This window comes from Magnolia sinica, chromosome 14 (genome assembly GCF_029962835.1).
Source record: "Magnolia sinica isolate HGM2019 chromosome 14, MsV1, whole genome shotgun sequence".
NCBI lineage: Eukaryota > Viridiplantae > Streptophyta > Magnoliopsida > Magnoliales > Magnoliaceae > Magnolia > Magnolia sinica.
The window spans coordinates 75,970,143-76,091,036 of NC_080586.1; the positions used below are offsets into that span (position 1 = coordinate 75,970,143).

The 120,894-nt window shown below is 39.3% G+C and overlaps 2 protein-coding genes across 4 annotated transcripts; both read left to right on the forward strand.

Annotated features, from left to right (window-relative positions):
• Positions 1–17,267: 17,267 nt before the first annotated feature.
• On the forward strand, positions 17,268–19,184 carry LOC131225030 (LRR receptor-like serine/threonine-protein kinase RGI5). The gene is made up of 4 exons (XM_058220456.1): positions 17,268–17,365; positions 17,455–17,912; positions 18,397–18,576; positions 18,685–19,184. The coding sequence occupies exons 1-4, from the start codon at positions 17,268–17,270 to the stop codon at positions 19,182–19,184; spliced, it is 1,236 nt and encodes a 411-aa protein (XP_058076439.1).
• Positions 19,185–25,931: 6,747 nt separating this feature from the next.
• LOC131226251 (protein transport protein SEC24 C-like) lies at positions 25,932–100,346 on the forward strand. Of its 3 annotated transcripts, none has more exons than XM_058222034.1 (25): positions 25,932–26,073; positions 33,939–34,752; positions 35,219–35,449; positions 35,553–35,627; positions 35,744–35,842; positions 39,651–39,762; positions 51,077–51,204; positions 52,924–53,043; positions 59,807–59,887; positions 60,118–60,195; positions 60,298–60,390; positions 60,707–60,761; positions 61,255–61,331; positions 63,363–63,434; positions 63,610–63,693; positions 67,181–67,300; positions 67,417–67,485; positions 81,666–81,743; positions 81,867–82,005; positions 82,287–82,451; positions 85,368–85,513; positions 85,628–85,807; positions 95,929–96,017; positions 96,116–96,147; positions 99,848–100,346. In XM_058222034.1, the coding sequence occupies exons 2-25, from the start codon at positions 34,000–34,002 to the stop codon at positions 99,952–99,954; spliced, it is 3,183 nt and encodes a 1,060-aa protein (XP_058078017.1). In that variant the 5' UTR covers positions 25,932–26,073; positions 33,939–33,999; the 3' UTR covers positions 99,955–100,346. The 3 variants fall into 3 exon arrangements, with proteins under 3 accessions (XP_058078017.1, XP_058078018.1, XP_058078016.1); XM_058222033.1 differs by having other exon boundaries at positions 25,969–26,177; XM_058222035.1 differs by lacking the exons at positions 60,118–60,195; positions 60,298–60,390 and having other exon boundaries at positions 25,968–26,177.
• The last annotated feature ends 20,548 nt before the right edge of the window (positions 100,347–120,894 follow it).

The following is a 120,894-nucleotide window of genomic DNA, read 5'->3' on the forward strand; positions in this document are numbered from 1 at the left end:
AAACCTTGAAACCATTAAAAGAAGGGGAGTGAAAAACAGAACCGCAACACAAGTTTGGAAAGTTCTGCCAAATTGCATGCGGAGATATGTGAAGTTTTGGGACCTACATAAAAAGAATGCTGTAACTGCCAAAAATTGCTGTGTCAAACACGTGGACAATGCATTTTAGAACCATGCACTATATGAACAATCTTCCAAGCATCAATAGAAGTTAACTAGAGCTAGGTGAATATTATAAATCTAATACTGAAAAAAGGAGGGAAAAAAGACAATGATTCTCTTGATAATTATCATTACAACATGTACTCAACACAAGAACTTCTAATAAAATTTTAAATAGAACTCCTATGTTGAACATGCTCGAGTATATAGCTATGGTTTTAACCTTAACTGTTTGGTCAAGAGGCTTTCTGCTTGGCTGGAGGAGAGTATTTTTTTAGTAAATACTTTAACTAGAAAGCAAATTCCTATGATGAGGATGTGAATTTAAATAGAGAGAATTTTCTCCTAGAAGCAGTTTTCTTCTGAAAGCAATTTTATCAAACAACTTTCATTTTTTCTTGCAAAATAGCATTCCATTTACTCTTGTATGCCGGGGCTCAACTTGTCACAAAGCAAAGACAGAATGTGGATAGGTCTCACACCCGATGCATTGAGCTCTTCTAAGGACAGATGCAGAAGAAAATGTATCAGAAGGATTAACTCAAGATTGGCAGACTCAGGACTCGGACCTGACTTAGTCAGCCCATAAAACTTGATTTGGGTGGGTCAACGCAGGTCATGTTTTTTTTCCAATTAAACAAATTTATAATATCAAAAGTAATTGTGAGAAATAAGAACCAATTTGCCAGAAGAAAACAAACCGGTACACAATGAGCATTTGACAAAATAAAGATGCAGAGAATGGGAAGGAGCACATATACAACGGAGATATGGAAAATGCCAGACAATGAGGTTCTCATTCCAGTGGTTGGGAAGAAAACCCCTAAACGCAGGTAACAATGTCGTGCTGAAAATCAGAGGCACATGAGAGATCACAGTTAACAATCCCAGAATTATTAACTGAAGATGAAACTAAATATTAGTGGCAGGAGCCACATTGAGAGAACTTACGAAAGTGCGATGATCCAGCATAAAGAAGTAGCATGTAAGTACATCATTAACCAAGTCTTTTGACAAAAACTTGAAGAGTTAAAACAATGAGAGAAGCATAGCACTCCTGACCAAAGTGAAGCGCATGGCATGTTCATTTGACATTGTCTCCTGCATGTATCAAACATGTTACATATGGGACAAACACAATGAATGCATAACAGTTAACCCAAAACCAAGAGAGAGACAAAAAGAATGCTAGAAATGCTTCAATGACATGACCATACTCACTGAAGGTGGTGTTGGCTTGACAGAACGGTAAAAACCCACATACACCGTCAGGCATGCAGTCAGAATTACATTCAAATTCGGATCAACTTGATAAGTGGTGCCAAAGTTAACCCTGAAACCCCCCCCCCCCAAAAAAAAGTTAAATAAATAAATAATAATAAATAAATAAATAACATTAGGACAGGTTTCCAAACATCGCGGATTGTCACCTCAAAGAAACCATATCATTTTGTGGACCAGATGGAGCCCAGGATGTTTGCAAACTTCTTTTTTAGGAGAACTTGGATTGAAACGTTTGTTTTATTTTCTCAAGAAGATTACAGACGAAGGATTGTAATGAACTAGCCTCCCATTGGAGAAACATAACAGTGAAAAAATAATGTAGAGGTTTAGAGCATAATACCAATGGCAATGATCTTCTTCCTATCCATGCCGCCATTTCTACCTGTAAAATCTTATAGGAAAAGCAGTTTTTTTTTTTTGAATTACCATGGGAATTAGTTGGGTATGTACAAATGAAGTTCCCAGTAGAATTGTGTCGACAAAGGCCTTTCTTCATGTGACATTCAGCGCGTTCTTTGGTTAGATTCCATTGAAGATGGAAACCGGAATCCAATAGAGTAAAGAGGTCGAGCTGATCATTTGGGCCGGGGATCCATGGAAGAAACAATGGAAAGTGAGTGACCAAAGAATCACGCTGTTGAATAGGTGGTGGATGGCGAAGTGGAAGATCCTCCATGCTAGAAAGAAAAGCATATATCGCAAAAGCAGAGCTTACCCTGTATGATTCTCCATGCTTTTGACAACGTTAGCTGCAGACAATGGCTCTCCTGATCTTTGCGATGAAGTAGTCATACTCAAGTCTTCAGATAGAGCACACAATATTTTCTCCTACAATACTTTCCCGGTTCAAACAGTTGAGGTTAACTATAAAATAACACTCTAAATATAGAGAAGCAAACCATGCATTTACAAAAAAAAAAAAAAAAAAAAAAGGAAGAGTGAAGCCTTCTTAGATGCTACAATTCACCTGCTGACATGGGTCCTGTACAGAGACATTCATCACTGGCACAAAACAAGTCTCTCTTTTTGATACATTTACACAAATGAAAATTGTTGTAAGCTTCAAAGATCAAATATACATTTCCTATCCAACCGAGCCTGCGAAGGCATAGCTTTATATCCATTTGATGTTTGCATAAAAATTTCACAGAATATAAAGATTCTAACCATTCCATATGTCTCCAGGAAATAAACAGAAAAGAAATACAACAATTGTCTACATTAAGCCAAAACAGGACCATAGACTCAACAGCTAGGATCTTGCAGTTCGCAAAACTTTTGATGCATAGACCATCCTCTGTGGTCTATGCATACCGATACTTGATCTGAGAATTGTACAATACCACCTTAAGCTATATAGTATACAGTTCACCATACAGGTATTATTATACTTTTAAATGATAAGAAATCCGCTAGGTGGAAGTCCTCTTCTGGCAGTCTTGTTGTACCACCAAAACTATAATTGACACTAGGCAGGGCTTCAGATGTGTGCTCAGTACATTTGGTTTTTGAAAGCTGAAATGGAGCCCCCATTAACTGGGAAGTTTTCTCATTTTCTGGTCCAAAATCACCATAAGAAATGGGGAAGCCCCATTGTTATCTCAAACATGATTCAATGGCAGTGCATCTGATCCACCTAAGGAACTTGGAATGCTCATAATATCTAACAACTGGTGCATGATTCTTTATTGCCACTTAAACTAATGTAGTGGGTTATATCTATAGCTAAATGAAATCTTTGGCTATGGTTTTTAGGGCCATGGATGAAACACTCAGTGACTGATTGCTTGCATCCTTTTTATCAACAACATAGTTCTATTGAAAACCAAAGCGAATAGATAAAACAAATATCCATCAAGACATTTTTTTTTCCCTACATTCTTTTTTGTTGGACTATGTATCAATTGGACAATCATCAGTCGGATTTGGCACCTGGCTGGCTGCTGAAGCATTTAGTAGTAACTTCTGTATGTAAAAGGTGCACACTTCATTAAAAAATTTCCTATGGGCAACAGGTGCAGAATCTATTATATGTAGAATGTGCACATTCCACTGTTGTTTTAATTAAGAGAAACATTTGAGGAATTGAGAAATGCAAAATATTAATTTTGTAAACATTAAAAGGCATTATTAGATTTAGAATGTAATATGCCCAAGATAACTGGATTACAAAAGTACCCACTTGATCATATATTTTCAAAACTAAAACTAAAACAAAACATATCTATATGAGTATTCGTTGCCATCCCTTGATGCATGAACAGAGAACTATTTATAACATTTTAAAGGAAGCTCATGATTTTGATGACGGATGGTGAAAACGAAGTATGAAGCTCATGCTAGGAAGGGACACGAGTTGCATGAACTCACTTAGTGGGCAGTCATTGCCTGGGAATTTGCAATCGGGACAGCAACCATCAAAGGCCATCCTACAAGCTTTGCCAAACCAAAGTAAGGGATTGAGATCCTTATCTAAAAGTACATTGGTAGCTTTGATGACTCTATGAACAATTTTCAATCTTGATTCTTCATGGAGATATGCCAAACCTCTAGCTATCCCGACACATATCTTGTGCCTTGTCGACCAACCCGATTTCAGCTGACATTCTTCTGGGCCTATAGATCCAAAAACAAAAATCAGACACATGCATTTTATTCACACATCATACACATCATGGCACCAATTATAAATGATGGTGAAGCGAATCATACCAAACAGCGCACAACGAAGTTTGTTGATACTCCAGCATCACATGATGCCTAATATGCCTAATCTACTTCACTCAAAATCATTAAAGGCAGAGAGAACTAATAGCCAATCTGCTGTTAGCATAGTGATTAAGAGTTATTGATTTTCAAGAAAGTTGTGGTTTTGAGCTGTGACAGATGTAGTTACTTATATTTATTTATTCTGGCCTTTATGAGTTTTTAATTGTGGGCATTCAATCACCATTGTTTCCTATAGTGTGGACCACCTAAGATTTGAATCTAACTCATTTTTTAGGTCATATGCCTTAATATGTTCTCCAAAATGGATCGACAGAGTGAATAAAATACATACATATATCATGGTGGGCCCATAGAGTTTTTCCAACACCAACCAGTACTGAGGTGGGTACTGGTGGTGTCACTACCATATTCTCTGAGTCCATATACATGTGGGCCAGTTATGTGCCGATTGGCTCAAACTTTATCAGGCCCAATATTGAACCAGCTGAATAGAAGAATTTTTTTAACATGGGTTTTTGACATTGGGACACATCTTATCAACCGTTTGTATTATTGAATTATGGGGCTCACTAGTACAAATTGGCAATTGGCACTAACTCTCACTATACACATTTCTACATATATTGGCCCCACCATGATGTTTTCTCTTTTGGGACCCAAAAATCAGGCCAATTGAAAAATCAGGTGAGCCACACTTCAGTGAATCAATTGGGATATCACGCCACTATATTTTGTATAATCCAAGATGCATCTGACCAGGATGAATGGACACAAAAATTCAGGCCATTTCAAACTCAAGTGGGCCAATAACACATGATTTTAAGGGTTTTAGGCATGAATTTACGTGTAGGAGATTACGTTAAAGCTTGGGTCAATCTTGGTTGGACTCTTAATGAGAGTCGTGATTTTAGTCCATTCATTTCTACAAATTATTTTAGGATATGAGCTCAAAAAAGAGGCTGATTGAAAGCTTAAGTGGACCACACCACAGGAGCAATGGAGATTGAATTCCTACCATTGAAAACTTTCAAAGTCCTTGCCATCCAATCTTTTCACAAGGTCATGTAGACACCTGTACGAAGGAAAAATATAAATATCAGCTTGATCTAAAACTTCTGTGCCACTTAAGAAGTTTTCAATGACGAGCCTTCAATCCTTACTGCTTCTTGTGGTGTGGTCCATTTGAGCCTTCAATCTACTTTCTAAATATAAATATCAGCTTGATCTAAAACTTCTGTGCCACCTAAGAAGTTTTCAACGGTAAGCCTTCAATCCTTACTGCTTCCTGTGGTGTGGTCCATTTGAGGCTTCAATCTACTTTCTTTTTGGGCTCATGCCCTAAAAGGATCTATCAAAGTGGATGGAGAGTGTGGATAAAACGTTTACATTACGGTGAGCCCCACAGCCACTGACAGGATACCGTCTGTCTCTAGACCATCCAATTCAACACCCTTACAAATATACAGCTGCAATTACGTGGGCCCACACTGCCTTCTATCAAAACCCGGATGATGCAGGAGTATATAGATCAAAACCCGGATGATGCAGTAGGGCTTGGATCATTGAAATGTGGGGCCCACATGTACAAACTGGCAAGCCCCGCAAATCCTCACCGCCAACACTGGTTAATGAGGCCCGGTCTTGTGGTTCGAAGAAGAATCTCGGCCGTTCGATATATGAGCAGATAAATTCATGGAATGTTAGATAATTTACATTCAAGTCTAATATTCGGATGGCTAGTGGCACCTACCACCAAAGTGGGTTTTACACTGGGGTGCGGATTAGGTGAGGCATGATTGGAGGCCCACCTAAATGTATGTGTTGTATATCCACCCCGTTCATCCGTTCTGCAAGACCCTTTTATTACATGTTCCCAGGATACAAATCTCCTATAGACTACAAAGTAGGAAATTTTTTATTTTTTATTTTTATTTATATATATATATTTTTTGGGTTAGCTTGTTAGTACACACCCATGTCAGTACACACGCTCCATGTTAGCCACTCCCGCTAGGGATGGATACCAAGACCTCAGGTGTTGAAACGAGGTATCTCCACTCAGTCTGCCAGTTGAGCTATGGATCTGGTTGTTACAAAGTAGGGATTGGTGTCTGCAAAAGTTTCGGATCAAGCTGGTATTTGTATTTTACATATTCATCCAAGTCTGTGTGACTTTATTAACAGGTTTGAAGGCAAATAAACATAACAGTGAGCCGTAGGAAATTTTAACAGTGGGTGTTCAATCACCATTGTGTTCCTACGGTGTGGCCCAGCTGAGATTTGTATCTGCCTCATTTTTTTGTACCATGACCTAAAATGACTCGAAAAAACAGATGAACAGTGTAGATATACAAAACATACATCTAGGTTGCTTCCTTGGTTAATCCTCGCCCAGACCGTGGGGCCCACCTCGATTGTATGTATTGTATATTGATGAACCACGCCCATTAGGGTTACTTTAGCAACGGAGAGCCACGTGGGTGAAACTTTCATTATATCCATTGCCTCACTTTAACCCTTGGACCTAAACATTCATGACCATCCAAAATTCAGGTGGCCCAAATTGCAGGAAACAGTCGAGATGAAATGCCCACCTTTAGTTTTGTGTAGGACCCACCATAGTTTTTAATTCATTCATCTAAAGTACCTTATCAGGATGAAAAAATAAAAACGAAAACTATAGTATTCTAAACCTCATGTGGGTGATACCACGTGAAATTAGAGATTTTAGGTATAAAGTTTTTGGGTGGCTCACATGAGTATTAAATCATCCTAATTTTTGGGATCAAGGTCTAACAATGGTTTGAATGTGTGATGGACGGGTTGGATTTCATCCACGTTAAGTTGTTCTCCCGCATTAGTGAAAGCAACCTACCTAGGTACAGTCACCCAACTGTTTTCCAGACGAAACCTTGCATGTACAGGACTTCTGATGTTATACTTTTATTAGGACTCAGTTTCTTATTTTAAGGAATCTTCTATCTTCAAATCTCCTTGGTTTGGTGAATGATTCTAATTTCTATATAATGATTTTTTTTTATTTTATTTTTTATTTCTTTTTTAAAGTCTAATAATGGTTTTAAGCAATAGTAGTTATTAAATCATTGAAATCAATCTATTGTAATCTCCTAAATTAATATATTTCTTTATTTGTTAAAATATGTATCTATTAACATCTCTATAGATATCTCATAATATTACTATTCTCACAAAAATAAACAATTTATAATTTCCACATTACAATTTCTTATATTTTAAGAGCAGTTTGATAAACAATTAAAATTGAGTTTATCTCATTTTAAGTAACAAGAAGTATGTATTAGATATCCAAAGCTCTAATACATAACGAGGTCATGTTATATTTAACTATGATTTAGAGTCTTGATCTTTAATATATAATCACAAATAATTGAAATCAGATGAATCTCATTTTTAGGTGTCCATCAATCACTCATAGCCTTAGCTTTTTTCTTTTTTTTTTTAAATGAGTGGCTTTTTCTAAAACCTCTCAAGCACATGTTGATCCACCGTGATGTTTTATTGACATCCAATCCATCCATCATATGCGTCCCCTTTTTCTCTCCTTGCAGCCCAAAAACAAGGCCAATCAAAAAATCAAGTGGGCCACACTACATTAAATCAGTTGGGAAGTTGGGCCATTGTATTTTGTCTAAGGTGAGTGGACATATATATATATATATATATATATATATATATATATATATATATATATATATATATATATATATATATATATATATGTAATGGTCTCTTGTGCACTATACCGCAAGGAGTTTACATGTGAGCCTCTGCGCCAGCCTTCATCTAAGCAGTAAGACGAGGAGAATGAGTGGAATTTAACTTTATTGAGAGAGAGAGTCTTTAAAAAAAAAAAAAAAAGACTCTCTCCTACACTTACAGAGAGAAATTTGGAATTGCAAGAGGATTTTCCACTAAAGCCTTTCGCATGATGATCATGCGAAAGAATTCGGGGTGGGGCCTACTATGATGTTTGTGATAAATTCAACCCGTCCATCTGTTTTTCGAAATCATTTTAGGATATTCCACCAAGAATGAGGTTCACCGTAATTTTCTTCCTTCTCATGGAGGTCAGGTTCTTTGCCCCCTTCTATATCCACCTTCACACACACACACACACACACATACACACACACATGATCAAATTATTGGATGTGGGAATCATTTACCCAATATTTGATAGTGTTTGGGTGAGTCCAACTCAAATAGTCCCAAAAAAATCTAGAATAACTATCATGCAAAATTTTAATAATGAACTCATACTAATACGAGTTACCATAGGTTAACGTGTGTGCATTGACTATAGAAGATTGAATACGGTCACAAAGAAAGACCATTTTCCTCTACCATTTATTGATCAAGTTTTATAGATGGCAGAAAGTTACTCCTTCTAAGATTTCTTGATAAATATTCCGAATATAACCAAATAGAGATAGCCCTAGAAGACTAAGAGAAAACTACGTTACTTGTCCATTTGGCACGCTTGCTTTCAAATAAATGTCATTTGGATTATGCAACACCCCAGCAACTTTTCAACGATACATGTTAAGTATTTTTTCAAATATGATTGAGAAGTTTCTTAAGGTTTTCATGGACAACTTTTCTCTATTTGGGAGTAGTTTTGAGGAATGCTTCAACAATTTATTTCTTGTCTTGTCTAAGTGTGAAGAGAAACACCTTGTCTTAATTTGGGAGAAATGTCTTTTCATGGTTCAAAAAGGAATTTTTTTAGGTCATGTTATCTCAAAAAATAGAATCGAAGTAGATCGCCCAAAACTGAACATTATAGCTAATCTACCTATCCTCCAAACTGTTAGAGATATTAAATCACTTCTAAGGTATGTTGGTTTCTACAGAAGATTCATCAAAGACTTTAGTGTCATTACTAGACCCTTGACTAATCTTCTTCAAAAGGATGTCCCATTTAAGTGGACAGATAAGTGTGCAAGCGCTTTTAATAAAATTAAATCATTCTTTATCACTGCACCTATCATGCGTCCACTAGATTAGACACTTCCTTTTGAACTAATGTGCGATATAAGTGATTATGCCATAGAGGTTATTTTGGGCCAAAGGAAAGATAAACGACCCTACATTATTCACTATGTGAGCAGAACTCTAAACTTGACCTAAGTGAACTACTCAACAACTGAAAATGAGTTACTTATAGTATTTTTTGCTTTAGATAAGTTTAGGTCCTATTTGCTGGGATCCAAAGTGGTCATTTTTATGGAACACTTGGCTTTGAAATATTTGCTATCTAAGAAGGATGTAAAGCCGAGACTTTTGAGATGAATCCTCGTATTCCAAGAATTTGACTTAAAGATAAAAGATAATAAAGGAGTAGAGAACGTAGTAGCCAATCACCTTTCCAGATTAGTGCTAGATGATTCCACTAAGGTGATGCATATCCAGGACACTTTCCCTGATAAACAACTATTTGCGATCTCCAAATTGCATTGGTATGCGGATATAGTGAACATCTTCTGATGGAAAAAATGTCATATTATTGGAAGTCACAAGATAGAAAGCGTTCTAAAACCGATGTTAGGAACTTCTTTTGGGATTACCCATATTTATATAAATATGGGATTGATCGAATTTTTAGATGTTGTGTCCCAGAAGATGAAATTCAGAGTGTTATTTCCTTTTGCCACATGGAAGCATGTGGCCATTTTTCTGCTAAGAAAACCACTGCAAAAATCCTACATTATGGTTTTTACTGACCCGCTATGTTTAAAGACACCCACGCTTTCTAAGTTGCTTGTGATAGATGTCAAAGATTAGGAAGAGTATCTCGGCACAACATGATGCCTTTATCCTCTATTTTATCATTGAAGATTTTTTATTGTTGGGGTGTTGTTTTTATGGGTTCATTTTCATCTTCTTTTGGATTTCTTTATATATTGGTTGATGTGGACTATGTTTCCAAGTGGATTGAAGCAGTTCCAAGTAGGACCAATGACAACAAAGTGGTCATACGATTCCTCAAGGAAAATATTTTTTCTAGCTTTGGAACTCCAAAAGTCATCATTAGTGATGGTAGATCTTATTTTTGTAATAGGACATTTGAGGCTTTGATGAAGAAATATGGCAAACATAAAGTGAGCACCCCTTACTACCCACAAACGAGTGAGCAAGCTGAGATTTCTAATCGAAAAATTAAACACATTTTGTAGAAAACTATAAGGCCAGATAGGAAGGATTGACCGATTCTTTATGGGCTTATAGGACTGCTTATGAGACCCCGATTAGAATGTCCCCATACATATTGGTGTATGGGAAGGCTAGCCATTTGACTGTGGAATTGGAACATAGAGCCTACTGGGCAATAAAGAAATTAACCTTCGACATTGACTAAGCAAGTGGACAAAGGAAATTAGAGTTGATTGAATTAAAGGAACTGATAAGAGACTCCTATGAAAATTCTAAAATCTACAAAGAAAAGACTAAAGCTTTCCATAACAAAAATATTTCAAGAAAAAATTTTAAACCTTAGTAAAAGGTCCATTATATAATTCCCATATCCAGTTCTTTCCTGAAAAATTGAAATCGAGATGGACAGGCCCCTTCATTGTGAAGAATATTTATACTCATGGGGCTGCTGAAATTGAGAATCCACGTAATGGCAATGCGTACAAGGTTAATGGTCAGAGATTGAAGCCTTATATGGAAAACTTTCATTTGGGAGAGAAGTTCGTCCCTCTTCATGAGTCAGAATATTCAGATTAATGCTTCTAGTCTGATGGAACATTTGTGTAGAATTTATATAATATTCATTTTTTTTTGTGACACTTAGCACGTGTGTTTCTTCATAGCAGGTATTATCCAGCCTTTTCTTTTATTTCTTTTGATCTCTGCATTACATTTTTATTATATTGGGGACAATGTAGATTTTAGGTTGGGAGGTGTGGATAGTCATCCATGTGAGAGTTATTTATTTATTTATTTTAGGTTTAAGTTTATTTTTTAGGTTTATGGAAAAAAAATTTCAACATTTTCACAATAATATGTTTATATACAAGAATGTGAACATGATATTATGTGAATTCCAAAGGCTAAGTTAATACTTATTCTAAGTTAATATTAGTTAGAATTCTGATAACTGAAAATTATAGACTTGAGTTTGATTTTCTAATCATTAGTTTATAGTGAGTTGTAATTTGATGTACTGAATTCACAATACACCCTAGCTAACTCTGTGAGGAATATGATATATATGTGAACTAGAATAACTAATTTTGATTCAAACAAGGATGAATAGTCTAGTACCATTGACATATGCTTAGAATGAAGAAAAAAAAAGAGTGTTGGAAAAAGAAAATTTATTAAAAAGCATGAATGTAATGACCATAACAATCGTGTTAGTAATCTGAAGTAAGGATACCTAATTATCTATTGTTGTTACCGTCACAATTACAATACCTTAGGTTATGAAGCGAACCCGGTAGGAATCTTCATCTAAGGGTAGTCTATAATAATGAGGATATGATGATAAAAGAAGAAAAATCTTGATGGAAATGAGATAACTAGAGATTTCATATTCTTTGGATGATTGAAATAAGTTAGAATAGAGAACATGCATATTTCTAAAAGTTAGACTAATGTCACTGGGCACCTAAGTATATTGGATCATAACTATTCTAAAATTTAATTAGATCTTTGCACTCAAGGATGTAATGAATTAGGAAATTGAGGTTCTAACTGATTTCAGACTTACGATAAGTGTTGCTTTGTTTTGGAATTCATATAATGCATGGAAGCATAATTGTAAAAATTTTTGAGTGTTAAACTATTTTCTATGTTTTTAATGTTTGTGAGTAACATTTCTGGAAACCCTTACGAGACTATAACTCGTCCACTAGGGAAAACCCTGGGGGTTTAAAGGTTTGTTGCATGTGCTAAATGCAATCGAGATTTCGCACGAAAGTGGTGTAGTTAGAATTTTTTATTTCGTTTTAATATTTCTAGAATTAGTTTTTGTTCGTATTTTTTATTTTATTTTTCTTCGCTTATTTTGTTCGAGACTAGTAAAATGTTGGTTGAGGGGTGTGTTAAATGGCAAATATTGCATATTTTTCTCCATTTATATTTTGATTTTATAAACATGATACTGCTTAATGGTGTATTTTATATATGTTTGTGTTGCAAGGTGAGTTTAAGAGCTTTGATTGAAAAGAATGTTAAAAGCATTGATTTGATGCTCAAGAATCACCAAGTAAAAGAATAGACATTTGGAAACCAAGATTGAAGATTTCAAGACTCCAAGAGTCAAGAAAATCAAGTGGAAAAGGAAGTGCAGAAATTCGCATGATCTGAGTTTAGATTCATCGAAACAGTTTCGATGAATCAAGTCAGTCTTCGATGAATCGAAGAAACTTAGATGACATCAATGAATTACGGGAAAATTAAAAGTTTGGTTGCTAGACAAATTGGAGTCAGTCTTTGATGACATCAAAGGTTATTCAATGACATCGAAGGGTCTATGCGGAGCCTACGCGGAGTGAGATAATTTGACGCGGTTTCTGAAATTTTCAAACCAGTTTGAAAGAGAAAGTTCCTTACTTATAAATAGAGCTTCCCAGGGCATTCATAAGCATCATTCAAGGCATTCTAAAGAAAGATTTACAGTTTTTAGAGAGTTTTATGTATGGTTTTTGAAAAGTTTCATAGTTTTAATTTGTTTTCTTTACAAGCTTTTTATTCTTTCTTGTTGCTTTTTATTTCTACAATTTAATTATGTTTTTCTAAGATTTCTCTAGCCCAAGCTAAAAGGGAAGCACATTGGTTTAATGTTTTCATAGTTTTGATAATTGATTGTTTTAATGATAAGAAGAATGATGTATGCATGTTATCAATTATTTAGGTTTAATTTTTTATTCTCATATGAGATCCATATGTTTCCATCATATGAGATCCATATTGATGGATAGGCTTACCCTGGATTAGTTAGATTTCCTATATACCAGATGTTCTCAACCTGCTACATTTCTTTAATTGATCATTATCTCATGGATATTGAGTGCTTAAAATCACTGGCGCTTGAGAATATATATCAATGATGCTAATTCATCATTCTTTAATCTTTTATATCATTTATTAAAAATATTTAAACTATTTTATTTTTCGATTAGGCTGACCATATTGCTTGGATCCTAGTTGTGTTATCTAAGTCATCATGATTTTGGAACATTAACCTATGTGTGAAATTTTGAAACTTGGGTGTTGTTTTAATTCAATTGAATTACATCCATTCAAAACTCCAAAAATCAAATCATCAGTTTAGTTTTTATTACTTAGTTTGTTTTACATTTGATTTTCTCCTTCTCACAATTCATCTCCCTGTGGGATCAACCCTATATTCATGAAATATTACTTACAAACCTCTGCACTTGGAGGCAAGTAATCAATATAAAGATGTGACATCGAGTGTTATATAAGTATAATAGCAGTTACATGTCATAGATCCACTTTGTTTATCAAAGAGGGCCCACCAAAAAAATTTTATGTACTAAAAATTAATAAATGATCGTCATCATTAAAACCACATATGTAAGTGGAATTTATATTGTTGGAATGAATTTTTAGCAACTCATTTTTCTTGTAAATGAATATTAAAAAAATCCTTAAGATGCTTACATGGGACCTAATCTAATGACGAACTAGAATTTTTAGACATGTGGCGCATCCCTCCAATATATCACACATGTACAGGTTATTTAATCGTCCCACTTTATTCATAAACAACCGTCCTTCTCCGTATATCTCACCTCATTTAATGCAGTACTTTCCTTCTTTAATTATCGTCCGTAAAGTTTCATTTGCACCAAATTCATGCACTAGAAAGCTAAGTGGGCCTACCGTTATGTTTATGAAATATCCAATCCATCTATCCTTTTTGCCAACTTATTCTAATGCGTGAGACCAAAAATGGGGTGGATCCAAAACTCACGTGTGCAATACAAGAGGAAAAACTCACGAAAGAAATTGCTAACGTTGAAACCGTCTGGGTTCAATTTAATGTTTATATGTCATCCATACCACTTATAAGGTCCTTCCCATTATGATAAACTGAAAAAAAACAAAAAATAAAAATAAAAATAAAAAAATCTTAGCCTCGTACAAAACCTACGTGGTATGGTGGTTGTATAATCCCCACTGTTTCCTTTAGTAAGGTCCACTTGAGTATTGAATCTGATTCATTTTTGATCCGATGTCATGACATGTGCTGGGAAAAACGATGAACGGATTGGATTTGTCACAAACAAAAAGATAAGCCCCACCATCTTTACGGACGCGGTTTTGTCTACAGTCGCTGCCATGCCACTAGCCCGGTGGCTAGTGGTCGGTGCTCTGTGGGCCCCACTATGAATTATATGTTTTATCCATGCCGTCCATCCATTTTTACAGATCATTTTAGGCCTTAATCCCAAAAATGAGGTGAATATAAATCTCAGGTGGACCATACCAGAAGAAAACAGTAGTGGTTGAATACACACCATTAAAATCCTTCTAAGGCCCACTGTCCTATTTATTTGAAATCCAATCTTTTGATTAGGTCATGAAGACCTAGATGAAGGGACAAAACAAAGATCAGCTTGATCCAAGACTTTTATGGCCCTAAGCAGTTTTTAATGGTGGACGTTCAATCAACATTGTTTCCTATGATGTGGTCCACTTGAAATTGGGATATACCTCTTTTTTGGTATCATATCATAAAATGATATAGAAAAATAAATGAATAGCATGGATGAAACAAATACATCATGGTGAGGCCCACATAGCACCGACCACTAGCCATTGGCTAGTGGCAGGGTCACTGGCCAATCCGCTCTCCGTCTATGCAGCGCTGGAACTTCCAACCCCGCATGGGGTGGATTAGGTACAACCCTGTCCAAGCAAAACAGGGTGCATCCATTACCGTGGGGCTCACTTTAATGTATGTATTATATATCCATGCAATCCAACCATACTTTAAGTTCATTTTAAAGCACAATTCAAAAGATCAAATAGATATAAATCTCGAGTGGACCACACCATAGGAAACAATGGTGATTAGCCGTTAGAAATATTATGTAAACCACAAAAAATTTAGATCAAGAAAAAATTATTTTAAATTTTTTCACTTTCCAATAATCTAGGTTTTCATAACTTTATCAATATGTCAAGTGCAAAATAGACACTAAAGTAGGCCCTAAGAAATTTTTAATGATAAATGTTCAATATCAAATATTTCTTATCGTGTGGCCTTCCTGAGAATTTTATCTTCTCACTTTTTGGAATCTTGATGTAACATGACCTGAAGATATGTACTACTGGCATGGATATACGGTACATATACTAAGGTGACCCCACGGTGAAGGATGCACCATATTGTATGAGGACCATCCCACACCTATTTGGTGGGTGTTTTTTTATTTTGGCAAATGCCCCTTTCTCTCGGAGTGATGAGCGGGGAGGCCCCTTTTCTCGGAGCCAATAGCGGGAGAGGGAAGCTCACATTGATTTTTTAGAAGGCCTACCGTGTGATGTATATATAATATCCCCTCCGACCATCAGATTTGTAATCACATTCTAGTTAAAGAGTCAAAATCTCAAGTCGATATTTGATTCAAGTAGGCCACATAAATAGAACAGTTGATTTAAAGACGTTCACCCTTAATTTTTTATAAGGCCCACATTTATCGTTATGTGAAATCCACTCCAGCCGTTAGAGGCCACACCAAAAGCCATTTGTGGTACCAAAATATCATGCTTACACGTGATTCAAATAGGCCCATCAAAGGAATCATTTTGAATGGTGAGATTTTTTTAACACTATTTTCAATTATGAGCTCCACTTGAATAATGGACGGGACTGATTTTTGGACCCGAGGTCTAACATAAAGTTACACACATGATGATGGGAGAAAATTTCAGGTTAGCACCATGGTAGGTCCCATGACTTCTGATCTTTTTTTAATAAGAGCCTATTAACAGCCACGGAGAAACAACCGTCTCTCTTTTAAAGCATTAATTAGCATTAATTAATCAAACTAGTTGGACGGTCCAATTAGTTGTGTGTGAACGTTACTCTCTCTCTCTCTATATATATATATATAGACACACACACACTATCGCAACCAGAATAGGTAACAAATCGCACACTTATGTAATTCTACATGCACCTTCAATGGGTCATTCATTGGTATCGACAGCCATCAAGGACTACTCAATGATATTGAAGAATGCCAGTAGTAATTTCTAAAACTGTCCAGCAATCAACAGGGATTTTTCTAGATTTTTTCAATGGGATCCAGTATTTGTCAATGGCATCAACAATTGCTCAATGGAATCGACTGCTCTATCGATGGCATCGACCTTTGCTACGATTTCAATGAAGAGGGTGCCTTGTATTCCAGTTTACTTGCATATACCAAGTATTTCCCTTGCCTCTAAAATACCAGTTGACTAGTCAGATTTTTGGTCCCTATCAATTACAGCGACTCATATAACTAAGGCCGACAATACACTCGAATAGCTTTTGGCCCCATCCAATACCATAGGCCGGTGCTATGACATTTTCTTTTAATACAATTCCATCTATTAATTGATGAAGCACTATGACATTTTAATACAAAGCCTTTATGAAGGTTGCCTTTATATAAATAAAGGATACCAGGGCTGTCTTTCTCTCACTACTGAGCATTTCTATTTCAATCTTATAACTGAGAGGAAGACATGGAGAGATGTTCTTGAACAAGTTCTATTGTTGTGCTTGTTTTATTAAATATTATTGCAACTCATATACTAATCTGCGAGGGGCATTCGAATGTGAGTTGCTTGGATTCAGAGAGAAAAGCTCTTATCACCTTCCGAAAGGCTCTTCATGATCCCTTGAATTGGCTATATTCGTGGGATGAAAGCTTAGATTGCTGCCAATGGGGAGGACTTTCCTATGACAACAACAGAAGGTATGTTGTTTATCTCAACTTCAATAACTGCTGCAATAATAACAAATGTGACGTATCCATACTTCCCTTCCAAGTCTGAGTGGGCAATTAGATCCAGTTATGGTCGAACTGAAGCATCTCCGTTACTTGGACTTGAACAATAATGCTTTTAATAGTGTTCCGATTCCAGCTTTCTTGGGTTCTTTAAAGGAATTGAGGTACTTGGACCTTTCAAATGCAAGATTCAGCGGGAGAATTCCTCAAAATCTTTTGGTTGAACTGAAACGTCTCCGTCACTTGGACTTAGCAATAATGCTTTTATTGGCGTTCCGATTCCAGCTTTCTTGAGTTCTTTAAAGGAGTTGGGGTACTTGGACCTGTCAAATGCAAGGTTCAGTGGGAGAATTCCTCAAAATCTTTTGGTTGAACTGAAACATCTCCATCACTTGGACTTGAGCAATAATGCTTTTAATGGCGTTCTAATTCCAGCTTTCTTGGGTTCTTTAAAGGAGTTGAGGTACTTGGACCTGTCAAATGCAGGGTTTAGTGGGAGAATTCCTCAAAATCTTGTAAATCTCTCTTACTTGAGTACTCTTGACATCTCTAATAACTCTCTGACAGGCCTAATTCCTGCATCTCTTGGAGGATTTTCATTGCCACGATATTTAAGTCTTTCTCATAATCGGTTGAATGGGTTAATACCAATAAATTTAAGACACCTTTCTAACTTACATTTTCTTGACATCTCATACAACTCTCTAACAGGTAACGTTTCCGAAAGTCATTTTGAATACCTAGACAACTTAGTATTTAGACATGTCTTCTACTTCATTAGTTTTTTATCTACACCCTCATTGGGTTCCCCCATTTCAACTTAAGAAAATTTCCCTAGGATCTTGTCAACTTGGGCCTCATTTTCCACACTGGCTACAAAATCAAAAACACATGGAGGATTTGGATCTCTTCAACACAACCATCAGTGACACCATACCCACCTGTTTTTGGGATTTTACACATCAACTTTCATCACTAGACCTTTCCTATAACAAGATCTGTGGCGAATTGACCGACCCTTTCAAGATGCAACCCTTTGCTTCTATCAAGTTGAATTCAAATAATTTCAGTGGTACCATACCTTCCATATCATCACAAGTCCTGTTACTTGATCTCTCCAACAATCAATTTCATGGACCAATCCCTCCAAACATTACTTCTTCTGTGAGTGATTTAAATTTCTTCTCCACCTCAGGTAACCAAATCAATGGCACAATTCCCTTGTCTATAGGAGAAATGACATCCTTGTTTGTCTTAGATCTTTCCCGAAACAAGATAAGTGGTACCATTCCATCAAGTTTGGGCAATTGTGTAGGCCTTGAAGCACTTGACTTGAGTAGGAACCATTTATCAGGGGTAATACCCAAGTCATTGGGTTTGCTAATTGGACTCCAATTAGTGCGCTTGAGTGAAAATAGCCTAACTGGACAAATCCCTTCGCCTTTTTGAAATTTTACTATTTTGAAAACTCTTGATCTTGAAGAAAACAACTTCTCCGGAAACATTCCGGCTTGGATTGGCAATAGTTTTCATTCCTTAAGAATTCTTCGATTACGTTCTAATAAGTTTATAGGCAAAATTCCACAACAAATATTAAACCTTACTTCTCTCCGAGTTCTTGATGCAGCACACAATTATTTATCTGGTTCAATGCCTCAAGGTTTGGAAAACCTCATTGGCATGAAAAATGAACAAATGACCAATTACATTCTTCACTATGGAGGAGCAATACAGGGTCATTATTATGAGGAAAACTTGATTATGTCAATGAAGGGGTTGGTGTTTAATTACAGTAAAACAATTTCCCTTCTGACGTGCATTGACCTTTCAAGTAATCACTTGTCCGGCAAGATTCCCGAAGTACTCACAAATCTCTTGGGATTGCTTGGCTTGAACTTGTCAGGAAACAACTTCACTGGAAAATTTCTAGACAAGGTTGGTAGATTGGCATTGTTGGAGTCTCTTGATTTCTCAAGAAACTAGCTTTCAGGAACAATTCCTCCGAGCATGTCTTCTCTAACTTTCTTAAGCCGCTTGAACTTGTCGTATAACAACTTGTTAGGGAAATTTCCACCGGGCAATCAGCTCCAAACACTTGAAGATCCGACCTCCACTTACAACACATTGTAACGGTGATGAGATATTTCCAGGTCAATGTCCTATCGAAGGTGATTTAGAAAAGGATGAAGTGTATGACATGCGTTGGTTTTATGTAAGTATTGGAGAAGGATTTGTGGTTGGCTTTTGTGGTTTTTTCTGCATTTTAGTGTTCAAGAAGCCCATAAATTTTAGTTTTTCATGTAGCAAATTCAAGTGGAATGTTTATGTATTTGTTTGTTCCATTCAATCCGTGGCTGAGTAACAAGTAGTTAGATAGGATTAGCTAGCAATCCAAGTGCAAAGTATGAATGGGCCCACCCAAATAGGGTACTAGAATAAATTTTTTATTTGGGTCAGGGTAGAGTGGTTTCCCCTTCCTTGTAAATTGTATTTTATTTGTTAATAATGTTATAATTAGGGCTGTCAATGGGCTGGATTTGGAATGGGCCAAGATCAATCCCAAAGCGGTGGCGCCTGCATAGTAGGACTTTGGCCTGGGACTGGCCTAGGCCCCAAATGGTCAAAATGGATAAGCCCAACCTTAGCCCTATTAGTAGAGCTGTACATGAGTCGAGTTAGCTCAATTAGCTCACTCAACTCGACTCGGAAAAGCTCAAAATTGGATTCGGACCGAGTTAAGCTGGTTTTAAGAGCTCGAAAAAATTTCGAGCCGAGTTCCAGCTTGACTTGATTCAGATTGAACCTCACCTCGAATCGACTCGGATCAAACCTCAACTCGAATTGACTCGGATTGAATTAGTTCGATGACTTAGTTATTTTGATATTGATGATGCTTGTTGAGTGTTTGATGAACGGACTCAACGAAGTCTGACTGCCCTCATATCTTGATTTTGATGTTACTCGCCGAGTGTGATGAAAAATCTGTAAAGTGTTGTTATTGTTTTGCATTTTGTGAGAAATTGAAGACACATTCTATGTGTTTGAGAAAATATCGCACAAGCTCAAACTGGCCAGAGCTGCTGACCGAACTAAACTGACTGGCTAGACAGGCTCAAGGACCAAGCCGAGCCGAGTTCGAGCTGGAGTTAGCTACTAGCCGAGTCAAGCCGAGCTGTGCCAGGCTCGACTCGGTTCGACTCGTGTACAACTCTACCGATAAGTTAATCACTGGCCCAACATGAGCTGGGCCTTAGTCCAGGCCCAAACCTATTTATCACCTCTAGAATTGAAATAGTTATCTAGATGAATGCTAATTGTTGCTAATAATCATTTAGGAAAATGTTAATTGCTATTGGAGTTGGAATAATCATATAGAAGATGTTAATTGAAATTAATAATATGTCTAATATAAATTAGACAATAAATATTTCTAAAAATACATTGAAAAAATAAAAAAAGGAGTAGAACTTTTGAATAATATCCTTGAAAACAATAAACGGGCTAGTTGAGCCGGAGTCACTCCAAGCTAACGGGCTCTTATGCACAGCCTAAGCCTAGCTCGATTGGGCAGCCTGGCTCATTGACATCCTTAATTATAGGTGGTGTGCTCCCATCTTTTTAGCAACTTGAATGGGCTGACTCTCAGTTGCATTATCTGAAAATGAAAATGTTTACTCGTCCAAAATAAACCATAATGTAGCAGTGTATTGTTGTATGGCCAATGGATTCTGACCATACGCCTATTTGGTCATTACAAGAATCACTACTTCGTTTAGAGGTTTAAGACATGATTTTTAATTGGTTAATGGCCCACCAGGGTTTTGAATCGACCTGAGTTTTTAAACCCAATGAGAACATCAGGAACAGCACATGATGAATGGATTGGATGTAACTAAAATGTAAAGGCCCACCTGAGTTTACATATGAAAAGAACTTGAATGAAATTGGTTTCTTTCATATTTACCTATGAAATACACCATAATAAGGATAACCCAAATACATGATTGTGGGAAATTGCTACATCTGTATAAATTTCCGGGCCTTGTTATCAATTGTAAAATCCCATTTCTAAAAGTGTTCAGTACCACTTCAAAACTGATGAAGATGTGTGCATGAATTCTCTCTCTCTCTCTCTCTCTCTCTCTCTCTCTCTCTCTCTCTCTCTCTAACATATCTAAGAATGAAGAAGAAACGAAAATGTAACTGATTGAAGTTCCTTCATGTCTTGCATATATATACCATTTCCCTGGGTCCATTTGCATTTCAAGAGAAGGCATGGGATGAGAAGAATTATCATTTGTAGTAAACAAGGCATGTTCTTCACTCATGCTTGAATTATGATAATCACCCATTGAATTTGAGCCCATGGATCCATTACCATAGAATGACATAGCTTGAACATGAGTGCTAGGGGAATTTGAATTGGACGGTGTCGACGCCCTCATACTCTGCAAATGACATAATCCATGGCCATCTTGCTGGTAAGAAGAGTTATTGTTTCTGGTGTGGTTCACTACAGCTTTAGATATACTTCAATTTTGATTGCATACCCAAAAATGATCTGGCAAGACGGATGGACAGTGTGGATAAAACATACACATCATAGTGGGCCCCATGGAGTCTTCACAACATGGTAATATATATGTGTGTTTGTTGCATGGCAATCTATACTGTCCTAAACGGCTGACCCATATGTAATGGAATTTAAATATTGACCGTATCATTTTTCCTTTTAAATTTCAGTCCTTAGCTATTTTAATTTTAACCATCCATTGGTAGCTATTAATTGGATGTTTGTCATTGATTGATAAGTGCAATTGTATATATGCTCTATCTAGTCTAGATAGTTGCAAGTTACTATCAAGGGTAAGGATGATAGTCCATATCATTATATTAAAAATAAATAAAATAAAATTGAAATAGATGATACACAAGCAATTAGAAATTACTCGAAAATTACTTACATGGAATATAATTAATTTAAAATAAACTCTAAATTATGGGCACATGTTTAGACAGGGCTGTCAACCAGCGGGCCTAAGATTGGCTTTGGCCCGGATTTTGAACTGCTTTAGGCCAGGCCTATTCGAAATTATGATTTTGTCGGGCCTAAGCCCGACCCATTGACAGCCCTACATTTAGATGTATAATGAATTAAAAATTACTCTTATTCTTTTATCTACATATTAGATTCATAGGTATTTCTTAGACCATTAGAGATTAAAATAGTTAATGGTCTTTTTAAAAAAATAAAAATAAAAAAAAATGTACATGAATAAGAGGATGGAATTATTTGAAAAAACCTGATTTTTATGTCATAACTTAAATGGCAGTGGGTTCTACAGTTTAATTGCCTTGATTTAATTTAACTAATTTAATTTTCATTTTCATTAATATACGATGCTCCTAGCATTTCCAAGGAGTTTTGCCTGTGTATGGGGCTTCGTGGGTCCCACAGAGATGTTCGTGACTAATCCACTCCGTCCATCTATTTTATAAGACCACAATAGAATAGGGTTCTAAAAACCGATTGGATCCAAAACTCACGTGGGTCATATATACCATTGGAAATCGTGGAGATTGAATGCCTATGGGTGATAGAAGTTTGTATAAGGATGAGATTTTTGCCTACAGTTTATCTGAGTGGTAATAATTGTTGGAAAATTTACAAAATAGTATTTTTTTTTTGGTAAAATATGAAAATCGAAAATCCAAGTTGATCTGAAAAAGGATAGGCTAAAGCACGTCCGGGATGCTGTCCTTAAAGCGTTATTTGCCCCCACTCAAGTAAATTGAGTATGCTGAAAGGTTATAGGCAAACCGCTTCTAAGATACGATGAACCTAATGTGGGTCTGCGTTTATCAAACACGAAGGTCCACTACTGGAACTCTGTTACACAGTCTGTTCTTCATGCAATGGTTCAACCCTGTTGTCTTACTGGAGTAGAGTAGTGGAGTAGCTATAGCTCAGTTCGTATGGGTCTGCTGGAGTGGGTTGAGTAATAGTTTGGAAACCTATCCAGGCTCTCTTATCTAGGCATTGGTGGCTGGGGGTTATGGTCCAGGGAAATAAATCTCATTAAGCCAATTATAGCTGTCGGAAAATTAGCCGTTTTCTGACTGTTGTGCATAACTCATAACAGTAGCTGCATGCTGACTGTTGTGAGAGCTGGCTAGCTATTTTCTAGCTGTTGGGCTAGTCATGCAGCAGTTACAGCATAGTTTTGCACTTAATTACATAGCTGTTACATATCTGTTGCAACAGTCATATTCAGCCCCTCTATATATACTGAAGGACTTCTTTCTCAGTCCTCTAGTTTCTCTTCCAACCAGCCACTCGCCTTAGCCACTTAGTCGTACAACGACTCGCACATATTTCACTCCAGCTCGTGTAAGGTCGCGACACAATGCGAACGTGCGAAGTGCAAAGTGCGCCACTAGCGCCTCTACAGGCACACTGCCTCACATGCCCACGCCCTCGCACCGAGCCCATGCCCGTGACCGAGATCGAGATCGAGACTGAGCCCGAGCCTATGCTCAAGTGCAGGCGCGCGCGTACTGCAATATGCAAGTTCCATGGTCCATGGACTAGGTAGGCAAATAATAAGGTATTCCACACTTTTCAATAACTAAGGATTTTTATTTGTCATCCAACTTATTCATAAGATCATACATCCATCATAAGATCATACATACATGGATGGATGGAAAAAACAAATATAAGCTTGATCCAAAAATTCTGCTACCCCCATGAATTTTTCAACAATAGAAGTTCAATTCACACTGTTTCCTATGGTGTGGTCCATTTGATTTTTGGATATGCTTATTTCTTGAATTCAAGCTCTAAAATTACCTGATAAAATGGATGGACGGAGTGGATAAAATACATAAATCATGGTGAACCTCACTGAGTTTACTCGGTATGAAATCGTACTGAGTTACTCATTATGCAATCCGCTTCCATCATCGATTGGGTAAGGCCCAGAAACGGGAAACAGATTGGCTACTCCCCCTGCCACCCGCCAATGGCTGATGGTCGGTGCTCTGTGGGCCCCACTATGATATATGTGTTTCATCCGTGCTGTCCATCTATTTTTCTAGATCATTTTAGAGTATGAGACTAAAAACAAGGTATATCCAAATCTAAACTGGACCACATTATAGGAAACACTGTTGAATGAACGTCGACCATTATAAACTTTTTGGGGCCCATGAAGTTTTGGATCAAGTTGATCTTTGTTTTTTTTCCCTTTCATCTAAGTTTGTATGACTCAATCAACAAATTGGATGTCAAATAAATAGTACAACGGGGGCCTTAGGAGGATTTTAATGGTGGATATCCAATCACTGTTGTTTTCATGTGGTGTGGTCCAACTGAGATTTATATCTATCTCATTTATAAGATCAGGCTCACCGAGCACCAACTACCAGCCACTGGGCTAGTGGCCGGGGAGTAGTCAATCCATTTCCCAAACATCTTGGTGGAAACAGATTGGCTACTCCCGTTGTGACTAGCCCCGATGACGTGGATTTCCTGTGAAAGCCTTTGCAGGAAGTTCCTGCAACAGAAACCTAGGTAGGGTTCATCTTGATGTTTGTGAAAAATCCCCTCCGCCCATCCATTTTGTGAGATATTTTTAACGTATGGGATCAAAATGAGCCAGATCCAATGCTAAAGTGGGTAAAAAACGTGAGGATTGGACATTCACAGTTGAAATATTCGTGGAGCCACACAAATTTTGAATCAGTGTAATATTTGTATTCTCAGTTCATCCCAGTATAAAATGACGTTTTGAACGGTATGGATGACATTTAAACATCAATGTCTAGCTTAGGGAGGTTTCAACGGTGGATATTTCCCAACCCACCTTTTCCTTTAACAAGGTCCACTTGAGTCCCGGATCCTATTTACCTTCGGTCTCAAGTCATAAAATTATCTCACAAAACAGATGTACAGGGTAGATTTCTCACAAACATAACTGTGGGCCCACGTAGGTTTTCGGTGCAGGAAATTCCTGCGGAAGGCTCTTGCAAGAAATCCGCGTCCGTAGTCGGTGCTATGCGGGACCCACTATGAAGTATGTCTTTGAACCATGCCGTTCATCCATTTTTATATATTATTTTATGGCTTGATCTCAAAAATGAGAGGGATATAAATCTCAGGTGGACCACACCACAGGGAAAAAATGAGTGAATCCGCCGTCAAAATCCCCCTAAGGCCCACTATACTGTTTATTTGACATCTAATATGATGATTAGGTCATACAGACCTAGATGAGAGGGAAAAACAAAGTTTAGCTTGATCCAAAACTTTTTTAGCCCCCAAAAATTTTTAATGCTTTACGTTCAATCAACACTGCTTCCTAGTAAGAATAAAATAATCTAAATGATCTAGAAAAATAGATGGATGGAATGGATGAAACACATACATCATTTTTCAGCCCAAGGATCACCGACCACTAGCCATTGGCTAGTAGCTGGGATCCGTTTCCGACTTGAGGGAGGTCGTGATTGTGGAGCCCACCTTAATATATGTGTTTTATATCCATGTCGTCCATCTCAATCTCCACTGTTTCCTGTGGTGTGGTCCACCCGACATTTGAATCAGCTTCATTTTCAGGTTTGTGTACTAAATGATCTGTAAAAAACCGATGGACGGAACGGATATACAAAAAATACATCAAGGTGGGCCCCACGATCACGACCTCACCGAAGTCTGTTTTTCCCGGCCTCGCCGTACCAGCCTCCGCTTTTACACTGGCAATTCGAAGTCCTGTGTTCAACCCGTCTCTCGTTCAGGGAAAATCATTCATCGCATTTTCGTACGCAGCCATCACTGTCCAGATCCAACCTTCTCTCTTCAAGAAGAACGGTGCGCACTTCACCCCCTCCCTCCCTCCCTCTCTCTCTCTTTCTTTCATATCTTCTTCGCTGCTCAGAGCTTTTCCGTAATTACTTCTCCAATCCTCTAATTCTGTAAGCCTCGCCAAGCCAATTCTCTCGTTTCTCTCCTAGCTTTATGCATGTATGCTTGTCTTGGTGATTAGGGTTTTCTTCTTCTGTTTGATAGAAGTTAGGGTTTTGGAAAAGGGCTTTTGACATTGATTATCGAATAAGGTGGAATTTTTATTTAATTTATAATTTGTTTTTAACTCCTTTTTCTGGTTGAGGCGATTGATCGATCAACATACAATTCGTAGAGAGAAATGTTAAGAAACTAACCAATACGCCAAAAGCCCCAGGACTGATGAATGCGTCAAGCTAGGCTCTTTAAACTATTGGGATTGTAACATTCCACCATGCTCTGCAGTCGACATCCATCTCCCCTTCCGTGAGTTGAACACGGGACATGGTGTTGGCTCTGATACCAATTGTTAAGAACCTAACCAATATGCCAAAAGCCCCAGGACTGATGGAACGTGTCAAGCTAGGCTCTTTAAACCATTGGGATCGTAACAGAAAAGTTTGCTTGCTTGCTTTTGGCTTTAAAGCCCTATGGAAGCTTTTTCATGCGTAGTGAATACGTAGAGGTATTTTATGATTCTTGGATGAAAAGAACGGGTCCCGCCTTTGAGTGATCGTCACACATTTCCATCTGATGGGCATCATTTTGGGTGGGGGAAAGAAATGAACTAATTCATTGTAAAGATTTTTTGGGATGTTTTTCATGTTCGTTCATGGATTGAAGGCTCAGCAACTTGCTCCGACTCTTCTGGTCCTGAATCCGGTTGAGATTTGGATGATTCAGCCATATTTTTGATGTTGACTCAGTTCGTCTGAATAGGCGGGTTGGTAATCCATGTGAATGATGCGTTTGGGATGGCCCACCAAGTAAACAGTTTGGAGACCATGGTTAGGTGTTATATATAGGGCTTCAGGAGTCTAGAATTTAGTGTGTTATTATATTGAAAGGATGGCCGTAGAAGGTTGATGGAGGTGAAAATGCAGTGTTGAAAAATCAATAACAAGCTGTTGAAAAATCATCTCACTAAAACCCTAATGCTTTCAGCATGATCTCATTTGTCAACGCATTTAAATGAAAAACATCAATCGTTCAATTAAAATCTCAGTCACATTTCCCAATTCAAAGATTTTTTTTTTTTTTTTTTGAAATTCCAAATTCCTGCCAAAAAAAGATGAAATTTCCTAGATTTTGATCAAAATAATCAATAGTGCTCAAAATCATCAAAAACCTAGAATTTCATCATACAAATGGGAGTATTGAAGATGAAATACCAAATGGCACTCTTCAAACAACCAAGAAACGTGGAATTTCAACCCAAAGCAGCTCTCTTTTTATGAAAAAGGTCATTTTTCTACCGTTACAAGGAATATGACCGTTAAGGTCAGAAATTCTAGGGGTGCCCATTACGACCCTGTATTGCATAATGGGCAACACCTTTACCATTACGTAACTGTTATGGTATACTTTGATTGGGACCATATCTTGTTCTTGGTCTGTGTCACATTCTTGCTTCTAATAACAATTTGAAAAATTCGGTGCAAACGTAGTTTTTTTTTTTTTTTTTTCACACACATTCACACACCACACACGACATACACACACCCACACCCACACACTCACGCTATAGTGGGATTTCACCACCTATGGGTACTCGAACCCGTGACCTGGTGTTGAAACGCTTGTGAGTCTACCACCAGGGCAAGAATAAGTACCCAAATGGTAGAATTTGGTTCAAATGTTTGGTTAATGAAAGGTTCTCTCTCTCTCTCTCTCTTCATTTTCCTATTGAAGTAGCATGGAGCTTGCTACGTTTGATTGCCAAAAATTTAGGACACTTGAATTATTTGATTTTCCATTTTTGTCAACTTTTCTACCAGTAGATCTATTTTGCTAGATGGTATCTTTGGATTCCTTTGATTGTGAACTTGGTTCTTGTATGCTGATACTTTGGTCCCTCTGTAGAGAAGAATAGATAAGGTTTTGCCAGAGGATCAAAGGGATTTAGGTCTGTTTTGTTTCTTCGATGGCATTTATTGTACCCTCCTAGGTACTAAGACCTTGCTATTCTCCCCACAATTTTAATCCTAATTACCAAAGTACCCCAAATTCTTGAGAAAAAAGAGAGAGTCTTCCTTTTGAAAAGATGTTCTTCCTCTTCCTTTAGGGTTTGTGAGAAAACCCTCCATTCCAATTGAATTGTAGAAGGGTAAAAGCTTTCTTGGTAGTGGATTCCTCCAAGGTGTCTTTCTTCCTCTTTCTCTTCTCCAACAAGGTACACAATTTCTCCACTTTTCTTCTTCTCCTTCCCTTACAACTCTTTAAACCCATCAAAACCCAACCCAATCCATCGCCTTTGTCTTTCCCCCTATCCATCCACATGTGAACACACACACGTGTGTCCGTACGGGCTGCCACATGTGGGCCCCCCTTTTAGTACTTTTCCTTTCCTTGAGTCCCCTTCAAAACCCACCTATAATGAAGCCTTAATCCCTAGATCCTAAATTCCCCAAATCCCCAAACTTCAATCTCTAAACCCTAAAACTCCTAACGAAAATCTGATTTTATTTATTTTTTAAATAAATCCATTCTCCAAATATGATTTTATTGGTGTCATTGTTTTCTCACGTGGATGTTGCACCACCCACGCTAGATTGGAAGTCCTTACTTCTAAGTGGGCCACTCTTGTAATACTTTATTTCTTCTTGCACCGCGTATGTGATAGCCTAGGCCCTTTGCGTTGCTAATATGAATTTTCTGAATTTATTGTGTGGTGTTTGATTTTATTTGTTGAATGCTGAAATTGATGCGTATTTGATCTCACATCTTACATCCTAGGTTAGTTTTACTCATCCCACATTAGGATACATATCAGTTATCGCATGGGATATGTTGGTTGTAGTGCGTTATGTATCACTGTTGTTGGGAAACATTGGAAAACTGGTCGAATTTTTCAATGAAACTCTAGGGATTGTTAAAAAAGACGTCAATACACACTTAGAAATCAAAACATTACAAAAAACAAGTGCGCTCAATAGGTTTCCTTTGCATGGTGTCATAATCTATGTGCTGTTTGACTGAATTGATGTAAGTATATTCAAAATCTATTCATATAATTTATAAATGTAAGAAGACATGTATGGAAACACAAGCAATACATTCAAAAGCAAAAGAAGAATCACTAGATCAGTTTACATACATGCTTCAAGGACCATATAACTCGAAACAAAAACAAAGAAGAAACAGAAAACAAAAACAAAACTAAAGCTATACAACTTGAAGCCCAAAATCGAGGAAACAATTCGAACTAGACTACAGGGCCATCCTAGCGGGCATAAGAGAGCAGAGGAGATGGCTAATTTGGTAGGCAAGAGGACTCCACACTGAGTTCACTGTTGAGAGAAGCCCAAATTTTGATATCTTGAATAATTAGCCCTTGGACTCTTGCAAAGGGGGCAGAGGGATTACAGAAGGTTTGATTGTTCCTTTCTTTCCAGATATCTGAAAGAGTAGCTAAGACAGTAAACGCCAGGCAACTTTGATGGCTTTTCCTCTATCAATGCCATGCCAAGAGAAGAGCAAGTCTATAACAGAACATGGCAATGACCCAGGCCATATGGAATTTGAAAAAGATGGAGGATTAAATTCCAAAAGTGCAAGGGCAATGAAGAAGCAAATGGTTGATGGTTTCTCATTGCCCATGCATAAAATACAAACATTGGGCAAGGTCATGCCCCTGCTTTGCAGATTGTCAATCGTGAGAGTTCTCCCTCTGGATAGGAGCCAAGTAAACGCTGCAACCTTGGGAGGACTGCCATAAAACCAGATTTGCACGTGAAGATTCTGGAAGAAGAAGCCCAAGAGAGCGAATAACACCCCTAGAGCAGGTTTGAATTAGATGAAGCACTTTAAGAAGTTCTAGTAATTCCACAAACTGAGCCTCTGGAGAGACCTCCTATAGGGTAGGCACCATGCACTTGAACCGATACCTGAGAATCAATTAGCCACAATAATAGATAAATTGGGATTGATTCCAACGAGACTAGGGAAAACAGAGGCTAAAGGCCTATCAAGGACTAAACAATCAAGTCAAAACCTAATTTTGTTACCATCTCCAAGGCCAAAGGAGATACCATCCATAAAAGAGGGCTTGTGATGCGGGACAATTAACCACTTGCTCTAAAAGCTCGAACTGTTAGAACATGGCGAATTAATCTCTTTATCTCATAGCCTAGGCCCCACATCTCATGGGTTAGGACCTCGACCGAACCCCCCTTGTGGGCCCCAAATCACATGGGTATTGCCTCACACGGGCCGCCCACCCCAAGTGTGTCCCCGCATCCCACAGGCTACGCCACTCGAGCTCGGTGTGAAATGCGCATTAATCACCCCTTGGTGAGGAGTCTCGAACACGAGACCTCCCCCGTGGGCCCTGCCCACCCCGAGTGTGCCCCTGCATCCCATAGGCGATCCCACTCGAGCCCGGTGTGAAAATGCCCCTGCATTAATCACCTCCGGTGGGGAGTCTCGAACATGAGACCTCCCGCTCTGATACCAATTTGATGCAGAACAATTAACCACTTGCTTTAAAAGCTTGAACTGTTAGAGCATGGCGAATTAATCCCTTTATCCCATAGCCTAGGCCCCACATCTCATGGGTTAGGACCTCGGCCGAACCCCCCTTGTGGGCCCAAATCACATGGGTACCGCCTTACACGGGCCGCCCACCCCAAGTGTGTCCCCACATCCCACAAACTACCTCACTCGAGCCCGGTGTGAAATACGCATTAATCACCGTGGGCCCCACCCACCCCGAGTGTGCCCCTGCATCCCACAGGCGACCCCACTCGAGCCCGGTGTGAAAATGCCCCTGTATTAGCTTGAAGCTCAAATGGCTCTCCAGATAGAGGAAGCTGTGTAAAGGGTGGAGGACTTAGTGAACCAGCCTCCCTCTTCAATGCCATATTTGCAGGTAATGATTTCTCTCCACCAGAGCCTATCTCCTAACCAAAATGCTATAGCTACTTTCCAAGGAAGGTTGAGTTAATGTATGAGAGAATTCGAATGCCAACACCTCCCTCCACATATGGCTTGCAAACATCATACCAACTAGGAAGATGGAATTTGTTATTGTTTGAGTTGCCATTGCATAAGAAGTCTCTCCTAAGTTTATCGATCCTGATTATGATAGCCTTAGGGCATGAAAACAGAGATAGATAGTAGGAAGGAAGGTTGGAAAGGGAGGCCTTGATAAGGGTAAGACGATCCCCAAGAAGAGGTATCTACTTTTCTAGAGAGATAGTTTGCGCTCAGTTCTATCCGTAATTACATCCCAAAGATGTTTGGCTGGCTTGCATAGACGAAGGGGAAGACCAAGTAGAAGGGAATAATCCAGCTTCGTAGCCAAACATTTCATCAAAGTTGGAGAGATAACTAGACTAGCCCTCGATTGCCCATCACTCTCGAGATGGCCTCAAAAGAGCGCAAAATCTTTCTCATGTTGACAACAACCTCAATGGCGGCTTCGCAGAATAACAGATCTATCATACGGACTACACCTTTGATTGCCCATCACTCTCGAAATACTTTTATCTGATGAAATCAGTGTTCGAAGTATCGGTATCGCTACAAGTCTCGCTGGCCAGGGATACGGAAACAATATCGATATCGCCGATAATATTGCTGATAACTGGAAATGCGAGGAAACATGAGAAAAACAGTGGAATTTTAGCGAAACTTCAAGAGATGTTAAAATGTACATATTCGTATATTTAGAAATAAAAAATTTTCAAAAAGAATGGATACATAACAAGTTTCCATTTAATGGGGCCTTAAAAGTATGTATTGGTGTAAGAAATCAGTCCAACCATCCCATCCGGCCTATTTAACCATCTAACCTTCCATCCAAACATCCATCGATATTGCAAAATATCAATAGCACATGATAATTTACCAAGCAATCATCAACAATTAGAAAGGAAACGAAAGATTGTGGTCTCAATATTGCGCGTGTTGCGATATTGATAATATCGAGATATTATCAATATTGTCAATAACAAATTGAATACTACATACAACCATGTGCCCATGAAATAAAAAATTGAAATAATTTTTTCTAATAAGTAAAATTTTGATGATATCAATACGTTGGCGATTTTATTGAAATATCATCGATACACTTATGATACAATCATTACCTAGAATTTACACAGTCGAAAATATTGGCGATACATTAGCGATATTGATGCATTGGCAATACAAGCGATGCCTAGAATTTACATAGTTGAAAATATTGGCGATTATATTAGTGATATTGATACTTTGGCGATACTTAGCGATACATTGCTAATACTTGAAATTTCTGATACTACTAGCGTTATCAGTATCGCTGAGCTGGAGATGAAGATAATATCGTAGATGTTTCGAACACTGGATGAAATTAACCATCTGAGCAATAGATTGGAAACTTGATGGTCTTTATTGATTATACTAAAAAGGGTCATTGATTGGACCTTTCATCATGTGTTGTCTGCTTTGGTTGCTTATCCTCTCAAATATCGCTTTGATTTAATGATGATAACCATCTGACCAGTGGTTACAAAATGGATGTTTTGTGGGGGTGAGGAACCATTATCAAGCTTAACCTTCGGAAGCCCTTTATTTCCCAACTTCGTAAATTGGGGAATTTTAACTTTTTCTTTGATTCCCAAGTGCATGATGTCTGCCCTTTTTGCTAATTGAGGCATTTGGAGATTATCAATTAAGGCTAACCCAGGTACATTAGTTTTGTAATTCTTGAAGTTGCAGTTAAAATTTGCCAAATTCATGAATTGGGTGTCCATCCCAACAGGCTCGTACTTTCTATAACAATCCCAACCTTTGGATTTTTATATTGTAGAGTCTGGTTAAGAATTGAAATACAACTGTAGAAATTGAACTGAAAAAAGGTCCTATTATTGGTCTCCATGATCATCTGGTCTAGAAGGGTTTCGGGTATTTTCTATCCACAGGAACCAACAGAAATATGGTCTGGATTACACAACCATGGGCCTCACTTCTTAGAATTTAATATTCGTGTCTGGTGTGCAAATATGCAGGGCACGTATCATATACTTCCTTGGCTGGTTAAAATGTAACAGTGGTTGATATCAAACATTTGTTTGCCTTGGAAAGCTAATTCCAGTCGCTCTGTCTTCAGGTTTCAAAAGCAAATGCATCACACTAGACAATGTAGAACGCACTGGACAATGTACAACACATGTATGGAATCTAGGTTATTTGTGGTTGACCCCTCAGTGAATGTTGCCAAGCAATAAAATGTGGTTGGTCTATTCATCAGTTATCTACATATGCTTGGAGAAGATGGTTATAAATTCAATAACCGAAGGGCTGCACCTGACGGGCACGTAGTTGTTTTCCTGATGAATTGGCTAGCCTGATTTTTTTGATAGGAATGTGAACCATAGGGATCACATCTTTTTCCCTGATCATTGTCACATTCTTGCTTCTTGGCAACCATTTGAAAGTTTGGTGAAAAGAGGTAGGAATCCAGTGTGATCGATGGAATTTTATTTTATTTTATTTATTTATTTATTTATTTTCGGTCTTGTTGAAGCAGCATGGAGTGTGCTAGGTTTTAGTGCCGAAAATTCAGAACATTTGAATTTCCATTTTGTCAAATTGTCTGCCAGTAGATCTATTTTGCTTGATGGTAGTAGTTGGATTCCTTTGATTGTGAACCTGGGTCTTGTATGCTGATATTTTGGTCTCTACAGAGAAGAAGAGATAAGGTTTGGCTGAAGAATCAAAGGGATTTAGGTCTGTGTTTTTTCGCTGATGGCATCTCCTGTACCCCCGCGGGTACCAAGACCTGGCTATTCTCCCCCTAATTTCAACCCTAATTACCAAAACACCCCAAATTCTATAGCAGAAAACATGCAAAATCTACAAATCAATCGCCCACCAGGTCCACCACGAATGATGCCCAGTACATCTGTTCCCCGACCTCCCCCTTTTGTGACCTCACCCTTCCAGTCGTCTGCCCCTTCAGCCCCCCCTCCAGCCTCCTTTCCTGGTGCAGCACCAGTTTCCCGGTCTGGGCCACCACCAGCTGGCATCCCACGAGTTGGTCCTCCTGCATCTGGTCCTCAGCAAGTATCAAATTTGGCATCTGGAAGGCCATCAGGGTCACCGTTTTCTCAGCACCCACCTTTTGGTTTGAGACCCCCACCTCCTGGGGCATACCCTTCTGCCCCAATGGCAACTGGTCCCATTGCCCCCCCACCAAATGTGCAGGGTCCGACAAGTAATGGACCACCTGTGTTTGCACAAGGGACTTTGCTGGGTGGTCCCCGTTTCTCTTCCATTGGCAGCATCCAGCAACCGGCGGTTGGACCTCTGCCAGTGGGTTCATCACCCATGGACTCTCAGCCTCCAAGTATGCGCCCTTTTCTCGGGAGCTCAACTTCTGGTACTCCATTGGGTCCGCCCCCACAACCACCCCTTCCATTTTCAGCTGCAAGTCAAGGCATGCCCCCAACTTCAGCTCCTCTATATGGGTCGCAACCGTGGCAGATGCAACCCCGGCAGGTAAGTTGGTTCAAGAATTTGGTTACACCTTCCCATTTTGAATTTTCATGCTATCATTCAAAAGGAAAAAAGAAGAAGAATTGTCATGCTGTCACTGCATTAGCAACTAATGATTGATTTTTTATTTATTTTTAAACGTGACTGCGTGGGAGTTTGATAGTTGAAAATTTGGAAGACTGCTTGCATTTGACTGAAGGATCTATATGCATTCAGAATATTTCAGCAGTTCCCATTTATTAAAGTTCTGGTTTTAGTGAACTTTTATGTGTAGTAGTTTATCCTATACATTAGCCTCCTTTTGAGAGACTTAACACAACCATGTTGAGCCTTAATGGACAATGAAGTCACATGCAGGGATTGTAGATTACCTTTGGATTGCTACTCAGATTTAGCTGCATCTTGCATTGCCTCAGAGTTGATTTTTCATCAGGCATAGCCATATTTAGAAGTTTGTGATTACTTTCAGGGGGGTCCACTGGCACCAGGTACCATGCAACCGCCTAGAATGTTTGGAATGCCACCGGGTCTACCAAATCAGACCATGCCTCCTTTACCACCTGGTATAGGTCATCCATCATCTGAAGCTCCGGTAGCAGGGCCATCCAAAATTGATCCCAACCAAATCCCACGCCCCATTCCAAGTTCCTCGGTGATATTATTTGAGACTCGTCAGTACAATCAAGTTAATAGTCCCCCGGTATACCCTCTTTCACTGCATTTATAATCTTTTCTGCTTTCTACATGGATAGAACTGGAGTTGATAATAGTAGGTTTTTCTGTTTCTGCCTTTCTAAATGAAGCCTGCCACAAGTGATTACATCGTCAAGGACACTGGGAACTGCAGTCCACGTTACATGAGGTGCACTATTAATCAGGTACTACTCAATTACCGTGGAGTATAGACTACTGGATATCATATTTCTTTGACATCATTGTTGGTGCAAACTAGATTGGTTGTATCAATTAGTTAACTTTTTTTCCCCTTCTATAGATTCCATGCTCGGGTGACCTTTTGGCAACTTCTGGCATGCCGTTGGCTTTGATGGTGCAACCTTTGGCTGTCCCTCATCCATCTGAAGAGCCTATCCAAGTAATCCCTAGCTTTTTCATCTCTCTCTCTCTCTCTCTCTCTATATATATATATATATATATATATGTTTGTTTGTTTGTTCGTTTGCAGTGTTCTCCTTGTTCTGATATCAATTTTAATGCTTACCAAATTCTTAGTTGTGATCTGAGATGAATATCATGTTATCGGGAAGATACAAATATGTTTCAAGCAACATCAATATCATTCAATTGGCCGCAGAGGCTGGCAAGCTATGGTGAGAGTAACAAATCCATTTGAGAACCTTTGGTTCCAGATGCCTATGGGATTTGGAGAAAGGCACATGTTGGTGTCAGACATGGAATACTCACCACTTTGACACTTCTAAATAACATTAAGTAAAAATTTATAAGACATGGAAGTCATGACATATGTTTGATGCCGGCTGTCAACCTGATGCAACCCTCCTCCATCTGCTCTGGGGACCAGCAATGAGAGCATAAAATTCCCATGGTACAATGTAATAGACTATTACATAGGTTGATTACAATCGAGCGCTATCTAATGTTCTATCAGATAGGTCGATTACAACCAACAAGTTAGAGTCGGTGATTGGTGTTGCTTTTTAATAATGCCAAGAGGCAGGCTAAATGATAAAACTATTTTTTTCTACTAGCTGCAAGTCACTGGTATTGCGTAAATTTTTTTATTTTATTTTTTTAATTCAGTGCTATCCCGTTTCATACCGAGATAGTTAACAGTGGCATCATTTCACTTAGTGTATGCAATAGTGTAGAAGTTGTACCGGGCTGTAGATGTGGGGGCTATCATTCACAAAAACTCATCAAAATCACTAATATTGTTGACCAGATTTCAGATATAAAAAAAAAAGAAAAAAAAGAAAAGAAAAAAGAAGAAGCTTCAGACAGAAAAGAAAACGGTTGATTATGGTTGTCCAACTTTGTGTACAGATATTTGATGCAACAATTCAATATAACTAGACAGAAAGTCTAGTTGAATCAGATGTTGCCAGCAAAAAAAATCCATACAAGCCTCTAGTGAAAATCCATGCAACCTTATCCTAGAATCTTAATGTCATGCAGAAAATTCTGCATCTACTAAGCTCTTAGATATTGAAATTTTACTAAGTTTGAAAACAGAGCAAATATGCAGGAAATGAGCGAAAAAAGATGGGAAAGAACAAAGAACTGAATTTCAGAGATGATTTATGCGAAAGAAGCCTAAGCTAAGACTAAATTGTGAAAAAGAAATAAAAAAATCTGACTTCTGACTGTGATGTGATTTTGTAGATGGAAGTGAATGAAATCATCTAAATGGAATCTTGAACCATTCTGAAGGTTCTTAATGAAATTCTCCTTAGTTCATTACCAAGAATCACCTTGGTGTGACATCATTCCGACGAAGGTCACACATTGTTGGGATGACCTTGGTTGTATGATAGAGATTTGCCTCATAAGGGATCCAAAAATACATGTAGTTTAGTGCACAGAGAGAAGCCAATTGTTCTCAATAATTTTCTTTGAAGGATGAAGCAAATTTATTGGGGCCAAAACAGCAAAAAAGAAACAGAACGACAAAAACAGGGAAAAAAAAAAAAAACAAGGTACAGAAAAAAAGAAAAAGAAGCAAGAACGCAAAAGCAGGGATACAAAAATACATGTAGTTTAGTGCACAAAGAGAAGCCAATTATTCGCAATACTTTTTTTGAAGGATGAACCAAATTTATTAGGGCCAAGCAACAAAAACGAAACAGAACCATAAAAACAGGGAAACAAAAAACAAGAAACAGGAAAAAAAAAAAAAGGAAGAAAAAGAAACAAGAACACAAAAGCAGAAAGAAAAGCAAAAAGAAGATACAAACCAACCTCCCCCAGGCCAAACGACAAAAAAGAAATAGAACCACAAAAAAGGAAAAAAAAAAAGAAGAAAAGAACAAGAAACACAAAAAAAGAAAAAGAAACAAGAACACAAAAGCAGAAAGAAAAGCAAAAAGAAAAAGTTCCTAGAATGGCGTCCCTCCAACACCTCGTTGAATGTCCAACCATCCATCTTAAGAGTTCCGTTGATCTTCCATCTGAGGAGGGTTAGAGGTTTCCTCCACCCTAGATGGTAGTCATGGGACTATCTTCTGCTGCTTCAGACGTGGCCCGAAGTGGGCCATCTGGACTGAGATATGCCTCCCATTGAAACCTGCTAGATGAAGGCTAGAGATGCCCTTTGATGCAACTTCAAGGGACCCCATCCGAACAAACACAGCCTTTGGGGGCAGAGGAACCACGCTTCCGAGGGATCACAATCTCCTTGATCTCTCACATCTTGAGGAAGACTCTGGAAATCATGTATTCATTCCAATCTAGTGGAATATTAGACACAAACAGGGATGGATAGTTGGCGAACCTAGAGGTCGGAACTGGCCTTTTGGAGGTCATTGCTTTCTTTCTGGCCACTGGGGTCCAACCATCATTCAACTTTGATTGTGAGGAAGTTGAAGGGGGCGGAGCCTTGCCCAAGATACCACTATGACCTCCATCGAAATGGCTATCGAGTCTTCTCCTCTCGTCTCTAGGTGGCTGCAGAGGCTCGAAGGGATTGTTTCTGCATTCCTAATCGATCTACTTCTGCCTTGACTGTGGATCTATATGAGGGTCTTCCTCTGATAATGTTCCCACCATCTGATGCATACGCCATGCGCCATTGGCCCTCATCGCTTTCCTTTCGAGATGCTACAATTGTTCCTTCACCTTTTGGACCTACCAGAGTGATGCTTTCGCCATCTCTCATTTCTCCTTCAATCTCCAATCATCGATCTCTGGCTTCTCGTCTTCTTTCTGGCTCCTTATCATATTCCAGGAGTTTTCTCTTCTTGGTATCCAGCTCTCAATGTCTTCTTTGATTGGATATTCTTCCTAGGGATTTCTTCCTCTTGACTACCTGGATCTTAGCTGAACCTCTCGGACGGATACTCTCTTCCTTGTCTTCTCTCTCCTCTCTCTCGCTTTCTCAGTTCTTCATTCTTGAAGATTAGTTGGTGAATTATCAAACTTACTTTCCTCTGATGTTGCATTGAGAAAAAAAAGTTTCTTGCCTTTATGAGTGCCTTGGTGATATCATGTATACACTATAGGATTGTTGGGTTTTCTCACAATCATTGTTAGTTGTTACTGGATCTTTGATCCACTTTGCATCACCAACTGTGTCGAAGGTGTTCTTGGCTTTATACATGGGAGGGACCTGCTCGTTAAGAGGAATTTTATACAATTGTGATAGGACACACGGTAACAATACAAGTTTACAGCATGTTCTGGACTGACAGTTAGGTTGGTAAGTAGTGGCTTTGTAGCTCCAAGCATTTGCTCTCCAGATGGCTATGTTTATTCAATAAATTAGTGGTGCAAGAAACGTAGTAGAGCTCCACCCCCTCCCCTTTCTCAGCTTACAAAGTTACACACACGCTGCACTCCTGCATTTTGGGTGTGATAATGCCTTGAGAGAGTAGACACATTATGTATGTGTACTTCTATTTTGTGGAAGTTCCAAGTGATCCCTTGAAACTGTGAAATTGAAGCATTGAGAAATTTTGTGAAGCATATTGTAGGTGCAAAAAAATATTATTATTTTCTTAAATTAGATGATCTAAAAGGGCCTTACGAATAAATTACTCAAAGAACCTAGTATATTTTCAACAATGTGGATGCATTATATATTAAGTTCCACTGTTGGAATGGTTTAAGGGTGGAGCCGTGGTGATTGTATCATCACTATCAAGCAAAATGACTTGCCTTTTGCACATTGATTATCATCGCTTGCTGCATAAACTTTTCTTCTTTAGGTTGTGGATTTTGGAGAAAGCGGGCCTGTTCGATGCTCTCGATGCAAAGCGTACATAAATCCTTTTATGAAATTTATTGATCAAGGAAAGCGTTTCATTTGTAATTTATGTGGTAAGTATCACTTATCTGTGATTTAGTTACCTCTTCTTTAATCCATTTATTAATTTCAGGACATTCACTTGTTGTTTAAGGCTTTTTCATCTTCATGCCTTTCTCGTTAAAACTGTTATCCATTACCTTTCTTCTCATAAAATCACCTTTGCCCCCCTATTTATTTTACATAACTAGTTTTCGATTCAATTCCTCATCTGTTTATGATCAGAATTTTCTTTAAACAATGTTTGTTGTTTAAAAGAGTTGGCATTCATTAATGTTAAATGTGGTTATTTTACATGTACAAAATTTAATGCTGATTTGAATTTAGTAGTTTTGCATTTGTAAGGTTGTATTATTTTGTGGGGGTGAAGCTCCTATTCATCACTCAAATTCTAGTATCTATTGGTAACCAATGGTTTAATTATCAATGATATCAGCCGATATTATTATTATCACAGATCACTGATGCAAAACAACCAGGCAATCATATAATTCCTTGGTTTGCTGATGATATCGCATTGTATCAATGACATCTCGCAATATTTCAAAACACTCTGATAAATCATCAGGCTTCCTTTATGAAGTTCCCTGATATCGTCGATATGTAGATACATGCAATACGTGTTATGGGAGGTGAAAAAAAAAACTCATTTTTCTGAGGATCTTTTTGGGGTGTATCTTGGTGGGATGTAATGTGCAAAGATGTTTGCTTTTTTTTTTTTTTTTGGTTTTTCAATGTATTGTTTGTGTTTTGCTATTTGTATTGTATGATTTATGAATTGCATGAACTCATTTTGAATATAATTGCATCACTTTTGTCAAACAACAAATAGTTTAGGACCCTATACAAAGGAAAGTTATATGTGTACTTGTTTTTTGTAATGTTTTTAGTTCTGTGTAAACATGTCTCTTTTAATATCTTCTATAGTGTCGTTGAAAATTTCCAACATTTCCCAATGTTTCTCTTAGATAGTGATACATTCACAGATAGGTCCAATCTTTTCCATGCAATACCAATATGTTTCCATTTCCCAAGGGTGTGATACATGCATCGATACTGACCAAGGTGTTCCAAAACAGTAACGGTGGCCGTAACGGCCACCACCGTTACCGTTATGATATAGGCCGTAATGGCCGTTTTTTTTAATTTTTTGAAAAAACTGTTACTGGACTGTTACGGGGCTGTTACGGTCCGTTACGGGACCATTACAACCTGTTTTTCTATAACGGCCGTTACGGCCGTTTTGACCCCGTAACATGTAACAGTTTTGACCGTTACCGTTACGTAACGGCCGTTATGTAACGGATTTTAAATACCTTGATACCGACGTATAAATCACCGCGGGAAATAATCACCTATGCATAGTTTCCCTTACCAAATCATGGGTATCCTTCCGCCACTTTAATAAACCAATATTATGCATGCTAAATGCCACTTGTTTATCCATCTATATATACATACGTGCATATATATGTACGTACATCAATGCATGCATGATGTGTGTGGCGGATATATATATATATATATATATATATATATATATATGCTCACCTGCGCACCAGTTCGCACGGAATTGGTGCGAACTTTTTTGAGAACCCATCATACGTGATGTGGATCCAAAATCTGAACCGTCCATGTGAAGCAGCACCTCATGAAACCTCCTAGGCCCGAGTTTTACTTGATCCAAAACTTTGGTGGGCCATGAAAAATGAAAATAGTTTCCTCCCTTTATTTGCATTTCTCTTTGCTATGGTCCACCATAATTTTAGATCAGGGTGAAAATTTGTCCCTTGGGGTTTCATGGGATTCCGCATCACATGGACCATTTAGATTAGACACCCATGACACACGTGCAAAGGTGCGCACGTGCGTAGGTGCGCAGGTGAGCATGACTCTCTCTCTCTCTCTATATATATATATATATGTGTGAGAAATTATATAATGCGTCAAAAGCACGGTTAAGTTATAATGCTCCTAGTTGCGTCGGGACACTTAGATATTTGTATGTAAGAAATGATACAATTCTCTCAGAGCACTGTAAGTTATAGTACTAGTTGCATCAGGACACTTGGAAACTCAATTGACCAATTTGCTTCCTCTATTATGTCTAACACTTTTTTTTATTGGTCCTGCACAATTTCCGTGGGCTACCATTTAAAAATCACACCGATTGGATGATTCCAACCATCAGATCAATTGCCCATAAAATGGATGGTCATGGTCATTAATGGAAAAATAGGCACAATCAACTATTTGAGCCATTTAATTGTCGGATGGATTGCTTATGGTCCAAAAAACACACCTAAAGAATCCCAGCCATCCCAACCATGGGTTTGGAAAGTGGATGACTTTTGAAAAGATAGTCCGCTTATGGATGGATCAGATCATCTGATCATTGGGATTTTCACACTGGTGATGAAATATATGTTGAACCTAATAAACATCTAGGTCGATCGACTAGACTTATCCAAATGTCTTGATGCAACTAGGAATGCTGTTAACTTCAGTGCTTTCTTGTGCAGGCTGACGAGCTTGTGTCTTTGAGTTTGTTTTTGTAAGTATGCGTATGAAATGTTGTGAGTCACATGTATGCACAGGAAGCAAAGCGACAAATTGTTCTCAGATTGCTTCATCGTTATTTTATGATGTTTCTAGTTCTTGTTTGTTATCTGTGTACGAATTCAGTTGATCTTGTTGGAAACTAATTATACAAGGGTGTGGTGGTTCCTCTGCTACTAAATTGGGACTTTGGGACATCTCACAGTGCCTGCAACTCTTAGATCTAGGTGTGCTAGTTTTTTATGACATCATATAGCGGGAGCTATTCCAGTCAGTTAGCAATTTGTGTGGCTTTTGTACTCTTTGCCTCCATCTAGGGGTTGGTTGCATCTGGGATAAGAGCGGTTTTGAGGTGTGGGGATGGTGGACAAGAGATGCTACAATGTATAGAGCGTCGATTTGTGGAAGGATGTTTTGTAGTGTCAAGGCTAAATTCATGTAAGGGATTGGTTTCTCAGTTGGGAATAGTGAGCATATTATATTTTGAAAGTATGTATGGGCGTTGGAATCCTCTTTGAAAAATGAATTCCCAACATTAGCCCTACTTGCGATGGATGAGGACATCTTGGTTGTGGATTGTTGGTCAAATAGCGGCACGTCGGGTGTGTGGTCGCCTTCGTATCGTCAGTTCCTATCGGATGAAGAAATTGAAGATATTGTTTGTATCCTTCAAAGAATATGGTCTGTTAGCCCGTCTATCGGGGAGCTTGGTAGTTTGGTTTGGTGAAAGGAAAGCTCGAGTTGATTCTCGATGTTAAGGAGGTGGATACGTTCCACATGTCTCCTCATGAGAGATGTCTCCCTCTCTCTTTACAATTCCTCTTGTATGTACGATACGTATGTACGGATGAAGCCTAGTCTCCCTACTTCTTTGCACGTGCTCTCTTATTGTGTGGTCTATATGAGGAGGGTCGTCTGTAGAGAGAGGGATTCTATTAGTTCATCTTTTGGGATATTCCTTGGTGTGAGATTCCTTGTATGAGTGGGAGAGTGGTAAGCTTTGTTTTTCTGTTTCTCTTGTTTTTAGTGAAGAAGAAAGCTCCATGTTACTGCTTCGTGGAGTAGGTATATTGTCGAATCATGCAATTCCCAGTGTCTCGTCTCTTATTTTTGGTTTAGCCATTTTCTTGTGTTTTGGCCTCACCTACATTGATCATGTATGAGTGTTTTTCCGCAACAATTGATATTAGAGTCAAAGGTTAAGAAACCTTTTAGCACAAGATTTGTGTTGATGTTTGTTTTACAATTATGTTTCAGATGGTTGGATCAAGTTCCTACCAAATTTGAGGTATTGAAGTTCAACGGATCTAATCACGCGTTATGGAAACTAAAAATGAACGCAGTATTGGTGAAGGAAGAATGTGCAATTGCGATCCAAGGAAAAGAAAAGAAGTTAATAGATAGGAAAGACGAGGTATTTGAGGTGAAAAACTAGTGAGCTATGACCAGTGTTTGAGTTATCGGCGAGAAATCGATAATATCGCCGATATTATCGGTGTCGCCAGACCTGCGATACCGAAACCCCAATATTTCGTTTCTCTTCTAGATGTCGCCGATATTTTCGATATTATCGGCGATATTTTCGGATCACTGGCCAAATCAGCCAACTCCCCTATAGATTTCGATAAAATAGGCAAAACAAATGCCGTGTTTTCGGCAACATTAGGCGACGACCCTCTTATTCGGAAAAAAATATAGAAAAAGAAGAAGAAGAAGAAGAAGAAGAAGAAGCTCTCTTACCTTTTTACTCACGTGGTCAACAGCGCCGGATCTTTCAGAAGAACGAAAAACCTAAAATCCCCTTTTTCCTTCGAATGGAATAGCTTTGAAAGGAAACTGGATTCTACCTAGGCTTACGGGGATTTGATTTGGGATTTGAAAAAAAAAATCGAAATTTGGGAAGAGATTTTTGGGAGCTTTAAAATCGCCATGGTCGGGGGTCGGTTTATCAAAAAACAGGGAAGTGGAATGGGTGGTGTACACACAGTAGCTGTATAGCTGCTGTAGGTACGTGGCGTGCGCAGACGAGCACTAACGCTCCTCGAGCTCCGAGTTGTACGAACGGTTCAAAGGAGATTAAAGTTACGTGGGCCCCACAGTGATGTATTTATTATATCTACACCGTTCATCTATTTTTAGAGATGATTTTAGGGCATTATCCAGAAAATGAATCATATCCAAAGATCATGTGGACCACACCACAAATAGCAGCGGAGATAATGATTTTCACCATTAAACAATTCGTTGGGCCACCATAACTTTCTGTAGGCCCCACCATGATGTATGTATTGTATCATTACCGTCCATCTATTTTTCGAGACAATTTTAGAGTATGAGATCAAAAATGAGGTATATCCCAATCTCAAGTGGACCACATTACAGGAATAATGTAGACCATTAAAAACCTTTTGGGACCTATAAAAGTATTGGATCAAGCTAATATTTGATTTTTGCCCCCCCGTATGGCGTAATCATACAGATTGAATATCAAATAAATAGTACAGTGGGCTATAGGAGGATTTTAACGGTGGATATCCAATCATTATGTGTTTCATGTAGTATGGTTCATTAGAGATTTGGATCTGACTCATTCTTTATCTATTACGTTAAAATGATATTTTCCAATGGTTGGACGGTGTGGATATGAAACATAAACCATGGTGGGCCAGATAACAGCTACATGTCACTACGGTGGCAAGTCTTGCCGCTCGACCTGTCGTACCTGAGCCGCGTTCCTACCGACTCGAGTACATATGTGTTTGCGTACTGAGTAAATTATATGGGGTCCACCATAATTTACATATTTTATCCACTCCGTCCATCCATTTTAACAAATAATTTGAGGGCTTTAGCCCAAAAACTAATTATATCCAAATCTCAAGTGGACCTCACCACGGAAACAGTGTGAATTGAAATTATAACATCTAAAATTCCATGAGGCCTAAGAAAATCTGGATCAATATATTATTTGTGTTTTTCCTTCATCCATGTCTTTGTGACTTTATGGACAGGTTAGATGACAAATAAACATCACTGTAGGCCCTACCAAGGTTTCAACTCTGAAAATCATTATTACCAATGTTTCATGTGGTGTGGTCCACTTGAGCTTTGGACATGCTTCAAATTTCGAAACAACTATTAAAATGAGCTGAAAAAATGGATGGCCAGCATGGATAACCCGCGCACATTTATAGTGGGCCACAGTACTACTCTCAACGGCCATAAGATCTGAACAATGATTACGAGTCACCTTGTCATTCTATGTAGGGATGAAATGTGGCCATAAATGTGTATTTTTTTTAAATGCATTTACTTTTGCATGTCTTAATTATTATAAGCTTCCATTTGTATTACATAAACTCATTTTGGTTATTATTTGAGTAATTTCTTACGACAACGCGTGCCTTTTGGCCCCCATTAAATGGAAACTTCTTATTTAATGCATTCTTTTTGTAATTTTTTCATTTCTAAATATGTAAATATGTGTATTTAGACATGTCATGAAGTTTCACTGAAAAATTCCACCATTTTCTCCATGTTTCCCCCTTTTTCCCTGCATTTCCAGTTATCGGCGATATTATCGGCGATAACGATATTATATCTTTATCTCTGGCCAGCGAAACTTGTAGCGATACCGACAACTCGAACACTGGCTATGACAGACCTTCTTGCACTAGATGATTCAGTTTTGTTCAATATGTCTGATCAAATCACTACAAAAGGCTTGTGAAACAAATTGCAAAACTTATATGAAGGGAAATCGATGTCAAACAAGAGCTTTCTCCGACAGCAACTGTATAACTTGAAGATGAAGGGTCCTCTTTGATAGAACACCTTAATGGGTTTAATACATTGATTAGCAGATTGGTAGTTATCTATTTAAAAATTGATGATGCAGAAAAGGTCACACTTTTGCTTTGTTGGATGCCATATTCGTAGGATAGTTTGATCATGAATCTCGATAATCTAGATCTCAATAAGGAGTCAACCGTGTCCACATGTCCACATTGCTTACCGAAGAGTCCCGCAGAAAAATACATGTGGAATCTGTCGGAGATGCGATGATGGTCAGAGGAAGATCTACTAAGAAGGGTACCAGTGGGAGAGATTAAATGAGATCTAAGGCAAAAGGGTACAAAATAAGTGTTGAAATTGCAGAAAGAAGGGCCACTTGTGTAAAAATTATTGACTCAAGAAAGCAAATTGAGAAAATAACAAACCTGATTCGCATGACCAAGCATCATATTCAAAGGGTTTCCAGTGAAAGTCGAAAAAGACAATTCATCTGAGAACGAGGAAGTATTGTCTGCAATGATACCACAAAATCTGAGCCATTAATAGATCTTAGATTCGGGTGCTTCGTTCCATATGTAACTCCACACCGAGATTGTTTCTATACATATTAATCATGTAATGACTGCACCATTTACATGGGCAATGATAGCATATGTAAAATTGTGGGGATTAGAGATGTTGGAAGTATCATGTTTGACGGTATCACATGTATAGTTTCTGATGTTTAATATGTGCTAAACTTCCGGAAGAGTCTTCTATCATTGGGAAAGTTCGATGAAGATGGCCATAAATTTTTTTAGTGAAAATAGTCGATTAAAGATTGTAAAATGGGCGATGGTGGTAGTGAAATGAGATTTAATGGGCGGTTTATATCATTTGATTGGAGATACTGTGGTTGGCAATGCTATTATTGCTAATGCTGCGACAAACTCTGCTATAATCTAGCATAGGCGGTTAGTCCACATGAGCAAGCAATGGCTAAAGGTATTTGATCAAAATTTACTTCATAGTTTAAATTCTATTAGTTTAGATTTTTGCGAGGATTGCCCGTTTGGAAGCTCCATAGAGCTAGTTTTCGCTCTACCACTACTAATAGTACTGATGTTTTAAATTTAAGGCTCTAGTCGAATCTTTGGGAGGTTCGAAGTACTTTGTTTCTTTTATCGACGATTTCTCCAGAAAAGTACGAATTTACATGTTAAAAAGGAAAAGTGATGCTTTTGCTTGTTTTACCAAGTTTAAAGCATTAGTTGAAAATCAAAAGGGAGAGAAAATTAACTGTCTAAGAATTAATAGCGGATGAGAATACACCTCGAAAGAATTTATGGATTTTTACAGTGAGCATGGCATTGAGAGGTACTACCTGGTCCCTGGTACTCCACAACAAAACGGAGTTGCAGAACGTATGAACTGTACGCTTATGAATCATGATGGAAGATGCTGAGTTCTGTTAGGCTCGAGGAGTGTTTTTAAGCAGAAGCCATTAATATAATAAATCATTCTCTTACGATTGCACTAGATTGCAAGATCCTTGAAGAATTGTGGTTTGAAAAACTTTTTAATTATTCTTTCATTCATTCTTTTGGTTGTGACGCTTATGTGTGGATTCCTAAAGAGCACAAGACTAAGTTGGATGCGAGGTCCCGGAAGTGTATTTTTCTTGGCTATGCAGATGGAACAAAGGGTTGCAGATTGTGAGGTCCTACTGCTCACAAGTTAATAATTAGCTGAGATGTGGGTTTTAATGAATCTTCGTTGTAGAAAAACATAAAATTACCGAGATCAGAGTCATGAGAGACCTACTGATTCAGATGATCAACAAGTTGATGATATCGTTAAAGATGAAGCTGATGAAGAGCATGCAAATGAGATATCAGGTGTTGAAACTGAAAGCGATCAAGGTCGACTGAAGAGAGTAGCTATTTTGCTCAAGGATTATGTTACGGTCTACGCTTCAATGACATAAGAGCACGAGCCTTGTTCATATTGAGAAGCATGTGAATCTATGGATGCTAGCCAATGGAGAGTGTCTATGGAGGAAGAGATGGAAGCTCTGCATAAGAATAGGACTTGGAAATTGGTTGAATTACTCAAAGGGCGAAAGGCTATTGGTTGCAGATGAGTTTACAAGCTAAACAAAGATACTAAAGAGAATGTTGAAAGATACAAAGCTTGATTAATGGTAGAAGATTATACTAAAAAATCAGGTACTGACTTTAATGAAATTTTCTCTTCAGTTATTTGTTTGAGCAATATAGTGTTGAGTATAACAACAATGCTTGACTTGGAGCTAGAGCAGTTGGATGTAAAAACTGCTTATCTTGATGAAGAAATTTATATGACTCAACCCGAAGGCTTTATTGAAGAAAACAAGAAGAATCTCACTTGTCGGCTAAACAGATTGCTTTATGGTTTAAAGCAGGCACCAATGCGTTAGCATAAGCAGTTTGATTCCTTTATTGTGAGCTTGGGATTTCAGAAATGTGAGGCGGACCATTGTGCCTATATTCGTAATTATGGTAATGGTGACTTTATTATCTTGTTATTGTATATGGATGACATGCTGATTGCAAGTACTAGTAGAGATATTATTGCAACATTAAAAGCTCATTTAGCTAGGAAATTCGATATGAAGGATTTAAGTGTCATTAATCAGATTCTTGGGATGACCGTACTTAGAGATAGGAAGAACGGGAAACGCTGGATAATCCAGAAGAGTTACGTTGTAAGAGTTCTGCGTTGCTTTAACATGCAGAATTGTAAGCCAGTTAATACTCAATTCTTCGTTGGTTGCAAGCTATCTTCAGATCTGTGTCCTAGCACAGAAGCAGAGAAGGCAGATATGTTTCAAATATTATATTCATCGATAGTAGAGAGCCTCATGTTTTCCATATTGTGCACTAGTCCAGACACTGCACAAGTAGTGGGAGCAATCAGTAAATAAATGGTGAACCCGAGAGAGATCATTAGACTGCCCTGAAGTGAATCCTTCGTTACTTGAATGGTACTTTTGAGGCAACTATTTGTTATAGCGGTCACAATTTAGAGTTGGTTGGATTTGTAGATGCAGATTATGTAGGAGATCGTGATAAAATAAGATCTACCACGAGTTTTGTTTTCTCTTTGATCGATAATGCGGTTATTTGGATGTCAAGATTGCAATCAGTGGTGGCCTTGTCTGCTACAGAAGCAGAGTACATGTTAGCTACACAAGTATGCAAAGAAGGTATTTGGTTGAGGAGATTGATAGGAGAATTGAAATTCAAGCAAAAAGTGGTGGTGATTCATCATGACAGTCACTGTGCGTTACACTTAGCTAAGAATCCAATATTTCATGCTCGGACCTTGTTTGCTACAGAAGTAGAGTACATGTTAGTTACACAAGCATGCAAAGAAGGTATTTGGTTGAAGAGATTATTAGGGGAATTGAAATTCAAGCAAAAAGTGGTGGTGATTCATTATGACAGTCAGTGTGTGCGTTACACTTAGCTAAGAATCCGGTATTTTTCATGCTCGGACCAAGCACATCGATGTTTAGTATCACTTTATTTGTGACGTTGTGGAACATGGTCAGATCTCACTGCAGAAGATTGACGCTGACAACAACGTAGCAGATATGCTGATGAAGCCTATTGCAAGGGAGAAGTTTGTTTGGTGCAGGACTTCTCTTAGGCTTATTGTTACTTATTGAATTGTGACATTTGGGTAGCTATTATTGGGAGTGTTTTACCCGCTATTAGAGAAACTAGTCTTCAAGTGAGAGTATGTAAAGGAGTTGGGAGAAATTCCACATGTCTCCCTCTCTCTTTATAATTCCTCTTGTACGTACATCCGTATGTATGTACGGATGAAGCCTAGTCTCCCTGCATCTTTGCACGTGCTCTCTCCTGCTGTGCGGTCTCAATAAGGAGGGCCATGGGAAGAGAGAGGTATTCTGTTTAGTTCATTTTTTGGGGTATTCCTTGGTGTGGGATTCCATAAACGGGTGGGAGAAAGGTAAGTCTTGTATTTTTGTTTCTCTTGTTTCTAGTGAAGAAGAAAACTCTATGTTGCTGCCCAATAGAGTAGGTATATTGCTAAACCATGTAAATCCCTTTGCCTTGTCTCTTGTTTTTGGTTTGACCATTTTCTTTTGTGTTTTGGCTTTGCCTACATTGATCACATGTGGGTGTTTTTCTGCAACACTCAATTGCCTCTTTGTATAAGTTGTTACGCTTTCAGCTGCTCGCTGGCCAATCCTCGTCGATAATGGTTTGGTGGTATGGGGCTCCTCCAAAGTGGTGGCTTTTGCGTGGTTCGTGAGGAGGAAGAGGGTCTTGACCATTGAAAACCTTTCGAAGGGAGGAATGGTGATTCTGAACATGTGGGTCTTGTGCAGTAACGCTGAAACAGTTAATCATCTGTTCATCCATTGTCCTTTCACTCAGATGATTTGGGATTCTATTCTTTCTTCCTTCAAGTTGCAGTGGTCTATGCCCACTTTGGTGGAGAGTTTATTGCAGGTAGGCCATGGGGTTTGCTTTCGTAAGCACGATTGGGCAGAATGGTTGTTGGCAATTCTTGTGGCCTTGCTTCAACAATATGGGGAACAATGTTTGGGTTGCCATCCACAGGGTGAAATATTTTGTAGCTGATTGGGCTTCTTGAAATGCTTCTTTGAAAGATTGGATTTTGCTTTTTGCTTGTTAGGGTTGAAAGCTTTTGGGCTCCATCTCGGCGCCTTGTCAATAATATTCCCTCTGTCTTTCCAACAAAAAGAAAAAGAAAAAAGAAACTCAGGGAACTTCGGCCCATGTGATTCCCCCTAGTTTTGTCACAGATTCGGCATTTTGTAAATCCCCATCTTCATATAAGTCTACCTGGTGAAAATGCTTTTTTGGTGGTAGACTTTAGTAATCATTTCGTACTTGAACATGTTGAATTGTAATTTAAGGTTTCAAGTTATGCATCATATGTTTTTTTTTTTTTTTCCAGGATTCACCGATGAGACTCCTCGTGACTACTACTGCAATACAGCACCAGATGGAAGGCGTAGAGATGCTGATGAAAGGCCTGAGCTTTGCAGGGGAACAGTTGAATTTGTTGCTACAAAGGAATACATGGTCAGTTGATGTATCTGATGGAATCTAATCAGCTTACCTTTGTCATTGAATGCCATATTGAGGATGTATAAATTTGCAAACATGAAACAGTGTCATGTTTTATGCACATCACAGTGATGCCAGTTTGCTTGCTGAAGTCAACTGAAAAATATGAATGCTTCAGGAGGCTGTTAGTTGATGTTCATATCCTTCTCAGTCATTGGTTAGTGGAAGAGGGGCGTGGGATGTCTATTGAGGAAATTACATTTGTTGTGTTGTGTTTTGTTCGAAGCAGTGGAAATTTAATTAACTGTGTAAACAATGCCGGGATTTTGTTTCCCACCTTTGAAGAAACAATGCCGGGATTTTGTATCCCACCTTCTGGGCTATTGATAGCAGGCTAAAGATCCTTGCCTCGTTGACAAGGTCAGGCAATAAAGTGGATGCAAAATGGCGCCTGAGCATTAGCATATCCAATGGATAACCTTACTTAAAAGTTGATAGCAACATGCTTGCCTATCCTATCATGCATTCTTAAAATAGGATTCAGTAGCATCTTGCCAAACTGACGTCTTTATGGTTTCATTTATTGGCTCATAGCCATAATGAAACAATGCATATTTGCCGCAAACTTGGGTTCAGTGTTCAATGTATCAATAGCATTGGCCGATACTATCAGTCTCGTAGGTTTTCAATATGAAACCAGGGGGTTACACAAAAATTACGTTGTATCAAAGATAATATCGTTGATAATCACAATATATCAGCGAGAAGTGTGTTATAAATGCTTAGTATCGATCGATACTTGCGATACTTTGCAAGTGTTGATTGACACAACATCAATACTTGCAATATTTGACGAAAATAAAAAAAATCCAGAAAAAAGGCTTCTTTGCCCAAAGTTTTTGGGGAGTTGTGTTCCTTAGTGTGTTTTACAACTCCACGAGTTTTTTCTCATAAAAAAATGAAGTTGGTGGAGGAGAAATTGCAATCCAAGAGCGGGTTTGGGCCGGAACCCTAAACGTGAGAAAGGTTTGTTTAAATTCATTTTTTTTCCAACAGATTAGCAAGAAAAAAAAGAAGAGTAAAAGTCCATATATATGCATGAGTTTCATGCATTGACATGGGGATTTTAAGCAAGAAATTTCGATTTTGAAGTAAAAATGGAAGAAATTAAGGAAATAAAGAATAGTGTAAGTTTGGAAAAAATTTAAGTATATCGTGTGTGTTTGGCTTGTATTGTATTACACTTGTATGCTATGAACTCATTTGGGATCTAATTGCATAACTTATGGCTGACAATAAATAGTTTTGCCCTCTTAAGCACTCGTAAACTTTTTTTTCTTTTTTGGGGGGGGGGTGGTTATGTTTTGACTTCTTAGTGTGTAATAATTTGTCTTCTAGCATCTCCTGAAGTTTTGTTGAAACATTCCATCATTTTTCAAAAGTCTCCCCAAATTTTCCCTCAAATTGTGATACATTATGCGATATGTGTGATGTTTCCCATGATATCTGTTTACGAAGGTTGTGATACATTGTGCAATATTGATCAAACATTGCTTGGGGTTGCGGTGGTGGTTGGCTTAGATGTGCATCAGATGAGAAAAATAATATTTTTCTGATAGTATTTCTTTCTTAGCCTTGTGTTATAAAGCAAATCCACCACTTCCTAGCTATGTCACTTTTCTTTGTTTAGTATCATTTTTCAGTTATGTTATATCTGACCTAGTTTAATTCCAGGTGCGTGATCCAATGCCTGCTGTGTTCTTCTTCCTCATTGACGTGTCAATGAATGCTATACAGACAGGTGCAACTGCAGCAGCATGTAGTGCAATCAGCCAAGCTATTAGTGATCTTCCTGTAAGTTCTTTTTCTATGGGGATGCTTGTGCTATCTGAACAAGTTTATAATATGTGCTAGGATTCATCTGAGTGGGTGCAGTAGTATTTCATCTGCTGGACTGGGTCTTTCATTTTAAATGCACTTCTAGATGTGAAATATGATAACAGTTAGTTTTACCCTATGTAGGATAGTTATTCGAGTTCACATCTCATGCTATTCTCTTCTCCACATCACCATGTTGTGATATGTTGCATTTCAATCTGGTTTTATGACTTTTACCATTCTCACTTGAAACTCTCCTGAGTAAAACGGTTTGCCTGAGGCATTGATACAGTGTTGATTGGCCACATGCTTTCTTCTACTCCTTTCATGCTTTCAACTCTATGTGGCTATTTGTGGGCCATCAGTTTAATCATCCGGATCACCATGCTGTTGGTGTTGTGATCTAAAATTTCTTCTAAAACAAAAATTGCGTAAATGAGCCCAAGATCATGCAATTGCGATGCCGTTTGAGTGATTTGTGGCCAATTTAGAATAGGCCCATATGATACGATACATGGGTATTTTTGTCATTGTCTATTTTATTAAGATTTCTTTCTTTTGTTTTAAGCCTATATAGGGCTATTCTTGGATGTGTGAAACACAATGATGATTTCACATAAAAGTTCTAATTACTTTAGTATTTCTTTGCTTTGGAAGAAGATTTGAGAGGGGGCTTTATGATCACTAGCACTCGGCAAGTGGGATGTTGGGAGTCCCTCCCCTACAATTGAATTTTCCCTATCTTTGAGCCATTTGCATCCCCTCTGGGATTGAATCCACCATGCTATTACCATTTTTTCCCTTTATTCCATCCCTGGGTAATTTCTTCCCAGTTAGTTTAGATGATCAATGGGGAATGCCAATGCACTTCCTAGTTCCTCCTAGTTCTGGCCCTTGTAGCTAGAGATCTGAAACCACCGCACAAGGCTTTAATACATTACCTTTAACAACTCTGCTGTTTCTTTCCAAGAAAACCATCCAAAGAGTGGCATGCCCCACCATTTTCCAGAAAGCTCAACTTATTTGCCTCCATGCTGTAGCTGAACATCCCATTATCAGATTCTGCCCTGTATTTGGAAACACCCAAACCATACCAAACTTCCTCAGACTCCAACCCAAATTTCATTTCCTACGGGCAGTGTTCGAAATATCGGTATCGCGCTATGTATCGCACCCTTGGGATACAGATACGTATCGGTTATCGCACTGGATATATCGTTTGTATCGCATAATGTATTGCACTTTTTGGGAAACATGGGGAAACATTGAGAAAATGGTTGAATTTTTCAATGAAACTTCATGGATTGTTAAAAAGGACCTTAATACACACTTTTAAATCATAACATCTCAAAAAAAAAGGTGCACATAATAAATTTTCTTTGTATAAGGTCCTAAGTTATGTGATGTTTAATTGAACTAATGCAACTATATTTAAATTGAATGCATGACATTTATAAATGTATGGAAGACATGTATGAAAACACAACCAATTTATTGAAAAACAAAAGAAATAAAAATGGATAAATATACATATAAATGATAGGGACGTTGTGGCCTATACCGTTTCATGCGCTAGAAACTTAGATAGGGCCCACCGTGATGTTTGTGAGAAATCCATCCTACCCATTTGTTTTGTGAGCTCATTTTAGGACATGGTACCAAAAATGAGCCGATCAAATACTCAAGTGTGCTAAAAATGTGAAGATTGAACGTAAACAATTGAAATATTCGTGGGGCCACAGAAGTTTTAAATCAGGTAATATTTGTCTTCTCAGTTCATCTCAGTAGGAATGACATTATAAACGGTATGGATGGCATTTAAACATCACCGTCGACCCAGGGAGGTTTTAACGGTAGGAATTTCCCTACCCACCTTTTCCTTTAGTGCGGCCCACTCGAGTCCTGGAACTTGCTCACTTTTGGTCCCAAGTCCTAAAATGAGCTCACAAAAAGGATGGACGGGGTAGATTTCTTACAAACATTATGGTGGGCCCACCTAGGTTTCCAATGCGAATTTCCTGCCAAAGGCTTTCCAGGAAATCCGCATAAGTGGATCGGCTTGTGTACCACACATCACCTTGGTGTGTTGATGTCAACAAGTTTTGTGGGTCCCATCATGAGGTATATTTTATATCCAAACTGGCTGTCCATTTGGCAAGCTAGTCGTAACACTTGAGCTGAAAAATAAGTCAGATCCAATTATCAAGTGGACCACACTGCAAAATGTAGTGGAGGATTGAACGTCTACCATTGAAACCATTTTGGGGTCACAAAAGATTTGGATCAATATGATATTTTTTTTTCCTCTTCGTCCAGGTATGTGTGACCTTATGAACAGATTGAATGGAAAATAAATGTTATGGTGGGTCCTACAAACATTTTAATGGTGAGAATCATTGTTCCCACAGCTATTTGTGGTGTGGTCCACTTAAGCTTTGGATATGACTTATTTTTAGGGTCATGATCTAAAATGATCTCGCCAAATAGATGAACAGAGTAGATATAATAATACATCATTATGTGCCCATGTAACTTTGATCTCATTTGAACCATTTGTATAACTCGGAGCGTCAGCGCTCGTCTTCTTACCACACAACCTGTGTGGTACATCAGCGAGTCTCGTGGGGTCCACCTTGTTGTATATATATTTTATCCAGGCCGTCCATTTATTTTTTCATATAATTTAAGAATATTATTCCAAAAATTAAGCAGATTCAAATTTTGGGTGGACCACACCAGAAAAATTAAGCAGATCCATATCATTTAATGGTAAGTGTTCATTAATCACTGTTTGATGTGGTGCGGTCCACCTGATATTTTAGTGTGTTTGATTTTTTGGATAACATCATAAAATGGGCTATAAAAACGAATGAACAGAGTGGATCTACAACATCTCATCGACGTGGTCCCTGTATCAAGCGTAACACCCAATAAGTTAGTTTCTCATGTAGCACCAATCCACCGACTGCATTTACGGGTGCGTTTTATTTTATGCACTTAGTAAAAACCGTGGGACCCACTGTGATTTATATATTTTATCGACTCCTTCAATCCATTTTAATAGATAGTTTTTGGGCTTGATCCCAAAATTGAAGCACATTTAAAGCTCAAATGGACCGCACCATGGGTAACAGTGTCAATTGAATATATACCATTGAAAAATTCCTGAGGGCCACTGAAGTTTGGGATCAAGCTTATATTTATGTTTTCCCTTCATCCTTATTTCTGTGATCTAATGAACAAGTTGGATGACAAATAAACATCACTGTGGGGCCTGGAAAGCTTTCAACGGTTGAAATCATTATTCCCACTGTTTCATATGGTGTGGTCCACTTCAGCTTGGATATGCTTAAAATTTGGGATCAACCCCTTAAATGATCTGTAAAAACAGTTGGACGGCGTGGATAAACCACATACATTAACAGTGGGCCCCACGGAGTTTCATCAGTACATCAAAGCGTACGAGTAACTCAGTACGCAATCGGATTTCTAAAGGGATTTCAGCGGAGGAAGCCGCATTTCGAAAGAGGGAAGAGGGTTCCGGAGATTCCGAACCCTAAAAATCTCAAATCTTGTCTTCAATACGCGCGATTTCTCGTCGAAATCTCGGTTGCAGAAATCCCTTTGCCGAAATCTTCGTTTTGATGCGAAGTCTCCGTTGGATTCAAAGAAAAAATAAAGAGGGAAATCGTAATTACCGCCGTTGATGGAGTGGCCCATCAAATTCAACCTCCGATCATGCAATCTGAGTCTACAGGTACTAAAATCCTCCCTCCAACTTTTCCTCTGTTTTTTTTTAAAATATTTTTTTTATGATTTTTTGGTAATTACGAACCCCACAGATCCAACGATGAGTGATGGTATCGATGATATCCACGATATCGATCATAATGGGGCGATATCCTACAATATATCGCACGATAAAATCATTTTTTCTCTTTTTTGGAACTTCCGAGTGGTTTCGTGCGGGTTTCGTCTCGCTGGACAGCGATAACGATAATATCGGCCGATATATCGGCCGATAGTATCGATATTGCGTACACTGCCTACGGGACATAACAACAAACACAGCACATTCGGCATCTGCTAGCCCCTCTTTTTTAGATTATCATTTGTCAGAAATTTTCCCAATCACTCTAACCAGATGAATGTTCTGATTTTCAGAGGCACTGGGGCTGTCCAGATCACAGAGAAGGAATATGAACCAGCACCAACACCTTTCAACCACTTGTGCAACAAAGATCAGACAGAGAAAACACTGTGCCTCCACACTCTAAATTCATCTCTCCTAGCAGAATTGACACATTATCTAAAATAGCCCTCAGCTGTGTGAATAGCGATATTTTATCATCCTCGAGATTATTACAGAACTTAATGCACCACACAATTTTCCCCTGCACGTGGTTGAAATGTTCAGCCAGTGACATGTTTCTTTTCTGTGATCTTCTAAAGCTCCCCAAACCGATCCTCAGTATAACATTTACCATTTCAAAATCTAATGGATAATCCCGAGCCTACCCTGATGCAGAAGAAGCTACTACTGAATTGGTGGACCCAGGAGTGAGATCTCCAGATCTTAGAAGCTTTCCTATCAGATGCCAATCAACATCCCACCCATTCGTCGAGGGCCCATACCTGGGCATTTATCTTTGCCCTTTTGCATTACCACCTCTGTAACTCCCTTTTATTCTAAGGCCTCCTCAGTACCTGCTGCGTCCATCTTCCTTCCCAGGATACTCTCATTTATTAGAAGAGAAACATACTGTCTCAGGCTCCATTGCTGGCTCATGACATTGAGTTCTATTTGCTACTTTTGGTGTGGTTGCTGGCTTCCTGCTACAATGATTTCAAGTTTGGAAATTAACTTCTCTCTTTCTAGTTGATGATAATGGGACTAAGGCGACATGCATATTGAGGTTGATTGCCACTTATTGTAGAGAAATTTTACAATAGAGCCGTTCCACTTCACCATGTTCAGGGCTGGTTTTGGATGCATGAATTTCTTTAAGTCATGAATTTGGAAGTTTATTAATTGGTATGGAAGTTAATTAATTAGCATTGTTTGGGTTTTTCCTTGTCAAATTCATGATTTTCTAGATTTGTTTTTTGGTTGGATTCATCAAATTTACAGTTCTGGAGACGTTCCAAGTCTTTGAAAATCAGTAGGATCGGACTGTGCCATCATATGAAAGGTCATCAACATTAATGGTCACAATCAAATATCATAAAAATGGCCGAATAATGGATCTAAGCCATCCATCACGCGGTCCTGCCTTCGATGGGATAATTATAAACATCAAATCACTGAATAGGAAAATAGATGGTCCATATTGATTATAATAGAGAAATGTTCGATCACTAATCATGGTCGTTCATCATATGGAGCCCACCTCTGATTGTCCCTCTAAAAACACTTCAATATGATGATTCTAACCATAAAAAATGGATGAGAAATGGATGGTCCATATTTATTATATATATTGTGAGAGGTTCTATTCCTGATCTGGACCATCCATCAAGTAGGGCCCACCTTTTGTTGTTGATTCCTCCTAAAAGATAAGTTTGATTGGATGATTCAAACCATCATGTCAATGGCCAAGAAATTGGTGATCCATATTTATTATACCATAGAAACATCTAAGTATCGTCTATCATGTTGCTGCACCTTTGAATCATCTATCCCTCTTATAGATGATCTGGACCATCCATCATTTTAGGCCTGCTATCGATTGCTCGTTAATCTTAGGAGTCGCTTTGATCCGATGATTCCAACTATTTGATAGATGATCAGGGAAATGGATGATTTCCATATCAGTTATAACAGAGAAGTTTTGATCATTTATCTGCATCATCCATCACGGTGGGTCCCTCTTTGATTGCTCATCCCTCTTTAAGTGTTGCTTCGATCTGATAATCCTAACCATCTGATCAATTGTTGACAAGGGGGGACTGTCCATATTGATTATAATATTGGGAGGTCCAGTTATCATCATCAATATCATCCTCAATATCATCTAAGCCTTATCCCAACTAATTGGGGTTAGATACATTTATCCTGTTCTGCCATTTTACTCTATCAAGGGCCATACTACTCACAGCAACCAGGTGTTGTCGCAGCGCGTCGCTTGTGGAGAATGCCCTAAGCCAACCTTGCCCATTTTTCACTGCGCCCAAGTTCTAATGTAGCGTGTTGCTTATAGGAAACGCCCAATCATGAGTTTGGATGTCATATTGTTACCATACATGATGAAAGTTGTGGCAAAAGTTTTAAGCCGGCTGCCAACTCAACACAACCCTCTTTTATCAGGGCTTGGGACTGGCAATGAGAGTTCATTACTCTCATAGGCGCTATGTAATAGTCTATTACACACAAGGTATTCAATAACAGTAACGGTGGCTGTAACAGTCACTGTCCTTACTGTTATGATATGGGCCTTTAATAAAAAAGTATCGGCTGTGTAATGGACCATTACATCTCTGTAACACACCATGATGGCCACCATTACTGTAACAGTCGTTATGCAACCGTTTTTGGATACTTAAATTACGAAGGTAAAAAATCAATGGAGTTTCCTGTTAGTTACCATGCATATGAACATATTTTGCCATTAGATTGTCTTTTTGGGTCAATTAATTCATGTTTTTCCTGCTGTTTAGCTATTGACTAAATCTATGGGAAAAAAAAAAGACTACAGAAATCATTTTAAGAGAATGATGTGTGAATAATTTGACAATGCAGGAAGGTCCTCGGACACTGGTGGGCATCGCAACATTTGACTCAGCTATCCATTTTTACAACCTAAAACGGGCACTACAGCAGGTGACAGTTCAGATCTTAGTCCTTGATAGTTGTTTTTATCATTTTCCTTATAGGCCATCGTTGTTTCCATTCATGTTGGAGTGTCTTTTTCCGTCTCTGTGACCGGGAATCTCCTGCCATTATTTTTGTGATGAGGAATGATCTTATAATCGTTCTCTGTTTACTGCTACATGTAAATTAGCCATATGAGAAGGGGTTCTGACAATTTTGATGTTCATTTTCAATGTCAGCCTTTGATGTTTATTGTTCCTGATGTACAAGATGTTTACACGCCACTTCAAACTGATGTCATTGTTCAACTTGCTGAGGTTAGCATTGGAAAATTTTGACTGCACACACTTTGACATACTGCATAATTGTACTGTTTCATGATTAAAAATAAATTCTGGTGTCATTCTTTGAGGATTTAGTGCCGTCAACATTTGGGGCAATTGCTGGAGAACATTCCAACCATGTTTCAGAATAACAGAGTTGCTGAATCTGCCTTTGGTGCAGCTATCAAGGTAAGACTTTGTTTCAAGGCCAACAGTCTTATGATCTTCGTTTGATTTGGGCCAGCAACCAGATTCTGTACTGGATACCTAGTGGGATCTCCATCAGTTGTAGGTGCATGCCATCTTTTTGCAAGATTTTGAGTTTTAAAATATATTTTTTTAATGTTTAACTGTTAAAAAAAAATTTCTTTTATTTGACATGAGCATATATTTCCCAGGGTGCTTTTTAGTGATATCATCAGAAACTAAGGTTCAATACATCTGTTTTCATAGCTTGTTTGGAATTTGACTTCTCCGTGTTAATTACTTGACTTTTCTATTTCAGGCTGGTTATTTGGCAATGAAGTCCACTGGAGGAAAACTTCTTGTATTTCAATCAGGCAAGCCTCACTATTTAATCCTTATGGTTGGATAGGTCTGAGTGTAAGGAAATTGGTTGTAATTGATTTATATGGCATGGTCATATTGTACAGCACCAGTCATGTCAGCATCCCCTTTCAGCTAATGTAAATATAAGGTGTTCACTTGGTTGAACAATATCATTTCCTGTTTACTGTCAAATCTAAGTCACATGAGGAGCTTTTGCTTGCACATGCTTCTTGTTTGGTTGTTTATGGCCATTCTGGTAGTAATATGGATATGTATATTGATGTAGAACTCCATCCATTGATGATCATGTCATGTATAGTGTCTTTTTTTCTTTCAATTCCTTCAGTCTACAATTTTGAGTTGTAATGCTCATTACCTACTGTTTCTTATTTCATAATAGGTCCAGACCCCTTCAAGCTCTCATTGTCTTATGTTTAGATGATAGTGAAATATGTACATAATAAAATATCAGACATCTGATGATTGCAATATGATGACATGCAGTTTTGCCATCAGTTGGTGTTGGAAGCCTTTCTGCTAGAGAAGTTGAAGGAAGAACGAATGTGACTGCTGGAGAGAAGGTATGTCTTATCTTTCATCTCATCGTGTCTTCTGTTGCATGCATGCTGGTCATGTGGTTGGCAAACCAATCATGTGGTCACACTAAATAAGTTGGCTTAGGGATGCACTTGCTGTGTTTGAGTTTGTTCAATCTTCTGTAAACTGAAATTATAAACTCTTTTATCTTCATTACTTGGGCTCTTGGTGCTTTCTTTTGAAACTTCATTCTGAATCCTCGTAAGGAATAAATTATTACTTGCAGTTGCCAGTTCTCATAATGAATGGGTTGTTGGGGGACTTAGAAAACCAAATTGCCTATGATTCTAATTTCAACTTTTGAAAGTAACATGAAAAAAAATAATTCATCTGTAACAGAAAAATTAGCTATGACTTCATCAAATTACTTGAATTGCGTGGTCATTCACACACCCCTATGTACCATGTGCTACATGTGCCACCCTCATCTTCAAATGCCCTACTTGTGCCATGAGTGCTGTTGAGCCACATGTGCCACATGATCATTGTCGATCTTTAAGCGCTTCACATGTGTGAAATGTGCCAATGTGCGACATATGCAACATGTGCAACTGACCACCTTAAAGTGCCCCATGCACAAATGTCCATCTAAGTCCCCCGTATGCACAAATGTCCATTTAAGTGCCCCACATGTGCAGCATGCACGACCACCCATCATTAGGTGTGTCAACATGCCACACGCCCATGTGCCACCTTCATCTTCAAGCATACCACACACAAATGTACATGTGTTGTTGTGCCACGTGTGCCACCCCCATCTTCCGTGCAACTGGACCACGTGTGCTATTGTGCCATGTATTGCCATCCATCTTTAAGTGCTCCACATGCACCATGTCTGTGAACATGCCACATGTGCAACATGTGCCATCATCCATCTTCAAGCATCCCACTAGTGCCAATGTTCTACATGTGCCAATGTGACACATGCCAGAAATCCATCTCCAGCGCGCACGCCACCTCCCATTTTCAAGTAAAATTTTAATGAAAATTTTAATTTTATTTTTTTTTGCAAAAAACTGATTTGGAAATGGAGTAAAAATTTTCTAGAAAAATTTGTTGAAAATTGAACAAGAAAAAAAGGTTTTTGATCTCCAAATCCTACTGCAACCAAATCTCCCCAGCATATAATCCAAAAAACCCCAATCGACAGGATCATAAGCCCTCTTGATATCAAGCTTGCAAACCTCCCCGGCTCTACGTTCTTTGAATTTAGAATCTATGCATTCGTGCGTAAGTAATGTGCAGTCAAGTATCTGCCTATCGGCCACAAAAGCACTTTGATTATCCAAGATAATAAACTCGAGCACTTGTTGAAACCTCTTGGCATGAAAGAGGAGTGGGAAAGGAAGGAAAGACACTTTGGAGGTTGGCGGCAATGGCTACCTTGTGCGTGCTATGGGGCAAAAGAAATAGATGTTGTTTTGAAAATAAGTGGAATCGGTAGAGCTGATTATCTTTAGGGTGAAAGCAGTGATCGTTGAATAGGCCGAAGAGTTCAGGGATCTTGATGCTGGTGTCCTTCTCTTCCTTTTGGGGTTGTAATTTCTTTTCGCTCCTTGGGGCAGTTTTTCTAATAAAATTTCTCGCTGCCTTTCCAAAAAAAAAAAGGAAATGGCTTTTCCTGAAAATACACCATTTCCCTAAAATATAAATAAGTAAATAAATAAAATCCCAGGAATAGAAACAGGCCCTTAAGTTACTTTCATGATATTCTTCTAGCTATTCGGCCTCCAAAACATCATCTCACATGGAACCCTGTGAGCCGCAAGCCTGGGTGAAGAAGGGTTGATGTTAGGTCGGCAGCAGCTCATACAGCATTTACCGAGCATTCATTGGAATTCCTGTTTTGAATGTGATTTGCAAAATCTGGCCCCAAATATCTAGGATGAAGCTAAAATGATGATGGTGATTCAGTTGTTCTATTGCTTTGTTGCTGAAACTTTATGAAAAGGTAATAAAAAATTTACAAGATTTGATTTTCCTTTTAAATCACTTTCTTCATCATTGGATTTCAGGAAACCCATAAATTGCTTCAGCCAGCAGACAAGACTCTGAAAACAATGGCAATAGAATTTGCAGAGTCTCAGGTAAAAGTCAAAAGTGATAAGTTTTTCCTTCTCTTCTGAGAAAAACACTACTGCTTATTTTTATGTACAACATTTGAGTTCTCAATATTCCTAAGTGAACTCTATAAGGGAAAATTGTAGGTGGCATCTATAATGTACTGGAGTTGTCTATTTAATAAGTTGAGCATATTACCAGGTTTGCGTGGACATTTTTGTTACTACCCAGTCATATATAGACATTGCTTCTATCTCTGTGGTTTCAAGGACTACTGGGGGACAGGTATCTTTTCTGCTTCACTCTTTCTCAAATGTGTCGAATCATTTGACATGAATTGTTAGTGCAGATCTTATAGAAGGATATTGGTAGTGACTTAAACTCAGTAACTAAAAGAGCTGTTTGAGTAAATTTTCAGTAAAGCCTGGATTATTTTTATATGATCTCAATAGCATTAGTTGACATTGAGTTTGGGACTGCCATTTTCTGTTCCTTTTTTAACGATTTCTTAAAGGAGCTCTACGAAAAAAATTCCCTGAATGCCAAAACCAAGGACATCCTAGGTGAGGAACTCCCTGAGTGATCAGCTACTGCTGCTTCTCTTTTTGGTTGATTTCCAAATTTGCATCTTGAGCAAAAAGGGCCAATCTCCCTCTGATGGCAAGCCTTGTATGTTCCTTGATCCTACAGTGGTCACGACATGTTCTTTCTCTTTCTTTCTTTCTTTCTTTTTTTTTTTTTCACCAAATTTATTAGCAAAAAAAAAAAAGAAAAAAGAAAGGTGTGATGAGGTGTCATCCCTCAAGTCTAGGAACAAAGCTGAACAAACATAACCACAAACCCCCTCAACACAAATGACTGAAACTCTACATCACATTCCTTCCAATCTGTTGTGAGATAGCAGAGATCCCAAACTACACTGCAACTGGTTCTTTCTCATGGACCGTTCAGGTAAGCATAAGGTGCTTTCCAAAGTCTTGGGCCCTGTTCACCTATTTTCTTGAAAATGTTTCAGCAACCTGAAGCATTTACTCACAATCAAATCTGTTAAATGGTAGACTCTAAAGCAAAGAAGACGCGACCCACAATGCCACATCCACTTCAGGTTTATGAGGCAAGACCAGGTTCCAAAAGCTTTGACGGGGAAAGTGCTCATTGGAGATCGGGAGGGACTTTGAAAGTTTTAAGGAGCAGGAAAGTGTGGCTGTACACTTGGTGCTATAACCTCATATACAGAAAATAATTAGAGCTCTCTAGAAAAGCTAATTGCTCCCAGCCACTTTTGTATATTTGAAAAGTGAATCCCATAGTAACATACTTCATATTATTTTAACAATCTGAGAAGTAGGCCAAGCTGAAGTAGCTGGACTCTCTCTATAGCTTCAAATGAAACCTACTAACAAAGTTATCATTTCCGATGATTCATCTACTGGTGCACGTCACCATTTCGTTGGGATTTTCAGCATGCTGTCTCACAAAATATTCCCTTTCGTAGCAAGGGTCACATTACAAGTGAACCAATTCCATTAATATTCAATGAGGGCTTTTTAGTTTTACGTTTATTTTATAATGATTAAATTTGCTTGAGATATCTGGAGGGGTATATCCTGCTCATTTGCAAGTAGCCTCCTACCTCATGAGGATGTATGCATGAATAATGTTGGTTAGGAGCAAAATTTTGCCATGCTATCATCCCAGAGTTCCTTGTCTAATGGGGCATCCAAAGCCAATTTGTAAAGGTTTAAGCATTGTGTGACACAATTTCATCTACCAAATATTCCTTGCTTGTTACTTGTGAATGTCACCTGGCAACCTTGTCAATCATCATCATCTAAGCCTTATCCCAACTAATTGAGGCTGGCTACATAAATCCTGTTCCGCCATTCTACTAAGGGCCATAACTTAACTTTGATCATAGGTCACCAAATCTTTTCTTACTACCTCCACCCACGTTAAGGCCTTCCCATTGCCCTTTCAGAGTCTTCAACTTGCGCCAACTCATGCCTAATCAGTGCAGTTCTTGGTCTCCATTTCACTTGACAGCCATCTAAGTCTACTTTCCCTCATCTTATTACTTGTTGTTTCTACTCTTTAAGTACCCTTGAATGCATTCATTTCTAGTTTTGTCCTTCCTTGCCTTGTCACTTATCCATCTCAACATCCACATTTCAGCTAAATTCATCCTATCAACATGTTGTTTTTTAACTGCCCAACATTCACCCCCATAAATCATGGCTGTCTTATACCTATCCTATAAATTTCCCCCGTCAATTTGATTGGTACATGAGTATCTCATAAAACTCCAGAGGCACATGTCCATGTCTTCCACCCAGCTTGAATTCCATGGGAAACATCCTTCTTAATCTCTCCATTCTCATGAATTATTGTCCCAAGAAACCTGGCAACCTTGCCAATATTCCATTAAATCCACCAGGAACCAGTCTAATCTAGGTGTATCTTTTCAGTTGTAATCAGCAATCTCAATGAGCAACTCACATAAAGATGGTTCATCCACAGTTATACCCACACCCCATTATACAATGCATAAAAGTTTTATGCAAGGGGTATCAAGCAGACTCTAATTTGTAGTACAAGCCATTACAAACATGTAGCTGAACTTATATGCTTCTATCAGGCAATCCATTCATAACCATACTGGGTCTACATCTGCCTCTTTTATAATATTGGCCTGTATATTAAATTTCTTACTGTCTACTTCTTTAATTATAACTAAAAATTGGATGCATTTGTTTTCGAGAAATGTTCCAGTGCTCTCAGAGCTATAAGTTATAGTCCTCTTATTTATATCTGGACACTTGGATTCCAATCCCTTCATTGGCTTCGATATTTATATCAAGGAATGCGTTGGATGATCTGATCCATCTGTTTGTTTCAGTTATTTTATAGCCATCAGTTTCCAAGGCCATGGATGGTATGGTTATGAATGGATTGCCTGATAGAAGTTATTCTTAAGAACTATAATGGATCCATGATGAGCCACGGCAAATAGGTGACTTGAATTGTTTATTGAACCTTTGCTCTGTATATGCTCTAGATTCTCTATCTTTAGCCTACTGATCAGATTGCTAGAACCGTTGGAACAGTGCTATTTTAGCATGGTAGCCCAAGAAATGTATGCTGGACCTAGTAGGCAGTTCAGTCCAGTCTATTGGACTAATAGTTTTCTGAGAGCACAAGATCTTTTCTCATCAATATTAGTTTATATATATTCTTGTTTTGGTGGCAATTACAAATTTAAGTAGATTCTGATTCCTCATAAGCACCACTTGCAATCAGAACTTAGAATGGCCATTATGCAGCGTATGATCCTATTGTTGACGTTTCACTCAACCCATTTATTGCCCTTAATATCTTTGTCAACCTGTAGTAACTTGTGTACAATGAGGGTGGCATAAGTTACCATACTCAGAAAATCACAATTGATTTTCAAGTGCTTTAATATTAAGTGCAGATAATCTCTTTGAACGATAACAGTGTCATCACCAGGTGGATTCTTTTTCTTGTCTCAATTGTTTCCTTGAACTGTACATTTCTGTTACCTGTTGTTTTGAACTTCTCTTTAATTAGATAGACACTGGGTAATTATGTTCTTCTTGCCAATATTTTCCATCATTTCCCTGTCATCATGAAAATACGGACCAAGTACATTTAAAGCTTCCCACAGTATAGTAAATCTGAAGCAGCGTTTTTCGTAGGTGTTGCTTTTGTCATTTTGGTAACCTATTTCATGATTTCACTTTTCCTGTTGCAGGTATATTATTACCACCCTTTTTCAGCTCTATGTGATTCTGCCAAAATTTACAATGATCTTAAATGGAACATTGCAAGGCCACAGGGTCTTGAGGCAGTAATGCGTGTAAGATGCAGCCAGGTTAGTTTAACAACATTTGCCTTTTTCTACTATGATTTGGATACTATTGAATTTGATTTAGCTATTTAGCATTTGTACCATTTTCCTTTGTCTTATATGTTTGTCCTTTTCTACAGGGTCTTCAAGTTCAAGAGTACTCTGGAAACTTTTGCAAACGCATACCCACAGATGTTGATCTTCCTGGGGTCTGTATATCTTATAATTACTTACTTGTCCATGCAATTTTTAGATTCTTAGAAGTGATGCTAGTTTTCTTTATTCATTTACTTCAATCCATATGGAATCTACATACATCAATCTATATGTATGTATGTGGGTATACATATATAAACCTTAATAAAGAAAAATCAACCTAAAATCTCAGCCCTTAACATTTCCTATCACAGCCTTTGGTTTATCCCATAAATTATAAAGGCTATCATAGCATTGTTGCAGCCTGCATTCACACACAAGTCAATAAGCACATCCTAGAGCTTCATAATCATTTATAACTCCTTACTAATTTGCATGTCTTCATGAATCAAGAAAAGGATTTTTGTGGGTATTTCACGCTTAGCATGTTGCTTGGCACACATCAGTATATTTCGGTCATGTTATAATGGCCTTTTGGATAGAAGTAATGGTTAAGAGGGATGGTCAGGGGCATTCATAATTCACAGTCAAAAGTGAAACTCTTGGATCTATGAAAGAAGAGCGACTATGAGGCATTTGCAAGCCTTCATGAATTAAGAACAGAATTAGTGTGGGCATTTCGTGCTTGGCGGGGTGCTTGGCAATTGATGCTCCACGGCCATACTTTGCTTGCTCACCCTTTGGGGTATGCATGTAATAGTTGATTAGGGATCTATACTGGGTGGGGCCATGTTGGCATGTGAGTAGTGTCAATGTGAACCATTGCCATGGCTGGTTCCAAGAGTATAGGTAAAAGAGGTAAGTGGATGTCTGATTTACCATTTAAAAACAATTCCAAATTCTTGCAAGAAAGGCAAGATACTGGTGGTGGTGGTGTTCAAATGGTATTTGGTCGCAAAATATCTAAGTTTGTAGCAGTATTTTGCAAGGGTCGGCATGGATAAGGCATACGATTATGTTAATTAAGAGTTTATTTGTGATAGAATGGCTTGTGGAGCGAAGTGGTGAAATTGGATTTATGCATGTCTATAGTCCGCTCAGTTTTTTGTTTATTGCGAAAAGGTTCAACAAAGCATCTCATTAAGAGATATATGAGTTCAAGATGGTTGGTGCTCTCAGGGCTCCCTTTTGACGACACGGGTGTCCTTGATATTGACACGCTCTATTCAAGTGGCCTTCGAGGCTCTTTGGTAAAGACACATGGCTGTGGTGGGGCTCAAGATGCTCCTTCAGGACTCATGTCACCCTCGGCACATGTGCTATCTTTGGGGCATGCAACAAGTGCTTTTGGCCACGGGTTCTCCCACATGGGAGCTCTCTCCTTTATACCTCGATACAGGGAGTCTTTCTCTCAATTGCCAATTGGCTTGTGGTGAGTTACTGGTTAGCGAAGAGTGGGAAGATGGTGGTTGATCATTGGTCAAGTATGAGTTCTCTTCTTCAAAGTTGAGTTGCAAAGGAAGCCATGTTGAGTCCTTGCCCATGATGATTTTCCCTCCCTAGAATCTCCAGCTAGATTTCTCCTAGCCAATCCAAGTCTCACCAGAGGATCAACAAAGGAGGTTGGATGTCATTCTGTCCCCCTTTCGGCATTGGAGGGGGACTATTCTGATAAGGGAGGTGCTCATCTTTCCATTGATCTGAGAGGTGTTAAGGAAGTGAATGGGCCGATCGTTAAGTTGGTGGGGGTAACTTTTGGAGACTGAAAAGGATGTCATCGCTCTGCTCAGGTTAGTGAAGGAGATTGGTAACCAAAAGATGCAACAGGAAATTCAAAGGAAACAAATAAGATCTCCAAGGGGCTAGAGGGAATTGGTGGTTCTAGGGTCATCAATCAACTATGAATTAGGATCCAAGGCTAGCACCATGAAGAAGGGAAGGGGGTCCGAGGTCTATGGAGTCTAGAGAAAAGGCTCAAGATAAAAGACATGTTGAAAGGCGAAGGCTCAACTAATCTCTATTCAAGAGTCCAAGCTCCAGTTTGTTGATCGAAAAATTCTGGACTCAATCTAGGGGATAAAAAATAAGGACTAGCTGATGGTAGATGTAGTTGGTTTTGCTGGTGGAATCATAGTGGTTTGGAATAATGGAATTTGGTCTCAAGAAGATCGTGTGGTGTTGTTCTTTTTCTCTTTCAGTGGCCCTCGGGATGTAACTTCTGGACTCATATCAATGTTTACTGCAGTTTATGGGTCATGTCAGCTGAAAAGGTCCGTCTTATGTGAGCAATTAAATTCATTTTGGACTAGAAGGTCTCTTTCGTGGTGCATGGGAGGCAATTTCATGTGATTAGATTCTTATTTGAAAAGTCTAACGGGGTCGGATAATGAGTATGCAGGAATTTTCTGAGTGGATTTCTTCAAATGAACTGGTAGATCTTCTGCTGAGTGGTGCTAAATTCACATGGGCCAATGGGCAAGAGAAGGTTATCAGATCGTGTCTTAGCAGATTTCTACTCTCCTGAGTGGATTGAAAATTTTCCTTTGGTTCAGCAAAGTTGCCTTCCCAAGCCTGCTTCAGATCACCATCCTATTCTTCTAGATGTGGAGGTGAAAAACTGTGGCCCAAAACCTTTTAGATTCGAGCTTATGTGGCTGGAAGTGGAAGGGTTCGAGGACCTTGTGAAGCAGTGGTGGGAGTCCTGTCATGTACAAGGTTATCTAGGATTTATTCCAAGTTAAAAGCTGAAAATTTTAGATGGCAAGATTATTTCTTGGAAGTGGGAGGTTCTAGGAAATTGGGGCTTTGAGACCAAGAGCATTCTAAATGGTATCAAGACTAGGATATAAAGGAAGAGGGAGATGAATTGACGGAGGAGGAGAAACTCACCAGGATTAAGCTATCGGTGGATTACATTAATTGCATCAAAGAAGAAGAAATTAAATGAAGGCAACAATCAAGGGCAATATGGCTAATTGAAGGAGATAAAACCACGTGGTTCTTCCGTAGTATCGTAAGAGGGCTAGAAACAACTAGATTGCAAGCCTAATGGTGGACAACCAAAGGGTGGAGAAGAAGGATCAAGTGTGTGGCTACATAGTTAACTTCTTTTGGAATTTGCTCTAAAGCGAATGATGGAAGTGCCCCAGGTTGGATAACTTAGCATTTCCCTAGATTTTCAGTGCCAATGTGATGCTTCTAGAAAATCCGATTTTCAAAGAAGAAATTAAACATGCAGTTGATTCTTTGGGAAAATATAAAGCCCCAGGGATGAATGGCTTTCCAATTGTCCCTTTTCAGGTATTTTGAGAAGTGGTTGAAGGGGACTGGTGAGATTCATTTAAGAATTCTTTCAATGGGGTCGATTGTTTGCGAAGCTTGGAGCCACATTTATAGCCATCATCCCAAAAATTGAAGGAGTGGAAAATCTAAAAGATTTTAGACCTATAAGTGTCCTTGGGAGCCCTTTTAGGATATTAGCCAAAATTCTTCTAGATTCAAGGCAGTCCTAGCAAAGGTCAACTCTAAGAACCAAGGTGCATTCGTGGCAAGCAGGCATCCAGATTCTGGATAATGCATTTATGCTCATGAGTGCATCAACTCTATTGGGAAGGTCAAAAAGGGGTCATATGCAAGCTTGATTTGGAAAAGTCATACAATCACATTGAGTGGATCTTCTTGGACTACATGATGAACATGTTGGGCTTTGGGGAGAAATGGAGGGGGTGGGTGCCGGAATGTGTGTGACCTTCTCTATGCTCGTCAATGGATCTACGAAGGGCTTGTTTGGATTCTTGGAAAGCATGAAGGAAATAGTGTCTTTTAGGAAACCTTATTTCCAGGAAATTGTGAGAAAGCAAATATTGTTTTCCTAATTTGTTTTTCAACAAGATTCTCGTTGATATTTAGGATCTATTTTCAAATTTGTTGATTGGCAACAAAAAAAAAAAAAATCTTGGAAAAACTTTTAGGTGGTCACTACCATGTGCCAGATTAGCACATGGCACATGCGGGATGCTTAGAAAAACTTTTGGAGATGAACAATGCACATGTGGCATACACAACATATGTGGGCACTTGAAGCTGAATTGTAGCATGTTGGTACATGTGAGGTGCTTGAAATTGGATGGTGGCTCATGTGGCACAAGACATGCATTGCCACATTTGATGTGTGCACACTAAAGCTAGATGACGTTACTCGTGACATGTGGCATATTTAGGGATTGAAGATGGACAATGGCACATTGGCTCATGTGGGGCACAAGATAAGATGAACGATGGTGCATGTGGCACAATAATACATGTGGGGCGCAAGAGAAGACGGATGGTGACACATGTAGCACATTAGCACATGTGGGGCTCTTTACATGTGGGGCATAAGAGAAGATGGATGATGGCGTATGTGGCATAGTGGCACATGTATGGCATAACCGAACACAAACAATGTCTCATTTGGCACATTGGCACATGTGGCACGTGTGAGGCAGTTGAACGTGGATGGTGGCGCATTTGGGCTTAACCTTTGAGAAGCCCATTTTCCTTCCATCGTGGGAAAATGCGTTTCTTACGGATGGAGGTGGGAAAATAAAGTTTATTTTCCAACAAAGAAAGTGGGAAATGGTGTTTCCCACAATTTCCCACAAAGAAAGGCTTGACAAACAATGGCAAGCGAGTTTCATGGGAAGCAATTTTTAATTTCTTTTCTGTGAATCCAAACATGCTCTAAAGGATTTTTGTAAGGCCTTGAGGGGCCTTGGGCAGGGCGATCCCCTCATAGTAGAATGGTTGATAGAGGCAGAGAGGTGGGTCTATCTCACAGTTTTGAAATAGAAATGTGTGTATTCATATATCTCATCTGCAGTTTGTAGATGATAGTGATATTATCCTGTTCTCCGAAGCGGACAAGGAGTTGGTGGAAAATACTTGGAAGATTTTAAAATGCTTTGAAGCCGTCTCTAGACTTGGGGTCAATCTTTGCAAATGTGAGATGCTAGGAGTTTGGATGATGGAGGAGGTGGATAGGTTTGTGAATTTCCTTATTCTTCTTTTTTTTTTTTTTTTTCCGGGCCTAGTTCCTTTCTGTCGATGTATGCCTTCCTCTTTGCATTGGGAAACCGACAAACCATCTCTGGGACAAGGTATTAGAGAGGGTTGAAAGGAAGTTATCACAATGGAAAAGCCATCACTAGGGCTGTACACGAACTGAGTTCAGTTCGTTGGCTCGACTCAACCCGAAAAAGTTCAATTCGACTCGGTTTGAAACTGAGTTCGAACCAAGTCGAGCTGATTTCTTGAGCTCGAAAAAATTTCGAACCAAGTTCGAGCTTGCCCAAGCTCGACTCGACTCGGATCGAACCAGTTCGGTGACTCGATTACTTTGATATTGATGTTGCTCACCAAGTGTTTGATGAAATGACTCAATGAAGTGTCAGCTGGTGGCAAGGAAGGTATGTATATGAAACAAATACCTTTTTTTCTTGATTTTGATGTTGCTTACAAGGTGTTTGATGAAATACCTGTAAAACCGTTGCTGTTGTTTTACATATAGTGAGAATTTGAAGGTGCAGTCCATGTGTTTGTGAAAATGCTGCAGAGGCGAATTCGGCTCGAATTGGCCCGAGCTGCTGACCGAACCGAGCAGAGCTGGCCAGTCAGGCTCGAGGACCAAGCCGAGCTGAGTTCGAGCTAGGGTCAGCTAGTGGCCGAGCCGAGTCGAGCTATGCCAAGCTAGACTCGGTTCGACTCGTGTACACCTCTAGCCATCACCTACCCTAGGGTAGAAGAATTACACTTATCAAGGTTGCCCTATCAAATCTTCCCATTTACTTCACGTCTTTCGGTGCCTAAAGGCGGTTTTGAATAGGTTGGGGAAGTTAAGAAGGGATTTTCTTTGGTGCGGTATGAAAGAAAATCACAACTTTCACCTTGCTAGGTGGGAAAAGGTTCATAAACCATGACGACAGCCAACAGTGACAACGGTGACGAAGATGCTCTCTTTGTCAGGTAAAATATGATTTCGGGAGGATCAAAAGCTCTCGAAAATAACAAGGATGATTCGGAGGAAGACGAACAGAGGACAATATCAAGCGAATGGAAGCAAATCTCGCGGAGAAAAGGGAAAAGGAAACTCGTGGACAGAAGGGAAAGAAGCTCAGCCTTTTATACTACCTTATATGTTAGAGGTTACCCAGATGGCTGGCTTCCTATTAATATTGCTAGTCTTTGGCCAAGCGGGTGCTGTAATGGATGTTGTTATGCCTAGAGATAGGACCAATGGCCATTACCGTGGTTTCACCCTAGTCAAGATGAGCTCGGAAGAAGAATTGGCAAGATCGGTACAGATGCTACATGGTGAGAGATTTGGTGGGGTCCCAATGTTAGTCCAAAGGGCGAGATATGGGCTGGAGTGTAAAATATCAAAGGGAAAGCCTTCTTCATCAGCGATCCAGACCAAAACCCAGAAGGACCACCCTCTAGACCTATCAACTCGATCCGATGGTTTCTCATTCAAAGAGGCCCTGCTAAATCGTAAAGGAGATATGAAGATGACACAGATTCATAACTCCAGCGAGAGAAACAATCTAGTCCCAACAAAGAAAAAGGAAGAATCGAAACAAGATGCAGAAGATAAAGGAATGGGAAGCGATTTACGAATCAATCAACTTCGCCTGGAACAGTCAAGGAAGGAGATGAAGGACACAATAGTGATAATTTCAAAAGAAGGGGCTTCTATTTTGCAAGTTAGGAAATGGATTACAAAGTGCTGTGGAATCCATCCAGAGAAATACTCCATCAAGCCCATCGGTTATAACGAGTTGTGGATAAAGTTGTGTCCAGGTCTGAACCCGGACCTCCTGATAATGGCAGGAGCTTTACATTCAGATGGTCCATTAGCTAGAGTGCTCAGGTGGGATGAATTTTCCATTTTTGGAACGGAAGATGTGTGGATTCTTATTTGGGGTATTCCGCTGGAATTATGGTACGATGACTTCTTCATCTCCATAGCATCTCTTCTAGGATCCTTTATAGAATTGGTCCTTAAGACGAAGACTTGCGAGGAAATGGCAATCATTAGAGTCCGTAGTAGAAGGAAGAAGGGAGATATGTTACCTCCCCAAATTCGGATCATGGCTGATTCCAGAAAGATAGAACTTTCATTGCAAAGGGAGGCTACAAATTACCTCAGCCCCAGATGGGGTGACCTATGGAGGATTAGGGAATCTTCGATAACCCCTCCGGACCAAAGCTCAGAGCCGAAGGTACGTGAAGGAGCACGATTATGTTGCTCCTGGAGAACACCAAATCTTTTACCTGTCCCTCCAATTGCACCTCTCGTAGAGAGTGTCAGGGAGCAGTCCCATCTTAGGACAGGTGGCAACCATGCAACAATCCCCAGCCCACACCTCGAGCGAAGCATCTCTCAAGATAAGAGCATGTCGAAACAAATGTCGGAGATGGAGCCACATCATCGATCACTATCTCGTCCTTTGAGGGAGATAGTTAATCGCCGCTACGGTCAGCTTTAAGAAACTTCCAAGACAGACAATTATCGACACGTATGCACAGATAGCTGTACATTTCTCGGGTCCGATCCTCTATTGGATATTGAGTCAGATATTCCAGGTCCCGATTTGGGTCCCTCAAAGCAGCCTTCATTTAATCACAACCTCTCTTTATTTACAGACCCCACGTCAGCAAGCAGCCCAAGTAACAACGCGAAAGCCCTTAGAAGCTCTTCTCCAGCCATTCCTGCCTTCGTAGGAAATTCCGATTTTTTAGTCAGAACCAAACCTATAAGGGAGATTTCATCTTTGACCAAATAGACGGACGTGCTGGAAGCCCTCGACTCTGCAAATATGAACAAGCCCATGCTCTGTATCGACAATAGAGACGGAAGGACTGAAGATGATGAAGATGAAAGCCTCTCCAAGCAATCGGACTACTCGGCCTCCTCTGACTTTCCTCTCTGCCCTCTTATCTTCTCCCCATGACTGGTCAGAGCTTGGTCCTATCACACTCTTCCATGACAAATCCGAAGACGACTTCATCATAGCAGAACAACTTCAGATTCGTGCAGAAGTCCAGCAGAATCTAGAGGAACTCCAAGACAAGAAGATGGAAGAAGTGGAATTCAGAGCCAATTTGATTGACACTATCCAAAGAAAGAAATGGATCAGAGATGTTGTCGGTCATGTGGGAAGGGCCATAGGGATGTCGTTCAGGGATTGTCCGAAGGATTACATTGAATTATTTCAATGCGTAGAAAATCGCGGCAGACCTCTCCCAGTTTCAAGATCCCCCACTCCTCGTCTGTCCAGATCTGTTAGCAATGGGGAATTGCAACGGCTGGCAATGAGCAATGGTGTGCCAATGGCTAGCCAAGGTAAAGAGGGCACTTGGGGCAGATCGGTTCCCCAATGAAGATTCTGTCTTGGAATGTCAGAGGAGTGGGGTCTAAACAGAAAAGAAGGCTCGTAAAAGATTCTTGTGGGATATTTAATCCCGATGTTCCGTGCCCTTCAGGAAACAAAGGTTCATCAGTTTAATGACAGATTAATGGGTACATTGTGGAAGGAAAAGGATGCTAAGTGGGTGGTTCTTGATGCAATAGGTAGTGCTGGAGGGATTTTACTGGCGTGGAAGTCAGCGCAATGAGAATTTCTGATCTCCTGGGTTGGTCAGTTCTCAGTATCGGTCATCCTCCAAGATAAATCGTCTGATTTTCGGTGTCTTATTTCCACAGTTTATGGCCCTTCTGATTCTGGCAGAAAAGATTTTTGGGAAGAATTATCCGCTTCTAGACAGAGATTCTCTGGTCCTTGCTGCATAGTGGGTGACTTCAACACTGTTAGGTTCATCGAAGAACATTCCCGGCACAGAAAGACCACTTCAGCAATGAAATCTCTCTCGTTGGATTGAAGTTCAAGAATTGGTGGATCTCCCTCCCCTATGGTCTAAATTCACTTGGACCAATGGGAGAGGAAACCCAATTCTTTCTAGGCTGGACAAATTCCTGATCTCCCCAAAATGGTTGGAATCGTTTCCACCTGTTGTTCAGTCAGCCCTTCCGAGAATCACGTTGGATCATTGCCCAGTGTTACTTTCGGTTGAAGACGATAATTGGGGTCCCAAACCTTTCAGGTTTGATTCCTCTTAGATCAAGTTTGAAGGCTTCAGACAGATGGTAGCAGATTGGAAGAAGGATTTTCAGGTGGAAGGTTTCGCTGGTTTCAGACTTTCCTCCAGACTCAAACTTCTAAAAGATAAGCTGAAGCAGTGGAAGAATGTTGAGCTGCGCAGAAGGGAATTAGAAATGAAGGATTTGCTGTCTGAGCTGCAAAGAATAAATGCAGAAACAGAAGTAGGCCTGCTGTCTCCTGAACTGTTGATTAAAAGATTACAGATCACTCAATCGATTTCTGCTAGGGTTCTAGAAAATGAAATATCTTGGAAACAAAAATCCAGAGCAAAATGGATTAGGGAGGGTAACAAAAATACAAGATATTTCCACAACATAGCCAGTATGCATGCAAGAATCAATAAAATCAGCAGCGTTGTGGTGGACGATGTTTGTATCGAGGATAAGGATCAGATAGCGGAAGAAGCCATTGTGTATTTCAAATCGTTACTCTCAACAGAAGAATGGGACAGACCAGGTTTGAATCTTCTTCAAGTGGACAGTGTGGAGACAGCAGATAGTGAAGCTTTGGAATCTCCTTTTTCTAAGGAAGAAGTGAGGCTGGCTATTAATTTGCTGGGTGGAGATAAAGCTCCTGGTCCTAATGGCTTCCCCATTTTGTTTTTTCAATATTTTTGGGAGATTATTCAAACAGATGTTATGGATTTTTTCCATGAATTCCATGCTAGGGGAAGATTATCTTCAAGATCGGGGGCCTCATTTATAGCCCTTATCCCAAAAATCTCAGGTGCGTCTTCTTTTAAAGAGTTCAGACCGATCATCCTTATAGGGGGCCTTATAAAATCTTGGCCAAAGTTCTAGCCTCTCGTCTGAAAAAGGTTATGGGGAAGATCATCTCGGTAAATCAATGCGCTTTTATCCCGGGAAGACAGATCGTCAACGGTGCGCTCATAGCGAATGAATGCCTTCACTCTTCTTACAGATCAGGTTCGATGACAATCTTTTGTAAGTAAGATATTGAGAAGGCCTACGATCATGTGGATTGGGGCTTTTTGCAATATATGTTGAGGCATATGGGTTTTGGCTTAAAGTGGAGAGGTTGGATGAGGGAATGTATTGGTTCGGCGCATTTCTCTGTCCTCCACAATGGCTCTCCTAAGGCTTTCTTCAAAAGTTCGAGAGGTCTGTGACAAGGTGATCCTCTATCTCCCTTTCTCTTTGTAATAGTTGGGGAGGCTTTATCAAGAATGTTACATAAGGGTCAAGAAGAGGGCATTCTTCTCGGAATTAATATGCTAGGTATGTCTTCTCTGGTCTCGCATATCCAATTTGTGGACGATACTTTGATTTTTTCCGAAGCCTCTGAAGCAAAGATAGAAAATTTACGCACTACTATTCGATGCTTTGGGGTAGTTTCTGGGTTGGGAGTAAATCTGGGTAAATCTAAGATTTATGGAGTGAATATGGATGAAGAAGAAATTAAGAACTTTGCTAAGCTCTTCGGCTGTCCCACGGCTTATTTCCCAACAACTTTTGTAGGTGTCCCCCTTTGTTTAGGTCCTCCCCCAAAAACCCTATGGAATAAGATCATCGTCAGGTTCGAGAAGTACCTCGCTAGATGGAAATGTCGATATCTATCCTTGGGAGGTCGTCTTACTCTAATTAAGGCGGCTCTCTCTAATTTGCCTTTATTCTTTATGTCCTTATATACATGTCCACCTTTAGTGTTGGTAGAAATCGAAAAGTTAAGATGGGATTTTCTATGATTTTCTATGATTTCCTATGTTCATCTTGTCAATTGGAAAAAGGTTTGCAAGCATTTTCAAGAAGGTGGAGCTGGGGTTAAAGATCTAAAAAACATGAACATGGCTCTCTTGGGTAAATGGATTTGGAGACTAGGTTCAGAAGGAAAGAGTCTCTGGAATATGCTAATCAAAGGTAAATATGGTTCGTCAGAAGATGGTTGGCAGACTAAGATTCCTCTCTTCACAAGGCTTCTCATCTATGGAGGGGCATTCTTCGTATGAAAAGGGAAGTCCTAAAAGGTATTGGTTATGAGCTTGGTAAGGGAGATAAAATTCGGTTTTGGGAAGATTCATGGGTGGGGGAGCCCCCCCTGAAAATGGGCTTTCCGAACATCTTCCTTCTGGCCTTAAACAAAGCTGCTGTTGTTGCTGATTGCTATGAGGTCATTGCTGGAAAGATAGTCTGGAACGTGGAGTGTAGAAGACATCTCCAAGATTGGGAGATCAGGGAATGTGTGGAGCTGCTTCTTTGCATTCAGAGATCCATGCCAAATCCCTCAAGTGCTGACAATCTTACTTGGAGATTGGATAAATCCAGCAATTTCTCAGTCAAGTCGCTATACACTCTGATCCACAAGAAGTCAGTCGTCAAGGAAGATCAAAAGTTAAGTTTTGTTTGGAAATATCAGGTCCCTCCAAAGATATCTTCTTTTGGCTAGTTGGTTGGAAAAAAGAAAATCCTCACGATTGATAACTTGAGAAAAAAGGGGCTAATCTTAGTTAACATCTGCTTATGTTGTATGAAAAATGAAGAAACGGTTGATCATCTTCTCGTTCATTGTCCCTTCATTGGAAAGATATGGTCAGATTTTTTCTCTTGCTTCAAGTTCAGTTGGTGCCTTCCTGGTTCGGTAGATTCCCTCTTCTCAGCCTTGCATGGGGTTTGTTTCGGAAAGAGTAGAACAAGAATCTAGAGAATGGCTATTCTGGCAATCTGGTGGGCTGTTTGGGAAGAAAGAAATGGTAGATGTTTCAGGGATATCTCGAACTCTGCAGAGATAGTAGCATCTAAGGCTAAGTGTTTTCTTTCAGAATGGGCTGTTAATGTAGCATCCTTAAAGGATTTTGATTTTCGCTTTCTAGAAGGATAGACGAGTTTGCCTTCTCAGCCGGCTCCTCCTCCTCCTTTGTATTTTGCTTTTTCTTCTCTATATAAAATCCGTTATCTTCAAAAAAAAAAAAGAAGGTTTATAAACCGTTGACCAAAGAGCATGGTGTACTGTAAAGGCCGTTACAGGACTGTAAAGGCATTACATAAAGGTAATAGTGGCAACTGTTACATGTTATGAGGTTGTAAAGGCCGTTAAGGAAAAAATTACATGCAAAGGCTGTTACAACCCCTGTAATGGCCTGTTACGCCCCTTGTAAAGGCCATAACAGTCCATTACTGTGATGATACAAGTTTTTTGGGTTTTTCAATTAGAAAAGCGACCATAACAGTTGATACAGCCCTCGTAATGGCCCTTATATCTCATGTAAAGGCCATAACAGTCCATTACTGTGATGATACAAGTTTTTTGGGTTTTTCAATAAGAAAAGCGACCGTAACAGTTGATACAGCCCTCGTAATGGCCCTTATATCTCATGTAAAGGCCATAACAGTCCATTACTGTGATGATACAAGTTTTTTGGGTTTTTCAATAAGAAAAGTGACCGTAACAGTTGATACAGCCCTCGTAATGGCCCTTATATCTCATGTAAAGGCCATAACAGTCCATTACTGTGATGATACAAGTTTTTTGGGTTTTTCAATAAGAAAAGCGACCGTAACAGTTGATACAGCCCTCGTAATGGCCCTTATATCTCGTATCATAAAGGTAACGGTGATCACCATTACAGCCACCATTACCATTATGGAATACCTTGTTGGGGGGTTTAGAGATTTGGACGAAGTGAATTTGGCTCTTCTTGGAAAGTGGTTGTGGAGGTTTTACGTGGAAAGAAGGCTTTGGAGAGAGTTGATTGCTAACAAATACAGGATCCTAGAAGGGGGTTGGTGGATAAGGGACTCCTTGTGCTACCAGATGTTGGCCCTGTGGATGGCAATATCCTCAGTATCGTTGAGGTTCAAAGAGCAGGTGGCCTTCTCTTTGGAAGATGGGAATCGGTTTTGGTTTTGGGAGGATTGGTGGTGTGGGGATACACTGCTTCAATTTCTTTTTCCGAGCTTAGCCAACCTATTAATAGCTAGAGATATTACTGTAGTTCGTGTGTCCAGGCTAGGAGGTGTCACGATTTGGTCTCTTCCGTGTCGAAGGGACCTTTTGGATGAGGATATGGAAGACCTTTTGCTGGTTAATATTTCGAATTAGACCCTCCCCTCCTCCTGGACCTGAAACTGTTACTGCTTCACTCCACCCTTTGTTCGAGTATAGTGCAGATTGTACTTTTGAAAGACGAGTTATACCAGCCCCCACCACATGCCTATGTTTTCACTCAAGAGATCCCATTTTGTTGAGGCTTGTAGGGACATGAAAATTGTTAATAAATACCATTGGCAGGTAGAAAAATAACAAAATTTTCCATAATAAACTCACCTCACCCATTGTGAAAATTCTTGATTTTCTTCTTGTGTGCACAGGTGGTTGTGGGTGTAGGGGGAACAGTAAGCCATGGGGAAAAAATCATGCCGATCCGATAAAACGGTCCATATAAGAATTGTCCGTTAGCCTTGCTAGGTTCAGGAATGAAAGATATACAGGCAGGGTTATAAAATAATAATAATAATAATAAAACAGATATCAAATAACTTATCCCCAAGCCAGCACATTTCGTCTCTCTATCAATTGACTTCGGGTTTGCACACAATTGGCCTCAGACCTGGTAAATAGAATGAGCCACTTGGGAGCAGCAGATAGCGATTCAGCGCATCGTTGTCCTAACCATCCGATGATTTCATAATGTTTGCTTTTGTGTAGTCGTGTGGGTTTTGCTGCCTTATTTTTTTTAGTATGATTATTCAATAAAAAAAAGGCCTCTTATGTTAAAAAATATCTAGGCTGCCTGATTCATTCATAAATATGGCGGTTCATCCAGTTGCATCCTTGGAAATGACTAAAACATAGCTTTTTAGGCATCAAACATTACTGGCTGACCTGCCAAATACCGTGGAATGTAATTGGGCCAGTTAGTCTGGTCCAGTCTAAAAGATTGATTAACAGTTACTGTTTATATTTCTCCCTGATGTCTACTGTTCAAGTGATAGATTTTAGTTTGCACTCTGTTGCCAACAACTGGCTATTGATTTATGGGATCCTCAAGATAATACCCCTCGTCTATTTCCTAAACTTCATTTAAGGCATTTTCTTGGTGTATTTTATCTCGAACAAATTGTATATTTATCTTGCAGATTGACAGTGACAAGACCATAATGGTCACCTTCAAACATGATGATAAATTTCAGGAGGGCTCCGAATGTTCTTTTCAGGTTAGTACTAAAGTGCATCTTTTGTGGAAGCATTGCCAATATGATAATTTCCAAATCTTGAATATATATTTTTTCCTTTTATGAGGACTGTGTCATCATTTTTTTTTTTATTTGACTGTCCAGTGTGCCCTTCTTTACACAACAGTTTATGGGCAAAGAAGAATTCGAGTTCAGACTTTATCGCTTCCTTGCACAACCGTGCTCAGCAATCTATTTCGTACAGCTGATCTGGATACTCAGTTCGCAGGTTTCTTAAAGCAAGGTGACTGTTCTACCTTGTTCCTGTTCTACTTGATTTTGAGGACTGTTTTCTGATTCACATCCGACTGCTTTAAATGTAATCACAGGGAACACAAAGGACAGTTGTTTGCTACAAGCTTGGCATGTAGCTGTATAATAATTATATATCATAACTTTTTTCTTATTTTTATATTTTCCTTAGATAACTTAATTTTCTGCAAGAAATTGCCCTTCTTTTTCTTTTTTCTTTTTTCTTTCTTATTCTAGTTTTACTTTCTTATGTGCATTTTCTGCATTATGCAGCTGCGAATGAAATTCCCATCACTCCTCTCATTCAAGTACGGGAGCAAATAATGAACCTTTGCATCAACATACTTTGCGCCTATCGTAAATTTTGTGCAACAGTATCATCATCCGGACAGCTAATTCTTCCCGAGGCTCTTAAGCTTTTGCCTCTTTATACGCTAGGTACATCCCTCATTTCTCATTCTTCTGTCATGGAGTTGATAATCTTCAGATTGCTGTAGCTGCAAATTTTAACACCTTTTGAATGGCTACTTTTATGTGTCACATAGAATGAGACTTCCAGTTGTCATTAGCCTGTTTGTGGTCACTGACAGCAGGCTGAGCAGTCATAACTTCATGATTTCTGGTATTATCTTTTTAGACAGATGCTTATGTGCCTTAAAGAAACCTTTGAGATGCTTGTCTGCCTTAACGAAAACCTCTGTCACGTTCCATGCAAGACTATGCTCAGGATTTGATGGTCTCAAGGAAACATAATATATAGAGTTGATAAAGAAGATTCAGCTTTTAGAGAAATCTTACTGGGTGCAATGTCCCAATTTCCTTATGTGCTGTGCAGTCAAAAATTTGACACCAGTCCATGGATCTTTCATTGGTGGGCCCAACTGTGGATGACCACTACCATGTTTTCCAGAGGTGGACCCTTTTCCTTTGAGGCATTGGTTACCAACTAAGTTTACTGGATGCAGGACCATTGGGTCATCAATCAGGGTCCACCGGTGGACCCCACTGCTGATTGATTATTATTTTAGGCCAAAGATCCATCTGATTTGACCGTGGGGCCCCCAAATCTGTCAGATTTCCTGTATACATGACCCACAGGTCCAACCAAAAATCTTTGAAAAGCTTTAGATGTCAATCTGGTTTGGTATTTTCTCTCTATATAAAAATTGTGGGTTTATGCACTTTACAGCTTTCCATATAGCTCCATATGGAGGGTATATAGAGATATTTAGGTTGAGCAGTCTTTTTTGGTTTCCTTATTTATTTATTCTATTTTTCCCCTAGTTTGAGATCACTTTTAGTTGTGCACACCAGTAGGCATCAAGCTATTTTGTGTAAAGAGCCGTACATATGTAGCCATGCATATGAGACTTGGGGATCTGCTATGAATTTTCATTTTTTTTTGGTTTTTTTCTATTGAATAGAAGTCATTCTTTGTTTCTTGAGGTGGGATCAGTACTTCGAGAGAGATTCATCTAGAAACTTCTGGCGAGATGCCTCTAGGACCCTTTGGGAGTGATTCACTTAGCTGTGTGGCGTGACTCCACATTTTTTTTTGAAGGATAAGAATGTTGTGTGACTTCACATTGTTATCCTTTTTCCATTTCTCTTTATTTTCCTCCCGCAATTGATGTTTATTGAGAAGTTTAGATTCCTCTTGTTTGTTGGAGAAATTGATGATTAAAAGTAGTACATATTCCTCTCCTTGTGTATTATGTTTCTTCATATTGCTCCATCACCACTGTTCGTTTGTAGGTCACACTGATTTGACAGTTACCCTGATGTGAAGATTATTCTACAGTGACTGACCCACTTTGTGAGCCATTCAAAATGAACGGTCTGAATCACGAACTCCCTTGAGTTGAAGAAATGGACTGAAATACATGGAAACATTGCCCCATATATAACAAAAGTTTGTGAGAGTTTTTTGAGAACCTTTTTTTTTTCAAGAGAGAGATAACAAGAATTTTTATTAAAAGACCCACCGAGAAAACAAGGCAGCAAAAGAATACAAGCCAGCCACAGCTAAGCAAAAAAGAAAAATTGGAGGTAGATCTCTCCTCCGATACATTGGAGGCCCTATCTCGCACAAAAAAATTTAATTTTCCTGACCACCTCCTCAGGTGCACCTGTTATGAAAGCAGCACTCATGTACAATTTGTAAGAAAGCTGATGGGGACATCATAGGACCTACTCAGGTGTACCAGAGACGGATACGACCACCCACATCAGCGCAACTTTCTTTGTGGATGGGAGACGAGCTCCAGATGGGGCTCGCCGAGTGGCATAGTTGTAATTATGCTGAATTTTTAATAATAAAAGCACGGGGGGTGGAGTTCCAACCCTAGTCGAGATTTGAGAAGAAAAAAGAAGAGAGAAGCTCTCTTATGTGAAGGAATTTTCCTCATTATTTTCTAGTGTTTTTTTGAAATAAAAAAATCCACCTTTCCAATTAAAATGTGGAAGGGTAGAAGCTTGTTTGGTGGTGGATTTCCCAAGGTATTCTTCTGGTGGATTCCCCAAGGTATTCTTCTTCTTCTTCTCTTGTCTTCCTCTTTTCCCTTCCATTACAGTCTTCTAAACCATAGATATTCAATTTCCTATTTTCCCCAATTTCTAAAAACCCTAATTTCAAAATCCCCAATTTCCATGAACCCTAATTTTTCAAATTTCATATTTTCCCCTTCCTAACCCTAATCATAAAACGTACCAGTCGTTCCCTTGAGTTTGGAACGTGCTTATGCTAAATTGGAAGTTTTATCCTTCCACCAAGCCTAGTTTTAATTGATTTATGTGATTTCTTAGCATGCGGGCGTGTGATTTAGGTTAAATTAAATTTTATTTTCCATTAACTACTCTTAATTACTTGGTGGATTAACATCTTTTCTTAATTGAATTACTTTATGGACTCTTTCATCTCCAAGTTGCATGCTAGCATTAAATCATGTGTCCTGCATCAAAAGCAAAACCTTTTAAATTACTAATGTATACAATTTGTATGAAATCTGTACAATAATGAACACAATGTACTGTATCAAATCGATAGCCTCTCAATATTTTAAATGAAGTTGGAACAAAAGGGCACAAGGAACCTCCCCTTGGAGAAATCCCCGCTATGCTTAATAAGATGCTCATGCATCTAGAAAACTTCTGTTTCCAGTTCTTGTGATAGCTGTTGACCTAGGAGCCTTATGTTCAACCTCCCTCTTGGGTTGTCTCTGGTGAGGTTTGTCTCATCAGGTGCCCAAGCCTAGCTATTTAATAATCTCTTTTCCCCACCTGGAATGCTTTATTATTCTTCCTACATATGCCATGTCCTGTCTTCCTAATCTCCTTTTCTTTTTGTGTGTTTAGCATTGGCAAAAAGTACAGGGTTGCGATCTGATGGACGGATAGATGATCGGTCTTACTGGGTCAGTCACGTGGCATCCCTCTCTACTGCATTGGCTATTCCTTTGGTGTATCCTAGGATGATGGCTATCCATAATCTTGCTTCAAAGGTTTGAAGTGTGAATTTAAATTGAATTGAAGGTTATCAGGGTTTTTTTATTTTTTTATTTTTTTTTTTTAAGATTGATGAATAAACTGGTGCCCTTTCTATATTGGATTGACAGGAAGCTGATCCATCTCTTCTTCCACCAACAATTCCACTTTCCAGTGAGCATGTGACTGATGATGGAATCTTTCTCCTTGAAAATGGAGAGGATTGTTTGATTTATGTTGGGAACACGGTGAATCCAGATATTTTAAGGCAATTATTTGGAGTTTCCTCAGTTGAAGAAATTCCTATGCAGGTATTACTCTGTTTTACTTCTTGCTTCCTTCCACATGTAGAGCATCAAGTGCATAGTTAGTGTAAGAACTTCCATGTCTATGCATGTGTGTATGCATATATGAGGCTTCTCTAGCATCTTCAACCTGAGGCCTTGCATGGTGTAATCAGGTTTTTAGTTCTGCCAAGTGAGCTTATTTTATGCAATCCAGACCATTGGTCATCCCACCATGGATGGACCATGTTGAAGAAATATCCCATCAACATCATCATCATCATCATCGCATTATCCCAAGTAATTGGGGTCGGCTACGCAATTCTTGTTCCACCATTCCACTCTATAAATTACCATATCCTCAGAACACAAGTCTTTACTTACTATCTCCATTCGTGTCCTTTTGGGCCCTCCCCTTGCCCTTTTAGAGCCTTTAACTTGAACCAGTGTAGTTCTTGGTCTCCACTGCACATGACCAAACCATCAAAATCTACTTTCCCTCATCTTATTACCTATGTGTGCTACTCTTAAGCTCCCTTGAATGCTTTCATTTCTAATTCTATCCTTCCTTACCTTGCCCAGTGTTTAATTTGTTGGCAAAAATATCAAATTATCGTCCATAATTTTGCTATGGCTGGTTCATCGACACCGAAAACCTCAAATTTCGAATCTCTACTTGATATTGGTGAGATTTCGCTGATTTTTTCGATTTTCTGATAAAATGGCGAATTGTTGACATTTTCGGTGATTATCAGCCACGAAATCAAGTAGATATCCAGCATAAACACCGAAAAATCCCCCCAAAAAAATAAAAAAATCTTTTCCCCCCTTCATTGTAGTTGGATTGCAGATTGCCAACTCGGTCTTCGAAAGTTACGAAATAAACCAAAAGTCTTCAATTAGAGTAATCAATTTGAAGGATATTGACGAGATTTTCTTAATCTTACGGGATTTTCCATTGAAAATTCCTCCGTTGGTTGCTTTCTTGGGAAAATTGCGTTGAAGATGGTTTTGAATGGGTTTTTAGGGTTAAAAGAGGGAAGGGATTTCTATTTCCTTTTGTTTACAGAGGGATTTACAAAAATCGGGTTATCCTTCCCTTTTTTTTAATGCGGACACAACTTAAGCTGCGAGATGTGACAAATATGTGGGGCCCACCTCAATATATGCATTGTATATCTACACTGTCCATTCATTTTCCCATGTCATTTTAGGGCATAGGCCGAAAAATAAAGCATATTTAGATCTCAGGTGGACCACACAACAAGAAATAGTGGTCATTAAACACCCACCATTAAAACTTCCTGGGGCCCACTGTAATGTTTATTTCCCATCCAAGTTGTTCACAAGGTCAAACTAACCTGGATGAAGGGAAAACACAAATATTAGCTTGATCCAAAACTTTTGTGGCCCACAAAAAGTTGTTAATGGTCACTGATCACTGTTTCTTTTGGTGTGGTAAGTGGTCCATTAGAGAGTTGGATCTGCTTAATTTTTGGGCCCATGCCCTAAAATTTTCTAACAAAACGGATGGACGATGTAGATATACAACACATACACTAAGGTGGGTCCCATGGCCAGGTGCCATCCCACCCACATTGTTGGCACAAGATGGAAGCCCATTAGTCTTTCACAGGAACTTCCTATGACGGAAAGCTAGGTGGGGGTTGTGTGGCCCACCATGATGTTCGTCAGAAATCCACCCCATCCATCTATTTTGCCGGATCATGTTAGGACTTGGGCCAAAAAATGAAGTAGATCCAAAACTCAAGTGGGCCGCACAATATGAAAAAAGTGGGTAGGGAAATGCCTACCGTTGAAACCTCCCTAAGCTCCACCATGATGTTTATATGCCATAAATACCGTTCATAAGGTCATTCCTAATGGGATGAATTGAAAATAAAAAAATATTAGCTTGATGGCCTAGATCCAAAATTTCTATGGCCCTACAAATGTTTCAATGGTGAACGTTGAATTGTCACTGTTTAATGTCGTGTGGCCCACTTGAGTTTTGAATTTGCCTCATTTTTGGGTCCATGTCCTAAAATGATATGGAAAAACAAATGGATGGAGTGGATTTCTCACAAGAATGACGGTGGGCCCCGCCTAGCTTATTGACTTCCCATTAGGAAGTTGAAGCAAAAGGCTCTCGCTAGGCAATCCGCATCCTTTGCGTCCTGATGCGATGAGTGCAACTTGGCTGCTACCCAGGAACCAATGATGTTGGTTGGACTATGACCGTAAGGCCCACCTTGATGTATGCGTTGTATATCCACGCCGTCTATATGTTTTGCCATCTTTTTTTAGGGCATGGTCTAAAAAATGAAGCAGATACAAATTCCAGTGGACCACACTATAGGAAGTAGTGATTATCGACCATTACAAATCTTTTATGGTCCACAAAAGTTTTGGATCAATTTGATAATTTTTTTCCTTTAATCCAGGTTTGTGTCCTTACCAATAGGTTGGATGGTCAATAAACATTACAATGGAGCCTATGACGTTTTTTATGGTGGGCATTTGATGACCATTGTTTCCTATGTTGTGGTCCACCTAAAACTTGTATATGCTTCATTTTTGGGATCATGCCCTAAAATGACTAGCAAAACAGATGGATGGCCTGTAACGCCCCGCAATTTTGATAGTGTGCACCCTCAGACCCGAGTTACGGTCCATGACTTGTGCACCAAGTGTACATAAACTGACCCACAATACAAATTGCTTGGAGGCATAGTTAAATGCATTATAAGTTCACACTAGAGTTTAACATTCATACATCCACACATACCATAAGATTTCACACTTTTCCATTACCACAACCATCACATTCTCAAAACCACATCATCAAATCTAAAATTCAACTAAGTCCACCCATTTGGGACCTAGTATCCCGTATCGGTATCGGTTGGCGTAACGGTGCCCTCCAATACTGATACAGATACAGGGGTGTAACGGCAATACGGGGGTGTAACGACCCGTAACGGTGCAAATTTTTTTTTTTTTTGGCCAAAAAAATATGGATTAAATTTGGAATATTCTAAGCATTCTAAATATGCATTCATTTATAAATTGGAACATGTTTATGGTGGTATAACGATTCACTCTTTGGTGAGAAGTTGTATCGGACTATCTGATGAATTTATGAACCAGACAACCTAGATTATTATCTATCAATAATAGATATATTAGAATGAATGTAATATGAAAATATCTTACATTTGTAGGTGTTTGCAATATGTAATATGAAAATAGTGTGTAAATAGAAAAAAATTATAAAAAAATATAAAATGACAACAACAATCTGTAAAATGGACATTAACATGTCCTACTATGATTAACACATCGTATTCTACCATTAAAACAACAAAACATTCAATAAAAAAATGTTTTTTCGAATTTTTTTTTTTAAAAAAAAGAGCCGAAAATAGTGCGTAAATAGAAAAAATTTTATAAAAAATATAAAATGACAACAGCAATCTGTAAAATGGACATTAATATCTTCTATTATGATTAACACATCATATTCTACCATTAAAACAGCAAAACATTGAATAAAAAATGATTTTTCGAATTTTAAAAAGAAGGGCCGAAAATAGTGCGTAAATAGAAAAAAATTATAAAAAAAATATAAAATGACAACAACAATCTGTAAAATGCACATTAATATCTTCTACTATGATTAACACATCATATTCGACCATTAAAACAGCAAAACATTGAATAAAAAATGATTTTTCGAATTTAAAAAAAAAAGCCGAAAATAGTGCGTAAATAGAAAAAAATTATAAAAAAATTATAAAATGAAAACAACAATCTGTAAAACGGACATTAATATGTTCTACTATTATTAACACATCATATTCTACCATTAAAACAACAAAACATTCAATAAAAAATGATTTTTCAAAATTTGAAAAAAAAGGCAGAAAATGGTGCGTAAATAGAAAAAAATTATAAAAAAATATAAAATGACAACAACAATCTATAAAATGGACATTAATATCTTCTATTATGATTAACACATCATAGTCTACCATTAAAACAGCAAAACATTGAATAAAAGGTATAAATACTTATTTTTGAGGAATTTCTGGAAAATGGCCCACGGAGTTTCGAATCAAGAAAATCTTTAATATAAGTTGTTTTTATCTGTAATATCAAGCTGAGAGTGGTCCAAAATAACAATATAATGTTTTAGGAAGAGTTTGGAAGAAAGAAGTTTCAAAAAAAGTGAAAAAACAGACCTTAAAAGCAAAAAAAAAAAAAAGCCGTTTTTTGATCGTAACGGCCGTTGCGGCTACAGAATCGTGGGGTGCCTCGTTACGACCCCGTATCACGTAACAGCCACTGCCGTTACCGTTTCATATCGGCCGATACGGGACACCTTGTTTGGGACATTATTCAATCATGAACGTCAAATATCATCCAACAGAAATATCTATTAACAAATGTCCACAACAATGTCTAACTATAAATGAGTAACATAAAGGGATTTAGAATATGCATGATCAGCAGTTCTTGTCAAGAAATTCATTCAATCAGTTAATTGCAACAAATGTCCACAACAATGTCTAACTATAAATGAGTATCATAAAGGGATTTAGAATATGCATGATCAACAGTTCTTGTCAAGAAATTCATTCAATCAATTCATGCAACAAGTTCGTCTTCAGATAAGTATGGCCACTGATCCTGTGGGTCATTTGCCATCTTAGCCCCATTCTCTGGCATCTAATTCAAATTTCCTATCTCGATCACCTCTATACGGTTGTTATTCCACAACATCAGTTGGCTAGCCCAGTGAGTGAACCCATCATGGTTCATACACAACACAATTAAGATAGTACAAACAACAGTCAAAGTACATGCATGCAGATATGAGTATGAATGCAGGATCTCATGAAATGCATGTCAAGTGGGATAATCGTTCACTTGCTTGGGTTGGATATCCATTAACCCACATCTACACCTGGCAAGCTTATACTATATTAGGTAGGCATGGGCAAGGCCCGCATCTACTCCTTGAGTAGGCTTCCACTAATCGTGGGCATCCGGTAACGATTCTACTAGGAAACCATTCAGGGAGATCCCCTAGGAACCCGGGCACAAGGTGTGCATGTAGTCATCTAGAGCCGTCCTCTAGGAATCCGCACTATGTAATGCATACTCAATGCATAATGCATCGACACACACAATTGTTATATATATCGCTCCATATGAGAGGAAACTTATGAATTCATGATTGTAATGATGTATATCTCCATATATGCAATTCATGGCAATAACCGTTCATCAAAATCATCATACATCAGCAATTGAACTTAGCATGGCAATACAACCAACATAGCAATCAAAATAATCTATCTTAATCGTATAGATATGAGACATGTTGGGACTCACTCACCCTTAGGGCTATACACGAGCCAGGCTAGCTCGAAAAGCTCGCTTGACTTGGCTCGATCTAGCTTGGCTTGACTCGGCTTGAACGACGACTTGAGGAAAGCCAAGCTTCATATGACCCAGCTCGTTTTGAAAATGAGCCGAAGTCGAGCATAGTGCAGCTTGACTCGACTCGAAGCTCGAGCTCGAGCTCGACGCAAATATATATTATATTATTTATATATATATATATGTGTGTGTGTGTGTGTGTGCGTGTATTATATTATATTTAAAAATAAAAAAGTTAAGGGTCCTTACTCTTACTCCGATGGTAGACTCTTAGGAGTTTCAACACCTGGTTGAGGGTTCGAATACCCATAGGTGGTGAAATTCCACTATGGCGTGGGTGTGTGGTGGTGTGTGTGTGTTGAAAATAAATAAATAAATAAATAAGCTCAACTTAAAATAAATAATTAAAAACCCTACCCTACCCAATCGCTCGTCCCTTTCTTACCCTTTCCCTTACCTAACCCGCCGCACCTGAGCTTCTCTCTCTCTCTCTCTCTCTCTCTCTCTCTCTCTCTCTCTCAACACCCACAACAAGGTACCTTTATGGCTCTATCTAATATATATAATTGAATATTTGATTTGGGAGTTGGGTCGGGTGCGGATTGGGTCAGTTGGGTCGGGTAGCTGGGTTGAGTCGGGTGCGGGTGCTAGGTTGAGTCGGGTGTGGGTGCTAGGTCGGGTTAGGTGTGGGTGCTGGTAGATGGGTTGGTTGAGTTGGGTGTGGATTGAGTCGGGTGTGGGTGTTGGGTTGAGTTGGGTGTGGGTGCTAGCAAATGGATTGGGTTGGGTCGGGTTGGGTGTGGGAGCAGCCTCGACTCGACTTGAGGTAAGGTCGCCTCGAAAGGTTTGGCAAACAAGCCAAGCTCCAATGTTAAGCTTGAGGGCGAGCTCGAGCTCGAGTTCGAGGAGAGCATGGACGAGTCAAGCCAAGCTTGGCCCACCTTGACTCGACTCGGCTCGATGTACAGCCCTACTCACCTGTACTTGGTAGAGATAAATCTGCCGAACACTCGTACAAGTTTAAATCTAGAATCCCTAATGAATAATTTAAACAAATCATGAATTGATCCAATTATTCTATCTATCGGGGCCCACTTTTGATTTCATCAAGATGACCCACTTTCATCCATTTATTTGTAATTAATTTAAGGTTATATGTGTATATTATTAAGTTCTATTTATCACATTTCAGAATTTGATAGATCATCACAGGGATCTGTCGATTGATTGAGACCGACCGATGGCTCGCCAATCGATCGAAGAATTTAGGAATTTACCATATAAGTTTCTAGACAAAAATCGACATGCTCGATCAATCGAAAACCCATCCTCGATCGGTTGACAACATCCCGATTCTACTCGATTTAGATGCTCCCTTCTGCACTTTAGGGATTTTTCTTTTTTTCTTTTTTTTCTTTTAGTTTTCATGGAATTTTCATGCACTTAGGTTAGATCCAACCATCCAATGATTTCCACATCATCAAGTTTAGGAAAAACCAAAGGATTGCTCAGATCCAGACCATCCAAGATCCACAATCATCATATGGTATATTTATCATTAATGTCATTCTTTGATCGTTGTGGATAATCCAACGGTCAGATCTGTCTAAAATATTGAGTAACATCCTAGATCTAACTCAAAGTCAACATGAATGGTGTAAATTGATCTAATACATCAGAAAATCCATCGATTCATCAAATACACAAAGCAATGTCCGATATTTGATCTGATCGGTGTGGCCCGTCCGATGGTCAAACTAATATGGAAATTAGGGCCCTGGTATGTTTTGCCTTAGGAATTATATGATTCGTACAGATTAGATCTGGCACATCCAGATGACATCACATCACTCTTTACAACAAGAGATTTTGCTTCAGTCTTCACGTTGCCCCTGCTGCAGTGCTGCGACTGCCCCCATCCACTCTCTCTCTCTTCCCCCCCCCCCCCCTCTAGTTGTCTCTCACCCAGAACTGTGGAACCGAACCAGTTTTAACGATCCGGTTCTAGGGTGCTAACGGTCCGGTTCCAATTTTCCTGGAACCGTTAGGAATGGTTCGGTTCCAGTTTCACCCCAAAATCGAACCGACCCATGTGCACCCCTAATGCGCACTGACAGATATAAGAAAACATACGGCTCAGATGACTCCCAGGTTGGCATTGTGCTGTCGAAAATGGAAGGGAGGAAAATAAGGAAAAATGGAAGAAGGGAGAGGAGAAATCGGATGCGGTTAGGCTGGGAGATGCAAAGACATGTGCCAAACGTTTCTTATACCCATTTTGACTTCACACATGCACATGCACATTGCACGATGAGATTGAGTGGCTTGTTTTGTGATGGGTGGGGTCCATGAGAGAAACCCACTCCCACCATTAGTTTTATCATATCATGCTTTGTCACGGACCTAAATATGAAGCAGATTCGAATCTTAGGTTAGAGACATAAGAGCCATGAATACTATATATACTCATCAGAGTAACTTTGGGCCTTGATGTCTCAAGGATGACCAAGATGCCTTTTAAATGGATTATGTCTAACCGTAATTCAAAACATCATGTATTAACATCCTGGATGAAAACTAACCGGTAGTTTTGATGTATACCTTATGATCTTCCGAATGAACAATTTATTTCGATATTTAGATGGCCCATTTGGCAGATACAAATAGATGAATGGTCAGATGATGGGCAAAAATTAAAGTAATTGGATAGTTGGGTATTTAAACATGAATACGGGTTATTGTAGGGTCGGTTTCATAAACAGATAACACAAAGTAGGTTTTTTGGATGTGGTCTATGTTAAGAATGTACGCCGTTAGATTCAAGGGACTTATTCACGTACGCAAGTTACTTATATCATAGATTTGACAGTTGGTTAAGCACATTTATATGTGACGAAGAAAATGAGTGAAGTAGAATTTTAATTTGATATGTAAACGAGCGGATATGGAGATCTAGTGGTTAGTTTACCATGATCGGGTGATTCAAATTCAAAATGGATGGTATCTTCTTCCAACGGTGAATGGTTTATTCAACGTTTGATGAACTCCCGAGTATTTTAGGATATATGAAGGCCCTGAGTTCACCATGATGAAAAAGTGCATGCAAGTGTATGTTCGTGAGTCCATTTGTACGTGCAAGGGTGTAACCTGTCTAAAAAAGTTTTTAAGTGTAGGTCTGTGTGTTCCCACACACGTGTATACTACTTGGGTTCTAATGGTAACACATGAGAATTTTCAATATTTGGCTATTGAAAGATCGGGGTGTTACACAGCATGGATGTACAAGGCATACAACAAGCTGGGCCCTAAGGTCAGTGTCCCACCCACATCGTTGGTTTCGAGGTTGCAGGGAAGTCGTGCTCTGATACGACAACTAATTCACACCCGGATCCAGAGATGTCAATGAACCCTGACCATGGGGCCCACCTCAATGTATGCGTTGTATATCTATGTTGTCTATCTCAATCCATTTTGCTAGATCATTTTATCGCATGGACTAAAAAATGAAACATATCCAAATCTCATGGGAACCACACCATCTTACGGTAGCACATGTTTTTAGGCCCCCATTAAATGAAAAGTTATTATGTATGCATTCTTTTTATAATTTGTTTATTCCTAAATATGTAAATATATGTATTTAAGCATCTCCTAAAGTTTCATTAAAAATTCCACCGTTTTCCCATGTTTCCCCCGCATCGGCAATATTATCAACGATATCAATATTGTTTCTTTATCTCCAGCCATCGAAACTTGTAGCGATACCAACAACTCAAACGCTGGTTTTGCCACGCATTCATCTCAACATTCCATTTCAGCTGCATCATCCTATTACCATGTTGTTCCTTCCCCAACATTCTGTTCCATAAAGCATGGACATACATATATCCATATCATTTGCTGAGGACCTATGGTTTAGCTGAGGATATGGTCCATGATATACTGGAAGGGGTCATTGTCATCTAAGCCTGATTCCAACTAATTGGAGCCAGCCACACTGTTTCGCCACACACACACACACACACTTATGTACATGTATGTGCTCACTTTGGGACTTTTAAAAAAGCAAGGCATTGTTTGATAAATTAGAATTCGCAAGGAATTTTGCAAGAAAAATTACCTTTGAAAAAACCAAGGGATATGCCCTCAGTATTGAGAAGATAGGTTTTTTATTTTTTATTTTATCTAATTTATGATTAAGGGTTTGTTTGGATTGAGGGTAAACTAAGGCAGGCAAACAATTTTTCTTTGATATGACATTTTCTCTATTTGAGAAACTTAAAAAAGAGAAGTTAACTAATTTCCTTTCCTCAACAAGGGGTTAAAAACTTTTTTCTCAAATGCCAATTGGTGGGAAAAAGTTCCCCTCTGATGTGGCATTTTAAATGGAAAATTTAGAGGGGAAAGAGGTTTCCCTTTGTAGAATTGCAACCCAAATACTAAAAAATACATAGGAAAAGCATTTTTCCAAGACTTATCTGTAGGAAAACAAACAAGCATAAAGGGTTTCCTAATGTCAGTTTATCATCAGCTTATGTCACAATTTTACTCTCCCTTGCCTTCCCCTAATTTACCCCCAACCCAAACACACCCTATGTATTTTGGAGTTATGTTGTCAGGCCCTTTTTTTTTTTATCATCAATATTCTTCTAAAGGATGCAGCTCGTCATTCCCCTTAACATATTTGCCGGCTTTTTCAGTTTCTGCTGCAGCAATACGACAATGAGTTGTCAAAGAAAGTAAATGATGCGGTGAATGAGATACGGCGCCAAAGATCTTCCTATCTCCGGTATTGACTGATTTTTCTACCCTTACACTCGCAATATAAGTTTTCAACCTTTGTCCCTTTTTGCTTATGAGAATGCTTCCTCCTTTTTTCCTGTGCAGTTTACGGTTGTGCAGAAAAGGAGATTCATCAGGTCAGTGATGATCACAACCTTTTACTTACATGCTCAGTATGAACTGTATTTAGACTCGTTACTACCGATATGGTTGCAAGTGTAGGAACTCTAAAGAGTGAGTATAATATCCATGTTGTTCGGTAGGTGGGCCCCACCTTGTATTTCCCATGGCTCACAATTCGAGCTGGTCTGGTGGTCCTCCAGAGAGCCATACTGTATGTTCAATGTGGAACCTTCATCCAATTAACCCAGCCAGGTGACAATATGGGACTGGTATTTGCAAAATAGCACAGAAATGGCGGGGTCCACCTGATGACTGGCCTGGATCTCTCACAGATGTAACATTGGCACTTGTGGGGACCTATCTGTCTAGGTTCTGGAGAATGTATAATGCTGGATTGCTGAGACAAATGCAACTGACAAAATTAGAAAAAATAAAATAAAATAAAACAACCAATCATTCTGATCAGAAGAAAGAAAAAAAATGAAAATGAAGAAAAAAACACTCCCTACCTTTTACATATGGGATCAGGAAATGCCTTGTCCAATAACTGTCACATGATAGGCATGGTATTAAAAAACGGTCATGTCATGGCTGTAAGGGTCATTATGTAATGGTAACGATGGTGACCGATACGGGCCCATAACAGGCTGATACAGTTTTTCCTTTTAAAAAAAATCAACCGTTACAGCCCCATTTTAATGACCTTAAGGCTGGCCATTGTGGCCACTGATACCGTTTTTTAATCCCTTGATAATAGGTGATGCGGTAAGTCCAGACCATCCAACTAGTTGGTCCTGTGATGAATTGTGCGCAACTGAAAAACAGACTGGAAGGATGATCCTGTCCCTATGGACAATGGCCTTCTAATGGACAGTTAAGATGCAAATGGATGATGAACATGATCATCGGCTCAATGTCAAGGGCCATATACATACTGGATCACAGAAGGACAGATCAGAACCACATCCTAATCTGCCATGTGTCCGATCTGCAGGACAAATGTCCCTTCCTGATCCAGTCCATGTCAGATCTGCATCAATGGGTAAGTAAAGTTTAGACCCTTGCAACATTACAAATGATCAAAACACCCAAAGGTATTTGTAATTAAGGGAGTCGCCATTGCTGTATCATCAGAAAATATCAATAATTTGTGGTGGCGCTGCTATTTCTGTTATATTTTGGTTCAAAACATTGAATGATTCTTTTCCCTGGTGAGGACTTACATTTTCAGTATTGGAAGTACTCATGTTTTGCTGATATGAAGTGTTTAGTCATTCTCAAAAGATGGTTCATGCTAAGTTGCACTCTCGTATTAACTCCAAAGTGCCAAAATTATCCTGATCCAACACTAAAGCGGACCACAAAGCAGGAAAATTGTGAGAGGATGCTCGCTCCCTTGATTTACACAGGGGACCACCTGAATTTTAGAACAAGCTTGATTTTTACCCTGACCCTTCGTCCAGAGTCTAAATGGCCTAGATTTCATATACACAACATGGTGGACTCTCCATAAAAATCAAGGGTGGACATTCCCTAGTTTCCTGTGGTGGGGCACACATGATTCGCACATCAGCCTGATTTTAGGGTCCTGGTGTTGGGGGTGACAATGGGCGAGGTGGACGAAATGGGTGCCTAAGCCTGGGTGACACAGGCTGGGTGTAGATGTAGCTAAACGGGTGGGGGTATGGCTTTGGGTATTGTTTTGAGCCTGATTAATAATTGGGCCAGGTGTGCATATTGCATATTCCCTCATTTATTTGCATGTTACATACTCACAAGTATTCACGAGCCACACAACCATGCATCATGTTGATGTAGATTATGCAACTATATGTATTCACCATGAATTACCGTTTGCAATTTTTAGTAAGTAAAATTCATTCCACTTATGAGTGGACTGGTGAGATATGTTGTCCGGATCTCATAAAAAAAATTGGTTCTCATGCACGTGTGCCTTGTGGGGTGCATTATGGATGGAGCATATCTCTAAAGTCACACTGACATGTATGTATGGGTCGAAGTTATCGAAGTTGTAATCATGCAGTCATGTTTTCCATGAGCATATCAAAAATATCTTGACACATTGATTTGATTGGCACGCGTATGATATTTCTAAGTTGCTCATCAAGTAGGTCCAATGTGCTTTTCTTTTTTTTTTTCCTTTTTTTCTTTTTGTCTCAAATATGAATGGGTACACCAACACCCTGATGGATATGCATATTGGTTATGGGCACGGGTCCAATACCTGCTGGTGGTTATGAGTGTTGGTACCCATGTAGCTGACCCAAACCCGGCCCATTGACACCCTACCTGGGTAGCATGTCCTGACGCATATGATAGACGGGTTGGATTTTATTCATGCATCATGTGGGCCCCACATCTGCCTAGTACCTCTGTAGCTTAGGATGGTACTGATACCACTGGAGCATGCCTCGCAAACTAATCGATTGGTTACACTATATTACAATTATCAACTGTATAAGCCCATACTGAATGGGCGAGTTCGTCAGAAAAATTGTATCATTTTTTGTTTGAAAGGTAGAGAAATAGTATCATCTCTAGGTCAAGCTTCTATATATCCATCATAGACAAAACAGCCCTCTAACATTCAAAAACTATATGCGGGCCATGTGCTGGTGATATCATGACCATCCATCAGGTGAGAGCCTTGCCATGGTAGGTCAACTGATTAAAAGACACTGGTGAAAAGAACCATCTGATTGGCAGGCTACTAGTGAGCACTAGAAGACATGGTCCATCCAACACCCAACAGGGCAAAGTCTTCTGCGCAGATTGTTAGGATCATCCCATCATTATAACTTCAGAGCTTTTAACCATCTTACCTGATTAATGGTTTGGATCTCATGCATGTTTACCATGTGTACGGTTATCGGATATTAAACGCAACTTTTTCCATTGCAAATAAACAATATTTGCCCTTCATCTTATTTGTGTGCAACCATGTATCTTCTCTGGGCCATATGCAATGCTAATTGTCAATATTATAAAGTTTAATGGTGCCCAAAAGAGCTCCAGGTATTCTTTATTATTATTATTATTATTTCACAGTTATCTTACAAATATTAGTTTATGCAACAATCAATGCTTGATAGTTTTTCAAATTCCAAGGGGTTTCATTTTTATTTCTAAGAACCGACGGTTGTTTATATGCTTAGTGGCGTCCATAGTTCAAAAACTTGAAAACTTGACTCGACTCGATGTCTAGCCGGATCGGGTCAACTCGAAGACTCAACCAGTTCATTAATGGACTCAACTTGATATTTAAATTATCAGAATCTTGAATATCTTAGAAATATCTAATTATTAAAACATCCTAAAGAAAACCAAGTCACTGTTAATGGTGCGCTTGAAGAGATGCTGTCATTGCAACATCATTTTTCTAACAGACAGAAAGTTGACTGGGCGAGTGACTTATTCGAGTCAAGGCAATGAGTCTTGCCAAGTCCCGATCGAGTTAGGCACTCCAGCAAGTTTATTAGTATCACGGATAGGGCTCGAAATCTCATAAAGTCGAGTTGACTCAGCCAAGTTTCAAGTTGACCCATCCACCGAGTTATAAATCTATGGTCGCATCTCCGAGTACATGTCCATGTTCGGGACAAGGCTTTGATGATCAAAACAATGTCTGTTGTGCTGTATTCCTTTGCCCCACTGATATAACTTTGTATATGTTACTGTGTTATTTGTATGCAGGGCCTTTGTTCTTTTCGTATTTGGTTGAAGACAAGACTGCGACAGGCCTCTCTTATGTTGAGTTCCTTGTACATGTCCACCGGCAAATCCAAACTAAAATGGCATGAGCATTTAGCTATTCCCTATCATGGATAAGAGTTCTGGATGCCCTTGAAATTGGATCTGGAAGTGGACATAGGTGGAGCAGATGATCATCCCATCTGCTCTGTGATATAATTGCTGCTTGCTTTTTGTGATGCTAGATCCATCAGTTAGTGGAGAGAATGCTGGGGATTCTGCATTTGGTTGTTGATATTCCTGTCAGATTCGTGTAAGATTCAACAGAGATTGTAATAAATACTGGGACATAGCTTCTTCTCTTTATTTTATTTTATTTTCTGAGTTAGGCATTTGTAATGTCTGTCATTTGCTTTCTTCTCTGTAAAATAAAGTCTATAAGATATGGAAAGAAAAAGAGGCTTGTTGAACAATCAATCGATGGTTCTAATCCTTAGTTCAATCCTTGGACGTTATCGGTATTCTTTCAGTGGGCAGTTCCTGCTCTGTTTTTTTTTCTTCTTTTTAGTGAAGATTTTGAAGGCTTTTCTTAATTGGGGCTGACCAGGACTTGGAATCATTGATAATTGAACTCCTGCAGGCTGGTCGATCCATCAGGGAAAAAGGAATTGCTTAAATTATTCCCAGCAATCCACTTTCAATGCCATGGCCTACCTCACTTTTGGGCCTTCTGATTTATGGGCCAGGTCATCAATGTGGTAGTCGTTGCACTTATCAGGACATGGTAGCTTCTAACACCTTACTGTCACATAAATCGCATTACATTAAGTTTTCATTGGACATGAAAATCACATCAATAATAAAAAAAAAAGGCAGCCCACCTCAGTTTTGAAGTGACTCGAATCCTGATTGGGGATCATCCTCTGAATGGATTGGACAGCATATTCCAAAATAAATAAATAAATTTACAAACGTTATCTTGGTTTCAATAAACTTTAAAATACAAATGGCAGCTAAAATGAGGAGACCTTACCAGGAAAAAAAAAACTATTCACAAATGTTTCTCCTTCTAAGAACTTGCAGCTCAGGCCTTCAAACATGGCATGGCTACTTTATAAATGGCGAGGGTTCAAAGCAGTTGCTGAAATATGGCTAGGTAGGAATGGTGAAGGTTCAAAGTAGTTGTAGCTGTTCAAAACTAAACATGGTCAGAAGGACCATTCTCAGAGAGCGAAACAAAAAGAGAGTAGAACAGCAAAACAAGAGAGAGAGAGAGAGAGAGAGAGAGAGAGAGAGAGAGAGAATGGCTGAGAGATACAGGCACACACACTTTTGGTCTGTGTATGTGAATTGCCAAGTAAAATAAACACAGAAAAAAATAATTCATACATACAATTGATATAATCGTTTTTTGCCTGCTCCTAAGATTTATACAAGGAATGCTAATTGAATACGTCTATTGCTACCACCACTTATTTTTTGGGCTCCGTTTGGGAACAACTGGTCAGAATCTTCATATTGGCCTGATCCCCATGAGAACCCTTGAGGGCAATAATTCCCATTGTCATGGTTTTCTAATAGGTTGAGTTGATTCTATATAATGGGTTCGGAGTAATTCCAAGTACTGGATCATCAAAGCAAATATCAGCCTCCTTGCACAGAACAGGTCTTGAAAGTTCTGGATCATCAAAGCAAATATCAGTCTCCTGCAAGGGCTTGATTGCACAATACAATAGCAGAAAACGATGAAACGGAGCCTTCACTGAAAGTCTCTGATAATTTGACGCAGGGATGAACGTGATGAGGATGAAGCTTCTTTGGACTCTTCACAGAGACTTTTCAAATCCATGAGGAAAAAACAAGAAAATAGAAATAATATTTATGAAAATTCATAATTTGATTGATAATTGTCTAATATATATCTACCTTACACCATTAATATATATATATATATATATATATATATATATATATATATATATATATATATATATATATATATATATATATATATAAACAAAACAAAATTCGTAATTACCAAAAATAGCAAAATTCTAACTCTAATAAAATCTTAATTCTAATAAAACTCTTCTAAAACTTAATGTTTAAAAATAAAAATTCTAAATAAACTTTTGCTAGAAGAGTCCTACGAGCATAATTACAACTTATTTCTAAAAAAGAAGAAAATCTAAAACTCTAAAAATAAAAATTATTAAAAAAATCAAAATTACTAAAAATAGTAATTTTTCCTTAAAAATTCATTTTTAAGCTGAAAGTGCGCATTTTCTGACGAAACGGACAGATGCGACCCACGTTGTGGGTCGGTTCACCTCGGATGGCCTGTTTCAGTAAAGATTGATAGGTTACGCACCCGTAATGATACCCAGATCAAAAGTTATGATCAATTTTCGATCCATTGATTCAACCATGCTAGGAATGTATCTGTGCCACGTCCTACATCATAATTCAATTTCCAAGAGTCCCAAGGCCTATTTATGCAAAGCTCCAAAGGTCGGCTGTATTGTGGGGCTTTCTCAAGCTTTGGAGATCAGTCGGTTATGTTTGAAATGCATCCTGCCAATATGTCATTCACCAGGGAATTTGTACCACAAAAACGGTAGGCCCCTCCATGAAGATCACCATATATAAAAATCAGGTCACCCGTAAGTTGAGTCAAACCAGCAGCCCATTGATTCCAATGGTCCGGTGTAATCATCAGACCTATATGTGGGGTCAGACCAGTTGTCCATTTATTCCAATCAAATAAGTAGATTCATCTGATTTTTGTATAATTTTCATGCTGGGGCCTACTGTTTGCATGGTAACTTCATTCCCAATAATCATTAAATTACAAACAGTAACTAAAATAAATGATATTATAAAAAAGATAGATGATAGAAAAATAAATAAATAAACTACTCTGATGATGTCCTCAAACATGGTGCGGCTGGATATAAATAGTGAGGGTTCAAAGCTATTGTGGATCGTTGGGTTAAAAGTAGTTGAAGGTTGTTCAATATTAGAGGCAATAATATTTAGTCATATTTCCCAGTGTCTGTTTGGTGTAGCTTGTTCTTTAGAGCAGACAGACCAGTACTTCATAAATCTCGAAGATAAGAGGCATCGACTCCGGTAGAGTGGTTTGAACGTTAGAAGTAGTTGCAGGTTGGATGATGTCAAAGGCATTAATAAAGTCATTCCCAGTGAGATGAACTAAAAACACAATAATATTAGCCTGATCCACAACTTTTGTAGCCTGACTGAGAGAGTTGAATTTTAGCACAATAATATTAGCCTCATCCACACAATAATATTTTTCCTTGTGAGTTGGCTCAAGAGTATGATATATTTGACTTATAATTAGAGTCTTCATTAGCCATTTATCTCAAAATTGAGCAGTCAGATCCTGTAAAATGAACCTGTTTAGGGTTGCTACCCTGCTTGTTCGGCATTGAATCTCCTTTGTGATTCTCGGACAACTCATTACTAAGAGGGGTCGGATCTTGTCGGGATTGGCCTTTATCCCTCTATGATTGACTGGGAAGCTGGGGAATTTTCTTGAGGTAACGCCAAAGGTGCACTTGTTCGGGTTTAATTTCATTTGGTACTTTTTTAAGATCGCAAACATTTCCCTCAGATCTACCATGTGGTATGTTGCTTCGGTGTTCTTGACGAGCATGTCGCCGATATATATTTCCATTATGTTGTCAATTTGTTTAGCAAACATCTTGTTGACTAAGCGTTGGTAGGTTGCTCCAGTATTCTTCAATCCGAAAGACATTACTCTATAACAATATAGTCATTTGTCGATGACGAAAGCTATTTTTTGTTTGTCGTATTTGTGCATGACGATTTGATTATATCATGAGTAGGCATCCATGAAACTGAGGAGCGCATGTCCGACAGTGCTGTCTACCAACTGGTCGATCCTCAGGAGGAGAAAGTTGTCTTTCGGACATGCCTTATTTAGGTCGGTATAGTCGACACACACTCACCATTTTCCGCTAGCCTTTTCACTAGCACAATGTTTGTTAGTCAGTCAGGGTAGTAGAATTCCTCGATGAACCTAGCCTTGAGGAGTTTGTCAACTTCTTCGCCGATAACAACGTACCTTTCAGAGTCAAATGCTCGTCGTTTATGCTTCACAGGCTTATGGTTGGGGTCCACATTCAGTTGATGGACCATAACTTCCGAGTTTATGCCGGGCATGTCCTGGTGGGACCAAGCAAAGATGTTGGCGTGTTATCTCAGCAGGTTGACTATCTCCACTTATCATCCTGGCCCAACCAGCGATCCGACCTGGACAATGCGGGAGGGGTCATACTTAGATAGTTGTATTGACATGAGGTCTTCCACCGGCGATCCTTTTTTAGTGGTTCCCGTGGGTCCATGGAGGTTATGTGCATTACCTGATGTCGTTGCGCCTTCGCTCGGAGCGCTGTCAAGTAGCATGGTCGAGCCTCATGTTGATTGCCCCTGACCTGGCCAGCCCCACGCTCGGATGAAAATTTCATGACAATGTGATAAGTGGATACCACAACCCTCAGTGTTTAAAGACGGCCTACCCAAAATCATATTGTAAACTAATGGGCAATCTACCACAATGAAATCGACCATGGTGGTGGTCTGGTTAGCACCTTCGCCGGTACTTACATGCAGTAGAATGCTAGCTTCAAAGGTCACCTTCTCCCCTAATAAATCGATTTAGGGTGTTTGGACCATTCACAGTCTGGATCTTCCGACCCCCATCTTGTCGAATGCGGAGGCGAACAAAATATCGGCTGAGTTGCCGGTGTCAACCAGTATCCGATGTACCTTGTGGTTGGGAACTGTCATGGTGACTACCAAGGCATCGTCGTGCGGGTGGTGGAGTCCTCAGGCATCTTCTTCTGTGAAGGTTAGGCTATAAGAGTCCAGCCTCAGTTCCTTCATAGATCTGTCAATGAGGTAAACATGATGCTCTCTTTCGTTGCTAGTCACATTTCGGACATGAGCTCGGCGTGCCTGGTTTTAGTCTCCATCGCCGACGGGTCCACCAAATATGGTACGTATTTCACCTATCTCTTCATTATTGTTTCGCTCGTCGCCTCGCTCAAATTGCTCGGTCAGTCAGTTTTCCCTTTCTTTGTCGATGAACTCTTGTAAGTGTCCCTTTCGGATTAGGGATTCGATCTCTTCTTTAAGGTCATAACACTCCGCTGTGTTATGACCATGATCTCAGTGGAAATAGCAATACTTCCTCTTATCTCTCTTCTTGGAGGCGACCTTCATCTTGCTTGGCCACTTCAAGATTCTTTTATCCTGTACTTCCATAAGCACATGCTCCGACGTGGTGTTCAAAGGAGTGTACATGTGGAAGTGACTCTCTAAACATCGGTGGGGTCACTGACCCCTGCTCTAGTCATCTTCCTTTTTCCTCTTGGAGTTGGTAATGGGTGGTTCTCCCTCTTCCTTTCACTTCCTATCTCTTCTCGAGTCATTCACGCCCGAGTAACCCTTCGTGACCAAAATAGTTCCTCGACGTTTGAATATTTTTTAGCTCGGTTGAGTAGGTCGGCGAGAGTAGTCGGGGGATTTTTTCCAATCGAGAAAATGAATTTTCCTTGTTTGAGGCCAGCCACCATGGCACTAAGAGTTAACTAGTCGGAGTAGCCGTCCACTTAGACTACTTCAACGTTGAAGCGCACGATGTAATCCCTCAAGAGTTCATCTTCTCTTTGTATTATCGTAATGAGGTGAGTCATAAGCTTCCTCCCGTCTTTTCCACAGATGAACTGAGTAACGAAGGCCTTACTGAGCAGGGTGAACGAACTGATGGACTTAGGCTTCAGGTTTTTATACAATTTTCGTGTGGGTCCTAACAAAATTAGGGAGAATACCCTGCACATCACGGGTCCAAAAGCACTTTGGAGTTCCATCTATGCCCGGAAGGATTCTAGATGCTCAGCTGGTTCCCCTACCCCCAGGTAGAGGGCTATCTGGGGCATTTGAAACTTGGATGGTAGCTGAGATTTCATAATGTCACCGGTGAACGAAGGCTCGATTTCTTCAAGTAAGGCATCTACAGAGGCGGGGACCTTAGCCCGACATGCCTGTTGGATGTCCCCAAGCTGTTCTCGAATTTCTTTCAGTTCTGCTTCCCACAACACCTCGTTCTTCGCCATGACTTCTAGGTCCTTTCCTCGAACTCGCCTTCTCTTATCTAACGTATGTCAGAAATCTGACTCATCAAGTTCGGCGGTTCTTAAAGTTTGCGTGGGGATACACCTGCTTTGCATTGGCCGATCTTTTACTACATACGATTCGGGAGGTAAGAACGGAGAGTGATTGTTCAGTTGCTGCCCTTAATCCTGTGTTTTGGTCGTTGGGGAGAGGGTGCTACCTTTCCAAGATGCTCATGATGCAGTCGATGTTGCCGGTCAAAGCCTCTCAGCTTGATTTTCCAAATAGACGAGCCGGCATCCCCTGTTTCGAGATCTTGGTGCGGTCCAGTTCAACTTAAAAACTGTTAATAGGTGTTAAGGGTCAAATATTGCATATTATCCCCCTATTATTACTTGGTTTTATGAACATGATAATGCTTAATGTCCTATTTTAATCATGTTTGTGTTGCAAAGTGAATTTAAGAGCTCGGATTGAAAAGGATGCTAAAAGCATGGATTTAATGCTTAAGAATCACTAAAGTCAAGGATGGATCTTATGAGACCAACAATGAAGAATTCGCATGCCAAAGATCTAAGAAAACCAAGTGAGGAATGAAGAGCAATGAAGAATTGAAGTGAAGAAAAGAAACCCTAAAAATCTGCCTCCTTCGACTAGTCCATCGACTAGTCGAAGATTCCTCAACTTAAACTCTTGTGACAAAATCCTTTAAAAATCATGTCATCCTCGACCGGTCAAAGGACACCATTGACCAATGGAAGGTGCCCTCGACCGGTCGAAGGTTTCCCTCGACTAGTCTAAGGTTATGCAGATAACACACGGACTACGTAAATTTGAGGCGGTTTTCGAATTTTCCAACTCGGTGCGAAAGCTAGAGTTGCAAAATTATAAATAGGAGTCCCTAGGATGTTCCTAAGCATCTTTTAGGGTTTGAGGAGTGGAGCAAAAGCATGGAGAAGCCATCACCAAGAGTTTTTCTTCTTTTTCCTTAGTTGTTTTTATGCTTTTCTTAAGATATTTTAAATCAATCATGTCTATGGTTGGCTAAACTTCTAAGAGGTGAAGCTTGTAACGTGATGGGATGTTTTCTATTGCTTTGATTCATGCTTATGTTGAACTCTCTTTGATTCTAGTTTGATTCTTAAGGAATACTTTTAGTTTTTAATGGTTCATTGTGACTCAAATTACAGTAGATCTGCAATATCTTTGAGCATCTTCTTTTCATGTATTGAGATTGTGAAATTAGGAAATCATGTTGTTCACCATCGTCTCATAGGCATGGTTGGGTGACAGAATCCCTTCTAATCTTCATAGTTCTCCCATGTTAGTTGTGAATTGGTATGTCCCATTGTGAGCCATTGTCTCCTGGGCATGGTTTTGTGATGGAATCACTTCCAGTTCTCACACCTCTCATCCATTGATAATTAGGTCAAAGGAAGTTCAGATTTGGTTTTACTGAGACATCTTCCAATTGGATAAGATGGGACTCTGATTCCAGTTGTGTCCTTGAATCAAGTATAAATCTCCCTAATCTCTACAAGTGAATCCTTGGAAACCCTTGTTCCCACATTTAATTTCTTAAATTTCTAATTCCATACATCACAATTACTCCCTTTATTTCCAAATTTAGATTTGCATCTTCTTTTAGTTCTACTTCTGGTTGCTTTCAGAATTACTCATGAGATTAGTTCCTGTGGATTCAACCTTGGTCTCATCGAGATTATTACTGCATCGCGACCCTACACTTGGGGTTGTGAACAAGTTTTTGGCACCGTTGAGACAAACGGTTGCGTTTTTTTGAGATTAGCTAGTTTTAAAATTAGTTTAAGATTAGGGTTTTTCTATTTTTTATTTTTAGGATTAGGTTTTTCTGAATTATTTTAGAAACTAACTTAGCTTTCTATTTCTAGGTTTAAAAACTTTCCTTTTCTATTTTTAGAAACTATTTTCTAATTCTAGGATAGAAATTTCCTAATTTGATTTTAGAAACTAACTTTTTCTCTTTTTAGAAACTTTCTATTTTCTGTTTTTAGGATCTTTCCTTTTTCATTTTTAGAAACTAGGTTGCTTTCTTATTTCTTTTTTAGAAACTAATTTACTTTCCTTTTTCTTTTGCAGGATCCTGACATAGATCTTCTCTAATTTGGTAACTTCCTTTTAACTTCTCCTCTTCTTACTTTCTATATTACTATAGGATTTTTCTTTTATTCTCTTTTAGGATTAGGTTCTGGATCAGGGTTTCATCATGTATATGCAAGAGTGGGAACGTCAATATGCTGAGCTAGTTTTAGAGAATGCGAGAAATTGTGAAGGGCTATCAGATGATTCTGTTAGAAAACAACCTACGTCTCAAAATTTTTCTGGAAACATCATTGAGAACCAAATGGAATACAATGCTCCACCAATTAAGAAATCCTTACGCGATCATATGCGGGAGAATAATTACACCCCACAGATTAAGAAAACAGCACGAGAGTGTTGGGGTTATCATAACTATGGGAGTGAGAATTGTTATCACCCATCAGACAAGAATAAAACAATGAAAGATTATATTATAGGTGATAATATGTACCAACAACCATCAGATTCTCCCACCTATGACCCGTATGACAATAATCAGTGGAAACATAAATATTGGGAAGATGAACCAGCAATACATCATAGTAACAATTCTCTTGGGTCCTCTACCTTTGAAATCTAACCAGAAACGTTCCAAGAGGATTCACTTCAAGGTTACACAAATGATTTTGCTGGCATTAGAAAAATGATAGAAGCGCTTGCATCGCCCCTCGATAAGCTAATAGAGGCTCGTTCGTCCTAGCCACAACCCAATCCAGAAACACAATGCAAGGAAAGTGATCCTAACTCATTTGTGGAGAACTCTGAAATTTGGAATGAGGAGTTGGATTCGGTTAATGAGCATATGGTTCAATTTCCAGAAGAGTCGATCTCGATGACGGTCCAAAGGAATGATTCAGAGACGTGGGTGTCTTTCAAATATAATGATACTAACACACTTTACTCATATAACACATTTGGTTTCAATGATGAAGAAGAGGTTAGTTTAGTCGAACCTCAACCCAATCTAGGAACAAAATGTGAAGAAAGTGATCTCATTCCACGTGTGTACTGCACTGAATTGGAAGATGATGAGTATTAAGATGACAACCATGAATGTACAACTCAAATCCCCTTGGATTCAATCTCAAGTTTGGCCCATATCAATAATCAAGAGGTTCAGGAAGTTGTCGACCATAGTGATTTACTCCACCCATCTGACATGACCAATTTAAATGTGGAGAATGAACCACTTTCAACTAACCCTTCCAACTTTTGTGAGATATGTTTAAACCACTCCCCTGAATTGAATAATGATATGATTTGGGAGATGGACGAGTTGCTTGATATGAATCTAGAATTTGAAACCATCCAGTTGAGGCCACCATCTGAGTTGTCAGCCATTGACAATACAATGTCTTTACTGAGTATTACCGATGGACAGAGTCTTCACATCAATTCTTCACCTGTTGATTTTCAATCTACCTATGTAAGGCAAGACAAGATACATCCGGTGACGATTTATTCTCACTGTGATGAAGAGCAAGAGATCATGCTTCCATCCACTTTCAGAGACAATGGAATCCTTGGACAAATCATCACAAACTTCAATGTGGAGAATGAGCCACTCTCAATTGAATTTCTCAACTCTTTGGAAGATTGCTTGGCACACTGTGCAGATTTAAATGATCCCATGATACAAGACGTAGTAAATGCCTTGCAAGACAACATCTTGGTAGTTGTTACTGATGGAGAGAACCCTTATTCTGAAGCCCCTCCTTCCCCAGATACTAAATGTTTACCATTGAAGGAGGAGCTACAAATTGAACCGGAGTCCGAAACTTCGGAATGTGTCGAGACTACATCATTTTCTGAGAATTTTTCTGAATTTCATCGATGTGTAGTCTCTGATTCACCATGTTATGCTAACATTAAAATTTTTTTCTATCACAGGTGAATCATATATACTTTAGACACCTCATGTAAGACCTGTAATCTCTCGAGACCTTCCATACACTTCTACTTAAACAACGACATGTTCCCGGCGGACCAAATCAACAAGTTTGGATCATTGCCCTACTTCTGTACCGCAATACCTCGATACTTGTACCTTAGCGACTGCACGAGTGCTACGATTCCAACGCTATGCGACATGCCCCATTTCGACCCTTAGATTAGAAGTTACAATTTTGGCACAATCCGAGGTGGGCCGCACAATGCACGTGGGCCTCACTTTTACAAATCTCGATGTTGTTAAATCAATCAATCCATCAATCCATCAACTCATCCATCAATCAAGCTATCCATCACTCATGTCACTCTCTCCCCATTAGTCAAACAAACCCATGCCATTCTCATGCAACCCATACCCCTACCTATGCTAGCCATCATTCTCTTATTCTTTTTCTCCCCATTTTACCCCTCCATCTTCCCCTTATTCCCTTCCTATCCTAAAATCTCTACCACAATAACTCCCTAACTCCCTCTCATTTTTACCATTTCCTATCAAGAGTAGAGAGGGATTAAGAGAGAGAAAGAGAAATTAACATTAGAAAGATTAGGGAGATATTAAGAGAAAAGAAAGAGAGCTTGTGAGAGTATTAGGAAAGATCAAGAGAGTAAAAGTAAGAGAATAGAGAAAAGTGAGATTTAAAAAGATTAGGGGTGAAGAGGAGCTTGGTGGGTCATCCAATCGCTGATCCGAGACGATCCAACCGTCCATCCTTCTAAGTAAGTGCATAGGAGGGTCAAAACTCTCCCATTCTTTGTGATTTCTCTATTTTGGTGGGCTCATAAGGGTGGGACCTACCTTAATCATGTATTGAGTATGTGGCGGACCCCATAGTGGTGGGAGACCACCCCGATGGCCAGATTTATTTCCCTTCCTTTCCCTTTATTTTCTTATTCTCATGGTGTTGTGGGACCCACAAGTGGGCCACACTATTAGAGAGCGTGTCCTGCACGCTATCATAGTGTGGATCACCTTGTGTGGACCACTGTGATATTTAGTTTCTATTTAAACCAATTGATTGTGTAAGCACACATGGATGGTGAAAATACACAAAAAATGGATGTGATCCAAAGCTTCTTAGCCTCACCATGAGTTGGACATTCAAATGAATGAAGTGGATTTCCTAGGTGAGCCCTACCTCACCTTAAAACACAAGAGAGTGAGAGAGGCAGTGGCACCGTTGTTGCTGGACACAAAATGTCCAGAGACTTATCTCTGGCACGATTTCCAAAGCCACCACGTGGACTTCACTCGTGGGCCCCATCATAAAGTTTGTGTGTGTGTGTGTGTGTGTGTATCATCCACACCGTCCATCCGATTTCCCTTCTCATGGTGTGAATCCCAGGTAGGCCATACCACAAATATTAAGGGGTTAGTTACCCACTGTCATTTTTTTTACTTTGCATGGGAGGTTTGGAATGAGTTTTCACTCGTGGGACCCATATTGATGTATTTCTTAGATCCACACCATACATCTATCTGCTGACTCATTTTAGCTATGAAGCCCAAAAATCTAGTCGATCCAACCATCAGGTGAGCCATACCACAACTAATGGTGGGAGTGGGAGCACCCCCTCACGTCAACCATGTGACATGGGGTGGGGGCGTGCAACCATGGACCCCACCTGGATGTATTTGTTTAATCCACGCCGTCCACCACCTTCCCCATGTCGTTTTAGGCTATGAGATTAAAAATGAGACAAATCTAAATTCCTAGTGGACCGCATCAAGAGAAACAAAGTCTCACTGTTGAAACTTTCTAAGGCCGACTGTTGTGTGTGTAGGTGGTGGACCTACCCATCATTGGACTCCTTTGGTCCATAGAGAGATAGTCGATATAATGGATGGAAATGGATTATCCACTAGTGGACCCCACTTAGAAAAAAATAAAAATAAAGGAAGAAAAAAAACAACAAAAGTGTTACCGCCCAGTGACCTAAGGGCGGAAGCCTATTTGGGCGGTCCTCACACATGGACCCCACCATGATGAATTTGTTTAATCCACACCATCCACCACCTTCTCCATATGATTTTAGGAAATGTGCCAAAATTTGAGGTAAATCTGAGTCTTGAGTGGACTGTACTAAGGATATTAATGTCCATCTGTCGAAACCTTCTGAGGCCCGCTTCGGAGTCCTTGATCATCCAAACCAGTCCTAGTTAGAGTCTATTTGACATCATTCAAGGTGGCTAAGACAATGAACAGATTAGATTATCCACTTGGGGCCCGCATTAATAGTGTATGCAAAGCATACAACGAATATAATAATAACATGAAAAATGCATGAATACCCTGCAAGTGGGCGGCAACCCATTCTTGCCAGTGAAAAATGCATGAATGCCCTGCACGTGGGCGGCAACTCATTCTTGGCCAATTTTGGGTCTCACAAGTAGGACCTGTTCTAATGTTTATATTGAATCCACACCATCCACCGTCTTTGCAAGATCATTTTAGGCCTTGGGCCAAAAGATGAGACAGATTCGGATCTCAAGTGGACCGTAATGAGGGAAACAAACTATTTCTGTTGAAATCTTCCAAGGCCCACCGTGAAGTCCCTGTTCGTCAAAATCAACCCAAATTAGAGCCCATTAGACCCGCTCGAGATGGACTACGCGGTGAACGGAGTAAAAAATCAACGTGGGGCCCGCACTTATGGTGTATAAAAAAAAGGTGTGTCACTGGGTGTTATTACCGATTGACGTGAAAGCAGAAGTCACCCTGGGTTGCTGCCCCCACACATGGGACCCTACATGATGTATGTATCATATCCACTCCATTCATCCATCTTATCAGACCATGTTAGGCCATGGGCCCAAAACTCAGGTTGATCCAAATCTCAGGTGGGCCATACCATAGGGTAATGTGGGGATAGAAACCTACTGGACTTGGGATTTCTTAGTTTTTAGATCCCTTGGACTTGAGAATCTCTAGAATCGATATCCCTTAGGTCTTTGGTTATATTTGACATCTTGAATTCAAATCCTTAAATTAGTTGACGCGTGAATGTTGAAACTATGTTTTTTATTAAATCCATTTCAGCATATACTTTGCCTGAATTGATGAAGTCCCAAGACTCAGATGGGCCATGAGCATATGATCACATCCTAGTGACTAACCAATGATCTATAACCATCAACTTACATTAGTAATGATTAGACAGTGCAGATCATTCTACTAAAGTAATTATATTGATGTCATTGATAATCTGATTATTTTGGGACATCATTAGTGGGTCATGTGTCCAAATGGATTGGTAGCCTAGTGACACACGTGTTGTACATATGGATGTCCATCCAGGTCACTCCCAGTGGACCCCGCCTTGTTATATATATTCTATTCATGCCTTGCAGGTTATATGAGAAGCTAATGTTAGTCTAACGTGGGCCACACCATATAAACTTTTATATTTCTAGTGGGGCATGCCGTTCAGTTCCCACTCTCTGTATATGATGTGCCTATTATTGTCTGATATGTCTGATAACATGCTAGTGTACTTGGCCTGGTAGGATACACTAAGAACATGCTTAGTATAATGACATCATGCCCATACGCATCATGTGTATGCATGTTGTGGGTAGTGATTGATCATAGCATATGCCACTGGGCTAAGATACTTAGAGGACCCCATATGAGATAGGGTTGTCCCACATGATTGCGTGGTACACACAGGTTTGACGCATGACTTGGATGGTATGACTAATGCATTTCTCATCTTGTATGTCACAATCACTTTACGCCCTAGGGACATCAGGGTTATGGCCTCCACAGACATATCGTGAATGACCAGATTGGAAACCGAAAATATCTGTTCTAGCATTAGGGTGCTATGGATATCCTTGGGTGAAAGTCTCTAAACCTTTGTGGTACTAGTAAGATGCTTCAACGTTTAGACCAAGTGGATAACATGAGCGCCCAAGTGCCGAATACCAGTAGGTTGCGTCTCTCACTGTGTCGTGGTCGGTTGAAAAAGGGTGTGACCTTATCCGCCCGAGGGTAGGGGGCTATAAGCTAGGTTGAGTTTGACCAGCTCGTAAATGAGTCCGCTATCGACGAGCTGGGTGGGCATTGACATACCACTGACAAGGCGGATCGTGAGGTCTCTTCCACTCACTTGGTCATGCATGCGATGGGGTGACAGTCAGTGTTGGAGTGTACTAGACCCCGGTGATGTTTCCAGTGACGAACCGTACTGATATGTGGACTAGTTGAGAATTGACATGCTTGCATTGCATCTTTAGCATATGACATTCGGCCATGTATGCTTTGCATTACATAACCTTGATATGGCTAACATCATTTATGGACTTGCTAGTTTAGCCTTTCATCATTTTCGCTTACTCTAACATTTGTATGCTTGGTACATGCATTGCACACACACGCACCCACTCTCTAAGCTTCGTAGTAAGCTTATGCACGTTCGTTACGTGCAGGTTATGTTAGACCGCAGCAGCATTGAGGCAGGAGCATGTGCCTGATCTTTTGAAATTTTTTTATATGATGTATTTCTTTTTCAGCACTGTACTCAAATATTATGTTAGTGAATATGTGGTAATGATGTTTTGGTGACTTGGGTACACTTGTGATTATGCTCCTTTACCCTAAAAAAATCACCCTGAAAATCTTTCTTGTAGGATCCCAGGATCGGAACCTAGCGCATGGGAGTTGGAGCCGGGAATGGGGTACTAAGGAGGCTATCGGCACCAGATTCGGCTGTCGAAAATTTCATGAGCCCCGTTCTCGAGTTTGGGGTGTGAATTCATGCTCAAGGGCATCTAAGCCTATTACAAAAAAAAAAAGCTTTTGGATATCTTGTTGAGAAACCTACTAAGAAATTTATCAAGATATTGGCCGGAGGAAGAACTTTGTGGCATGACTGAGTAATTTTTCCCTTACTTTCTTAGTTTAAGATTAGTTTATTGCTTTCATAGGACTAGGGTAGTTTGCTCCTGCTGTTTTATGATAGTTTGTTTATCATCTGTTGAGTCCTCCTGCTAACCCATTTTCACTTTGAGACCCTTGGAAAAGCCTCTAGATTCCTTCTTCAGGTACTACTTTTCCATCATTTCTCCTTTACTTTCGTTGTCTCATTTGCATTGCATGCTTATATCTTTTACATTAAGGACAATGTGGATTTTAAGTTGGGGGTGTGGATTAGGCAAGCTAATTAATGTCTTCTTAGTCTTTGAGCAAAAATTGTGAAAATTTTTCTGACAATTTTGTAAATTCAAGTGATTTTGAAGTTAATCCATGATTTAGAAGTATAAGATACTTATGTTGATGATTTATGACTCCTGAGTTCAGTTACTTGTTAGATTTCACAGTTAAATTCGAATTATTAATCCATGATTAGAAGTTTTAAATATTGATTGAGTCATGATTTCACATGTCACATTTATCTTACACATTAAGGTGTCAGTTTGATATTGAATTGTTAACTTGGTGATTATTAAGCATGGAAGGAACCAACCTAGAGAATTTGTCCATCATGTTCAATGAGAACAATTGAAAAAAATATATATATAATAAAATAAATAAATACTCAGCTTTTAAAAAAAAAAGCAGTTGTCGTCGAAAACGGTTACCTATTAAAGATCTTTAAAAAGGTTGATATAGCGTGAAAGCCACCGATGGAAAATAAAAAGCTAGAAGAATGAAAAGATGAACAGTAAGACAAGTTCTAGTTTAAGTTTTAGTTGTCTTGAATGCTCTTTTAATTATCAATGTTATTATGAAAATTAAGAATTGAACCTTTGGTTGTGATAAGTCCAGACTTCATGATGCACACATGGAACTCAATATTTGGAATGGTTCTAATTGGAGGATTAATGCTTTGAACTTAATTATGAAGTTTACCAAATGCTAGAGAGAATAATGTTCAACATTGATGTATTTTGAAACCATATTATCTGGATTGTTTTTAAAACCACTTGAGCTTATAGAAATTGTCCTGTGGTTCTCGAAATATTTTTTGCATACTTTACTCGGGACTAGCAAAACACTGGTTGGGGATTGTGTTGAGGGTTAAATATTACATATTATCCCCCTAATTATTACTTAGTTTTATAAACATGATAATACTTAATGTCCTATTTTAATCATGCTTGTGTTGCAAGGTGAATTTAAGAGCTCGGATTGAAAAGGATGCTAAAAGCATGGATTGAACGCTCAAGAATCACCAAAGCCAAGGATGGATCTTATGAGACTAAAAATGAAGAATTCATATATCAAAGATCCAAGAAAACCAAGTGAGGAATGAAGAGCATTGAAGACTTGAAGTAAAGAAAAGGAACCCTAAAAATCTGCCTCCTTCGACTAGTCGAAGATTCCTCGACTCAAACTCTAGTAACAAAATCCTTTAAAATCATGTCATCCTCGACCAGTCAAAGAAAACCCTCGACCAGTTAAAGGTGCCCTCGACCAGTCGACGGTTTTCCTCGACTAGTCTAAGGTCACACAAACAATACACGGACTGCGTAAATTTGAGGCGGTTTCCGAATTTTTCCAACTCAATGCGAAAGTTAAAGTTGCAAAACTATAAATAGGAGTCCCTAGGATATTCCTAGGCATCTTCTAGGGTTTGAGGAGTGGAGCAAAAGCATGGAGAAGCCATCGCTAAGAGTTTTTCTTCCTTTTCCTTAGTTGTTTTTATGTTTTTCTGAAGAGATTTTAAATCAATCATGTCTATAGTTGACTAAACCTCTTAGCTAGGGCTAAGATGTGAATCTTGTAGCATAATGAGATGTTTTTTATTGCTTTGATTTATGTTTATGTTAAACTCTCTTTGATTCTAATTTGATTCTTAAGGAATACTTTCAATTTTTAATGGTTCATTGTGACTCAAATTACAGTAGATCTGCAATATCTTTGAGTATCTTCTTTTCATGTATTGAGATTGCGAAATTAGGAAATCATGTTGTTCACCATCTTCTCATGGGCATGGTTGGGTGACGGAATCCCTTCTAAACTTCATAGTTCTCCCATGTTGGTTGTGAATTGGTATATCCTATTGTGAGCCATTGTCTCCTAGGCATAGTTTTGTGATAGAATCACTTCTAGTTCTCACACCTCTCATCCATTGAGAATTAGGTCAAAGAAAGTTCAGATTTGGTTTTACTGAGATATATTCCAATTGGATAAGATGAGACTCTGATTCCAATTGTGTCCTTCAATCAAATATATATCTCCCTGATCTCTACAAGTGGATGCTTGGAAATCCTAGTTCCCACCTTCAATTTCTTAAGTTTCTAATTTCATACATCCCAATTACTCCTTTTATTTACAGATTTAGATTTACATCTTCTTTTAGTTTTACTTCTAGTTCCTTTCAGAATTACTCACGAGCTTAGTCCTTGTGGATTCGACCTCGGTCTCAACAAGATTATTACTGTATTGCGACCTTATACTTGGGGTTGTGAACTGTAACACCCTGAAAATCGGGGGTCGTGCATACGCTCGACTCCTGAGTTCCTGGGGTCACTTATAATCGGTTTTCATTAATATGCGATTAATCTAGGTTTAAAGGCGCAGCATGAAACTACTTGAAACATGAAGCACGATCACAACTAATCTGCTGAAATGAAAATAGATCATTATATACATGTCCAAAAGAATACAAACGGGCGCACAAGGTGACGCCCAACAAAATCACAAAAAGAATGGCATATCCCAAGGAATAAAGCTAAGCCGCTGCTCGGCAATCCAATGACCCGTCTACTGATCCGATGGGGAACCATCCATCAGCTGAAAGTAAGAGAACACGTCCTCCTCCTCGAGGCTCACATCACCAGGCTCCACAAAATCTATATCACCTGCATCTATGAACGTGTCTGGTTGGTGTTTTAAAACACCGTCCCAGAATGGGAGTGAGTGATCAACTCAGTGGGTGCTATTAGTCTTAAGTTACAACAAGCATCAATTATAATAAGAATTTAATGAAAAGCAATCAATCATAAATATCTATCTAGTCTTGTTAATGTGCATGCATGCAGGATGATATGATGTATGCCCTCACCACAACGCTCCCTCATGCGACAACATCTAACGATCGCCAATGCCAACACTCCCTCAGTGCGACCTCGACTGCCGAGTCGCCAACCTAGCCAATGCCATGCAATGATGATGTTAACCGGGTTCTTAGTTAAGTCCATTCATCCAGCAGATTTGGGAATCTGATACACCCCACGTATCAAATGCCCTGTACTAGTTACGAGGCCAAGTCCCCCCAATGTGTGAGGCCAAGACCCCGCGATCCTTGACCCCGCCGGGTTTCCCCCATCCCCGACTTCAAGTACATGGGGGGTGCTGAATGTGGGGTCGCTCGCGGTCACTACGGGGAGGCGCATCACCCCAGCGTAGGCCGACAGCTCGGACATAGTGTCCCATTCCACCATGCCCGGCTCACGAGACTGTGGATCAATATTCTATTCGGTATCGATGGGCTACAACGGTGGTGGGGTGTTCCAGTTTTCATACATGTGTGAGCAAACAAGGTTAACAAACTAGGTGAGTCAGCCAGTGGACTAAACCGCACGAGCCCAGGCAAGTATGTGGCGGAACGACATCGGGTACAAGCGACCCATGTAGCCTAACTACTGCCGCCCACACATACTTGCCCAAACCCATGGGTTTAGCCTCAAGGTGGTCCTACCAACGGAACCACCTTCGCTCTCCTCATGTTCTTAACCAACCCAAGGGTAGGAATAGTGACTCATAGCATGCCAACTACCAATGTAACATCAAGCATATTCAACACCAATTCGAATTTCTGTAGCAAATAAACTATCAATATCATGAATAAGGTGTACGTGTATGGTGTGGGTTGGTGAGGAAGTTAAGCACTTCCTACACCTCAAGGGATCAATTGCACAAGAACAATGAATCAACACACTAAGAAGCAACACATATGAGAGAAAAGGAAATCAAACAAACATGAGTATGTAATCATCCATACACTAGATCAAGAGAGGCAAGATTTAACATCAAGGAGAACTAAACATGCAATTCATACAATTCCAACAATATGTCATCCCTAGGTTTTTTCTAGATTCTTCCATACAACATACCAAGCAAACAAAATCATTAAACTCCAACTATAATTGGTGCTAGGCCACCTAAGGATAATAGTCCGCACCTATAGATCGTTGAGATCTTGGAAACGACCTAGGAATGAGGGCTTTTGGGGTCGGACGGCCGGATTCCTTAAAACAACCATTTGCATGTTAGAAATTCGTGAAATCCCTTCTCATCACAAGGGTTTTAAGGAAAAAGGGGTGATGGGTCTTACCTAAATGATCAATGGGATGAATGGGCGGTTGTAGAGGAGGGATTCTTCTTGGAGAAGAGGTAGGGAGTTGTGGGGTTTGATTCTTTGGGCCCCACCTCGATCTAGGGTCCACCTTCACTCCCTTCTTCACTCTCCCTCTCTCTTTCTCCTCCTTTCTCCTCTTTCCCTTCTCTCTTTTCTCTCTTCTCTCCTTCCTTCCCTAGGGCAAATTCGTATGGGGGAGGGGGTGCCCCAAATAAGGCTTTTATATAGTGCCAGGTTTGATGGAAATGGCCCCAAGTGTTAGGTTTTTACTATATTAGACCTATGAGAGGGTTTTTCTAAGCTCTAGGGCCCACTATGAGGTGTACAAGTCAATATACACCATAGGATAGCTAGCTCTAATGATGATCTACGTATGGATATGATCGGCCCGCCATTTGGATGCGCCGATCGACAAATATGATAAGAAGTCTGTTCAACGGTCACCGATAGTCGATCAGGGCCGCGGCTATACGGATATGAGCAGGGAAATATCCTTACTCCATGGGTAAAGTTTGGTTGCAAACCGACGGTCTGAAATCCTCAACTTTACATAAGAGTGGACGACTCAATTCACTTAAGTTCAAACTCCTTCCTTTAGGGTATTTGCACTTCTCATGCACTCGTCCTTCGGATTAAGTTGACCGGTTCTGGGCAGTACCCAGGTCTGATTCCCGCAATGGGCGTCAAGCCCAGTAAGATGAATATTATTCTATAGTTTTGGAACTAGTGGCCCACCAACGAGCGGTCTAGAACTTGTTTGGAGAATCGGGGCAGTTGTGGTGGCCCTCTGACCATGAAACTTATAGGATAGGTGCTCCATGGCCCGATGAAGGGCCATGCAAAATTTGGGGATGATCAGATATGGGGTTTGGTCGCACGGGTCTGATTCGCGATCAACGGTCACCATGCCACGATCAGGACCCAGATTTTGTGGGCGGGCATAGAAAAATACATTAGACCTTTACTGTAAATCTGGAAGAAATCCGACAGCTGAAATGCCTGAAATCTCAGTTTTATTTACCCGTGTCAGATTCCAATTCTGGCATTGATAGGGCGCATCTGGCAAGTGCCAGATTCCACTTCTGGGTGTCCACTAAGTCCGTGGTCCGCGATGGTCCCCAAGCCCAGTGAGATCTATGCTCCCCTAAATTTTTATAATTTTCTGACCTTCCCGTGTCGCAGTATAGCCTGCACGGGCTGTCGCTAGGTGTTAACGGCCATCTGGCTTAGAGGCCTGCACCAGGTTTTATCAGGACCCGTCTGACCCATTCAATTGGGCTAATCTTGGTCTAATTTATTTGTGATACCTTATTACGAGTAGCTTAAACGAACGGTCTTGTGGCAAATCCTACGTGGATGCCCTAGGACACTGTTCTGGTTGGGTGCATATGCTGGGGGGGCTTGTATTGGAGTTGGAATCTACTATCGAGTATGTCTCCGATTATGCATCAATTGGTGTGATCTTCGGTTAGGATATCGCTGCGTAGTCCTACTCGTATACAGAACAAGAT

What these genes read in the sequence shown, in the direction of transcription:
- LOC131226251 (XM_058222034.1), top strand. Translation starts at nt 34,000, where the DNA reads ATGGCATCTCCTGTACCCCCGCGGGTACCAAGACCTGGCTATTCTCCC. An exon ending in TTGAAGAAATTCCTATGCAG is followed by an intron (nt 85,808 to 95,928) that starts GTATTACTCTGT and finishes CGGCTTTTTCAG; the next exon opens with TTTCTGCTGCAGCAATACGA. An exon ending in CAGAAAAGGAGATTCATCAG is followed by an intron (nt 96,148 to 99,847) that starts GTCAGTGATGAT and finishes ATTTGTATGCAG; the next exon opens with GGCCTTTGTTCTTTTCGTAT.
- LOC131225030 (XM_058220456.1), top strand. Translation starts at nt 17,268, where the DNA reads ATGGTCGAACTGAAGCATCTCCGTTACTTGGACTTGAACAATAATGCT. An exon ending in GGTTCTTTAAAGGAATTGAG is followed by an intron (nt 17,366 to 17,454) that starts GTACTTGGACCT and finishes ACTTGGACTTAG; the next exon opens with CAATAATGCTTTTATTGGCG. An exon ending in GGTAATACCCAAGTCATTGG is followed by an intron (nt 18,577 to 18,684) that starts GTTTGCTAATTG and finishes TTGATCTTGAAG; the next exon opens with AAAACAACTTCTCCGGAAAC.